This window comes from Amphibalanus amphitrite, unplaced genomic scaffold (genome assembly GCF_019059575.1).
Source record: "Amphibalanus amphitrite isolate SeventyFive unplaced genomic scaffold, NRLGWU_Aamphi_draft 001019F_arrow, whole genome shotgun sequence".
In the NCBI taxonomy this organism is placed as follows: Eukaryota; Metazoa; Arthropoda; class Thecostraca; order Balanomorpha; family Balanidae; genus Amphibalanus; species Amphibalanus amphitrite.
The window spans coordinates 133,999-262,904 of NW_024882513.1; the positions used below are offsets into that span (position 1 = coordinate 133,999).

At 51.6% G+C, this 128,906-nt stretch overlaps 4 protein-coding genes and 1 long non-coding RNA gene across 6 annotated transcripts; 3 read left to right on the plus strand and 2 right to left on the minus strand.

Moving 5' to 3' along the window:
- Nucleotides 1–20,673: 20,673 nt before the first annotated feature.
- On the plus strand, nucleotides 20,674–23,679 carry LOC122369240 (LRP2-binding protein-like). 2 transcript variants are annotated; one of them, XM_043343825.1, is made up of 3 exons: nucleotides 20,674–21,667; nucleotides 22,386–22,543; nucleotides 22,903–23,679. In XM_043343825.1, exons 1-3 carry the CDS (start codon nucleotides 21,117–21,119, stop codon nucleotides 23,331–23,333), a joined length of 1,140 nt encoding a protein of 379 aa, XP_043199760.1. In that variant the 5' UTR covers nucleotides 20,674–21,116; the 3' UTR covers nucleotides 23,334–23,679. The 2 variants fall into 2 exon arrangements, with proteins under 2 accessions (XP_043199760.1, XP_043199759.1); XM_043343824.1 differs by having other exon boundaries at nucleotides 20,688–21,667; nucleotides 22,980–23,679.
- Nucleotides 23,680–24,333: 654 nt separating this feature from the next.
- Nucleotides 24,334–39,680, minus strand: LOC122369242. The gene is made up of 4 exons (XR_006254378.1): nucleotides 39,661–39,680; nucleotides 33,616–33,696; nucleotides 25,747–25,982; nucleotides 24,334–24,661 (listed from the first exon to the last, which is right to left on the minus strand). It is a non-coding gene; the product is annotated as an uncharacterized LOC122369242 (long non-coding RNA).
- On the plus strand, nucleotides 37,339–49,395 carry LOC122369241 (endoplasmic reticulum-Golgi intermediate compartment protein 1-like). Its single transcript, XM_043343826.1, has 8 exons — nucleotides 37,339–37,663; nucleotides 38,055–38,189; nucleotides 40,912–41,003; nucleotides 41,389–41,520; nucleotides 41,802–41,975; nucleotides 42,428–42,528; nucleotides 42,950–43,060; nucleotides 48,273–49,395. The coding sequence occupies exons 1-8, from the start codon at nucleotides 37,644–37,646 to the stop codon at nucleotides 48,378–48,380; spliced, it is 873 nt and encodes a 290-aa protein (XP_043199761.1). The 5' UTR covers nucleotides 37,339–37,643; the 3' UTR covers nucleotides 48,381–49,395.
- A 2,348-nt stretch (nucleotides 49,396–51,743) lies between these two features.
- Nucleotides 51,744–60,814, plus strand: LOC122369244 (uncharacterized protein CG3556-like). Its single transcript, XM_043343829.1, has 9 exons — nucleotides 51,744–51,759; nucleotides 52,373–52,643; nucleotides 52,811–52,914; nucleotides 54,457–54,606; nucleotides 54,951–55,108; nucleotides 55,450–55,630; nucleotides 58,750–58,954; nucleotides 59,239–59,393; nucleotides 59,760–60,814. The coding sequence occupies exons 1-9, from the start codon at nucleotides 51,744–51,746 to the stop codon at nucleotides 59,819–59,821; spliced, it is 1,302 nt and encodes a 433-aa protein (XP_043199764.1). The 3' UTR covers nucleotides 59,822–60,814.
- A 174-nt stretch (nucleotides 60,815–60,988) lies between these two features.
- On the minus strand, nucleotides 60,989–121,488 carry LOC122369245 (IQ motif and SEC7 domain-containing protein 1-like). The gene is made up of 13 exons (XM_043343830.1): nucleotides 121,448–121,488; nucleotides 120,891–121,139; nucleotides 107,187–107,306; nucleotides 99,179–99,623; nucleotides 95,710–95,922; nucleotides 88,129–88,284; nucleotides 84,532–84,749; nucleotides 76,490–76,604; nucleotides 68,997–69,171; nucleotides 65,974–66,113; nucleotides 65,436–65,664; nucleotides 63,734–63,932; nucleotides 60,989–62,099 (listed from the first exon to the last, which is right to left on the minus strand). Exons 1-13 carry the CDS (start codon nucleotides 121,486–121,488, stop codon nucleotides 61,811–61,813), a joined length of 2,589 nt encoding a protein of 862 aa, XP_043199765.1. The 3' UTR covers nucleotides 60,989–61,810.
- Between the last annotated feature and the right edge of the window lie 7,418 nt (nucleotides 121,489–128,906).

A 128,906-nucleotide genomic window follows, 5' to 3' on the forward strand; every position in this document is an offset into this window, starting at 1 on the left:
AAAATAAAAGCACCAGTGAACTCAGGACGTCCGTGCGCATCGAATGCTATACTTTGTTACCAATTTAAGTGAACTCTGGAATTCAGTTGCCGCTAAGCTAGTCCAATTTTCCCCTGACCTTGTACCGGCTTTTGTGACCTGGTGACCTGACCTGAAAAGACTGCGACTTCAAATTTTCAGGATAGGTGCGAAAAGGTTGCCCCAGAAGTTATGCCAAATTTGGCGGCGCTTTACGTTATTTGCGAAAAACCTTGGGGGGGGGGGGTTGCATCAACAACCCCTCGCCGGGCGAGGAGGGTTGATGCCACTATAGCCACTATTCTAGTCCCTTTTATCCCTCAAACGAATGAGCGCGCCAAAACTGACCCAAGCGTTCGTCTGATTGTCAAAACAATGGTTGCAGTCGATTCGTCGGATGACATAGGTATCAGTAACTACGAGGTACCTAACTAGCCTCAGCCCTGACTACCCTCGGACCTGCCTGATGTAGCCGGGAAATGGGGTCAGATGGTGGACCCCTCTCGGGCTTTCCCAATAACACGCGCAAAAAGGAGCCTATTGCAACGAAACTTCCTGTGACCTCGAGTTAATCAATTTTACACCTACTCTAAAAATTTATAGGCCATGATTCGAATATAGATGACCTTGGTTCACTTTTTTGAGTTTTATTTGCTTCCACTTAGGTACAAGTGAAGTTTTTGGAACATTTCGAGTTTAGCGCCAGTTTGCACTTAAAGAAGTAGTTTTGATAAATGGTGGTTATGTAGTAACATGTTGCGAAGCTATCGTTGGTCGTTGTCACCCACTCTATGTAGATGGCCGGCAGGAAGCATGCAGGTCGACCTGACCTGACCCGACCCGATCTACCCCAAATGCATGGAGTCATCATCTTTGTCCAAAACTAACATCGAACTCGTACCCGCAACCCCGATAACAGCTACGGCTCACAAAGTTCTAGCACCTGTCCGTGCTTCTATCCTCAGGATACTGAAATCCTTCTCCTCCACGCCACAACCCTCTTCCGGGCTGGGCAGGCATCTTTATCTCATGCGGGCTGCTCCCTTGGAGCGGCACCGCTGCTCCCGAGGAAGCGCACCCCGTAGCCGGGTGCAGTGAGTGCCTTGGGGCTGGGTGGCCTGTCCTCTGGACGGGCTCAGCCCCGGCGACTCACTAGGGTGCCTGCCCAGACCAATGTCTCCCCCTAATTCCTATCATCCTTCCGGCTCTGCAATGGTCTTGTCAGACCGAAAGGGCCTAACCCAACAAAACAAACAAACAAACAAACAAAAGTTCTAGCAGGCCAGCTTTTTTCTACTTTTGGGCGTTGACCTAAGATGACCCGGCCAAGACCTTGAAATTGGGCATCATCGGCTTTCTCTCATCACGGGCAGCATCCTGGCTTTTCCGCGAAGCTCTACCTCGATCAGGGGCCGAAAGCATACCTTTAGCGTTGCGTTGGTAAACATATTAGGGGAGAGTGGGGTAATTTGGCCGGTGGTGTAAATTGGCCGCCCCCACCTGTACGGTGTCTAATAAAAGTGAGTGAAATAACTCTAGTCTCTATTCATTTGTCATGGGTAGAAATAACTGGAGGACAAATGTCAAAACTTTGCCCCTCGTAGTTTTATTCCGAATTAATAAAACGTTAATTTCATTAGAAAATGGTTACTTTTACTTCTGTTTACAAAGTTGTATAACATGTAGTATTTGGGCTAAAAACGACTTCAGACATTATAGCGCCATTCTTGGGGGTGTTCAGCGGATCCAAGAGCAATTTCATCGAATTCCGTATAGCCGTGATGACTTTATACACAAAAATTTTCAGAATGGCAATATGGGGTAATTTGGCCGGGACTAGCGGGGCAACTTGGCCGGTGCGCTCATGGTCACTATGCTGGGACGGCCGAGTTTTCATGGTCAATTGTACCATAAATGACATGATTCATGACCAACTTTGACTTCTTTGATGCCTTACTTCCGATTGGTCAACTGTAAGAGCATGTGACGTCATCAAAGGTTACCAAACGTTTTTTGCTAATAAATCCTTACATACAAATGGTACAGCCGCACAAATGGTCTCATTCTGTTCAGCTCGCCAAGGCGCATCGAATGATATGCATGATGACCTTGATATCACGTGACCTTGAGGTCAAGCGACCTGAGGTAACTTGACCTGAGGTCAACCTTTGACCTTGACTACTCGAGGTCAACACATATATGTTTCGATGCGGAATGACGAGAGAATTACGATGGTACTCGAAGTTTTGGCCTAGCTTGATTACTTCAAAAGTTATTCGTTAAAAAACTGTCTTCGCATCTAGAGCCGCTAATTTGGCTATTTTGACCCCTGTGACCCTACGAGTCAACCTCCAAAATGTGGTAAATGCGTCATAGGACACACGTCATTGCTGAATCTGAAGCTGACTCGCAGTATAACAGAAAAGCCCGACCGCAAACTAACACCGGCCAAATTGCCCCACACCCCCGGCCAAATAACCCTGCTAGTGGGGCAATTTGGCCGCCTTGCAGACCTTTGTAATACGTCACAATTTCAATATAAGTAATTACTCTATCATTTCAAGTTCACTGTCCAGTAAAGTAAAATGAATGCAACACCTGCCAGCGTTGAGAAAATGCAGAAATGTGTCGTCAATTTTAAGTTACATCGTTTTCTAAAAAAAGCGGCCAAATTACCCCACTCTCCCCTACCTTAGCGACCCGTAAAACACGAATAAGAGCTATAGTGACACAGAAAGCGTACTCGATAGCTTTTTTTAAAGCTCTTTCGCCAACTTCGCCTCAGATAGGTATATATATATATATATATATATATATATATATATATATATATATATATATATATATATATATATATATATATATATATATATATATATATATATATATATATATATATATATATATATATATTTTATATATATATATATTATATATATATGATATATATATATATATATATATATATATATATATATATATATATATATATATATATATATATATATATATATAATATGACTTCGGGTCTATGGCTTGTGTACCACAGAAGCCAAACAGTTAAACGGACGGATTTTGCCGAAACATTTGTTCTGTAACAACCTATGATTCAGTGAATGTGTATGATATTTATGTTAGGTATCACCATCGTGTTTGTTTCGTCGAAACACGTCGCATGGCTTACAATTTGAACTTAAGAACTTAACTAGAAAACTTGACATCAGGTAAAGGTTAACCCGCGCACCGACGGGGGGGGCGGATATCCGCCCCCCCCCTGAGGTTTTTCGCGGATAGCGGGAAAACCGCGGCGCGTAGCGCCGCGAAATTTGGTATGACTATTCTCTCATCAATTTTACACATGGTGTGCAAGTTTGAACCTCCTAACTTTTAAGGTCAGGTCACCAGGTCACTTTGAATGACCCAACCTCAAGTCACTTTTTTGCAACTTTGTCACCGTGCCAGAGCTACAGTAGATGTCGGAGGCCTTTGAAAGTCGCAGGATGTTATTAGGTCATTAGTAGCTACAATTTGTATATCTCGGAATTTTGATGTCGGTGACCTAAGGTCAGGTCAATTTCGCGACCTCCCCATTATAAGTCAATGGGGGAAAAATCAACTCCCTGTTTTTACCACTAAAACGGGTCGGAATGGCCCCATATACCATACATGACTTCACATACGATCAACCTTCACTACCTTGAGGTCTGTTTTGCTGTTGGGCAGCTGTAAGGTCATGTGACGTCATCAAAGGTCACCAAAGGTTTTTTGCCAATAACTCCTTACAGGAACAAGATACAGCCGCGCGGGTGGTCTCATTGTGTTCAGCTCGTCAAGACGCATCGAATGATATACATGATGACCTCGAGGTCACGTGACCTGAGGTCAACCTTTGACCTTGACCTTTCGAGGTCAACATATATATCATTCGATGCGGATTGACGAGAGGATCACGATGATGCCCTTAGTTTGTTCCTATCTTGACTACTTCGAAAGTTATTCGAGAAAAACCCTCTCCATATCTAGCGCCGCCATTTTGACTTTTTCGACCCCTGTGACGTCATCTTTGACCTGACCTGAAAATGACCTTAGTAAAAATTGTAGACCTTGTCCGTGCGTATCCGATGCCGTTTACCGCTTGTCGCTATCTTGCTTCGTTCTCGAGATCTCAGGGGGGGGGGCGGTCATCCGCCCCCCCCCCCGTCGGTACTAAGTTGGCGCAGACCCCCGTCGGTGCGCGGGTTAATCAATGGTCATGTCCTGACCGGAAAAGAACCCGCTGCAAAAATGTGCGATCGATCTGTGTTGCTGAGCTGAACACACTTGACACTCCAGCACTGAACACTGAACACTGGTGCTGAACACTGAACACACACTGAACACACTCCAGGTGCTGTCATCGCTCTACAGCGTCTCCATCAAAAGTTGTTGTCGAAAATGTGTTAGAGACCTTTGATGACCTAACTAATAGTAATGACTGACCATTCGAGTCACTCGAGGTCACCATTCGAGGTCATTAGCTGCACCTTGTCTCTAAAATGAGCAGAGGTGCCATGGCTACAAAAGTATCTTATAGCGTTTTTAGCATACCTATTCGTTCAAAGCAGAGGGCATTCGTGCATTTTCCCATATCTTATCATGATTGATTGGTGAGGTCACATATTTGACCTGACTTCACTTTTCAGATGTAAAATCCCAGATTCATGAACTGTTGGCACTTATAATCCCATTCATTACACCAAATTTCAGACTTATAGGAGATAATCTATAGGAATAACAAGATTGCAGCTTTTAGAGGCATTAAAACTGAACTGAACATGACATTGTGACCTGACCTCAGGTGGCCTGTGTTCGATTTTTAAGCACGATGCAAAAGTGATGTATGTAGTATGTACAATAAGATACACCGCTGCTTTCGTGGCGCTGCGCGCCGAGATTTTTCTCAACACATGAAAAAACCGGGAGTGTGGCTAATAACACCTCTACCCATCAAGACGAAGACCGGAAACCCGACCCCCCACTCAAAAATCCGTGGCGACGCCCCTGCCTCCTCCCCCTCCTGCAATTTAAGTAGCCGCTGCGAACACTAATTCGTGCAAGGGGTCATTTTCACTTCTCCTTCGGACGCCGCAGCACGCTACTTCCCGCCGCGCGGGGGGCCGAGGGACGCTACCTCCCGCCACACCGGATGACCATCGGGCCTGGGCGCCGCCGCGGCGGGCGATGGACGGCGCTACCTCAATTCAATCTCGAGAAAATCAATCCCAAGCACACTGCCAAGTAGTGTACCAAGGTGGTCCAAATTTGTATCCGCCCCTCCTATTGGTCAACGTCACGGCCGCCACATGGATACATTACGTCATTCCCGTCTGCCAACGACCAATCACAGTATGGTACTTGCGTCTTCATGGTCCCTTCAAATCCTGGGGCCGAACGTAACCTGGGCCCCTGTGTAACCTTGGTCCCGGTGTAACCTGGGTACAATTGTACTCTGGTACTTATGAATGTCACCCGGGGGGCCATCTTTCCTTAAGTGACATTTATGACGCTTTCGCCGCATTTCATCATTTTTTGGTAATCTGTTTATTGATAGGCTGTCTGCATATTATGTAGCATTTTATTCGATATTTCGGCACGGAGTTTTTTTTGGGGGGGGGGGGAAGAGGTAGAAGAGGATGACTTTATGATAGGAGGTTCTAGGTAAGACTCTTGTGCTACTTAGCACACCTTGATATTCGCAATTTTCTTCAGTCTCTTTTCTGTTAACTTTCAAGTGAGGCAAATCTATTTTTGGATTCCCTACTTTACTGCTTTGGTGTCTAGTGCTTCCCACACGTCTATGATTGTACATCATAGGTATTCATAACTGTGTTATCTCATGATGGGCTTGCTGACAATAATGTCATCTATTGGCAATTGCCATTTGTAAACACATTTTCAAATTTAGAGTTAAAAGTTGGCACAGTATAGGTAGGTATGTACCTTATTTGACTCAGAGCTACCCGCTACATGCAATAACGTTAATGTTCATCTTGCACTATAATTATGAATGATGTATAAAACATCTATCCCCTGCCAATTTTGATGACATGTTTTGCAATTTGCATATTGATGATGGAAATAACTTTGAACTGAAACTTTTTTAAAGAAATTTGTAAATTTCAACTAGTTTTCCGAATATGTCCAATGTTTTTGTCACTTGTCCGTCCGATTTCCGAATCGGAATTCGGAAATTTTCGGAATTCCAAAATTTTCGGTTCCGATTGACACCTCTAAACAGTACCTACTTCGATTGTCTGGAAATCGTATGCCAAATCCCGCACCTGTATACGACTGGTGCATATAAAGGCCGATGTAAGAATTTCAATAGGCTCTCGCATGCAATTTCCTGGCTACCCAAAAAGTCTTTTTCAGTCATGCTATCAAAACATGGTACCTATGTCAGCCCTGTCACCAGCTTATGACTGCTCTGCTTGTAACGTGCCCCTGACCGTCACCGACTCCCTTCCCTCCTTAAAAGCCTAGTTTCCCTCCATCATCTCTACTAGATTTAGGTGATGCTCCGACAAATTCACAAACAAGACCGAACTTGTTCGGAGTTCGGACTGTAAGTTAACCCTCGCCCTTTAGGGGGGGGGGGGGTCGAACGGACTCCCCTCGGTTTTTCGCAAATAACTCGCGTAAAAAGCGGCCGATCACGACGTAACTTTTAGGTACCCTCGCGTTGATTAATTTTACACCTACCCTGAAAATTTCATGACCCTGACGCAAACAACCTTTGACCTGTGACCTACTTTTCGAGACCATGTTTGGCCGGAACCGCGATTCAGCGTATATGTCGGCTCGCATTAGCAGCGCGTTTGCAGTCTTTTCGTGGTTTCAAGCGTTCAAACATGTGATATGATGTTGCCCCCATGCATTAGGGTGTGTGTCAAGGTCACCTGAAGGTCAGGTCAGGTCATTGACCTTTGGTGACATCGGTTCACTTTTTCGAGTTTTACATGTTTTTAGGCTAGTTTTTAGAGCTGATTTCGAATTTAGCAACCATTTGAACATTTACGAAGTAGTGTTGGACGTTGGTGCATTCGTAACATGTTACGAAGCTGCAGAAGCGGTTGACACGTATTACGAATACCCATCCCGACCCCTACCGGTTGACCTGACCTGACCTGACCCGACCTGGCCTAAATGAATGAAGACATCATCTGTGATCAAAACTAGTATGATATTCGTGATCAGCACCCCGAAAAACCCCATAGCAGCCACACTAGGATGTTCTAACAGGTCCCAATTTTCCCGCCTTTTGGGTCATTGACCTGACCTGGAAGGTCAACCGATGACCTAGGACGTTAAAATTGGGTATCATCGGCTTCCTCTCGTCACAGGAAACACGCTCGTTTTTTCCGCGAAGCTCTAGCTTGATCAGGAGCGAAACGGCAAGGGGTTATACCTTATACGTTCGCGGCTGGAAAAACACCAATACGGGCGAGGGTCAAGTTGAAAGTATTAATTTAGTTCAAAACGATGATGTAGATAAGTTAGTTATTTAAATCTAAATATCCTATGACGAGAGCGATGGACATTTTTGGTATGCAGTGTTATCCATTGAAAACAGGTCAAAGCTATTGAGTTTTTAATTTAGTGGTCGCCGCTTACTAGTCATGCGGCATACACGCCGCACATAACCGCCAATGCCGCAACGCAGCTTAGATTTCGAAGTAAGCATTTAGTCTCACCCGTTCTGTAGTAATTTTTTTTTCCATATGTTTATTGCATATATCCGAGAACACGGGTTACGAAATCGTCACACCGGTGTCCCCCAAACACAAACATACAGACATACACCATGTGGGACACAGCCTTCCACGCTTAGTCCCCTGTACAGCTGGCATTTCATCTGCATTTTGACTGGGCGGCGCGGCGGCCGAGCTATAAAAGTATAGCTCGTCACCACCACGCGACGTGGTGTGGCCCACCTGCCATCAGCCACCGTGGGCCATCAGCCACCGCCCGCGCCGCCCGGCGAAGGGGTATCGCGGGCGGCGCCCCCTATCCACCGGCCGGGCGTGCGAGCCGTCGACTTGTAGGGCCGGCGCCCCGCACGCCCGGCCGGCCGACCGGCCCTAGTCAAAGAGGCCGGTCCCGGGTTGGCCCGGATGGGTCATGGGAGCGGTGGCTGATTATTTGTTTGTACCTAGAACAGGAATCCCACTACATACACTCCTCCCCCTTCCAATCCTGAGCCCATGTCTGTCCATCTCCATTGCACAATCAAGTACTACTCGTACACAAGGCTTCCCACAGTAACCCAAAAGTTTCATCGAACCTTTTTCTTCCCCCTCTGCGAGCTACGATGCATTTCTCAACTGATATATACTTTGCAAGATACAAAGAAAACCGCTGTACGCTTTGCTCTTCACCAGACCATCGACATTGCCATATAAACTGTTTTCCTAATAGTACACACACGCGTAAGGGGGCTGCCGTCCATTTTCCTTTTCCAGTTACGTTACCTAAAAGGATATCTTCTGGTGTGAAATTTTTCGGTAAAACAAGCGTATGTTTCAGTCTCATCCAAAATTTCTTTGCGTCCTTACAACCCCAAAAAACATGATATATACATATCCTCGTTGGGCTCAAAGCAACGATCACACATGCTAGACTCTTTTATTTTCATCCAATTAAGTACTCTATTGGTAGGCAATATTCGATGCAGGATACGCAGTTGCAACCATTTCAGTTTAAAATCTTGTGTACTTTTATATAGTATCTTAAAGACTGATGGCCAAGAGCTTTGCACTCCTTGCAGTTCCTGCTCCCATTTGGTTTGTGCTTTGCGAGGACAAGACAGCTTATTTGATTTCATAAGTGCGGAATATGCCCACTTTGCTACCTTTATAGTTTCCTGTAAAGTAACATATATCTCCGGCCTTACTTCTCTCACCCTCGGTCTTTTCTCACGCAGTATTTGTTTCCATTCCTTTGGGATTGCTTTTAAGATTCTATGCCACAAAAGGAAGTTCCCAATGCCATATTTTTCTGACAGTTGATCGGGTGGCATCAGCCTGCCTGCATTTCTATCGTAAATGTCGTTAATACGTAGCACACCACTGTTTTGAAGCTTCTTTTTCGGTATTCCAACCATGTCGTCCAAATTCAAATATCTATTGTGCCACAAAGACTCATACAATACTAATCCGTCTGTTTTGTCCTCTTCATCAACCATTGTTTGCCAAGCTAGATAAATCTCCCTCCAGAATTTGTCCGGGAACTTGCGTTCGACCTCCCTTTTGGATAGCTTACATTCAAATATTGAAAGATTTCCTCCTATTAGGAGTTTGTTTTGTACTACAAATTTCCACTTAGCGTGATTGTTTTCATCCAAAAATTTTTTGATCCACATTATTTTCAGGCTGTCTGCTTGCGCTGATGGATCAGGAACCTGCAGCCCTCCCTCACCATAATGGTTTTTCATCGTGGTCCTTTTGATTCTATCTATTTTCCCGTTCCATATGAAGTTGAACATTAGACACTCCAGTTCTTTCAGCATCCTCTTACTAGGTTTTTCTAACACCGACATATGATAAACGAGTTGGGACAGCGCCATTGATTTAATTAAGTGAATTCTACCAAAAGGCGTTAATCCACGTTTTATCCATGGGTTTAATAATTTTTTTAATTTAGCTATTTTACTTGCATAATTTTCCTCTGCCATGTTCCTCATCATCGGGCCTATTTCAACTCCTAAATAGTTCACCTGTTTTGTCCAATTTAGCCCATATTCTCTACATAGAATATCCTGTCTTATTTTATTTCTTCCTATCCACATGATATTCGTTTTACTTTTGTTCAGTTTTAGTCCTGACACCGTTTCAAACTCCTCACAGGTTTTCAGTGCTGCAAGTAAACTTCCTTCCGTTCCGTCTAGAATTAATGCTGTATCATCCGCGTAAGCGGACATCTTAACTTCAACGCCGTTTATGTGTATGCCAGCAATACTATTTCTGGCACGAACTGTTTCGCCGAAAGGTTCGATGCATAGTAAAAACAGAAGACAACTCAAGGGACACCCCTGCCGCAATCCCCTTCTGATACTGTAAGGCCGAGACAGGTGTCCGTTCAAAGTTATTCGCGCCGTAACAGGATCTTGATCCGAGTCTCTGTACAACATGGATATCCAATGTTTAAATTTCGGTCCAAAGTTGAACTTATCAGTTACTTCAATTAAGTAATTCCAATTCACACTATCGTATGCCTGCTGTAAATCACAAAACATTATGAGACCTGGAATGTTTTGCTCGCTGGATTCGTTCATCAGATCTATTAAGAGTCTTACGTTTTCCCCGATATATCTTCCTTTTAAAAATCCTGTTTGATCTTCATTGATGTGATCATTAATCATTTTGCCGAGTCTTATAGCTAATGTCTTCGTAATAAGCTTGTACAAGACATTCAAGAGACTAATAGGCCTCAGGTTCCTCACCAAGTGAGTACTTTTACCCTTTTTGGGTATTAAAGTGGTGGTACTACATGTTAACAACGATGGAGCTTTCTCTATCTCTATCAATTCCTGAATTACCCCGAAAATCAATTCTTTTAATTCGTTCCAGAAAACTTTGTAAAACTCTGACGTAAAACCATCGGGACCTGGGCTAGCCCCTTCTCCCATCGTTTTCAACGTTGATTCCAATTCCGTAATGGTTATTGGCTGTTCCCCGATCTGAATTCGGTCGTGAGGTAACGGCTTAATATTGGATAGGAAAGTTCCCGAGTTTGCCTCTGGTGATACACGGCATGGCGCGTACAGTTTTTCAAAGAAAACAACGCACTCCTCCAGCATGTCCTCAATGTTACTGGATATTTTACCGGGAGCGGTATTTTCTAATTCTAAGGCCATGTATGGCCTAAAACCCTTTTTAACACGCATTAATTTATGAAAGTATCTTGAACCCTTTTCTCCAAATTCTCGCCAATTTACTTTGCACTGAAACATGTTTCGTTGAGTTTGTTCACCTACTAATTCATCCCTCTCCTGTTTTAGTTTAATAAGTCGTTCTCTTTCCTTTTCATTTGGCTCGTCACATATTGAATTTATTTCGTTTTGCAGCAGCTCAAGTCGTTCTGATCTTTTTCGCTTCATTCTGCTGGAGAACTTAATCGACTCTCCCCTGATACCACATAGCACAGTCTGTAAGACCGTATGTTTACTTATGCCTTCAGTATCATTTGATGCTATGGTTTCAGGAATAAAACGCTTCATATAATCTACGTATTCTTCGTTGAGAAGAAGATTGTTGTTTAATTTCCAGTAAGACTTTCCCCACACTGTTTTCCCAATTTGCACTTCTAAGGTAATCAGTTTGTGATCCGCCAGATATCCATCAAGTATTTTTGCTGTCGGTTTGATTTGTTGTGAAAGCAAACATTCACTAATAAGAAAAAAATCGATCCTCGATTTGCTCATCGGGCGACTTCGCTGGTAGGTGAACTTTTTCTTCCCCGGATTGTTCACACGCCAGATATCCACCAAGTCTTTGTAATTCATGAATTGTGCAATTGCTTTTTGACACCTGTGGTTGTTAACAACTCGTTTTGCCCTGGTAAGTCTGTCAATTTTCATGTCTAACACAGTATTCCAATCGCCTCCCAAAATCATAGCGTCACAATTGAAGCGCTCAATACTTTGAAACAGCTCTTCCAAAGCTCCAGGTTGATCATAGTTGGGTCCATATATGTTCGCGATTACAACCACTGCCCCATTTATTTCGGCTTGCATGACAATATATCGCCCATTTTTGCAAGTGTCAATTCCAAGAAATTCTATTCTACTTCCTGGGAGCAGGAAGATGGCCACACCCCTACTCCTACTGTCGCCGTGGGCGAAAAAACATTTGCCGCCCCACTCGTTTTTAATGATTGCTTCTAATTGTTGGTCGCTGTGCGTCTCCTGCAATAATATTACATCGGCGTTCATGTTTTTCAGCCATGTAAACAGCTTACGTCGTTTTGGCACTGTGCCACTTGTTGCTTTGAGCCCATTTACGTTCAATGATACTATATGAATCGTCAGCTACTTTAATTCGGCGTTTGGCACGCCGACGCCACCGACAACCCCCGAGCGGCGACACGTATAGATTAACCACGGTACGGTGCGGCGCGGAGCACACACAACACCAGACACAGTTTCCTTAACAAGCTAGCAACATGCGGACACTTCACCGTCCCTTAACCTACGAAGCGAAAAGAGCGTAATTGCACGAAAGCTCCGAACGGGTCTTAGTCGCGCGACATCCCTGTACACGGCCGGCCCCGACAGCGCAGAGCGGCCGCCGGGTCCAGTCAGCTCCCTATCTCGTCCCGCCCCTCCCTGACGTCTGGTCTGGACCTCTACTCAGTCCAGGTCTGACGTGACGTCACTGTGACACAGGAACGTCAACTCCTGTCAGTTCATCCGAACATCCCCTCCGGCATACCCCACCCCATCCCTCTCACAACACCAGCCCCCGGTCCAGGCCCAGGCCCAGGCCCAGTTCCCGGTCCCGGCCACCGGCCAGACGCCGTCTCCCCACACCCCTCCCCGCTGCGCCGACCGGCCGACCGCGCTGTCAGTCTGACCTGGCTCAGACTTCAGGCACAGTGGGCGTCGCTAGAGCTGCCGGCTTTTACCCGGCTCGGTGCCCGCGTCTCTGTACGAGAAGGCTCCACTGTCTATGCATATACATGCCCAAATCACTAGGTCATGAATTTCTGGAGCACCTCCTGCACCGAGTCGACGCGTACGTTTTCACCAGACTTCTTGAGCTTATAGAACACATGTCCCTGTCGAGAAAAAGCCGTATAAATCTTACCGTCCTTTTTGGCCTCACCCAGTGTCCGGAGCACCTCTGCACGCTTACGGGACAGGCACTCGCTGACATAGAGTCCGCTCCCTTTCAGCTCCAGTCTGCGCTGATAGACGGCGTCTCGGATGGATCCGGTCCCGGACTGTACGAATCGGCAGATGATCCGCGGGTCCCCTCTACCCGGCAACCGATGAGCTCTGTCGATGTCGCGCAGTGTCACTTTCAGGTCCGTGAAGTGTCGGCGCAGCAGGTCCACCGCCAGCTGCTCGACGCACTCCCCTGCCGCCGGCAGCTGGCCGGCCGACGGCTTTTTGGGGACGACGGAGCCAGACAGGATGAGCGACGGCAGTCTGGAGACCCGCTCGTTCTCCTCCACCTGCGTCTGCAGTTCTCCGAGTTCCCGCTGGGTGTCCTTCAGAGTCGCCCTCACTCCCGCCAGCTCTGCCTCCTTCTCCTCCAGCCGGTCCTCCACCTTCCGCAGCCGCTGACCCATTGTTACAAACTGTTCCTTCATGACTTCTCTAAATTGATCGAAATCAGACTGGATTTGCTCTCTCAGCCTGGCCAGCGCCGTGTCGAGCATCGTCTCGAATTTCTCCCAGTCGCTCGCTGTATCGCGAGACTTGGAGACTGGATTTACGGGCGACTCGGAGTCCCCCCTGCCGCGTTTACTTGACGAGGCGCTAGAGCTGTCCATTTGGCGGATCATATCCGTGACTGAGCGCTGTCGCAGCGTGGATTCGTTCCTCCTTACCGGCGGTGTAGGGCGTGGCCCCGCCACCGGCGAGTCTGGCGAGTCGACGGACTCGTGCGCAGCAGAGCCGTTCATACTGCGCCGCCTCAGCCACGCCCGATCAGCACCGTCCAGCACCGCGTGGTAAAGCACCAGTCCGCTCACACTTTTCACGATTCCACCCTTTGCTGTCCTTCTACACTTGTCTCTCAGCGGTTCTGTTACCGCCGCCCGGGGCCGGCAGTGGCGTCAGCCAACAGTGACTGCCCGACCTGACCGGGTCACCTCACCGCCCCGCCACACCGCCCGGCCTGCGGAGCGCCGCGCACGCACGTCCGCACCTGGCCGAGGCTCCGGCCGAACTATTCTGTAGTAATTTTGCATGCTTCCAAACTGGCGGCCATGCTTGTATAGTGGTGGTTCGCTCATGAAGACGAATCATGAAAATGAAATGTGGTTGCAATATTTTTCACCGAGTTCGGTCCTCAAACTATGTTTTTCTGATTCAGAAAAATAAGAAATGCTAGTAAAAAAAATCAGCTCCATACATTGATTTTTTTTCGATGATACTGTCCCTTTAACTGTATATGGCAACGGCTCAGACAAAAACCACAAACAGCTCCAAAAGGTAATTAACTTCTGTGCCAGGGTTATAGCTGGCAGGCGCAAGTTTGACCACATCTCTGACATCTTAAATGGTTCGGACTGGCTTACCGCTAAGCAACTGTCGGAGTTTCACACTTTAACCCTCCCTCATCGCATCTTACGATCGGGAGAGCCGTCTACACTTGTTTCATTTTTTAGAAGAGTGTCTAGTTTACGTGACCGACCCACGCGACAAGACAGCCATTTTTATCTACCTCGTGTCAGGTCAGGCAGGACGGCGTCAGTTTGCGAACCGAGCCCCACAGCTATACAACAGTGTGCCCGGTGCCGGAACGGCTGACTACGCTCAGCACGGACGTCTTCAAGCGGAACTTGAGGCGTACTCTGAAGTGAGAAGCGACTACTGTGTGGTGTGTGATGCTTTTACCATTGTATGAGCAGGTGTGTTTCCAATTCTGTAAACTTGTACGTACAGTCGTGTACAGGTTGATGGTCCCCTACTCTTTATCCACCGGGTTCCTATGGCTCAGTATTGGCAGCAGCCGCCTGGTACCGGTAGGCCGTGCCGCATGACCCGAGAGTGAAGCGGCACAGTCTACCCACGCCGTTTGACATCGGCTCGGGTCGCCGGATGGAGCGCTTTGTAGACCAGCTGTTGCGTCAGACCAGCGCGGGGGTAGGGGCTCGTCTCGGTGGTTGGCGTGGGCTGGCGAGTGGTGTGGGGCGTGTTGGTGGACCATGGGGGCTGGGCGGGTGTGTGTGGTCACTTGCTGCATTGCACATTTTGCGTCGCTTAACAATTGCATTCCTGTTTTTGCTAGGCACAATGCACGGAAGACCCAGCTAATATAATTTACTTTACTTGTGCATTGTGCAAAACGTGATTTGGCACGGTATCGAGGCAACCATAGGTCTTGTGCCTATGCATGATATTTAGGCAATACGTTTATGAAAACGGTAGATTGATGCTGGATGTCAATTCGTATTGCTAAATGTCGGCACGTATTAAATGAATGAATGAATGAATGAATGAATCAATCAATCAATAGACATGTATAAAACCGTTTAAATGGCTAGCAACCACTAATAGCAATCACACCATCCTAACTCGGAAAAGCAGCCGGAGCCCTGATGAGGCTCGAACCGGGACTCCACGCTGTAAATTTTGCCAATGATCCATCATCATTCCACCAAGCTAGAGTAACCGGCACCCGAACCCACAAAAACATTGACTTTGCCGCCGACCTCCCGGCCCCGCCGCCCGCCCGGCCAGACTTTGCCCCGGCCATAGTCACCATCCGGTGTAGCTCAGCGTAGGAGTGCTCGATTGTCAAACTGACCGGTAGTGAGGGGCCCGGTTCGAAACGCTTCGGATGCTGGATGTTTATTTCTCGGTGGGAGGCTTTACGTTTAGTCCACTTTTCAGAAAGATCATTTGGTGACTGACCTGTTTTCTTTCTTTGCTGCAATTCATGAGGGGACCGTATGCAGTATGCACCCTTACCTGTCCTTCCGCACCCCACTTGGGAGATGGGTGGTTGCCCCCCCCCCCATGGGTTTGTGAATATCTCTAAAACAAATTTTTGGAGGGGGATATGATCGGTTCTATGCGACAAGTGACCACACACGCCCAGCCCCAGGTCCGCTCACTCCCTACCCATATCACCCCCTCCCCACACCACACTCCAGCCCGCCTCATCCACCGAGCCGAGCCATAACGAGCCTCAGCGCCCCGGGGCGCGACCTGTCAGCGAACACTGTTATATAATAACAGTGACAATATATCAAATCCGTGAACTCTTCTATGAATGTCGTCTCGCAGATCCGGCAGTTTGGGCTTCAACGACTGAATGTTGAGGTGTCCAATATTATCAGGTCTGAGTGCAATATTATAAAAAAATAAGACAAAATTAGGGCTTCATTTGAAGTAAAACTTTTTCACCAGGAGCAAATTGAATCATATAAGCTTATTAGTACTAAGGCTTCTAACTGGCTGATATGGTTTGATTTGGTCCCGGCTATACAGTCTCACTGCAAACAAAGCTGTAATTTTGTCTTATTTTTTTATAATATTGAGCTCTGGTCCAGTGTCGCCGTGGCGGCGCCAGCTCGCGCCGCCTCGATGTCCCCGACGCCTGGACGCGCCCCTGCCTCCGCGGCGCACGCAACCGCCGGCCCGCGTCCCTGCCGGTTCGCTGACAGGTCGCGCCCCGGGGCGCTGAGGCTCGTTATGGCTCGGCTCGGTGGATGAGGCGGGCTGGAGTGTGGTGTGGGGAGGGGTGATGTGGGTAGGGAGTGAGCGGACCTGCAGGGCTGGGCGTGTGTGGTCACTTGTCGCATAGAACCGATCGTATCCCCCCTCCAAAAATTCGTTTTAGAGATATTCACAAACCCATGGGGGGGGGGCAACCACCCATCTCCCAAGTGGGGTGCGGAAGGACAGGTAAGGGTGCATACTGCATACGGTCCCCTCATGAATTGCAGCAAAGAAAGAAAACAGGTCAGTCACCAAATGATCTTTCTGAAAAGTGGACTAAACGTAAAGCCTCCCACCGAGAAATAAACATCCAGCATCCGAAGCGTTTCGAACCGGGCCCCGCACTACCGGTCAGTTTGACAGTCGAGCACTCCTACGCTGAGCTACACCGGATGGTGACATGGCCGGGGCAAAGTCTGGCCGGGCGGGCGGCGGGGCCAGGAGGTCGGCGGCAAAGTCAATTAATGTTTTTGTGGGTTCGGGTGCCGGCTACTCTAGCTTGGTGGAATGATGATGGATCATTGGCAAAATTTACAGCGTGGAGTCCCGGTTCGAGCCTCATCAGGGCTCCGGCTGCTTTTCCGAGTTAGGATGGCGTGATTGCTATTAGTGGTTGCGAGCCATTTAAACGGTTTTATACATGTCTATTGATTGTTCGATTGATTGATTGATTGATTCATTCATTTATTATGTGCCGACATTTAGCAATACGAATTGACATCCAGCATCAATCTACCGTCTTCATAAACGTATTGCCTAAATGTCATGCATAGGCACAAGACCTATGGTTGCCTCGATACCGTGCCAAATCACGTTTTGCACAATGCACAAGTAAAGTAAATTATATTAGCTGGGTCTTCCGTGCATTGTGCCTAGCAAAAACAGGAATGCAATTGTTAAGCGACGCAAAATGTGCATTGCAGCAAGTGACCACACACACCCGCCCAGCCCCCATGGTCCACCAACACGCCCCACACCACTCGCCAGCCCACGCCTGACGCCAACCACCGAGACGAGCCCCTCCCCCCGCGCTGGTCTGACGCAACAGCTGGTCTACAAAGCGCTCCACCCGGCGACCCGAGCCGATGTCAAACGGCGTGGGTAGACTGTGCCGCTTCACTCTCGGGTCATGCGGCACAGCCTACCGGTACCAGGCGGCTGCTGCCAATGCTAAGCCATAGGAACCCGGTGGAGAAAAGAGTAGGGGACCATCAACCTGTACACGACTGTACCTCTTACTGCCCTGTATGACACTGGACCAAGAAAAGCCACAGCTGCAGTGGATGGTTCAAAGATGTGCAATAAATAAATAAATAAATAAATAAATAAATAAATAAATAAATAAATAAATTGCCCCCCCCCCTTTACGTTTTGTGAAATATCTCTGAAACCTAATGAGCTACGAACGTGAAACTTGGCATAGCTTCAAATGAATACCTAGGCAATGTATGAGAAAAGTTTGGTGGTTGTAGCACCTAAGATGACGTCACAGTGACGTCATAAAGTTTTGTCGTTTTCCGATATGGACCGTTTCTGATGACGCTGAGCATGAAACTCAACTGTAAATGAACTAGACAGCACCTGCTGTCATCATAAAGCCTCTAACTACACTTCCATCTAGTTTCTGACCAATAATCGACCCTTTATATTCGGTCCCATATATCTGATGTATCGTGAGGAATATGAGAGTCGCAAATCTATAATTTCACTTATGACGTCACTGTGACGTCATTTCAAATGGGATCGACACCAAATTTGGACACAACCTCGGCTAGGTATTCAGAAATATGTGTGCATAGTTTCGCTTCTCTATCTCCTCGCGTTGCGACGATATCGTCGCAGAAGTAAAAGGGGGGGGGGCAACTATATGCCCCCCAGCGCACAGTGGGGATTTTTCCGATCTAGCACGTATTTATTCGTAGAGGGCAAACCATAGGTAGTATTGTAGCCAGATTGTGCACAGATGTTGGCTGGTGTGTTCTGGTGAGAGTATTACCTGTAAATGTGCATAATCAACATAGTATAGGGGGGTCAATTGGACCCCCGGCTCAGCCGTCTGGCCCCTGATCAAGCTAGAGCTTCGCGGAAAAATCAAGCGTGCTGTCTATGACGAGATGAGGCCGAATATATCCAATTTCAAAGTCCAAGGTCATTAGTTGACTTTCCAAGTCAAGTCAATGACCCAACTAAAGATGGAAAATCGAGACCTCTTGGAACTTCGTAAAGTTAGGATGTTACGGGGTATTTTGGGGTGCTGATCACGAATTTCATGTTAGTTTTGATCACAGACGATGTCTTCATGCATTTAAGCCAGGTCGGGTCAGGTCAGGTCAGCCAGTAGACGTCCTGCCGGCCATCCATAATAGGTGTCACCTACTACTGACAGCTTCGTAACATGGTACGAAGGCACCAGAACTACTTCGTAAATATTCAAATGGTTGCTAAATTCGAAATCAACACCAAAAACTACCCTAGAGGCAAGTAAAACTCGAAAAAGTGAACCAATGTCATCAAAGGTCAATGACCTTGACCTGACCTTCACGTGACCTTGACACCCACCATAATGCATGGCACCAGCATCATTTCACATATTTGAACGTTTAAAACCACAAAAAGACTGGAAACGCGGATAATGTGAGCTGACATACGCCGAATCGCGATTCCGGCCAAACATGGTCTCGAGAAATATGCCACAGGTCAAAGGTCAGTTGGGTCAGAGTCATGAAATTTTTAGGTTAGATGTAAAATTGATGATCTCGAGGGCAACGAAAGTTTCGTCGCGATCGGCTGCTTTTTGCGCGAGTGATTTGCGGAAAACCATGGGGTTTATCCGACCCCTTCCCCCTCCCCCTCCCCACTAGTGCTAGGGTTAATAAGGTTGCGGTATGTATTATTTACGCCTGTCATCCTATTCCTCATGAATGTGTCTCAGAAAATATGCATCATATAAGTCAGGAAGTAAAATTATTCGCCCATGTCTGGAACATACCTATATCGTGCTGTTTGCCCTAGCGCTCCTAGAGTGGGGTATTAAGATACTCTAATGCGAATATTCCGTGTTCAGGCAAGTTCCGGCAGCCAAACTAGGCGTTGTCTTGTGCAGGAGAAAGTGGCAAATTCGATAGGATATGTTTCGGAGTGGAAAAGTGTGGAAAACATTGTTGATTTCCTACATTTATCTAGAATACCATTCCTTCAATATGGTTTCTGTAAGGGTTTTTTGTAAATGGCATTTTTGTGACCTTAGTAAGGTTGTGGCATACTTTCTGTTTGCCATTCCATTCCTAATATAGGTGCCTTTCAGGAGATATGCAACTTTAAGAACTCGCAAGAATAAAACCAACAGGACAGGACAATGAAATTGAGCCATACTTTCGGTCCTTACTGAGCCCATTGAGTAATCACGCATGAGTGTGAACTTTGGGCGCATTTTTCCTAGTCTTGCTGTGGACATACAGATAAAACAATGCCATATATAAAAAATTCAGACATTTCTTAGCCCCACTGACACATAAAATAAACAAAAACCCAAAAAAGATTTTTTGAATTAATAGGCGCTAGATCGGAAAAATCCCCACTGTGCAGCGGCCGGCGGGTGGCGCGGAGGCCCAGCGGCCGCCGGGTTAACATCACGACGTAATGACCTCTAACTGACCTCAGGTCAGTGATATAAAAACGAACTATATGTTATACAACTCGGTGAACTTAGCACATCCTGAAACTTTGAAGGAAATCAATCCAAAACTGTGAGTTGGATGGGGGCATAAAGAAAAATGAAATTTGACCATGACCTTGTACCGGTTTTTCTTAACTGGTGACCTGACTCAAGGTCACCCGGACCTGAAATTTTCAGGTCAAATGTTAAACGGTTACCCCATAGGCTGTGCCAAATTTGGCGGCGCTGCACGCCGCCGTTTTTACACTATCTTTGAAAAACCTTAGGGGGTGAGGGTCGCATCGGCCCATCCTCGCCAGTGCGAGGGTGGGTACTATATAGGTGCCGCTCTTCTCTGCGAACGTATTTCTGACACTGACAAGTGACAACCGCATTCAGCGACATATAAAATCGTGGGCGATATCGCATTTGAAGCTGTTGCCACTATAAGTCGCAAGTGCACCATGCATCAGTGAAACGTGCTGCGACTGGGCTTGGGTCGGGCGCATGTCTGATGTCGTCCCAGGAACTGCAGAAAATCATTGCAAATCATTGCACGTGTCTTGAAATGAATGTTTGGTTTTATTCTACGAAAGTTTTGGCGGCAGGTATTTTGTTTGGGACATCAATAAAAAATGTTATGATCCAATTTAATGTTATTTTTAATTAAATCTTTACGCTGTTTAGTTGAGATTTTTCTTATGTTTACGCTTAGTGACTTTATTGATCATTACACTCATGTTAATTGTCACATGAAAATAACTACAAAGTCATTCGTGAGCTTCGATAATTTTAGTTCAATTTCTTAATTCCTTCTAAGCAGTATCAGCAAGGCAAATTACTTCAAGAACTATACAAGCCCTGCTATAATTTGAGCTCAACATGGCATGACACAACTCCAGCATGCCTTGCCAGTAACGTATACACTTCACACCTGCGTCCTTACTCCTTAGTCTGATGGAACCAGCGAAATCGCACTGCACCTAACGCTTCAAAATTGTACCGTCAATGGCGACCTGCACCGACTGGCCGTCCAGGGATTGGTACGTACCACCGGTGACCACTTGTACCGACTGGCAGTCCAAAGAATGGACCGAGGCGGCCGGCGGGCTCGGTCACGCCATGGGCTTCGACTCGCAGTCGGCCTCAGAGCTCAGCGGGGTCAGCTGCGAGGAGAGCCCTTCGTCGGACCTGCAGGCGCGCTCGGATGCCGCCACCGAGCGCTGCCTCCGCAGGAGGATCGACGCCGGCGACAAGCGCGCCGTCCTGTTCCTCGCCCAGCTGTACTTCGACCGGGGCGACTACGAGAGCGCCCGGCCCCTGTTCGCATCGATAGCGGCCGAGAATGTGTTCGCCCAGTACCAGCTGGGAGTGATGCTCTTTGAGGGCCTGGGGTTCGAACAGGACCTGGAGCGCGGCTTTCGGCTGATGCTGATGGTGGCCCTCAGCGTGCCCAAGACCGCCGAACAGAAGGAGGCGATTCACAGGGCGCAGTATAACATCGCCAGAGCCTACTTCATGGGGTACGGCGTGCACAGCAGCGAGGACGACGGCCGCCGGTGAGCACTGCACCGACTGTCTGCGTGATGTTCACGCATTAGGCATAACTCTTCATATATGTAAACTAATTACACGTAATTGTATAGCGAGGCTTGCTACATCTTGGGACGTTTCAACATTTCATAAGATTGGGGACCCAGCCGCCCGCCATTCCCCTTCCCATATACATACCTACCCAAGAAGTCATCATATAGGCTGTGGCGCACTGACTTTAGTTCGCCGTCACATGCCTTCCCTCCCCGCACCTCATCCCCACCTGTGTCGGCGCCGTCGGCACCGAGCACCGGTCGCCGCCGCGATCAGACAAGCAGCATAAGCATTATAAATAAACATAAGTACCGATACAATAATTCTACTAATAGTCTAATAACGATTCGCAGCATTTCTTTCGAAAATGACATCGAATATCCAGGCTGGTATCGTATTTTAATTGAAATAACATTGCAACTGGCAACAATTTAAAATGCATTGCAACGAAATTAATGAAACGTACCGATAGTCTCCGATCTCGATCGCATGTCAAAACCGTTTACAAAATGGACTAAATGTGGATTGCGGTGCGGTGATCGACCTATGTAAACAGCAATTGCTTTGCAGCCTGAGTCCAGTCATGCACCTCAGGCCAGGATAGCAAGCCAGCAGAGAGATGAGTCTCTTTCCAGGCGGCCGGGTGTATGTTGGTGGTCACCGAGACTCGAGCCTGTCCGCTGTCGACAGGTGGCTGGACCGAGCGGTGGACGGCGGCTCGCGACTCGGCAGCGCGCGCGCCCAGACCATGCTGGCCATGCTGCTGGCCAGGAGTGACACGCGCGACCTGCCAAAGTCCTTCTTCTGGCACTCGGAGGCCACCGGTAACGGTAGTCTCGAGTCCCAAGGCAAGTACGAGCGGGTGGATGTTCGCAGAAGTAGTTAAACGAGGTGCTCCCGTGCGTTTTTTTATCGGCTATGACATGAATGTTACATGTTGCGTGAGGTAGTCTAAAGCTTGTAAAATCGCCGGTAGTATGTACATACCTATAAGTATACATTCATAAGTATTCATTCATACATTCAATCGGCTATAGCCGATTGAAGCGCGCCATGCGTATCTCAGTCAGCTCGTATAGGTCAAAGCCAAGCGCAAAGCGCTGCACAGAACAACTCGTAGTCGCTTCACTCTCGGCTGTAACAAGCTGACCTGACGAATTTCGCGTCTATCTATGATAATGTGTATGTTTGTGCCCGTGTTGGCCAGGGGCGCTCGGCGTCATGTACCTGTACGGTCTGGGCGTTCGGCGTGACCTGGTGGCGGCGCGCTTTTGTCTCAGCCAGGCGGCCCGGCGGGGCAACATCTACGCCACGGCGCAGCTCGCGCTGCTCTACTACCGCCACCACTTCTATCGGCACGCGGCGCGCTTTTCGGCGCACCTGGCGCAGTACGGCGCCGCAGATGTGGACCAGTTAGCTCGTCAGTCGGGCTGTCTGGCTCGCTACGTGCGCCGCGGCCTGGCCATCGGCTGCTACCTGCTGTCGCGCTGCCTGCTGCGCGGCCAGGGCTGCCTGGCGGTGGACGAGGTAGCGGCTCGCCGGCTCGGTGCGCGAGCCGTGGAACTGGACCCGGCCGCCACAGCCTGGGTGGAGCAGCTGACCATGCACGGCTCCTGGCTGCGGTCGCCCGGACTGTGACTGGACCCGGGCTGTATCCGGACCTGGGCCGGTGCCAGACTGTAAAATTACCGTATCTGGAACCGGACCCAGACAAAGAAGTGACCAGGACCGACCCAGAGCGGACCAGGACCGGATGCTTCCTAGGTGTCGCATCCAGCGGTTTATCCTGGCCACCCTTCGCATCATGGCCGAAGTTTTTGTCCTTGCCAGAAAGTCCAGAGTGCTTACCAGGGTTAGTGCGATTTTTGTGCATCACTACTTTGCTCAACGTTTAAAGCAAATAATAACGTTTTTACTTTGCGAATGTAATGGAGCATGTCACGTATCTAGAACAACATGAATTATATACCAGAATTATCGTTCATCAATGTGTAAACTCCACGGAAACTGGCTGAATACGTGTTCGAGTACCTATTTGGATAAGTATGTATACCTATACACACCAAAGCGAGAGGCGAGAAGGATTCTAGTCCTGCACCCAGTGTGCATACCGATTCTGTTCTTTGTGCAATGACTTATGCAATAAATAAGGTAGGTACACCTACACCTTGCACCAGCTGCTCTATGACTGCGTGTAAGTGTTCAGACAAATTTAACGTTATTCTTCCCCAATAACTCAGCTCGTCCAGTCTAAGAAGACCTTTGCAAATGCCAGAGCCCTCTTAAAACAGTATACTTGTGTAACGGTACGTTATCATCGCCCGACTAAAAAAAGCGCCATATTGCTAAGACAGATAGATAAGATTTGCTAAGACAGATAGATAAGATATAGATGCTGTCTTGCAATCTGCCATTTTCAGGGCATTCCGTCTCTGCTCTGATTTCAAACTGTTTGACTGCGAACTCAAGTTCTTACGAAAGCTCTTTCAAAACAATGGCTTTCCGTATATCCGATCCGCATGTGCCCGTCTTTTTTGTGAGAGCCACAAAACAACACGAACATAGTCAACCCAGTCGCCAGTCGGTTTGTAGGTTTACTTGATTTGACAGTAGGTAAACCAAGAACTGCAGGAAGTGCTGCATCTTTGCATTGCTTTTATTTCTCTAAGCCGCAGAAAGTTCTTGACGGCTCATCGTTCTGACTTGAAAAACACATGTAGGTTAGGTATTTATACATGCACCGCTTTGGTTTGACAAATTACCATGGCATATCCATAATCACACTTATAACTGAGCCATTTGCCATCCTCATATAGGAACGCACAGAAGAGAGCGGTATCGTTCACTGGGTGGCCACTACGCCAGTTGGTGTAGGTCACGGGGTGCCCGGAGGGCCAGTAGAACGGGCTTTCCAGGGAGTCGCGCCGCAGACCCAGCCAGGAGTGCCACGGGGTCAGTCCGTTCACCTGGCGATCACATAGAGAACAGACGTTTTCACATGTGGTATACGTACGGCTATCACGGGTTTAAGCGGTAGGTTTTGCCTGTTTACATTTCCGGCTATATCTCAGAAACTAATCGATATACGATGAAGCCATTTTAGAAGATCATGGCAGGCATGTGTACGAATAAATCGATCGCATATAGACATCATCAGTGATCGAAACTAACACGATATTCGTGATCAGCACCCCGAAAAGTCCCATAGCAGCCACACTTAAAGACGTTCTAACAGGTCCCGATTTTCCCGACTTTTGGGTCACTGACATGACCTGGAAGGTCAACCGATGACCTAGGACCTTAAAATCGGGTATCATTGGCTTCCTCTCTCGTCACGGGCAGCACGCTCATTTTTTCCGCGAATTTCCCGGAAAAAACGAGAGTCCAACGAGCGTCCAACGAGGGGGTCGCACCCCCCCCCCCCCTTTGTGCCGTCGAAGGACGCGAAATGGCCTGTGCCGGCAAGGGTTAGACAGCATATGTCTGAGCATGTGTGGGCAACATAACAAGTCACACTAAAACACCAACTCTGACTAGCCCACTGGCCGCCTGGGCTAGCAGGACTAGTCTAAAGACTAGGGGTCAGCCCCCATATATACGATCTTGGGTCAATAACGTCAATTGATGGTCGGCTGCCTCTTCCTAGCCGCTTTGTCATAGGCTGCATAGGCGTCCATATCACAGGCGTTACAAATTGGGTCATTAGTGACCCTCGCCACGTCCCCGGCCCTGCCCCCGGCCACGTCCCCGTCCCCGCCCGGGGTTGCTTGCCGGGCGGTGCGGGCGGGGGCTGGCGGCCCGCCTGGAGCGCCGGGGAGGCAGCCATCAGATCTCCCCGGCTGGGGAAGCATCCCCCAGCTCTCCCCAGGGCCGTGGACGGCACCGTCCCGGCCTGGCCAGGCGGGCCGCCGATGGTGAGCACAACGTTTCATGCTTTTTTTGCCGATGTTTTTATGTGAATTGTGTAAATAAACTGTGGCCGTTGTCAAAAAAAAAAACGTCCCCGGCCCTTCCCCTATACTGAAGTACAATTAGTTATACGTTTACGTACCACAGCTTGGTCATGTTCGTTGTAGATTTCTGCGAGATAGGCTGTTTCCTCGATGATTTTGCACATCTCGGTTGCATTGTAGACGGTCGGCATGTCGAACGGCGGGCTGAGTAGCGGCAGATAGCAGTTGCCGTCGCCCGTCTCCAGCCAGGTGTTGGTGGGACATTCGCTCGCCGCCAGATCCGTCAGGAACAGAGCAGCGAGAACTCGCAGCCAGAGCTCGCGCAGCGTCATGTCTGGTCGGCGATAGGGATGCTTATGTTGCAGGTGGGCCGGGAGCGACTTATATAGCCAACAGAGGCAGATTCAGCCAACTGCTCCATACTTAGTCACAAGACACAGCTGACGCGACTCTCAGGAAACGTGGGAAGCAAGATGTGGTGTGAATGCTATGTGGGACGTGAGATGTGCACATGTACTTACACCGCGCAGTTTGCACGGGAAGTGCGCAGGACTCTCGAGAACATCGGGTGGGTACCGGGCTGCAACTCAGTAGCGTGGCGGCATCGTACCCAGCCGGCAGCCCTACCAGAGGACTATTCACCTGGGGCATTGGTTATCCCGCGCCCCGCTGGGGGGGGGGGGCAGAATCTGCCCCCCCTCCCGTTTTTCGCCAATAACTTCTAAACGCGTTACGCCAGCGACGTCAAACTTTCAGTACCTTATCATACATCAATTTGACACGTTCCCTGAAAATTTGAGCGAAATCCGTCGGAAAATGTTTGAGAAATTGACGTTTTAGTGACGTCATGTTCGCCATTTTCGCCTAAAAAAACGGCAAAATTTCAAACGCCGATAACATCTTCATTTTTAAAGGAATCAAGACGTAACAAAAAAGGTTATACGTGAGTCTACTTTGTCTATCAAATGGTTATCTCGGTTTTTTGAAAATTTTGGATTTTGGCCAAAATTTTCTAAAAAAACTGACTTTTTTGAGAAATTATTTATAAAATCCAAAATTTTGAGTGTATCGAAAAAACAGGAATATATGTCAAAGAAGTGGTCTATGTGCACCTACATACTAATTTTTAGAAGAATCGCTTCAAAAATATGGGAGTTATTCAAAATTTTATGACGTCACGACACACAAAAATTTTTTAAAATGTTTTTTTTTGGAAGTTCTAGACCTCATACGGAAACAAAAATAGCACCATTCGATTCGTCGTGAAAAACTGCATCGGATAGACACCTTTTTAGGCCTTAACAACCAACTTCAAAATTTGACCTCACTTGACCTGACCTTGACCTGACCTCGGCCTGAAATTCATCCAGAGGTGGTCTATATCACTTATTGAGTGTGCCTATTGAATTACATGAGTAAAATGACCCATAAAACATGTGTCGCACATGCCCTTTTCTATATTTTGCTTTTGGTGACCTGACCTGACCTGACCTTGACCTTGACCTTTGAATGACATTGTGTGCAACGAATATTGTCTTGGTAGTCTAAGAACACGTTTTGGGCAATCAGTCTCAGTCCATTCTTCGCCAACTACGGTGCAAGGCCGATACTGTAGAACTTGCATTTTGTACCCTTGACCTGACCTTGACCTGACCTCTGACCTACTTAAGCAAAAAATTTTGGGCTCTTAAGATCCGCCTTGTTGAGAGCTTTCGATTGCCGTTTTCCCCGTCTTTCTACGACCATCGGTTCGGAAGTTAGACAGGGGGGGGCAGAATCTGCCCCCCCCCCCCAGCAGGGCGCGTATGGCTGAATAGCCCAGCGGGGCGCGGGTTATATTGGACTATCATACCTCAGGCCGTGCACGAGGGACGGTTACGTGACACAGACAGAAGATTGTAAGACAGAAGATCGTATGTGAAAAGATCGTAGGAAAATGATCGTAAGATAAAGATTGTATGTCGCAAAAGATCGCACGACTTAAGATCGTAAGCAAAAGATCGTAAAGCAAATGATCGTATGAAAAAGGATCATAGGAAAATGATCGTAAGATAAAGATCGCATGTCGTAAAAGTTCGTATGACAAAAGATCGTAAGCAAAAGATCGTAAGGCGAAAGATCGTATAAAAAAGATCACAGGGAAATGATCGTAAGATAAAAATCGTATGTCGTAAAAGACAGTACGACAAAAGATCGTAAGCAAATGATCGTAAGCAAAAGATCGTAAAGCAAATGATCGTATGAAAAAAGATCATAGGAAAATATTCGTAAGATAAAGATCGTATGTTGTAAAAGATCGTACGACAAAAGTTCGTAAAGTATATCCCGCGCACCGACGGGGGGGCGGATATCCGCCCCCCTGAGGTTTTTCGCGAATAGCGGGAAAACCACGGCGCGTAGCGCCGCGAAATTTGGTACGACTATTCCCTCATCAATTTTACACATGGTGTGCAAGTTTGAACCTCCTACCTTTCAAGGTCAGGTCACCAGGTCACTTTGAATGACCCAACCTCAAGTCACTTTTTTGCAACTTTGTCACCGTGCCAGAGCTACAGTAGATGTTGGAAGCTTTTGAAAGTCGCAGGATGTTATTAGGTCATTAGTAGCTACAATTTGTATATCTCGGAATTTTGATATCGGTGGCCTAAGGTCAGGTCAATTTCGCGACCTCCCCATTGGGGCATTCCACGATAGATCGACCAAAGCCGTACACCCTCATATTTTATTTTTTGCTTAAAATTGGTCTAATGGGTTGTGATGGGCGGGGAAGCCAGCTGTGCCAAGGATTTTTTTCTTCGAACAACGGTTTCCGAGATAAAGCCTCAGGCAATTCCTGGAGGTCACGCTGCAACCCTATGTTTGGCGGCTTATAACTCAGAAACTATTGGTTTTCTATGGTAAAAACTTTATATGGTTCAACTTGCAATCAACCAACAAACGTTTTGGCTATCTCGGATTTTCGATTTTTGAAAATTTTGATCACGGGACATCTTGACCTTTTTTTCGAAGAGTGACCTTGATATTTTCCCAACTGAAAGTCGCAATTATGTCTGATGACGATTAAAGCCTTATCAATTGTCATTCATATGCGCAAATAAAAAAAGTGGCTTTCAGCCTGCGTTGACCTCAGGTCAGGTCATTTTTATGGCCTGTCCATTATTACGAGCGGGAGTGACGCGAGATCTCGAGAATAAAGCAAGATAGCGACAAGCGGTAAACGGTACAGGATTCACACGGATAAGGTCTACAATTTTTACGGAGGTCATTTTCAGGTCAGGTCAAAGATGACGTGACAGGGGTAAAAAGGAAGTCAAAATAGTTTTGGCTGTACCTTTTGATCTAATAAAGAAAGAGACGTGGAACAGGCACCATTGTGTTTGCTTTCACCTAGCGCCAGTTCGTTTTGAATTTCAATACCGATGACCTGAGGTCAGGTCAATTTCTTGACCACCCCATTATAAGTCAATTGGGGAAAAATCAGCTCCCTTGTTTTTACACTAAAACGCGTCGGAATTGCCTAATATACCATGAGTGACTTCATATACGACTAACTTTGACTACCTTGAGACCTTTTTTTGCTCTTGGTCAACTGTGACGTTGCTCTTGGGTCATGTGATGTCATTATAGGTCACCAAATGTTTTTTTTTTTTGCTAATAACTCCTTGCAGGTTTGAGATACAGCCGCGCGGATAGGCTCATTGTGTTCAGCTCGTCAAGGCCCATCGAATGATATATATGATGACCTTAAGGTCACGTGACCTAAGGTCAACTTTTGACCTTGACCTTTCGAGGTCAACATACACATGTTTCGATGCGGATCGACGAGAGGATCACGATGGTGCTATTAGTTTGTTCCTAGCTGGGATACTTTGAAAGTTATTCGAGAAAAACTTCATTTATATGTAGTGCCGCCATTTAGACTTTCTTTTTACCCCTGTGACGTCATCTTTAACCTGACCTGAAAATGACCTTAGTAAAAATTGTAGACCTTATCCATGTGTACTTTGTGCCGTTTACCCCTTGTCGCTATCTTGCTTTGTTCTCGAGATCTCGCTGTCGCTCCCGCTCGTAATAATGGGAAGGTCATAAAAATGACCTGACCTGAGGTCAACGCAGGCCGAAAGCCACTTTTTTATTTGCGCATATGAATGACAATTGATAAGGCTTTAATCTTCATCAGACATAATTGCAACTTTCAGTTGGGAAAATATCAAGGTCACTCTTCGAAAAAAAGGTCAAGATGTCACGTGATCAAAGTTTTCAAAAATCGAAAATCCGAGATAGCCAAAACGTTTGTTGGTTGATTGCGAGTTGAACCATATAAAGTTTTTACCATAGAAAACCAATAGTTTCTGAGTTATAAGCCGCCAAACATAGGGTTGCAGCGTGACCTCCAGGAATTGCCTGAGGCTTTATCTCGGAAACCGTTGTTCGAAGAAAAAAATCCTTGGCACAGCTGGCTTCCCCGACCATCACAACCCATTAGACCAATTTTAAGCAAAAAATAAAATATGAGGGTGTAAATTTTATTTATTTTTGGTCGATCTATCGTGGAATGCCCCCATTATAAGTCAATGGGGGAAAATCAACTCCCTGTTTTTACCATTAAAACGGGTCGGAATGGCCCCATATACCATACATAACTTCATATACGATCAACCTTCACTACCTTGAGGTCTGTTTTGCTGTTGGGCAGCTGTGAGGTCATGTGACGTCATCAAAGGTCACCACAGGTTTTTGGCCAATAACTCCGTACAGGAACAAGATACAGACGCGTGGATGGTCGCATTGTGTTCAGCTCGTCAAGACGCATCGAATGATGTACATAATGACCTCGAGGTCACGTGACCTGAGGTCAACCTTTGACCTTGACCTTTCGAGGTCAAATTATATATCATTCGATGCGGATTGACGAGAGGATCACGATGATGCCCTTAGTTTGTTCCTATCTTGACTAATTCGAAAGTTATTCGAGAAATGCAGCATTTTTGCGCGCACGAGCACAAATGACCTTTCTCGCGGGCGAGCGCGAGCCCAGCGCCATCTACAATGTGACCCGAGTGGTAGCCGGCTGCGCCGGGCCATTTCACGGCGCGCGTGTCACCTGAGCGCACGGTTCGATTTGGCGCGACATCCACCGTCCGCCCCACCGCCGCCAGCTTTGGCATATGTAGGGGAGAGTGGGGCAAGATGCCCCCTTGGGTAAGACGCCCAGTACCCTCTATTCTTAAAAGTAGCAACGTTGAGGTGTTTATCATGGTCCCTGTGTAAAGTAGAAGCAAAGATTGGTTACTTATAAAAAAAATGTGTGTCTTTGGTGAAGTTTGAGACGCGGATGAGCAAAAATGTATTTTTGCTAGTTTTGTACTTTTGTTCGGTCCCATTAAATGCAACAATTATTCGTTTAGTTTATCAAGTACCCTATTTCTTTGTTTTTGTATGTGCATCTGTAACCTTTCCCTCTTAATTGACGCCACAATAAACTGCATTTCAACTGCAGTTATTTTTTGGGCATATCGTTCAATGTTAGTGGACACAAACGTGTAAGACGCCCAGGTATTTGCGGGGAAAGACGCCCCTAAATCAGGTCTAAGGTCGCAGTGATAAAGTGTCCGTTTGGAAAAATCTGAGATATAGGTACCTACAAGTTGTGAAGACTTGGCAGCTTGCTATATAATCTAAGTTTCATCTCTCTGTGAAAGATTCCTTCGCACTGAGAGCGTTTCGACATTTTTGGACCAAGCAAAGGCTCGCTTGCAGCGTGATCGTCATAAGGAAGCATCACAAATCAGTAACATAACCCGACCTGAAAAAGACTTTGGTGTCAAAAGATCCTCATTGAATCAAAGGTCAGTTATGCCCATTATTAGCTCTCTATCCCTAACGTATTCCAAACAATCGTGAGCCGTTGTAGTATTGTGCATCTTTCCCCACGGGGTGGGCGTCTTACCCACCCAAGGGGTAAGATGCTCGAAATGACTTGCTCGAGGAAAACGCGTATTATTCCTAACAAACGCATTCTGCGGCGGCTATGTGTAATTGATCAGTTGGTAAAATGATTACACTTTAATAAAATTGCTTTTTAGCGACAAACTTCCTCAAGTTTGCCCGCGAGAGCATTTTTAGCTTAACGGGGGCGACTTGCCCCACTCTCCCCTACCTATCTAGCCAGCAACTGTGTTAGACATACTTATGCTCTGTGAAAAGCTTTATCATTTGATTGTTTGTGATCGGCTATGGGCTTTTTCCCTCACCCAAAGACAGTGTGGGAAAGCCAATACATAGACCCGAAACCACACCACTGTCTTTGCGAGCGCGAACCTACGAGAAAAACTCTCTCCATATCTAGCGCCGCCATTTTGACTTTTTCGACCCCTGTGACGTCATCTTTGACCTGGCCTGAAAATGACCTTTGTAAAAATTGTAGATCTTGACCGTGCGTATCCGATGCCGTTTACCGCTTGTCGCTATCTTGCTTCGTTCTCGAGATCTCAGGGGGGCGGTCATCCGCCCCCCCCCCGTCGGTGCGAAGTTGGCGCAGACCCCCGTCGGTGCGCGGGATATATTCGTATAGAATAATCTTGTAGGTAAATGATTGTAGAATAAAGAGCGTAAGTCGCAAAAGATTTCACGAAATCAAACATCGAAAGCAAAACATCGCAAGCATTTGATCAAAAGTTTTGACAGCCTCGGTTCCGATTTCGGCTCTGTGCAAAATGTCCCGGAGGCTCCGGTCCCGGCTCGTGTATCCACGCTCCACTAAGCTAGCCATATCAAGTAACCATTTTACGGGCTGCTGGTACCTACATATAACGTGCTGCTATCTCAGAAAATATAATAGGTAGGAAGCAGCGAAAGAACACAACCGGCAGCTTTTAAACTGTTCTTTTGATAATGTTCATCAGAATTTACCTCAAGTCAACGGCTTAGGCTCCCGAGAGGTCAAGTAAAGCCAATATGACCGTTATTGACAAAAAAGTTTTTCGTAAATAACTTTTGAACTAAGAAAATTGTGGGACCGACTCAAGTGACGAGCATCCAATCCATTACTGACTGGCGATGGGTAGTGTCGAGGCGAAGCGAAATGGCTGGAATGAGGAGAGCTCTGGTGCTGCGAAGCACTGCCTGGACTGGGGTGCCGCGGTGGAGGCGGTGGAGTGTGGAAATGCTAACCGGATGCAAGATTATACAAGAACTTTTCGTGGCAGGCGAGGGTATGCGTTTATTGACGTTGGACTTACAAATTTAAAGGGGTGAAAATTTGAAAGTTTTGTCAATGCAGGGAAACAATGCCCGTTTAACCAAGATTCCTTTACAACTCAGGTTAGTTCACTAGGGGAATAAAGGCGCCGTGATGACGTCATCAGAGGAAATCCTTCACGTTCAAATGAAGGGTGTCATTTGAATTGCTGATTTTGGCTCGATATAGTCCTTTTTTTTAGTTTCAGCTCCATTCATCGTAATGAGGCAAAGTCATTGTTACATTGGTATCTTGTTTTTTTTCTCCAGCTCGCTCGAAAGATGATGAAATTTGTATGCATGCCTATGGGTGAAAGTAGGGGCCGTCGATCCCTGCTGAATCCCTGCTGAACCCCTGCTGAATCCCTGCTAACTTCCGTTACATAAAATTACCGGGACCCGAACCCAGACTCGGAAGGGACCGGAACTGGATCCGGCCCAATTATCGCTTCCGGTGGTAGTGCTCTTGCAACCCTTATTATCTTGGCCGGGGTCCAGTGTCATTGTACCCACACGTATTTTTTGTGTTCACGTTTTGCTCAACGTCTAAAATAAATCATTTTAGGTATCCAACGCTATACCAACGCCGAAGCTAACGCTATATCGCGATTCCGGCCGACATGGTCACAAGAAACAGGTCACAGGCCAACGGTCAGCTGGGTCAGGGACAGGGTCATCGATGTTTTGGAGGATGCGCGATATTGAATAATTCAAGGTTAGGTTTTGACCTTAGCATCGTCGATTGACTGGTCGTCGCAAGCAATCCGCCGCTTTCTACGAGTTTTCTTGAAAAAATCTTTGCAGATGTCCTGAAAAGGAAAGAATGATGATGCTTGAACAATTGGTAACTTATATAGCTTAGTTGCACATTACTCAAAATAGCTTAACCCGGCGGCCGCTGGGCCTCCGCGCCACCCGCCGGCCGCTGGGGGGGGGGGCATAAAGTTGCCCCCCCTTTACTTCTGCGACGATATCGTCGCAACGCGAAGAGATAGAGAAGCGAAACTTTGCACACATCTTCCTGAATACCTAGCCGAGGTTGTGTCCAAATTTGGTGTCGATCCCATTTGAAATGACGTCACAGTGACGTCATAAGTGAAATTATAGATTTGCGACTCTCATATTCCTCACGATACATCACATATATGGGACCGAATATAAAGGGCCGATTATTGGTCAGAAACTAGATGGAAGTGTAGTAAGATGTTTTAGGATGACAGCAGGTGCTGTCTAGTTCATTTACAGTCGAGTTTCATGCTCAGCGTCATCAGAAACGGTCCATGTCGGAAAACGACAAAACTTTATGACGTCACTGTGACGTCATCTTAGGTGCTACAACCACCAAACTTTCCTCAAACATTGCCTAGGTATTCATTTGAAGCTATGCCAAGTTTCAGGTTCGTAGCTCATCAGGTTTCGGAGATATTTCACAAAACGTAAAGGGGGGGCAACTTTATGCCCCCCCCCCCAGCGGCTCGTGGGTTAAAGTCCATTAAATTCAATTTCTTAAACCCATTATAAAATACATTACTATTAAAATTTATTTGGCTACCTTGATCTGTGTCAGCGAGTACAACTATGACGCACTTCTTACGAACTATCTCAAGACGTATGTTGACATTGAAAACGATTCCAGGACAAATCTTCGTATGGCATTTCTTCGTCGCGCAATTCTTCGTCCGCATTTCTTCGTCCGCAAATCTTCGTCGGCGCATTTATTTGTGTCGCATTACTTCGTCTCGCATTTCTTCGTAGGTGCAAAAATTCGTAGCGCATTTCTTCGTATCCGCATTTCTTCGTCGGCGCATTTCTTCGTCAAGCATTTTTTCGTCCACGCATTTCTTCGTCTACGCAAATCTTCGTCCGCATTTCTTCGTCCACGCAAATCTTCGTCTGCGCAAATCTTCGTCCGCAAATCTTCGTCCCCGCAAATCTTCGTCCGCAAATCTTCGTCCGCATTTTTTCGTCCACGCATTTCTTCGTCTACGCAAATCTTCGTCCGCATTTCTTCGTCCACGCAAATCTTCGTCCGCAAATCTTCGTCCGCAAATCTTCGTCCGCAAATCTTCGTCCGCAAATTTTCGTCCGCATTTTTCGTCCACGCATTTCTTCGTCCAACCAAATCTTCGTCCGCAAATCTTCGTCCGCAAAACTTTGTCTGCGCTATCTTCGTCTCCGCAAACATTCGTCCACAAATGTGGTTCAATAAAACCATGAAGAAATATCAGACAGTCAAGTGAATGACGAATTTAATGCAAGGAATGGATGATCGAAGCTTTTGAAGACAGGTAGATGAGGTCAGTCAGGTGAAGCTATTGTATTTGGGAGCCGACAATCGTAACATTCCTCATTTGTGTCCCGGACATTCTTTTTTTGCGGTCGTTGAATGACAATATAATCTCTTGTACCCTCACCGGCATAGGCGGCGGAACGGGGAGGGCACCGGGGCACCGTTCCCCTCTTTAATTTTGGCCTTTTAACAGTAGCCCTATGGGCGTTGCATGGAAAGCATATTGGACCAAAAGTCGGCAGTGCCGTGCCCCCCCCCCCCTTAATTGAAGATATTCCGCCGCTACTGCCCGCCGGACCTATTTGTTTTCTACGGTACACGCCGGCCGAGGGGGCGGGTACGACTCCTCCCCCCATCGCCGTTTCGCCACTGGTGGAGCTAGCGCGTCGCGGAAAAAAACGAGCGTGTGCGCCGTTACGAGCCGCAGAGATTAATACCCGATTTCAAAGGCCTTCTAGGTCAGGGGTCGGCATACGGCCCGCGGGCCGGATCCGGCCAGGTGGGTGACGGTTGGATCCGGCCCGCGACCAGCTGACGTCCGGCCCGCGGCTGGTATCAGCGACTCACATCGTGTTCCGGCCCGCGGTTCCTTCATAAATCGACTCCGATATAAAAGTGACTCAAATGTGCTTTGGCACAACAGTTCTTCCTTCGCACACTTTATGAGTTTATAAACACCATTTGCGGGTGTTTTCATCTAATTCTACTTCTAGACAAAACTTGCAACGGTAAGATTTGGTCAGCAGCTTTTGCGCGCAGCATCAACGACTGCTGCAGCTGCGTGCACTTGGCGGCTTCACGTGGTCTACTCGCTTAACCTTCCAGGCGGTGTGTGTGTGTGGGGGGGGGGGGGGGGCGCCGGGCCGGAACACGATATAAGTCGCTGATACCAGCCGCGGGCCGGACGTCAGATGGTCGCGGGCCGGATCCAACCGTCACCCACCTGGCCGGATCCGGCCCGCGGGCCGTATATGCCGACCCCTGACCTAGAAGGCCTTAAAATCGGGTATTAATCTCTGCGGCTCGTAACGGCGCACGCGCTCGTTTTTTTCCGCGACGCGCTAGCTCCACCAGTGGCGAAACGGCGATGGGGGGGGGGGTCGTACCCGCCCCCTCGGCCGGCGTGTACCGTAGAAAACAAATAGGTCCGGCGGCAGTAGCGGCGGAACATCTTCAATTAAGGGGGGCACGGCACTGCCGACTTTTGGTCCAATATGCTTTCCATGCAACGCCCATAGGGCTACTGTTAAAAGGCCAAAATTAAAGAGGGGAACGGTGCCCCGGTGCCCTCCCCGTTCCGCCGCCTATGCCGGCGAGGGTACAAGAGATTATATTGTCATTCAATGACTGCGAAAAAAAGAATGTCCGGGACACAAATGATATGGAATGTTACAATTGTCGGCTCCAAATACAATAGCTTCACCTGACTGACCTCATCTACCTGACTTCAAAAGTTTCGATCATCCATTCCATGCATCAAATTCGTCATTAACTTGACTGTCTGATATTTCTTCATGGTTTTATTGAACCACATTTGTGGACGAGTGTTTGCGGAGACGAAGATAGCGCAGACAAAGATTTTCGGACGAAGATTTGCGGACGAAGATTTGATTGGACGAAGAAATGCGTGGACGAAAAATGCGGCCGAAAATTTGCGGACGATGATTTGCGGACGAAGATTTGCGGACGAAGATTTGCGTGGACGAAGATTTGCGTGGACGAAGAAATGCGGACGAAGATTTGCGTAGACGAAGAAATGCGTGGACGAAAAAATGCGGACGAAGATTTGCGGACGAAGATTTGCGGGGACGAAGATTTGCGGACGAAGATTTGCGCAGACGAAGATTTGCGTGGACGAAGAAATGCGGACGAAGATTTGCGTAGACGAAGAAATGCGTGGACGAAAAAATGCTTGACGAAGAAATGCGCCGACGAAGAAATGCGGATACGAAGAAATGCGCTACGAATTTTTGCACCTACGAAGAAATGCGAGACGAAGTAATGCGACACGAATAAATGCGCCGACGAAGATTTGCGGACGAAGAAATGCGGACGAAATATTGCGCGACGAAGAAATGCCATACGAAGATTTGTCCGGTTACGATTGAAAACGGACGACGGTGAAAACAGGGCGCCTGGGGCGATTTGATCAAGGTTCGTGAAATTTACACGTGACGTTTGGCATGTAGAAGGCCCTCGGAGGGGGAGAACTTCCAAATATCACGTGACTAACATGCCCTCCGGCGCCCTGTTTTCACCGGCGTCCTTGAAAACATGACAAACAAATTTCTTATACTTTTTAAGTTGACAGGCCTGTCCGCTTTCTTTATTTTCTGTTATATAATTTATCCTTGTAATTGTGATAGTAAAAAAGTAGTGAATTGAGTAGCATCACATACATAGAAAATAATCGCATAGCACATCACGAATTGACCTGAAGTATTGAAAGGGGTTATCAACATCAACATGGTGTTTGATGTCAAAAGGTAGGTACCTAAATACCTATATTTAAGGCATTTAGTTAAGTTGTAGTTAAGTATGAATAGGGGTAGGTACCTACCTAATGAGAACTGCTTTTGTCCTCCATGCAGGCTAGTGGATTAGACATAATATCTCAACTCAGTGGCTCAGGCTGTGGAATTGCTTTCAGAGAGCTCCACGGCATGCTAGTGACCTGTGCTGCTTTATTCAGCCTGAAAAATATGTTTGTCTGTTGACATGTTCTGCATAGAGGAGGATGCACTAAAATGTTTATGCCGTGTTAAGATTGTGTAAGAGAAGTTATAATAATAGGAGCCCTATGGCTCTCAATTCTCATATGTGGTATGTAAAGGCTCTTATCAAATTATGCTCATTATGCATTTGTATTGTTTTCAGACTAGATGTGTACCGGAAGGTGCCCAAGGACCTGACACAGCCAACTGTGACTGGGGCTGTCATCTCCATCTGCTGCTGCTCATTCATGTGCCTGATGCTGTTCTCGGAACTGTACAACTTCATCTCACCTGACATGTCAGTAACATTTGTGTTAGGTACTTACCTGCCTGCTAGCTATGTATCCAAGTGGCAATCTGTACCTTCTACTGTTTGTTTTTCCTTCATTTACCCTGTCTTTTGCAATTTTATCATATGAACTCAACATTGTAACATTTCAGCTAAGCTCAAATTGGCCATAAGATCTTATGATTCACCTTCATTTTTAACAGTTGACATAGTTTCAATATCACTTTCTCAGCTCATTGTATTTGCCAGTTGTATTGACTTAATTTTACATCTTCAGCATCAGACTGGTGTTTGATTCATCCGTGATTGAATAGATTGGATTGAATCAAACAAAATTTGTTGAATCAAAAAGGTTTGATTCACCGTCAGGATTGTTTGATTCACAAGCCATGATTGAATCAAACACATTGAGAATCAGGGTTGATTGAATCAAACAAAATGAATGATTCATGAACTTTAAAAAATTGAAGTGAATGAACATAGTTCATTATCAACAAATCTATATTACTATTTGAGGAAGGCGTAGTTTCTGTCTATTACGAAGGTCGCAACATGGTGCTACGTAGCGCGGGTTACAGATCACACCGTTGCACCTACCGCGCTGAAATTTGCGCAAGTTATAGAACAAGGATGGACAACGTGCCTTTGAGCGGTCTCGGCTTGATCGGATCGATAGCGAGCGCGTGGCGCGTGCCCGAAAAGTGCAAATTCGCGTCATAGACTTTACATGTATAAATCGGCTGGCAAAAACGGGCGAAAATGGCTAAATTTGCCCGACACGGGTCCGTTCCCCGTGCAATATCTCGGTAGCCGTGCGCCCGATCGGCACGGGGAAAACAGCATCGTGTAGAGAATCGAACGGGCAATCGAATAGTGTGCGGTGCAGGGGTGGCACGCGCCACGTGCAAGTGTGAGGGCAATTTCATTTCAAAAAGTGCCATTTTAAACGGATTTTGGATTTTATTTTATTTTCCCGTGACCATCAGACTGAGAGAGTTGAAACAACGTCAATTGCCAAGAGAAATGTACCGCCTCTCATGGAAAAATTGTGGACAGCTAATTGATCAAAAACAATGTGAAAAAATCGCTGAATTAAAATGGTATTTGTCCATAATGTGCCACTAAAAAGATACACGGGATTTGCTGCTGAACCTGATACGCTTGACAATTGAAAATGCTATCATTAGAAAGAGCATTCAATTCTCTCCAAGATCCAATCATCACGTTTGCATGACAAGCAACAGTATTCTTAAAAATATAAATGTTTTAAACCTCTGCAAAACGATTTTTAGCGAAAATTATCTACGCCTTTCATTTGTCTTCAAACTACGCACCTCAATTATAAAGCACATTTGACAGATTCTGAAGTGGAAAGCATGCTTATCAGACACGGGCACCTCGATGCGGTGGATATTTTTTCCACAAACCAAAACGTTTAGCCGTCAAAAAGCAATCGACCGAAATGGATAGATAACCCAACCGACACAAGAACAACCGAACACCCGCCGATCGAAAATATCCCTTTTCGCGTTGCGGAGCACGCGGGTCACCCTAGTGTTAACACTACTGCCATTGCATGACAACAAAAAGAGCACAACAAATACAATACTATCCCTGATATTTTTGATATTTATTTTTTAATTGAATAAAAAAAGCATCGTTCAAAAACTTTTTGGCTGAATCAAACGTGAATCAGAAATTTGGTACGACTATTCCCTCATCAATTTTACACATGGTGTGCAAGTTTGAACCTCCTACCTTTAAAGGTCAGGTCACCAGGTCACTTTGAATGACCCAACCTCAAGTCACTTTTTTGCAACTTTGTCACCTCGCCAGAGCTACAGTAGATGTCGGAGGCCCTTGAAACTCGCAGGATGTTATTAGGTCATTAGTAGCTACAATTTGTATATCTCGGAATTTTGATATCGGTGACCTAAGGTCAGGTCAATTTCGCGACCTCCCCATTATAAGTCAATGGGGGAAAAATCAACTCCCTGTTTTTAAAACTAAAACGGGTCGGAATGGCCACATATACCATACATGACTTCATATACGATCAACCTTCACTACCTTGAGGTCTGTTTTGCTGTTGGGCAGCTGTGAGGTCATGTGACGTGTCGTCATCAAAGGTCACCAAAGGTTTTTGGCCAATAACTCCGTACATGAACAAGATACAGCCGCGTGGATGGTCTCATTGTGTTCAGCTCGTCAAGACGCATCGAATGATATACATGATGACCTCGAGGTCACGTGACCTGAGGTCAACCTTTGACCTTGACCTTTCGAGGTCAACATATATATCATTCGATGCGGATTGACGAGAGGATCACGATGATGCCCTTAGTTCGTTCCTATCTCGACTCATTCGAAAGTTATTCGAGAAAAACTCTCCATATCTAGCGCCGCCATTTTGACTTTTTCGACCCCTGTGACGTCATCTTTAACCTGACCTGAAAATGACCTTAGTAAAAATTGTAGATCTTGACCGTGCGTATCCGATGCCGTTTACCGCTTTTCGCTATCTTGCTTCGTTCTCGAGATCTCAGGGGGGGGGGGGGCGGTCATCCGCCCCCCCCCCGTCGGTGCGAAGTTGGCGCAGACCCCCGTCGGTGCGCGGGTTAATGTGCTTGATATTGCTTTCAGAGGTATCCAACTTTATCTCTCCCGCATGCTACTTTTGGTTTGTAAGTCTTGCACGCAGGATGACTGACGTGCTGAACATTGTTTGCAGTGTATCAGACCTGTTTGTGGACAACCCTGGCAACCTGTCTGGCACCATCAACGTTCACTTGAAGATCTCCCTACCTCGCCTCAAGTGTGAATGTAAGTACACATTCCTTATCATGTTTTCTGGTTCCTACTCCATATGCTTGGTTAGGTACACTCTGACTCTGTAAAAATGAAGTACAACTTACCCAGCAATGCTCATGAATATATGATCACCTTATTGATAATGGCAATACAAAATGCCTTCATTGACTCTTGAATCACAACTTTTAAATGGTTAACACTACATGCAGCTTTTAAAACAGGTACTATTGAATGCACTATTTAAACATAAAACATGATCATTGATCATACCAGTAAGCATGTAATGATCATACCAGAATCATACCAGAAATACCAGGGCATTTTTGTCATGCCTAAGCGTTTAAAGGAGCAACCGACATACACCTTTGCCTGCCCTCAACTCTCGTGCTGCTGCCAGATGTGGGTCTGGACATTCAGGATGACCAGGGTCGCCACGAGGTAGGCATGGTGCAGAACACAGAGAAGGCGCCCATCGTCGACGGAAAGGGCTGCTTGTTCAGCGCCGATTTCCACATCAACAAGGTGCCAGGTCAGAAAGTCGTCGGCGAACCGGGAAATTGCTCGCAATCGTCCCACGGACCTCCTCAGTCCAAAGTACACCTAATTATAAATGCAAGTGATTTTTACTGGGCTACCTTTATGGCGTTCAGGCATTGTTATTGTTTTGTATCTACTTTCAGTTATCAGTAAGATAAGATAATGCTCCGAACTGATAAGTGTACACTTCCAAACAGTACCCTATCCGCGACGATTGAGGATTTGGATCTCCCTGGAACACACCCTCCTGACGTCAGCCTTCATATCCTTCAGGAAACTTCCACGTGTCGACTCACTCGGCGGTGCGCCAGCCGGCCAGTGGAGCCGACTTCGCACACGTCCTGCACGAGCTGCGCTTCGGCGAGCCGCTGCCGCCGGCGGCGGCGGCAGCTCTGAGGGACGCCAGCTTCGGTCCGCTGGACGGCCACCGGGCGCTGGAGCACCCTGGTCAGTGACGGGTACTTCACTTGGGCTGGCGCTCTCTCTGTGAGAGGGACACTGGGGTGGGGTGGTTCAGTGACGGCGTGGAACACTGTTCAGTGATGCATCTGGTCTGTCTGAAACTGAGGGCTCTATGGTTTTAACTATTTGGAGTAAATTTAAGCTGCGTCTTGCTGCATTTTACTGACATATTTCGAAATAACATATTTGAATATGAATTACCGACGCTCATCGGTGTCGGCTTGCTTAGTAGCATTATAATTTTCAGGTTTTTTCAGAAGGTAATGTGCTGCTCCACCGAAAAGTGAAAACCTCATAAGTCGCTTACTACCTAAGAGTCAGTCACCTTTCAAAGTCTGTGAGCGAAGCGGCCCGAGTCCCCACCACTGCCCGGTGCGTCACTGTGGGTACTCGGACCTCTCTTCTCCTCTGCTAACCCTCCTCTGTCCTCTCCGCAGCGGCCTCTGCACACGAGAACCTGTTGAAGGTGGTGCCGACCGTATTCGTGGACCTGTCGGGCCGCGAGGTGGTCAGCTACCAGTACACCTACGTCTCAAGGGTCAGTAGTACGGCGTGATGAGGCAACCGACCGCTTTACTGATTAGTAGTTTTTGGTTAACATGAGAGGATGACGATGGTCAGCTTCTTACGACGTTGTAGCTTGTACCTGTTTTATTTGACGGAAATGTTTTTACTTCGATGTTGATTGTTGGATTTTATTTTTTTGCTGTCTGTGAATGGGACATGCATCGTTGTAATGAGACTTGTTCCAGCACAGTGATTTCCTAACCTAACCACTCCATCAGTTTATGGTGGGCCGTTTGATCTTTTCCTTGTCCTTGTCCGATCTACCCATCGTCCTTATCTGCCCTAGCGCCTAGATCCGTTCGTATCCGCCCCAGCGCTTAAATCCATCTCTGTTTGTCGTACTGTTTGAACCCGTCCCCGTCCCTGTTGATGATTAGTCTGTTCGTCCTCAGGTGCGGCAGCAGCTCGGTCGGTCGCCGGCCATTTGGTTCAAGTACGAGCTGAACCCGATCACAGTGCGCTACCACGAGCGGCGGCCCCCGCTCTACACGTTCATCACGTCGGTAGGTGGCGCTCTGAGCGACCGGGCGGGAAGAAAATGTAATAGCTGCGCTGCACACTGGGCGTCATTAAGTTTCATGCCGCCACATCCTGAATGTCTAGGCATCATTGGAATTACATGGATGACGCCGCTGTCCCGTGCGTCTCTGCCAGTGGCACTGATAACTCGTGATAAGGTCTTTGTCTCGGTTATTTCGCCAGTTACGCCGAAACGCCCCAACCTAATGTCGCTAATGGGCAATTCCATGACAGATCACCTAGGCATGTTCACTATGACCTCTCCGATTTTGCTCAAATTTGGCATGCAAGTTGACCTATGGGCACTACTACGTCCCAGTGAATTTTTAGTCTCTAGGTCACAGGGGTCATGAGATATGGATCATGCAAATTTTAAAGGTAGTGTGCCACCTTTGAAAGATTTCCCATTTTATTTTTCCTAGGATAAGAAGCTTCTGTTTTTACCTAATATCGCAAACAAAATCAAAAATGGGCCTGGAATAGTGCCTTTTTCGCCTAAAAGTTAATCGGTTTTTCGATATGTATAACAACTGTAGTGGGCTCACCTGCAAACAGGCGTCGGCAACAATCGCGAATGCGGCGCACATGTGACAATAAGCAAAGGTCATTATAGTGTTACGACCATACGACGTACGGGAATGAGTTATCAGCTGTCTAATCGTAGACAACATAATTTCGAGCCTTTAACTGTAAGCCTGTATTGGTATTGTTTCTTTTATTTGGCTGTCGAACATTATTTATGGTTTGAAATATGATTTTATGTAAAATAATTGATATGAAAAAGCCGTCTCATAAGTTATGACCTCATTTCACCACACGCAAGTGGCAGAAATGACAATGATCAGCTGACGCATTTTTCTTGGCCGAAGTCAGAGCGCGCAGCCCGACGCACCACCACCGCACCACAAAGTATGAGCAGAAGCCGCGCCCAAAGCCAGGGCCCCGGTAACGTGAGGTAGCCGAGTCGGGGCAGCGTGCGCTGACCCAAGCCGGGGCCGCAGCTTTGGGCGCGGTCTACCGCATCCCCGCGGGCAGCCCCGGGCTATCACAGGACACCGGGAGGACGCGCGGCTCCGGCTTGGGTCAGCGCACGCTGCCCTGACTCGGCTACCTCACGTTACCGGGGCCCTGGCTTTGGGCGCGGTCTACCGCACCACCTAACAGGCGTGTTCGAAACCGCAGGAGCTGATGATGAACGGGTTTATCGAAACTTGATTGGATGAGCATATCGGTAATAGCGATTTCAGTGTGTGCATTTATTGTTCATAGTGGTGTGAAATGTGGTTGGGGTACGACCGACAACCCGTCGGGGCGAATTTCGCACTGGGGTACTCAAAATTTGAAGAATTTAAGACGTTTCCATGAGTTTTGAAGGTATGGATAAGTTCTTAAAATCCGGTTCTCCTTATCTGGGCCATTAACTCCATACGGTCCAGGAAAGCTGGCACACTACCTTTAAGGTTTCCCGGAATATTGAAATACAAAGTATTTTTTATCTCTGCAACGGTTCACCGGATCAAAAAAGTCATATATGAAATAATAAGCGCACAGGCTGGTGCGTCTAGCAAAAATGTGAACGAAACCTCAGGGTCATTTTTTGACCTTGTGACCTTGTGACCTTTTCTTGACCCCGTGACCTTTCAAATTTGTCCTATTTTAAAAATTCTGATTTTTTCTATCAGAGATGTCTTATCCATGCTCTTAATAGTGGTATGTGATTTGGTTGGTATATCGGACCTGTTGACCTCAAACTGAGGTCAACAATGTGGTCATGACCTGACATGAAAATGACATCTGCCGAGAACGTCATGAATCATAGGCAATATGGGTGTCATATGAAAGCTAACTTCACGGATAATACATTGGTGGTGTTTTTGAGTAGGTATGGGCCGGGTCAAGGTCACATTAGGTCAGTGACCTAACACAGCATTGTGTTCTTTGAAGGTGGCGTATTTTATTTGTTTGGTAAGTCCAGTGATCAGCATACAGTAAAAAGGAAACAAAACGTCATAAAACGTCTTTTTTATTCAAAAAGCAGAGATAAAATGCACACATACCCATATAAACACACTCGCAAAAACACACACATTCATACACCTTGTTCGAGGAAGTTCTTTCAAACAAACCCCAGTGACACACGCGCTGTGAAGAACGAGTCTCAGAAGACTCGGACAGCTTGAAGGCTGCTATGGTATTGGAGTCGAGCAGTACAAAGCGGTGAAACGTCCTGGTACCCTTCACCATGCACGGGCACTTGTGAAGCGTTCTTTCATTTTTTGTCTTCGTTTCTGCTATTTGCGTTGCGGGAGCTGACGCGGGAGCTGAAGCGGCATTTCAGGCAGTGGTTATTTCCTACATTCGAAATGAATGCCCAAGACTGAAAAATACAATACTTCTCTGACGGAGCAGCGTCCCAGTACAAAAACAAATACAATTTTGCAAATATATGTCATCATGCCGAGGATTTCGGTGTTCAATGTGAGTGGATTTTTTGCCACCTCGCATGGCAAAAGCGCATGCGATGGTATTGGTAAAACTGTGAGGACCACCTTACCGATAAAATGCATTTCTTCTTCGTTTCGGCAACGCAAATAGCAGGAACGAAGACGAAAATGAAAGAGAACGGTTCATAAGTGCCCGCACGGTGAAGGGTAGGTAGAAGGTACAGCCCACCGCTAAAGTAATGTAGGGTTTTACCAATCTCAACGGTTGGCTTTGACTGGCGATTGTTTAACCTTCGCCCCAGTGGGGGGGGGGGGGGCATACGAGTATGTTACCACCCTGTCGCGTTTTTCGCGTGTGAATAAAAAAACGCGGCGCGTAGCGCCGCGCCGCTTGGGGTAGCTTTTGGTACATCAATTTTGGACAATGTGTGAAATTTTTTACCACAGGTCATGTCAGGTCAGGTCACCAGGTCAAGTTAACTGACCAAGCCTTAAAAAAAGTTTGCAATCATGTCCAGCCTGCAGTGTTTGTCAGAAAGGTTTTAAACTTGGTGGATTGCATGCTGTTATGGGAGCCTACAATTTGTATATCTCGGATTTTTTATATCCGTGACCTAAGGTCAGGTCAGTGGCATGACCTTTCCATTACAAGTCAATGGAGAAAAATGAAAATGCCTCTAGATCCGTGTGTACGCATAGGAACAGACCAAATATTTCAGAATCACAATGATTTAGTCCACTCGTGATGACCAAGGTGTCATTTTTGCTGATAGCCTCTAGAAAGGTCATCCGAGGTCATTTGAGGCTACAAACAGTTTTTTGCCAAACACTCGCGATTGGAAAGAGATAGAACGCTGGGGATGGTCTCATTGTGTTTGTCTTGTTGAGACGCATCGACTGATATGCAACATGACCTTTTCCGGTCAGGTCATGACCTTGACCTGAGGTCAAATTTTTAAGTTGACCTTTCAAGGTCAAATTATAATTCATTCGACGTGTCTCGGTGAGGGGAACACGATTCTGGCAATAAAAATGTCGTGGCTTTTTGTAGTCGAAAGTTATTGTCGAAAAACACTTTTCGTAAAAACAGCTATTTTTGGAGTTTTTGCCCTCTGGAGGCTAAACCGTTGACCTGAGGACAATATTGATAATGACCTTTTCAAAAGAAGAGTTCAAAAGCTATCGATTGCTTTTCCATGCGTGTTTCTAGCTACCATAGTTCCTGAGATAGCGGCATGTTTTCTGAAAAATATAATGACAATTGGCAAATTTTGACCTTTGATGACCTCTGGTGACCCCAATATTGCTCTAAGGTGAAAAATGACCGAGATACTTTCAAACGTACGTATTGAGAGCTATCAACTGCTTTTTACCGCGTCTTTCTAGCCCTTTTAGTTTTTGAGTTAGAGGTGGGTGGTAACATATGCCCCCCCCCCCCCCTCACTAGGGCGAAGTTGGCCGAGACCGCCACTGGGGCGCGGGTTAATGCGGAGTGATCGAAAAGAAGATGTCAATAGCTAAAGTTGCAGCTGCAAGGGTGACGATACATATAAGCTACATTTAAAGTTTCATTGTAGTCTGACTAATCGTTCCTAAGCTTCAGAAGCAGAACATACCCATGACTGAAACCCCACATTACTTCTGCTGTGGACTGTACCAGGACGTTTCACCGCTTTGTACCGCTCGACTCCCACACCATAGCAGCCTTCAAGCTCTCCTAGTCTTCTGAGACTCGTTCTTCACACCGCGTGTGTTACTGAGGTTTGTTTGAAAGATCTTCCTCGAACAAGGTGTATGTATGTGTTGTGTTTTTGTGCGAGTGTGTGTATATGGGTGAATGCATTTTATCGGTGCTTTTTGAATAAAGACAGACGGTGTTTTATGACGTTTTGTTTCCTTTTTATTGTGTGCTGATCACTGGGCTTACCAAACAAATAAAATACGCCACCCTCAAAGAATACAATGCTGCGTTAGGTCAATGACCTAATGTGACCTTGACCCGGCCCATACCTACTCAAAAACACCACCAATGTATTCTCCGTGAAGTAAGCTTTCATATGACACCCATATTGCCTATGATTCTCGACGTTCTCGGCAGATGTCATTTTCATGTCAGGTCATGACCACATTGTTGACCTCAGTTTGAGGTCAACGGGTCCGATATACCAACCAAATCACATACCACTATTAAGAGCATGGATAAGACATTTCTGATAGAAAAAATCAGAATTTTTAAAATAGGACAAATTTGAAAGGTCACGGGGTCAAGAAAAGGTCACGAGGTCAAAGGGTCAAAAAATGACCCTGGGGTTTCGTTCACATTTTTGCTAGACGCACCAGCCTTTGCGCTTCTTATTTCATATATATTTTTTTTTATCCGGTGAACCGTTGCAGAGATAAAAAATACTTTATATTTCAATGTTCCGGAAAACCTAAAAATTTGCATGACTCATATCTCATGACCCCTGTGACCTAGAGACTAAAAATTTACTGGGACGAAGTAGTGCCCATAGGTGAACTTACATGCCAAATTTGAGCAAAATCGGAGAGGTCATGGTGAACAATTGGAAAAAAATTAGGTGATTTGTCGTGGAATTGCCCTAATACCACAGTAACGCCGCTGTTTCGGCTGTTTAATGCGTAACGTCCATATCTCCGCCCATAACGCACCGTCTCTGTGACGCCCGCGTCTCTGTGCCCCCGCTGTCTCGGTGACGGCCCGTATGTAACCCCTCCGTCTCCCTGTCCACAGGTATGCGCCATCGTGGGAGGCACGTTCACAGTGGCCGGCATCATCGACTCCGTCATCTTCACCGCCTCAGAGGCCTTTAAGAAGTTCGAGCTCGGCAAACTGTCCTAACCTCCATGTCAGGTCGGTCGGACTTGAAAACGCTGGGATGGGGTGGGTTTCGAACCCAACCGCCCGGCCGGCGGTACGCCGATAACATAAGTTTTGGTAGTGATTTGACGATCTAGAATCTAGATAGTGAAGCATTCCAAAAAGGCGTGAAGAATTTAGCCAGTGTTGAATTTACATCAGTCTAGGAGGGTGATACTGTTTGCCGGATGGTGTGTGATGTGTGTTGAGATGGTTTTGGTGAACTGGTGACGGGTAAATTGTGAAACGTAGCTTGTATTCGGGTTATGTTTTTGCAGCAGCGCATCTTATCGCCTAGCGAAGCAGTTTTGCACAAAAGCCTGGGTTCGCTAATCGCTTACATCCATGCCTGTGAGGCTATGTAAGTAAAGTGATCTTGCTGCGACTTGTCTGACGATTGGCTTGCAGGACCGGAACTCTTGGGGCCTGCATTTATTGGTTATGTTTGTTACTGCTCTGCATAATTGATCCCCATTGTTACCGTTTTGTCTTCCCGGGTAGAGTAGAGATGCTCTGGTCTCGCTGGAGAGCGCTGTACCTGGGCTACTGCAGGGAAGCATTCCAGGGTCGTTATTTTACGCTACGTGCAATAGCGTGCCGTGTTAGCTAGTGTACCTCGGGACTAGCTTCTACTAACCGTTGGTTGGTTTGAATGCTGAGATTTTTTTACTCTTTTGGTTGCAGCTAGGTGGTGACTGGTCGTGTGAACTCGACTGGGGATAGGTAGATACGATACTAGCTGCTCGCCGGTACTTATTTCCAGGTGTAGTGAAGCAGGGTGCTTGGTATTTGTTTGACACTGCCCGTTGTCTAGGACTCTGGTTGAGGCTTTTAGTGGAACGGTGGGGTCGTGGGGATAATTACAGCATGTCACTGCCGAGTGGGTTATTTACAACTGGCATTGTGATCTTGATAACATCGTGTGCCCTGCCTGTAATTCCAATGTGATGCTTGTTACGGTTTCAGAATGTGAAATATATTTTACATGACGCGGTTATATTTATGTATTTCGATCACTGAACTGATAATATGGCATACACCAAAGGCTTCTAGTGCTGCGAAAGTTCAATTCAAATGGAAGCGTTGTGAAGAACGGTGCAGCTATGATCGTCTCAGTTTTCTGGAAAATGGTTCAATAAATGCATTCGGCAACCGGAAAAGCTGAATCTTGCGGCGCTCCTGCAAATCGGTTGCGTTTGGGGCGCACGATTTGAATAGGGTAGATAATTAGAATTCTGAACGACTGGAGTAAGCATCTAAAAAGTCTCACAAAGCCAAAGGGCATCTACGGGCGAGAAAGGCACGATGATAAAATAAGCCATCGACGTCGTTGCCTGCATAAGGCGTGTTGTCACGTTCTGAGGACGCTGTGCCGCCATTATATGGGCATATTACTGCCCTCACAGTGCCCATAGCCGTCCTCGGCCATCTTATTAACGCCCTTGAAATGGAGTATTGCTGCTCTTAGGAGGTATATTCAAGTATATTGCCTCCTTTAAAAGGCCTGATATTGCCACTCGAAAAACGTATCGTCGACTGCGCTGCCTGTTCTGAAGGGCTGCACTCTGGGGGGGGGGGGGGGGGGATTATTTGTCGCCCTACGACAAAGGTTCAGTCACCCTCTGAGGTGAGCGTAATGCTTCGTCTCAGGACAGTCGTCCACTCACCACCTAAGAAACACCCGAGGTCTGCCTATTGAATACATCACGTGGAGAAAAGCGAGCGGACATTGTGAGTTCTCCATTCGCAGACTGTACCCATCTGTATAGGCATTATGAAGCTGTGATCGAATCCGCCAGCCCAGAGGCCGGGGGCCGGGCGGGCCGTTCCCGACTCCTCCCGTCGACTCCACCGCCGCCGCCGCCGGGGGCCGATCGACCGATGTCGACCGTGAAGTCGGCGCCGCCGGGTCGGGTCGCCGAGGGGGAGGGAGGGGGCGGGGTCAGTCGGCTTGCCGAGGCGGGCAGAGCGGGGTCCGGCGGCGCGACTGGACGAGCTGGCGGGTGTAGTGCCTTGCGACTGTTGCGACTGTGCGCGTCTGAGTTCATGTAACCATCACCTCTACTGTCACCGGTATACTGTACAGCTGTGCTCAAAGGCCGCGTCCAACTCTACTGTGGCAAGGTTGGGACCGTGCGCAGCAGTCTGCACTCTGCAGTCGCTGAATAAATACGTCAAACCCCTGCAGTGAAGGTGACCTGGGGCAGGCAGCGGGGGCACTGCTGCGCCAGCAAGGACTCCAGAGGTGAGACGGTAGTGATGATTTCCATAATTACAACCTTTTAGACAATATCTGAGTGTCCCGAGCAGACGCCAGTCAAGGTCAAGGAGGGCTCACACCGAGTCAGCACCGGAGTGAGGACATCAGGCAGCGCTGGTGGATAGTGAGGGTCATCATCGTCGTCTGTTCGTCATACCTTTCCATCGCGGCCGGCAGTTGGACCCCTCCCGGTTCCCCAGTCTGAGGTCAGCGCAACTTGGATCGGTCGGTCACTCAAGGTCAGTCAGAGACGAGTCGCTTCGTATACTATATGGGGCCGTTTGGGATTTTGGTCGATTGATGCCGTGGCATTTGATGTTAGTGTATGTGTGTTCAAAATTTTTGAAGTCGATTTTATTTATCCGCCTCAGTCTTTCTGGCTTGGTACAGCTGCTTTTTAACGCAGGTATGTACATCCGAAAAAGCTTTTGGATGCATTTTTAGTATCTATGGGATAATTTTGTATTTCTTTCTTTTCAGATAAAGAGAAGATGAGGTATTTTATCAGCATTTTCCTTATATGCTTCGCACCTTCATACGCTGCCGGTAAGTGCCTATATGCCGGTATTTAGAGGCGATCATTTATCCGGTGACCTCGGATGTCAGATCTTTATCAAACAATTCAATAACCCTTTCGAGTTTATTGAGTGCTTACTATTTAGATAACCTGCATGATTCAAACTGAAAGACCGTCTAACATTGTCCGTTTGTCCATTGTCTAATAAAACACCAGCGATACTGTGCAATGCAATGTCTATGAGATGTGTACTTTATAGTGAATGTACCCACATAAACAAATATGCTTCGACATGAAAGTGAAAAGGCACACATCATAACTGAGAGTCCAATCACATCATTGCGGCTGGCCTTTGTTGCTGCATTGCAGCTAGCTGCCTTGTTTGTGGGCCGGCCCCGGGCTCCCCGCTGCCGCTGCTCGCAGCAGTGCAGTGCTCTATTGATTTCGAGTTTCGACTCCGCTCCAGCTAAGTGCTAGCGCGTCATGTGACCGCTCAGCTGGCGGGGCACGCGAGCTGCCAGCACCCGCCCACCAACAGCGGGCTGACAAACCAACACGCCCGCTTTTGATGGCCTCTGCCAGGTGTAAACGAATTTCATACACTCAGTTGATGGCTTAGGAACACTAGTTCAGCGGCCATTGAGTTCATAGTGGTGCCAGGACAGCGTGCGCAAGGTCTGAACAAAGGCGAGGACCGCGAATGAGAGTTGGGTTCGCCACGGGCGCAGTTAGGCGGCAATTCTAGACTTCATCAACTTACGGTGAACTGAAAGAGAGGTTACACGTTTTGCCCGAATGCATTTTCCCAATACGTCGCCATGTCCAATGGATACGTTCATTCACTTGCATACAACCACTGAAAATAATTCGTTCTTACAGTGTAAATAGCTATCGAATCGTTTTCCCACTCCTCTCTCGCCGCGAGAAAGCTTCAAGCCGTGCGGCACAGTATAACTCCAGGCGTCCGACGCTCCTGCCATCTAGCGTCGGGAGTGGGAACGTGCCGTGTCCTGTGGTACAGCATACCTACGCAGGCGTGCGATGCTGGTGCCATCTAGGGGGAAGGAAGTTAACCACAAAGTAACCGGGTGGCCGGTTCTATTCCGAAGTTTTAGTGATGTGCTGATTCGGATTTACATTATATCAAAGTACTCCGTCACTCTGCCCCGTGTTTCCTCCGTCGCTCTCTCCCGGCAGACGGCAGTGACCCCCAATCGGCCGGCGCTGCCGCTCTCTCGTGGCTGCTGGGGGAGCGGCGGTCAGACGGTGGCTGGGGGGACGGCACGGCCGCGGCAGTCATCGCACTGAACCTGGCTGACGGCAGTGGTCTGGGCCGGACCGATGGTCTGGGCCGGACCGATGGTCTGGGCCGGACCGATGGTCTGAGCCGGACCAGTGGTCTGAGTCGGACCGAGCATCAGCTGGCCGAGAAACAGCTGCAGATTGAACTGCTGGCCGCCATCTGGAGGTAAGTGAGCGGTTTACCGCGATATGAAATATGATTCGCGTTCAGAGCTGGTTTAATTTGTCCACAGGTTTATTTTAATTTTCAACGCTGATCTACGACTCAATTTACTATTTTCATTATTTAAATGTGTATTTATATGCGCTTGTCGTGTGTTTGTGTGTCTGCAGACAGCACCAGAGTCCGGTAACTCCGGTGCGGCTGGCCGAGTACGTCACGGCGCTGGTCAGCTCCTGTGTGGACGTCACCCGGTTCCAGGGAAAGGACCTGACAGGTGGGTCAACGGGTCGCTAGAGGTCACCAGAGGTTACCGGGTCATTGAGTTACTACAGGTCGGCACAGGTCACCACAGGTGATCAATGATCGTGTCATCGCCGATTAGAGGTCACCAAAGGTCACCAGGTCATCACAGATCGCCACCGGTGATCATGCCTTCAGATCACAGGTCACCATAGATGGCCAGATATCTTGGCCCTCGGGTAACTAAAGCTTACCACGTCATCACAGGTCAACAGGTCACCGAAAGTCCAAGGTCACCAAATAATTTACAAAATGAAGCGTCGTGATGCCGTGCCATCATACGAATATTCTCTATAGTTAGGGAAGTTAGGGGACATTCAACAAAACTACCGTGACAGCACAGGTGATAGAGGCAGAGAAACTTGGTTTTATTGACCTAACTTGTTTGAATTGACTATATGTTCCGACGAAATACGATTGTTGCGACTCGATCTAAAAGGCTCTGTTCCAAAGTTATCCCATTATTCGGTTAGTCAATGATGCCCTCTGGCTGGTGTTTACGATCGTGTTTAGCATGCTAGGCACGACTGCATTTTATTACTACAAAGCTGTAGCCCGTTATACACAGTCATCAATCAACAACACTGGTTCCCAGCACTATTCCCAATTTCAACGACTGAATGGACTCGAGAATTTACACATACAATATTTTTAATGACCTCCATATATCGGCTCTTCCTGTGAATTTTGTGCCGTTTATTCAGTTACTACCTATTGTCTGCATCTTTTTCTGCAACGGTTCTCCCACACCGATCACATACAAGATCATTAGTTACGACGATCACTGACGGCTTATCATGCAACTCCTGGCTGTGGTCCTTTATCAACTCATTCACCCATCCCCTCACTCCTGGGCTACTGCGCAGTGCGCGGCTACATTTCCTGTCCACCCCCTCTCCCGGGCCCCCTCTTTCCGTCCGACCTCCTTTCTGCCAAGGACGATGTCTCGTCAACCCACGAGTTATGGGCCACAGCCCGCTTCCGTATCCAGCGACCATGGACTGAATGGGAGAAATACAGCTACGAGGACGGCCGACTCGTCTCAGCCAGGCCCGGCTTGGCTCGACCAGGGAAAGAATGGGGGTGAAATGGTTTTCGCAGAGATGGAGGCCGGCAGTTGAATCAGGGTAGAGAATCGGAGAAAAATGGAGTGAGTGGGGTAGAGTGTGGGAAAGGTTTAGGGCGAGGTTCAGAACTGAGACGAGAAATGACAGGGGCGAAAATGTTTGGAGTAATGAGTTAGAGCGTTGTGGTAGGCAGCTAAACGCAGGAGAGCGCTGCGTAGTTTGTATGTGCGTAGAGGGCAACATCTGAGGAGTTGACAAAAAGAATTAACTGTTCGAGGTCCACAGAAAAATAGCTGTAACACTGGTCGTAGGAAAAGCGGAAGCTACTAACTATTTCGTGATATCCATGGGCACTGTTACTTACATCACGGCGATGACTAGATAACACTATCCAGAGGATAATCTGTGTCATTCCTGTCATGACTTCCTCTCTTTCCCTCTGTCGTCAGCCATGATGCGTCACCGTGTGGCCGCCGACGACTCAGCCCTGCCGTCTGTGGAGCTGGCCGCCTGCTTAGCCGGGGCGCCGCACCGACGCAGGAACTATCTCCGACTGCTAACAGCGGTCGAGGGCGAGCGAGCGGCTAACGTCAGCACAGGTCAGAGGTCATGTGTGTTAACCAGAGGACAGGGGGGCGGTTCGGAGTGGAACACTGCCAGGGAAGTAGCGATGAGGGATATGCACTATGCTGTCTTGGTGTGTCAAAATACAAATACACAATATACATATAGACCAAGTCAATTTGTAAGCGTGTAGCCCAGGCTCAGAGCCCGTCACAGTGACTAACTCCCACTCAGTCAGCGCCTTGTGATTCAAATTTTTTAATGAACCCCAACCTCCAGAAGGAAGCGTTTCGCTATGTATCACGGATGACGACACATCCAGGATTAGTCCTGACCTCCAGCCCAATCTGGTGGCCATCTGAGACCTCTCCCCTCACAGAGACACTGGCTCTGGCCGTGCTAACCCTTCGCTGTATGGAGGCGAGGGGAGGCCGGCGCACGGAACACCACTTGACGGAGACGACCCGGCGACTGGCGGGGAGACAGCGGGCGGACGGCGGCTTCGGAGACCTGCAGACTACACTGCTGGCCCATCAGGTGACTAAGAGCCAAGAGGGGACATGATGTCTGCCCTATAGGCCCATCAGCTGAATAAGGAGGAAAAGGATGCATCCCTCTGAAAGGATGCCTATTAATGCCTCCCTCTAAGCCCAACAGTTAAACTGAGAGGAATTTGAAGGGAATGAGCACAAGTGGCAACCCTACTGGTTCATGAGGCAATGTCAGGGAGCGAGGGCCCTGCACGCCATTTTTCTGGCCTGCCAGGTCCATGCGACTAAGGAGAGTGGAGGGCGGAGGCTAGGTAGGACCCTACTTGTCCACCATGCTGATAAGGATGCCACAATAACCTATGCGCCATCTCCCCGTCCCCCTCACAGGCGCTGACTGCTGTGGCCGCCGCCGGCTGGGACTCGGCAGCCTCTCTGCGGTTCATTCTCTCCAAACGGCACGGCTCACTGGGTGACGTACGACTGACGGCGACTGCTGTCGGAGTGCTGAGTGGAAAGTCACTGCTGCACGTCACAGACACACCGTGCCACCGCGGACAGATAGTCGGAGGTGAGCGCTGCACAGCGGGGGAAACATGAGTAGATATTCGGTCTAACATCAGTATCGGAAAAACACAGCGCAACATGTTGCACGCATATGGATGCCATCAAACGGCTACGTAGGGTGACACTTATTTTTGAACTTTTGATTTTTCAGGAGCGAAGGCCTGGGTATGGTGTGAAACCATGAGAAAATACCTCCTGTGAATTTTCACATCGATCGAACATATTTAAGAGGTGCCCCAAAGCCAATTTTTTTGGCAACGTGCACCAAAAATAGATAGCGCATTTTTAATTCAATTTTTGATAAAGTACACATGCAATTTGGCTTTAAACAAATCGTTGGGGGTGTAAAACGTCGATAAAAAATTCCCACCCCTCAAACAACCAATGGCAATTTGTTAAAAGATACACCTGACACGCGCTGTCATGAAGGCACACCACCCTGACCGGCGTGTCTGACTGGGGGATACACATTAAAAGATACATTAAAAGATACACCATACATTAAAAGATACACATACATTAAAAGATACACATACATTAAAAGATACACCCAGCCTCTGACTGGGGGTTTCATGGGAGCCTAAATCCCACTCATTGCTGCTCAGCTAACGTCGAATAGCGCACGTCTGGGAAGCGCCGATGTTCCCCGACAAAAAGTCAAAAAGACACACTGACACACAAAAAGGCACACCACGCTGACCTGCGTGTATTAGACCGTCGATGGGGGTCTCGACAAAAAGCAAAAAAAGGCACACCTGGCACACAAAAAAGCACACCATGCTGACCTGCGTACATTCGACCCTCGCTGGGGGGTCTCATAGGAACCAAAATCCCAATCACAGGTACTCATCTAGTGTCGACTTGCGGACGTCGGGGAAACGACGTCGATGTTCCTCGACGACCTGGAGAAGGAACTGTCTTTGTTCCTCATCTTTCGTGAGGATGGCGCAATAACTCTGAATCAGAGCCACGCCCCGTTCGGCAAAATCGTTGACAACCTTGAGAACTCGGCTCGGCGGCGGGCGAGCTGGTAGTCCTGGCGTTCCGGCCACTCGGCCGGGTTCACCTCAAGGAAGTCCCACGGGCCAAGGGCGTCCACGAGAAACTTGGAGCTTGACGAAGCGAGGCAGCGTCTTCCTCGTCAGTACAGTCAGGTCAGGCTCCAGTGAAATCCGCTTGGGTGGATCTTCTGCGCCGTCGCGGCCAAAGACAGCCACGATCAGCCTCTTCTCCTCCAACGTGGTCCTCACGTCGAACAGAGCGAGCGACACCAGCTCCTCGGAGATGTACCAGAGATAACGCCCAAACGCTTTCGATGCTTCCCTTGCGATTTTTGATAAAGTACACATGCAATTTGGCTTTAAACAAATCGTTGGGGGTGTAAAACGTCGATAGAGAGGAGTTCTCGATTTCCTCTTCCTCGTAGGATAAGAGTGAGCGGCAGAAAGATAGGTCCTGGGCCGGAGCACGGGCTGCCAGCGGGGCTTCGTACCACGCCGGTACATACAGCGTCGCGAAGAAGAGGACGAAGCGGGCTAAGTTCTTCTCCACCGCCTTGGTGAGCTTGAAATGTCCGCGGGATAAGAAGATCTTCAATGCGTATATCACTTTGCCCATCCATCCAGCGCGGTGGTAGGCTCCGGGCTTGGACATCCTGATTCCTCCAGGGGGAACGCCACCCAAGACAACGATCGTCAAGTTGAGGAGCTCTCGATAGTCATCCCGATGCTGCGTACTTTGAAGTTTCTCCTTGCAGAACATAATGACTTCGTCACTGGTGGACGGGATCGGCTCGATTGGCTCGAACATCGCCTGGTCGATGGATTCCTATTCGGCTTTGAAGCGTTTAAATAGTTGGATATCGGGCCCAGACTACGGTGAGAGACAGGCGCCGAACGTTTTGTCGGCCACGATCTCAAGAATATGGTGCCGGCAGGCCAGGTGGAGGAGATTCCGCCCGAGTCGCTGTTGGACGTAAGTACAAGCTCCGCCGCGCACGCCGGTGTTGGAAGCGGTAGTGTCGAAAGACATTCCCACAACGCGTTCAGTGACGCCCCAATCCTCCAGGCAGCTGACAACCTGAAAGGTGCTGCTGTCTAAGCAACAGACATGAGCAATAGCATGTATGGGTGCGTGTGTGGCAATTATGCGTGCTGCACACTGTCCCTCGTTTTGTATCACACTATCATGACGTGGACATGTGAAAAGCCTCACTATTGAGAGGACCTTGTCTGAATATATCTGTAATCTGTAATCTGTAATCAACCGCGGTGGCAACATCGTCACCCTTTCCGCTGGGCAAGCGTGAGACTCCCATGAGCTTGTTAATGCCATCCCCAGAAACGAGGATGGGAAGGCGCTCAGATGCCTTTGCTGGTGATATCGTCGACGATCTTTCCGCCCCAATGGAGTCGGACGACGAGGGGTAGGTACGCCCGGAGCAAACGTCTTCCGGATCTCCTTCGCCACATCCTCCCTGACGCGCCTCCGGTGTCGTTGGATCGACTCCCGGTTGACTACAAGGTTCTGGGGGCTTGGGTTGTACGCCTCAGCAGCAGCGTGGAGGATGTGGACAGCACTCCGGTTAGATGTTCTTGTTCGATCGAGCGCAGCTGCAATCTGCGGGGTCACCGCCGAGGCTCGAGCTATGCGACGTGTTGGGGGGAGGAAGCAGAAAAGGGCATCAGACGCCATATTGGCTTTGGGGCACCTCTTAAATATGTCCGATTGACCTGAAACTTCACAGGAGGTGTTTTCTCATGGTTTCACACCATGTGCAGGCTTTCGCGCGTTGAAATATTCATTTTGGGATTTCCCCCTACAAATAAGTGTCACCCTAGGCTACAGCATAGAAAATACCATCATCAAGATCGGAATTTTAATTGTCGTTAAACGCCTCAAACCAGTCAATATTTTCCCGCTTGCACGTGTAAGTACTTGCATAGACACTCAAGGCTCCATCCTATCCAGACTCTACCAGTGTGTTCATAGCCGGACCATAAGGCATCCACAGTAGTTTCAGTGTGTCGCCGATCAATAATTCAGCTGGCAGGCTCCCGCTGCTCAACTAACACGAGGCTATGGAACTGACCGCTCCTGTTTACTGCCGACTGCCACCCTCAGAAACTGCGCCACTGCCATCTGACGGCGGGCGGGCGAACTCCGAGTTACCTCCGCCGCCGCCGCCGCCGCCGCCGATCGAGGTGACCCTGTGGTTGTGGATCGGCTCGGAGCCCGACCTTATCTATCGTCAGCTGGTATCTGTGCAGCAGAACGCCAGTGTGTTCGAGTGTCTGCAGTTGGCCGCGCAGCTCAACAGTCACTTTCAGTGAGTGGGGCAACGGGAGAACGGGAAGTCGGAATGAGGTCGCACGAGGACGTTGAGGTAACTGGGAGGACATTTTACAGATGGGAGGACACATTTTGTGAGCAAGATGACAGTGCTATTAAGTAATTCTGCGGCGACCTGGGTGAAAGTGTAGCTTCAGGAATCTCCTGGCGTCCTGGCTTCTAGAAGCCCCCCCCCTCTCTCTCTCTCTCTCTCTCTCTCCAACTAGAAAGCTTCGTCCGCTATATCCCCCCTCCTCTCTAACCAACCCATCTCGCTCGCAGATTCTCCTCTGAGCTCTGGCCCAACGGTCACTACATCCACACCATCGACGGCTACCGAGAGCGGAAGGAGGGCTACCGTTTCTGGCTGCTCTACACCCTGAACAGTGCCCCTGAGCCGGCCTACAAGCCCACAGAGCGGGAGGTTCACGGAGTAGGTGAGAACAGCTGGTGGAGCTCGCTGGAGTCCGGTCTCGCGAGATGTAACGACTCGATGGTCGGAAGGTCTGTTTGGTTGTGTTGATTTAGTTGGATAGGGATGGAAAGTTCTTAAACATATATGTTGTATTATTTTGCAGATAGTATAATGAAAATGGGGCTAATACATATAATTTCATCCTGTCCTAAGAATGGAAAGTGGAAACTATAACGATAGGGACTTCTCCGATCGCTGGTTGACGGTGAGCTCACCACAATCCACGGCTGAGCTTAGAGCGACACTGAGGGTTCTCAGTCAACGTTTCTACCTCTATTTCTGCCGTTTTACCGTATTTATATCATTTTGTGTGCCTGTTTTTTTTCAGGTGTTGACCGACTGCAGCCCCCCGATGGAAGTCACGTGCTGTTTTGGTACCGGGAGATGTAACAAGGCCTCCGACTGACCAGCGACGACTGTTAGTTGTTACGTCTCACGAGAGCGTCCACAACTTGTCAATTCGTCCCGCAGCCAGCCAGCGGCTTTGGCTCGTTTGTTAGTCTCCTGCTGTTAGGCGTGGTCTTCAGTATTTGCAATGCATATTTTTGAGCATATGTATATGAAACCAAAGCAATGGTTCAGTATCGCTTTGATTATGCCATGGATGTTGTCGGACGTTCCCCGATTATGCCAAGGTCTTTGGAAGCGTTCCGCCTATGGGAAGCTTGCTTAGGGAGAGGAATAGGCACGGGGCGCAATATGTCAAATGAGGCACCGACTGCTGCCTACTGGGGGAACGTGCATCGGTTTCGCTTGAGCTTGTTTATCTGCTGATAGTCCTCTCTGGTCACGGCATTGATTGCAAGAGCATTTATTAGCTGGAGAATATGTAGATGTGTGAAGTTGCAAGGGCTCCGCCTGTTGCCACCTCGCTGGACGCTGGTTAATAGTCAGTGCGTCACGTTTGGCTTTGCCCCGGCTTTGTCTCAAGACACTCGACTCGATTTGATGAAAGTTTCGTCCTTTTGCCGGATTCTCTTTCTCGTTCCTCTTTCTGGATCCATGGGACTGGGTTCGTCATTATAAGTTGTGCTGCGATCTTATGTGCCACTCTAAGTATGTGCCGCGATCTCATGATTGGATCTCATTCAACTTGTCAGCCTTCGCAGTACGAGTGTGAACGCCTAGCTGTACGCACTGAAGGTTCACAGTGGTGCCTGAAACCTATGCCTGGTGCGTTTTGCAGAGCTGATTGCCTTATAGTGAGCAGTCGGCGCGTCAGTTGTGTTACTGCTACTGTGCTGTGGGGCTTGACGCTGTGTAAAGCTATTGCGTAAGCCAAGCTTTTGTAGTGGTAAAATGGCTTACAACTCCGCCCGTATGCTTTACCTTGTTTGTGGTGACCAATGCTATAAGCACAGGCAATATAGTGACTACAGCGCCGATGTTTGCTTTCATCATTCCGCAAAAGCCGCGAGCACGGCTTCTCGAAAAGACTTCACAATAGCCCTGAACTTGCATCACCAGTCACGCGTAACGCACGTTACTCGTCACTACGTCACGCGATTTATATATTAACCACCACAGTGCAAGTCCGTAAACATCAACACGCATACGTCAACCTTGACATGTGATATATTTGTCAAAATACGAGACATGCGTTTACGTTTCGGGGCTGATACAATACAGTTTGCATATCACCGGTCTGTGAGGGCGCCTCTCGGTCTGCCCCGCGTGTCCCGTCCTCGAATATTTACAGCACGCTACTACAGTCAGTAACACCCCATCGCAGCGCCACGGTCCAGACTAGATACGTGTTAGTTGACTCTGCGAATACAGCACCACTTGGGAGCGCAGCGAACGGTTCGGCGCCATACGGCCTTCTGGGGTGATCAAACGCTCAACAGATGTCGCCGCCGACCACGGAAAGTGGGTGAATTGAGTCCATGAACATTCGACATCGCATGGCTCATACCGTCCTGACTTGGGAGGGGGGGGGGGGGGGGGGTAAATAGGGGAGTCCTTGGTTCGCAGTGTTTAACGAAACTGAGAGGTCGTCATAGGTCAAATACAGTCTCAGTTGTAATACGATCAAACAGGTGCGGTTCGTCCGGCGCGCACGGCACCTCGCTAAGGTATTGCACAGCGTTCGACCGGCGCGAACTGTAGGCTGGGGCGGCCAGCAGCCACCGATCACCTCGATCGCTCTCCACACCACCCTCAGGAGCCCACGATCAGCGGCGACCGAACATCCGCCGCGGCCCTCCTTGGTCAGACTCTCCAGGCTCAGAGCCAGAGCTACGCAGCTAGCTCCAACAACCCACCGCCAGGCCTTAGAGAGCGCTATAGACCAGTCCAGCTTTCCCCGCCCTACAAACACACCACCGCATTAACTAGTTACTCCGACCCGCGGGTCTCTCAGCCGCCTACCCGGGGCGCTCAGTGGCGTCTCTGCGGCCTCCGCTGCGCTCGCTGGCCGGCCGGTTGGGTGGGAGGACTTCCCGTCTGCGCCGACGCCGTGCTGCTCGACTGGAAGCTCACCGACATTCCCGAGTCTAGCGAACCCACGCTGCCGCGGCGCTGCGGCCGCGCCTCGCTGACGTCAAGTAGAGAGTTGGAGAGGGCGGCCCGCTTCAGTCCGACGCCGCCGCTGCTGGCGGACTTTGCTGAGCCGTCTGAGCCGTCCTCGACATCAGCTACGCCCGAGTCCCGGTTATCGGTGGGCCGGCTGGAACAGACGGGGCACGGGCGCGGTCAGACGGCAGGAATAGTTAGTGGCAAGTCAGAACTATTATTATCAGTCAAGACAAAAAGGGAGACGAGAGCAGAGTCCGTTGGCAATGTCTTCTTTCCTGGCTGTTTTAACAAGGTTGCAAACGCCAGTCGATGGTGGCAGCACCGAGCACCGGTTAGTTGTAGATGACTGACAACCTTCACAATCAGAGCGTAGTAGTAGTAACACACGATCGCTGCCTATTGCTTATCCTCTCGAGTTAATCGTCGACCTACTTAGTAAAAACATCCCAGCTCCTACGATCCCACTCAAGAAAGGAGTCATCCCCACTGTGCGAGGCAGGACGTGTCACTGCCACTGCGGGTGCGCTGTCCGCAGAGCAGCACTAACGGAAAACCATGACATCAGCCGCCCTCGGCCGGTAAAAACAATACCCCGATAGGGCAGATCTGATCACAGGCCAGCGCGCGGCGGCGCAATCACAATTACAGACCATGGGTAGACCGTATCACGATTTTGCAGGGAGTTTTACGCGGCCTTGAAGCATACGGAGCGTTACCTAGCGGCTGCAGACAATCGTTTGATGTGAAACGTAGAGCTGCGACAACCCATTGTTGATACCGTAACCATTGTATCATTGTTTGCGTAAATTTGGTTGCAATGTGGTTGACATATCAATTCAAGGGGATTTTTTAGAACGAAATCTGACATAAGGGTAGATTTGGCAAAGAAATCACTTGCAAACAGCAAATAAAATACTAACAAAAGCAAAATACGCAACCACAACAGCCCACAATTATATGAAATAGACCCAGCATGACAAGGACTTCTACCTTACACAAAGCCACTGGCTAACCACGCCACCAAAAGAACAAAGACCACACGACCGCCATTTAGTCAAGGCCGGCCAGCCAAGCTCGCTCGCAATCCATCCATCTGCGAGCGGGCAGAGTTCCCAGCCGCCTGAGAACATCTCACAGTCGCCGCGTTCCGCTGCTAAGGACACATCGTTTACCGGCGCGCCGAGTGTTTTGGTAGAGCTCAGAGTGAGTGCGCCGCATCGCTGCCGGTTTAGAGTCCCGTGAATTTAGAGACGGCTGCGCACCAGACATGCCAAAGTCGCATTAAAATGGCAGTCTCCGGTGCTCGCGGTGATTCCGATCCCGCGGGCTTCTACCCAGAATGGGGTCAGGATGAGACACCTCCGACCACACGCACGATGTCACGAATCTCAGTGGTCTCGGAGAGACATCTCCCGCCCGAGGCATCGGCGCGACCTTCCACATTAGCCGAAAGCGCGAGCTGTGACCCACATTATACAAGCCGCGTGTGTAGTCCGTAAACACAAAAGCCAACAGCCAGGCTATCTATCCTTCTGGTTGCCTCTCCCACCTGATCCGTCTCCCAAGATACGACCGAACTTTACTCTTATGATTAGCGTAACCCTGCATGTTAATGCCTTTGTCTTACATCAGCCCTTTCCCCACAACTTGTCTCAATTTTATTCCCTTCTGTTCTATCTAAATTCTAACTGTTCCATGTCTCCCTATCCTAGCACGTCTCTCCTATTCCTTCAATGTTCCCATACGCTCTACACATCTCCCCTATCACCCCCAGTCGTCTCTCACCCTGCGCGTGTAGCGGCGGCGGCCGCCTTCTGTCGTTCCAGACCGGCGTCGATGCGCAGTGCCTCCATCTCGTCCATTTCCAGGATACTCTCTCGCAGGTCCTCGCAGAATTTGGTCCGGTCGTGCTCGTTGCGCGCGTTGAAGGTGAGCAGCACCTTTCCGTCCACACGCTGCGAGAGCCGGATCCCGAATGGGTAGTCTGAAACGGAATGGGGCTTGGTTGTTAGATGGAGAACGCTATGGAATCTAGTGGGTGAGGTGACACACGAGGGAACACGGTAGCATGCCAACAAGAGATGCCACTGTAATACTTTTGCCACTTGTCACTTCCTTTAAGGGCAATACCAATCAAGATAAGCTACGTATTCGAGAGATGGCCCATCCAAAAAAGCCACGGCAAATAACATATATGACAGATGCAAAAGAGCACAGGGTAAAATAGATTCCTTGCCTAAGTTGCAGCCTCTACTGAGCGTTAACCCGCGCCCGGCTGGGGGTCCTGGATTTCCACGCCCTGCTGGGGGGGGGGGGGGTTTGAACACCCCCCTTCTAACTCGGCTCCTGGGCCACGTAGCGATACGCAGAAGGCGGCGTTCGAAAGAGCGTCAAAAATAATGAGGAAATCACTTTGGTCAATTTTTCGGTCAGGTCAAAGATCAGGTCACCAGAGGTCATTGAAGGCAAAATTTCGCCGATTTCCAGGTCGAATGTCGACAATTTCCAAGAAGCCAACGCATAACTCGGGAACCAATAGAGCTACAGCGCCGCGGAAAAGCGCATTCGATAGCGCTATTAACGCCATTTCTGAGAAATTCTCTCAGATTTGACCTAACGTCAACGGTTTTGCCTGCAGGGGGCAAAAACTGCAAAAATAGCCGATTTTTTCGGAAACAGTTTTTCTGCAATAACTTTTGACCCAAGCATTGTACGAGCTTACTTTTACCGGCATCGTGTTCCTCACGTCAAGACGCATCGAATGAACTATAACTTGACCTTGAAAGGTCAACTTGAAAATTTGACCTCAGGTCAAGGTCATGACCTGACCGGAAAGGGTCATGTTGCATATCAGTCGATCCGTATCGTCGAGCTGAACACATCTAAGGCGTTTTCATCGCTCTTGCATGCCTCTATCAAAAGTTATTTGCGAAAAACTGTTAGATACCATTCGTGACCTAAGATGACCTCAGGGCAAAAGCAGGGGTCACGGACACCATTTTCATGTTCAGTGTGTCTAAACCACTTGTAATTCAGTGTTTGGGAGTGTTTATAATGTCTTTCGTCCAAAAGAGGCGCATTTCAATTTTCTCCCATTGACTTATAATGGGGAGGTCGCAAAATTGACCTGACCTTAGGTCATCGATGTCAAAATTCTGAGATATACATTTTGTACATGCTATTGCTCTTAGCAATCGCTGAAAGTTTCAAAGCGATCGGTCACTCGGTGTAGCTATGACAGACATTGAAACTTTTTATGAGGTGAGGTCACTTCAGGTGACCTGGTGACCTGACCTTGAATGACCTTGGTCTGAAATTTTCACAACATGTGTAGAATTGATGTATGATAAGGTGTACCAAAAACGGCGGCGCTCCGCGCCGCCGTTTTTGAGATATTCGCGAAAAACCACAAGGGGGGGGGGGTGTTCAAACACCCCCCCCCCCCAGCAGGGCGCGGGTTAAAACAGATCATAGTGAGTCAACTCACGAGGAAGGTCGAACGCCGACACGGACAGTCCGGCCAGCGGGATGCTCTGCCGACACGAGTACGTCATGGCGTTCTTCTTCTTGCTGAAGATCTTAGTGACGAGCATGAGGTCGTTGAAGAGGAACACCTCTCGCTGGTGGACGCCGGGCCGGTCGCGTTTGGAGACGTCGGGTACCTCGTACAGGCGGCAGTAGCAGACCAGTCGGCGGTGCGGCAGCGCCAGCGGCTGCTGTGAGACGGGCGGGGAGGGAGGTCAGATTCGGAGCAGTCAGACAGATGAGCACGCCGTCAGACGAGTCCAGTATTGTTCGCACGATTCGTCAGTATTTAGCTATTCAATGAATAACAATTTCATGAATGATGAAAAGTTCCATTTACCAAACAAAAAAGATATTAGAAGAGCTCTATCGCTAATTCAAACCCAGCGAAACCTCATGATAGACCACAATCCAGATGGCAATGACGAAAAGCGACAATAAACCATGCATCCAGTATCCTAATCCCACCACCTATCTTTTCATTCCCCTTCCAAACATACCGGTTTCTTTCCGATGGTGGTCTGCTCCACTTTGAGCACGGGCGTGACGTGGTCGGCTCCAGCACGGAACTCCTGGGCTCGCACCCGCTCGTAGATGCCGGCCAGGATGTGCGGGTCCACGTCGGCTCCATCGTCAATGTCTGGAGAGGGGAGGGAGGGAGGAGTCAGAGGGGGTTGTACGAGAGCTGTACAAGACAGGGTTTGTGATTATTCAACGATCACGAACACGTTTGCAACCAATGAATGTCAGTCGAAGTCACTCCAGTAAAATAACAAGAAAAAAAAAACACACAGACAACAGAAGGATGAGTGAAATGGATAACTGACGAGGGTGGAGGCTAGACAACTGATGGACAGAGGCAGACGTAAAACGCAGCAGATACACGGGCCGTGACGGGGCTGCGAAGTGACTGACTGACAGCGGACATGACAGTAGATGAACATAACACACCGACTGCCGCCGCGGCAGCAGTCTGTCTGGATGGACCGCGGCAGGTGCAGGTAGTACAGCAGGCCGACGGTTACACTATCACAGACATGGAGGGATATAGTGGAGATAGGCTGGTCGGCGCCAGTGCTGGGCAAGCAACACAGGAGAGGGACGACGTCGGCTTATTTGCGGTCACTCATATCGGGTTTAGCGAGGCCTCACAGCTTATCAACAAAAGACGCAGTAGATCAACAGTTAGGTGACCCGGGTGCCGTATTCGTTCACAAACTAGTCGTGATAATCACTGACCAGGCATGGACAATAAATCAGTGAACAGGTGGAACCGGAAAATATCCAGATGAACTGACAATAACCCATCGTAATCAGATGGTCATTCATCCCGCCTATCATGATGGTCACATAAATAAAACTACGCCGGCTTGACCAGCAAAGTTCCTTCACCTCAACTTCCAGAAAACAAGTTTGTATGGTGTATGTTCACTGCTGAGGAATGTTTAGTTCTACAAGGCTACAAGGCGGAACACAGCCTACAAGGCTATGTTCAGGAATGACAGCAGTGTTCAATGTTGAAAATCAAGATGTGCTTCTTAATGTGGATACAAGCGTACAAAAGCTGGCATCTGCCTGAAGCAAGTGGCGACAAACAGGCATTGACAGTTCTGAGGACTGTCAGTCACAGACCACCAGTCACCAGTCTCAGTCGACGACTGACACTCATCTGTCTTTGACATCCTTTCCCAGTAAATCTGACCGTCGCATGGATCAACCGACCGCACGAATCCAACACTTCCAAGAACGCACCCGTGTCAACTCATCAGGCCATTCAACCATGGCCCGAGCATGGCAACCCGACTGCATGGAGCGAATCGGACGTTGGCGCCAGCGAACTCCGCATTGCAAACACCCTACACTGAAACTGACTGACTGTAGGCCTGTGATAATGAGACCTCCAAGACCGCGAACGGGACGAGAGCCTGATCACACACAAGTCACATCCTCGTGAGGTAGATGGCACGATAGACTCACGGGAACGTCACGACAGCCTACGACGACGACGAGATACCTTCGCGGGATGATCCAACTCATAGACACCTCTTCCCGACCGACCAGCACTCATTACTCCCTGTAAAACCCACCCAACTGTGTCCACCCAGAGGACAGGTCGGGACGGATTCACAGGAAACTCGGTCCTGTCCGTGAGCGGCGACCGGGCCGTGCCAGTGTGCAAGGTGGTCGCGTGTCGCCGACTGGATAATGGCAGGAAAACGGAGACGCACGCACTGCCAGCGTGCGTCAGGTGTTCTAGTGCCCGATTCTGGGGGTTGGTTGGTAGTCCACCAGTGCAGTACACGGAAACTTTGTCTATAAATTGAAATGTGCGTTCTGTGTAGATACCACATTCCCGAGTGCCGCGTGGTTGCTGTCCAATTTTGGTACTGCCATATGTGGAAGTACTGAGTCTGAAAATAGTTTTAACACGCAGTTCAACTTACAGTCCTGTGTCTAATTAACAACGGAAGGCTTTGCTGGCCGCAGTTTGAGCTCTAGACACTGACTCAGGATGGAGAAACAGTGCACACGACAGACCAGCTCAGTGTTCGTGCTTTTCGCGGGTCACAACTTTGACACACTCCCCATCTCAGTCAGATATCAAATGTATACTGCTTTCAATCTCAGTCCGTCTCAGCAGAGGATTGAGGCATGTCCTAACCGATCCAGCCGGTAATGGAGCTCTGTTCGTATACCTTCGTCCTTTTTAAAGGATAGATAAATCACACCAGCAGTCTCGACAGAGAATCTGAGTCCGTACGAACTTCGATCTCAGAGCCAGAGATCACTCCAATTACCTACTACCGTGCGGTTCACCAACATCCCTCCACAGTAAAACCCATTAGTAACGCTCGGCCGTGTAAGAGACGTGACGCAACAAAGGACCGTCGCCACAGGTCAGCTGAGGTCAACAGGGGTCAGCGGGGGTCGACATAGGTCAGCCGGGGTCAACAGATGAAACGCACCGGTGCGGGTGGATTCCGTCATAGGGCAGGGATTGTCTGACCCATTCGATTGAAGAACCGCAGCTAGCTAAAAGGGCGGTCACTGAGGAACAGCGCGAGCCAACAGGCAGATGATCTATGCTCATGTCACTTATCCGTTCAGACCCGAGAAGTGGCAGTGTACCAAATAAAAGCACTTAGTCACCTACACCAGCAATTGATGATGAGAGATCGTATATGTGCATTAAATTATTTATTATGCTCAACAGGCGTCCTGACTAACCACTCAACGAGAAGAGTTTAATGAACACTACCCAGAAGGGGTGTGCTACAAAAGTCAGGCATTCGTCTTAAACATACAGGAAAGCCGAGGAAAGAACAGGAAACAATCAAAAGGAAAACAACTAACATCGAGTCGTGAACAAAACAGCACCGGCTCATGCATACATACACGTCACACCATTGAAACAAACAGACTATTTCCCTAACCCAGTAAACTGGCCCACGCCACAGCCAGTTTCCTCAGACAGGATTCCCTCAACAGAGCCCTCCCGCCGACGCCTGTACGCGATACTCACTGCGCAGGTTTTTGATGAAGTCCTCCAGCTTCATCTTCCGCTCGGGCTTGATGTTGGGAGTGAAGAGGTCCGTGTTGAGCATGATGATGGCGAAGGCCAAGACGAAGACGGTATCGGGCGTCTTCAGACTGGACACGAACTCGTGGTTACACTGCGTGTACCGCTGGCCAAACACCTGAGGAAGACGGGGCACGGGACGTCAGAGGCAACACCAAGCGATAACGTCAGTTGCAGGAGCGTGGTTGTGATGGAAAGTGAGACGTCAGAGGCAATCACAGTACCTACTCAGCATCAGTTGCAAGACGTCACGTCAGGTTGTGATGCTTATAGTACGGGACAACGGGATACCAGTTGACATCCAGCATTCAACGTCAGTATATCTGCGTCATGACACGCCATGTAAGGGCATGTGGCATAGAACACGGGCAAGTGATATCAGTGGTCGACACAGGGCACTCACGTCAGTCACAGTATCACTCCGTCAAATCAAAATGCGTTTGCTAACGTCCCATGAGCTAGATGCCGTCACGAGCTGGTCAGGGTCGCGGAACTTTTGTTTATACGGAACCGTGTCCATGGGCAAGAAAACCAAACGAAAATTCGTATAATGTTTATATAACAATCCAGTAGTATTCCGTCCTGCAGCATCGCACCCCTATTCGGAGATTCCCGTTCACACAGGATCGCGGCTAAGCCCATGAAAAGTACCTTGCGTACGAATTACGTAACCCTACTAAGATCAGCGATAGGTATAGTAACAAGGCACCATTACAGCTCTGTTCCGGCGCGCTGCGGTGCAGTGCGCGATCAGTGAGAGTGCTGTAACCGGTGCTGCGGTCGGCGGTACTGGGTCACCGGTGCACCATTGGCCGGTCAGTATCCGGGAGAGGTCCCTGTTCTCCGGTCAGCGAGAGACCGGGTGGGCTGGACCCGGAGCGGGCCAGTCCGGAGAAATCCGCCGGAGACGCCACGGCAAACACCAAGCCGGTCAGATCAATTTTTGTTTGTTTATTGGGGCGTTACGGCGCACTGACTGCAATGACAATTTGCAGTCAGCAATGCCTTCCACCCAGTATCCAAGCAGAGCGTCGACACTCAGCCTCACAAAGTGAGCCCCCTGCACTGTCTTCATGCAGTCCCCTGTGACGCCCCAGCTTGCCGTGTATCCTTGCTCGGCAGTCGGCACACCCGCCGCCGTCCACGGCCCGGCTGATGCGCCGGTAGGCCAGATCAGCTGACCGATCGGTCGGCGAAAGTGGTCTCTGTGTGTATGGAGACTGGTCACGCTACCCGCCGGCGCTGGTCGACACTGACCGGTCCTCTGTGAGCTGCGGGCCATGCCGCGCCGATCGGTATCTCACGACCATACTCGGACGGCATGTGCGCCCAGCACACTGGCACAGCGCCGCCGACCAGCCGACCGGAGCCCGGTAAGGCCCGGCTGTGGTGGGTCCTAGAAAAAAACGGACACAAACATGTCCCATTCCGTGCGTGTCTTGAAGCAGCAAGCCGTCGCGAAACACCGAAGCCTCCCCGCTTGAGCTAAAAGCGGCACATCCGTCGCATCTCCTCTCACCACAGCTCATGAGCTCACGAGTTCACGAGTCAAGGCCTCGGTGCGCGTCTCATTAGCCGTGAGCACTCATTAGCCTTGGACGTTGCACGATGTCGGCGGTACGGAGCGCCCTCCGTGGAACTCCTGGCCGCTCGTAACCAGCTCACTCGGCAGGAAGAGATTAGCAAGGATATGATCGGCCGGACGGCACCGGGTACCCTTGACCTGCAGATTGGGCTCACGCCGGTCCCGCCGCCAGCGTACCGACACTTCGGCGGCTGTGGGAGCGTGGCACTTGCACTGATGACATGAGCCTCTTTATAGGAAGATTCCCCGCTGTTCGCGACGGTAACCGACTGAGCTTAGCCGCAGGATCTGTCGACCGACCTCCAGCGAACGAGCCAAAGCATCAGTGTCAAACTGCAGCTCGCCTCCTGAGAGTGGGAACGCAGCGATCACATGCTTCAACTCACGATAGTTATCATCAGAACACAAGCGAAGCGAAAAATGTGAATCTCCCAGTCTACCAGTCACCAGAGGCTGTGGTCGTTAATTCCGACCAAGCACAGCCGATAAAGGTGTCGCTGTTTGGACAACCGGTCGCCGTTTTCCGGCCGTGCGTATGTACGGTGCAGGATCAGGAAGGAAGCGGGTCTGTCTATCAAACAAACCCGCACTGACAGCTCCACACAAACACTGGCGGTCTCCACAATCAGGAAACCTCGCGCCGGCGGTCCGGGCGCGAGTTACCTAAGTGTGGAACTACAAGTCGATTCTAGGGCTCTGATTGGTGACTTTGGTCGGGGGATGACGCTTATAGCATGACGTCACTCGCGCACTTGGCCGGACCAACGGTGCAGCGCAGGCGCGCCGAGCAAACCCAGAGGCTCTCAAACTCAATTGTACAGATCCCGCGCATTGAATGGCGAAACTTCGGCGAGTTCGCTTGAGTTTGGAAGCCCCTGCCAGAGAACTGGAGACGGCCGGATTATTTGCTGGACAGTGGGCAGCGCAGATGGCGATTGACGGTGCGAAAAAGATGATAGGGAAAACGGTCGTCAAGTTAGATGTAAGTGAATCCTAATCTATAATCTAAGATTCGGAATCAGGTGAGCCCCTACGATTTGGACCAAACTTGGTCAGTGGATAGTATGTAACGTCCTGATTACGATGCACCCAAAACCTAAGCTCGGCCCGCCATATTTACGAAGTTACGGATGTTTGAATTTCAAGGTCATTCGGGAGAGCCCCTACGATTTCCGTCAAAATTTGTGTACGGACACTCTAGATGCTCCTCATTACGAATATCACAAAATTTAAGCTCGGCCCGCCATATTTACGAAGTTACGGAGGTTTGAATTTCAAGGTCATTTGGGTGAGCCCCTGCGATTTCCGTCAAAATTGGTATACGGATATATTACATCCTCCTCATTACAAATATCATAAAAGTTAAGCTCGGCCCGCCATATTTTTCAAGTTACGGAGTCACAAAGCTACGGAATTTCAAGGTCATTTGGAGAGCCCCTCCGATTTTCGTCAAAATTTGTATGCGGACACATTACATGCTCCTCATTACGAATATCGTAAAAGCTAAGCTCGGCCCGCACTATTTCAAAAGTTAGAGATGTTTGAATTTCAGTGAGTTTCAAACGTCAGTAACTTTTGAAATAGTGCGGGCCGAGCTTAGCTTTTACGATATTCGTAATGAGGAGCATGTAATGTGTCCGCATACAAATTTTGACGAAAATCGGAGGGGCTCTCCGAATGACCTTGAAATTCCGTAACTTTGTGCCTCCGTAACTTGAAAAATATGGCGGGCCGAGCTTAACTTTTATGATATTTGTAATGAGGAGGATGTAATATGTCCGTATACCAATTTTGAAGGAAATCGCAGGGGCTCACCCAAATGACCTTGAAATTCAAACCTCCGTAACTTCGTAAATATGGCGGGCCGAGCTTAAATTTTGTGATATTCGTAATGAGGAGCATCTAGAGTGTCTGTACACAAATTTTGACGGAAATCGTAGGGGCTCTCCCGAATGACCTTGAAATTCAAACATCCGTAACTTCGTAAATATGGCGGGCCGAGCTTAGATTTTGGGTGCATCGTAATCAGGACGTTACGTACTATCCACTGACCAAGTTTGGTCCAAATCGTAGGGGCTCACCTGATTCCGAATCTTAGATTATAGATTAGGATTCACTTACATCTAACTTGACGACCGTAGGGAAAAGGGGTTGAGACTTGAGCAGTGAATTATAAGCCTGTTGCATAGCTGAGTGGTAAATTGTAAAATACTTAGGGTTTGAAGAGATGCAGTGTAGTTTAGCCGACTCAGGGGCATTCTGCCAAAATATGTAAGGCGGATGGGTCGCAACTCGCAAGTCGTTTGTTTCCATGATTGCCTGATTAAAATGTAAAGCGTACCTAATGTTTAGTTGATAATACAGCGAGGTTGGGCATCTGCTCAATCCATTTCTTCTCTGCAATAGTGCATTCGCCACTGTAATTCATTGTAAGAGGCACTGGGCTGCACCGCCTGTTAATTATTCCGAAACCACCAGTGAATTGTCACAGTCACTCACAACAATACGAATCGTTCAGTCGTGCGCTGGGGGTCCGCCAAGTTTGAGTGTGCTGCAGAATGCAGACTGGACCGCCGAGAATATAACACTTCCGTCTCCCTGGGCGAGCGGCGCATTGGAGCCGAAGGAAACTGCTTCAGTTTTTTTTTGTGGGGAGGATACCCATGTTTGAAAATTATGTTCTGGAATGATGCGATAAGGAAAAGGACGGTTTCTTGAATTGAGGGCTGTGGAGAAGAAGCAGATTTTCTCATTTGCTACCCGATACAACGCGAAAAGACGCAAATGTTGCACACTGGGCTTAATAAGTCTAAGAAAAGATAAGGGACTTCGTGAATCATGCCTAATTGACCGCGACCCAGTTATTTGCCACTGCAGGTAGGTACTAGGTAGGTAGATACTCATTTGTAAACAGAGCGTTCCACCAACCCTCGCCAGAAATTCAATCAGCAGTTGCTTATCTTAAAACGTTTCAGTGCACCTAACAACCTTTAAAAATGACGTCCTCCCTTTCAATGGTTCGTTCGAAGACACAAAGCCAGAATCAGCCAAGCAATATCGGAATCCATTGCGCAGTGTGTCGACTGTCGGATGTGCCCATCCACATAGCATAGCACTGAGCACACACTGCTAAATGCAGGTACGCTCACCTACACATTAGGTATTCAAAGGACTTGATAGCTCATACACATGGAAGAAACACATGAAATGTGATTAATAGCTGCAGCAGAAGTTTGGCGTCCGATGCCTCTTCGCCAAGTTAAGACCATGCCAATCTCGGCCAGTCTGCCGCCGCGCCGGCACTGGCCGTGGTGTGACGTCATCCGGCCGGCTCGGCGCTGGGTAGTTCCACACTTAGGTAACTCGCGGTCCGGGCGGCCGTGGCTCACTAACTCTCATTAGTTACCGGTGGAACCAGTCGGCCACGACCGACTCCTCCCCGCTCTGCTCAATCACACCCAGTTTTTTGTGTGTAAATAGACCAGGTGACCACGACACGCATCCGACATAGACGTGGTTCACAGAGGTCCGGCTACACAAAATGGTTAGCCATGGGTACTGTATATAGTGAACATCTGTGCAGCAGATAGCTCGCTTGGTGATTGAAATGTCATGTTTGAGAAGCAGCTTGCCTTTGAGCGACTCCGACAAAGCTTTTTAGTGCTGAAGGGCTAGAAAACCGTCCGCAGCCTCCCGTAGTAAAACGACTCAATCGACTCGCGTCATGACACAAACCACATATTTTCCTAGGAAGTTAACGAGTGCGAATCCCTCACTAAAACACCTAAACGTGTTGAAAGTCAGCGGCGGTTACCACCGCAGTCAACGTCAAAGTGAGCCCAGTAGACCAGCCTGGGGTTACTTTCCGCTGAAGCCTGAACGGCTCGGCAACGAGTTGTGCCTGGGGTAAAAACCGGCCTCACGCCCCCTTTCGCCGCCGCCGCGGGTCGGCCGAGAGAGATTTCCCAGCACCTTTACGGCACGAGTACTCTATGGAGAGTTGCTTTGGTGCCGGTGACTGAGGAGATTCCTCACACCACTGGGAGTGGTGCTGGTGACGCTCACCACTGCACGGCTGGGAGTGGGTGGTGACAGGGTTCTGCATCGGCGCCGCTGCAGACGCGCACGGGGGCTTTTATCTTCGCACGGGTGACTGCCGCGCTGACAGGTCTTCATTAATACCACGGATGAGCGGGAGGCTCCCAGGCTCCGTGGTCCAACTCCTTTGATTTTAACGTTACCGAGGAATATCACATTCAACTGAAGACAAATACTCCCTGGGTCTCGCCCTTTGCCACCACATGTTACAATGCATTGAGCATCTGCTAAAATGCCTCAAATAGTCGGTTTTATCCCGACTAACCCGCTGACCACCACTCATCCTGCTCCTTATCATATTATCGACCACGCACTTATCAAAGAGCGAATGGGTCAGGCCAATGTCGACACTCATGGTGTTCTCAGGTTTCTCCCCCGTGATCGGTCGGTACACAGAGCGCTGTCCAATCTCACCCCTATCATCAGACATAATTACGATGGAGGCGCGGTTGACACGGCCATGTGCGCCTTATGGACACTAGCGTGATGGTCAACTGAACTGATTGCGACACGGCAGGCTGCACCTCAACGGGTTATATTTATCACATAGCACACACAATGGTATCCACTTTCAGGACAAACCACAGAGACAGAGGAAGGATCTTTATGTGATGCATGCGATGTGTGAGTAGGTATGCTTTATGTGAAGAGCACTCGGAATGGCTACATAATGGGGCAAAGAGGATGGCATCTGACTAGCGGCGGTCTCTGGTGCCGCTGGAGTCAATGGAAACCGATTGTTGCCACCTTCAAACTGATTAACGTAAGAATCGGGTTCTAGGGAGCAACAGTCTAACGCCTTTCCACCAGCTCGAAGGTATGCCTATTTACAGGGTGCCAACTGCCAACCGCCGTCCCTACCAAACACAGAACCCTACCACCGCGACAGCAGTCGCAGTGACCGTAAGCCGGCCGGTTGAGCGTCGCCGATCATCGACAGACCGGCTGCACCCGGCGGCCTTGATCGCCGCGAAGGATGCGTGCCACTCCCCAATCGACTGGCCCACCGCGGCGGCTGGTCTAACGGGGTACCAACGGCCGCCTTCTGCCGGCGAGCAGTCGTCAAGACAGATGGACCAATGACGACCATCTGTGTCGATATTGGTGTGAATGAGACCGACAAGGAACATATCAGCACAGTTGACGTTGGACTCTGTCAAGGTCAACTCTCGCTGACGGCGGCGGAGAATCGTCTGCACATTTCCGTCCTTGGCATCAGCTACTGCCGGCTGACGGGGAGCCAGTGGAGCGTGCAGCAGCATCCGAGATCAGCCGCCCATTAATCCTCGCAATGTCACGTGCAGCCTATATAATTCGGATCAAATTGAGCAAGAGTCCCACCGTTACATAAATTGAGTCCCACCGTTACATAAATCGGTGTGGTCGGATGATTCAGCAAGATTACAGGCGGTTTACGCTGCGAAAGGGTGGTTTCAAATCTATTCAAATATGAGAAAAAAAAATCATTCAAATATTGGATAATCGCAACCACGCGCCACTGTGGGTAGCTTGGAGATGATGACACCATTTAGCATATTGAAGTGGCGTTATTGGAAAACCACGAGGAAGCCATGACCAAGATTTCTAAATATCATCCCGGCACCACCCCGTCGAGGCCGCAAGTCACACCACGGTCACAGCCGCCGTCTTCAGTCGAACGTCAGCCCTTACAAATGACTACCCTTCCTGCCTCCTTCGGCGACTGTCCCCCCTCCCCTCTCCGCTCGCGACCCCCGTGGCGTCTCCAACTGACCTCCATGAGTCGTTCGATCTTCTGCGCCTCCCCTGGTAGGCGGAAGTAGGCCTGGAACTTGCGCAGTGCCGCGTCCAGCTGCATGTTGTAAAAGTCCAGCTCCTGGGCGAACGCTCTGAAACAGAAAACGTGCAAGGTTAGTGGATGAAAGATACACAGTGGAAAGTCTCAACCCTTCAAAAAGGACAGTAGCTGCTATATAAGCGCACAACGAGCATGGACACATTGTAACGGTGCACAAAATAGCCTGAAATAGCAAATGTTCATTCTCCAATAGGCAGCGTCAACGTCAAAAGTAGAAACCCAAACTTCCCAGGGAGCCGACCGCCTTTATACGGAGGCCCAGACGTGACGCCGTCACGGCCACCATCACGGCTGTGTCACAAACATACACCACCGGACCCCGGCCCGACCTTCGCACAGACCGCCGGAGTCACGCGTCGCTGCGCGGCTCCAAACATAGCATTTACCGGCGGCCTGAGACCTTTCATATGCACACACATCAGCCGTCAGCCGATCGCGGACTTCCGTCCGTCACATTCACTCTGTCCACTGTCCAGTGACGGTTACAGATCCCACGGACACGGCGGCTGGAGCGCAGAGACTTTCACTGCTGCTGAGAGCGGCAGACCACGCACGGCCCACCGGACAGCTATAATCAGCCCATTGAGACGACAACGGACGCTGTCAATCACCGACAAACTAGCCTAACGAGACGCGGATTGTCTGGATAAGAAGGGACGCACCACAGATGAATGTATCTTGTGCTGTCAATGCTGGTTAGTGGGTGGGTTTCGGGATCGACTTTGAACAAGCTAGCCTCAGCGGTGCCCCTTTTCGCCGCGAGCGCTCACGATGCGTAGTTCACCGGTGACCTGGCTGACCTTCGGTGACCCTTGTGACCCCCAGGGCACCGCGCCACCAGGCCACACGGATAGCGCCGCCATTCATGAATACGACGATGAACGTTATGCAAACATAACGAGGCCGGCGTTACAAAAGCGTCGGCTGATCGGCACTGCCCGAGCGGCGTGACGACTCCATTTATCAGTGGGCTGTCAGTGCGGGCGGGAGATCCGGCCTGCTCAGACAATCCGACCGGGACACGGTGCTCGGAGGTCGGGAGATCCAGCACTCTCAAACTGGGAGCATATAGGCTCAGACAGAGCACAGCTCAACTCACCCGGGATGCAGCCCTGTTCGGCCAGGACCCAGTTAACTCTAGCTGGGGCCAAGCTAACTCTACCCAAGGGACTTCGATATATGTAACTTCGACTGGAACCTGGCCCGCATCGAAGGTACCCAGTCGATTCAGTGGATCCAGCCCATTCCCACTGAATGATTACGCCAGCAGACGCCCAAACAGCCAGTGCACTCCGGTCCATTTTCAGAGTCCGAGCTGCGAGTCATAGTCACATAGTGTCCGAACCGATTGCGGCACGCGGTCCTACACGTCACCCAACCTTCCCTGCACACCGCATTCCCTTCACCGCGCTCCGCACGCAGCCAGCTCCGTTTCAGGCCGAAACGCCGACTTAATTCAAGGCTAACACCCCAGCACGGACAAAAGACCGACCACCACCGTCACAGCATGACGAAAGGTGTTTTTCGTCGCCGTGCACGCTCTAAAGGGCTGCTCCGTCTTAAATCACGCATCTACGCCTTCCCAGCTCCGCCATCGGCGCAGGCGTTGTGGCATCTAACTTTGGCTGAAAACGACAGTGTAACAAAGCGTTACGGGAGCGATGTCCGCTCTGCTAACAGCTCTGGAGACAAAGCGGGACGTTTTTCTGCACCACCGCGCGGCGACGCCTTTCCGGTGACACTCAGAGGTGTCTCAGGCCCCGTCTGCTCTGCCAGTGGCTCCAAGCGAGTCCACACCCCGACAGTCTCGCACTATTACGCTTCATTCGTGTCTCACGTCACAGCCGCCGATACGGAACTCTCGCTGATGATGACGCTCACGACAGCCCAGTCACGATACACAGCGGAGACGTCTAACCTTAGCCGGTCAATCGTCTCCGACGACCGACACCGGTGTCCTCTGTGGCAGATCAAGCGGCAGTCTCCTTCAAATCTCGCCAGTCTCCTTCACACTGGCCGGTCGGACATGTAAAAAACATCAGCGGACAGCCGGCTACCGCGCGGGGCCGGTGGCATTGGAGGGTCTGCGGCAGCCGGTAGGGAAGGTGCAGCTGACCAATGGCCATGGAGACAGACGGTTGACCTCCGGCAGACAGAAGCAGCCAGGGATGACGAGGAAAGATCGCGAGGTTCAGACTCCCATGGCCATCTCTGGCGCCAGTAGAGGTAACATTGATGACGGCACGCAGACACGAGCCATGTTTTTCCTTTCCAGAATCATAACACTACATCAGGGTGAAGAGGATAAAGATGATACGTAAGATACACGTCACTGCGTTTTCCTGTCCACTGAAGTAATCTCCATGCAGTCTTTCCTCTCATGCAGAGCCATCGTCCTGCCAAAAGCAATCACCAAAGCAAACAACAGATGGAACTCTTAGTCTTGACTATGGCTCTGGCTAAACCAGCTAGTCAGCCACCACCGCACCAGCTCTACTAAACCTAGCGCCGGTGAGCCTCGCCACTATATATGCAAATCATCAACTCAGAAATCCGCTAATCGTACCCGAATCGGGATGACCGTCAGGTCACCGGAGGACCATACAGGTGGCGCCGCGCCGCGGACGGCAGGGGAAGCTCTTCCCAGTCACCTCGGCGGGCACGGCCACCCAAAAATTAGGTTAAAGACCGCTGTCGCCCCGCATTCAAAGAAAAGCCACAGGACCACAGAAGGCAGGACTGCAGTGACAGCCTGGGCCAGCTCGTCCTGAACATCTAAAAATGCTCCAATTGTTCAGAGCTCACCACAATAGCCACATGAGACGCGGTACTGTGACGTTCCCAGAACACTACCGCACTAAAAACACCGTAGGAGACCGCTCTGTGGTCTGTGGAGGAGTGGTAACTCGCGGGATCAGCGTCAGGGCGTCTGCAGTATCGCTGCAGCACACACAGTCCCCACACCGGCAGTGGGGTCCGCTGTGACCGCGTTAATCTGGGTCAGGGATTCGTCTCCTCACGATGGCGGCAGGAGTGCCTTCTGCAGCTCGCCGGGGTCGAAGCTGCCCCGGCCACCACATCACCACACGTTTCCATTCATCTCTAATACACACGAGATCAAACGAAACGCAGTTCGTTGTCACTATTCATGGACCCGGAACCAGTCGCACCGTCTGCCGCGTTGCCTAACACGCCTATGTATAGTCATGCCTAATGAAGGCGGTGCCGTCTCCGCCAGATCCGCCCTCTAATCTGCCTCCGTCAGCTGCCGGTCGCGCGGACTCCGGAGCCGGTTTCACCAACACCTCAAAACAGTTGAATCATCTCCTTCAACGGCCTCCAGTAGTCGTTACGAAACTTCTCGTCAGCCCGCTTCGCCAGCGGGAATTCCGAATAATTGCCGGCGACTCCAGACGTCGAAAGGAAAGAAAACAATGGCACAGGCGCGTCAGTGGAGGATAACCGAACCAGTGCACCGTAATCGGGGTGCTCCCCCGACATTTTCCGCGCACTCCCTGCATCCCACGCGCCATCATTCCTGGTCATGCGAGGTTAACATGAGCTCTGCAACAGCAGGGCTGCCTGGCTGATCGTTGGTGGTGAGACCTCGAAAAGTTTCAGACACTGCCAGGTAAATCGACCGTAACGCCCTTCTTATGTACAACCTTCTTATGTACAACTTGGTCCGGGAACTTTGCCGTGGAGATATTTATGAACAGGAAACCTCGGTAACTGGGCGACAGTCGGGCGCGGGCAGCGACGATGGCCACTCTCGGGTGAACACTGAACACTTAACAGGGTGTAGAGGGAATCTCCGGGAAATCAAGAAGAGAGGAACGTGAAGTGAATTTGCGCAGCATCGACATTCGCGGCGAGCGAGTGACGGCGTTTAAATCCACAGTCACCAATCGTCACTTCCTGTGGCACTAATATTTACAGCCCGGTCGCGCAGTGCCACCGGCCATCGTATCTCGTTCCGATCTGGCCGGCAGCCCGTCGTCGTCGCCGTCACTTCCTGCCGACCATGACCGTGGTGGGCGGCCCGGCGGGAGCGGGACCATCAGCGCCGCGCAGAGAGCTCGGACAATTATCTGGGAGCCCACGCGGCGCTCCGGCTGTGACTGGCAGGGCCACCGTGCGACCCGCCCGGCGCCGCTCCGGGCACCCCGCCCGGTCCGCGCTTCAGACTCGCTCTCAGTCGGCTTATGGAGAGTGCATAACTGCTGACGGCAGCCCGTGACGAGGTCTCCCTTGAGAGCGCTCGCTGCTCGCACTATCCGCTGACGCCACCTGCTGATGCCACCTAGCGCTGACGTGGCTCCGGATTTACAGAGGAAACAGGCAAACATCAGCTGGGTAGGGCAGGCAGAAAAGACCGCCACCAAACCGCGGAAGTGACGCGCGTTTCCTCCACACAAACAGACGCTCCACACATCGTTCGGTGAAAACGCTGGCTTGGCACACCGCCGAACGAGCGGCCATACATAGTCGGGCCGCTCGCCTTCACTAACTCAGATGATCATCGCGGGCGATATCAGCATTCGTCTCACGGAGCGAGTGTCTCGGGGTCGATCGTGGTCGTTTGAATCCGCCGCAGTCCACCGACGACCTCGTCACTCGGGGCCGGCGCCTGGTGGAGGTCGAAACTGGCACGACGAGTGAACTAGAACGGGGAGCTACGAACTACAGCAGCGTTCGTGCCTCCTGGAGTGACCCGGAGCTAACACAGTCGCCAAGAGGGTTTCAACTAGCATCACTTGATTGGAGAAGAAAACATCGGAGAAGTTCAAATAGGCCAGCGTTACGCTAGTTAGATATACAAATCATTTACAGAAAGAGAACAAGCTCAAACTTAGCTGTGTTCTTGGTGGTTAGCACTTAGCTGGATAGCACAGCTCTCTGCTCTCCGATATTTAACTCTCGTCAGTGGAGAGCTGCACCGCGTTGACAGGCGGACCCGGTCCGGTCACCGATCAGTCAGCCGCGGCGGTCGGACCAGGGCCTCCCGTCAGCCCTCACAGGACCGGCCGACCACCATCACACTCCATGATTCAGCACGTTCGGCCGGTGGCGATCGACAGACCCGCTCGGCAGCCGCACCCGGCCGCATTAGCAATGCGACAAGGTCCGAGCCAGCCGGGCGCCTTCGAGGAAAACCGATAATACGCAGCCTTTTTGGTGCAGCCGGACCGTTATGTGCGACGAAAACTGCCACTAGACTACTGACACAAAGGGCTACCTAAGAAGCCTGTGTGTAGGTGTGTACGTGAGAAACGGCCCGGTGGAATATATTTGGAGTGCTCAAGGCATGTCTGACGCTGATCCAAAAAAGGTGCTTGAAAGCGGGCGAAAGCTTGCAGATGCGGCATGACGAGTTAGCTAGGCTTTCCCAGGCCACAGTTTCTGTCTCACGACTGTTTTGTTTGAATCATCCCTCCATTCCTTCGTCGTGTGAGCTGATTCGTTTCGGTTTTCTAGACAGACACGGACATAATATTCATCATTTTAGTGCTAAATCACTTCACACTTTCTCGGTATTGAATGAACCGACACATCTTCATTCAAAAATCTTCCGATGTTTTCGGAAACTTACGTAGTTTGTTCCACCCGTGCAGAAGATATTAGCGAATCCTGAACGAATATGTGAAGTCATGAACTCTAAACCAACCACGCGGAAGGGCTCATGGGGTGAAGGAATGCCAGCTGTTGTTCAAATACGGGGAGGGAAATCCGCATGTGCAACGTAACCGCATTCCAAAAGTTGGTCAGCTTCTGAACAGGACAATGAAAACCCGACAATGCAGCTTAGCTTTGCACTATAAATTCAGCTCCAAGCAGCTTCAGCTGTCGAACAGTCCGACGAGGGCAACTTTGCGCCCTCATTGCTCTCAGAACTCCTTCAGCTGTTCAGTGCTAACCATCACTCACTTGGACACCACCAGGCCCGGCAGACCCACCAGGTAGGTGCCGAGGGTGGTTACACCACCATGGCACGAGCCATGCCCCGCGGCCTGTCCTATCGCTGAGCTACACCCACACAGGTCCCGGGGCAGTCCTCGGTACCACACGGCGACAGTCCTGTCTCGTCCACCCAGCTGGCTGACAGACCGGTCCACTCCAGCCGCGGCATACATTAGCCCATTGCGCCATGGAGACTGGCTCAGTGCGCGGTCACGCATGTATTACCGGCTCAGAGCTTCGCAAAGCGGAGTGTGGGACTGCTAGAAACCGTCCCTGACCAGTTGCAAGCCACCGCCCACCGCTGGCGGCAGAATCAGCTCAGCACTACACCCGTTATCAGCTCAGTAATGCGGCGGTAAAGGACTGGCGAAACCGAGCCCCGCATGAGATGGTCATGATCCAGGTTTATGGGCGTAACGGCAAGGTTACACGCTGCAACGCTGGCTTGGTGTACCTACCACTCGTGAGCTCACAGAGTAAATGAGCGGCACGAGCCCCGTGTTAGGCAATGCGGCGCTGCGAGCCGGGGTCACAGGTCAACTGTTTCCGCTCCAATCGTGGGCTTCGAGTGTGGCACGCAGTCGTAACAACCGCACGACGACAGATTAATCACAGATGGACTAATCGTCCGCTGTGGCGATGTCATGTACCTACGCCACGACCGTACTAACGTACTACACACACTCGCACAATATCAGTGAAATGCCAGAGATAATAAAACCGCACCAAGAAAGCATCATGAAACCGGCCAGACTTTTAGACTTAAAACTTGAATGTTTCTCACATGACTCAAGTTCCAGGTTCATGACGGGTTGTCTTCGCCATTCCAGCATAAAATCTATCGTTCCAGTCACTACCTGTGAAGGCCAATCGCGGTAAATAGCCAGGCCAAGCCGACTGCATCTCACGTCAGAAGAGCTTTCAAGTCTGAACTTGCCGCCGTGGCAACTGATTCTGACAGGCCGGTCCGTGACGGCAGCCCACCGCTCTCTCCCACCGCCAGTCCCTCTCTCCGCCCCGGGCGCCCAGCTCCACAGATGACCCGAGCGATGTGTGCCGGGCGGTGGAAGCCTGGTGACACGACTCATCTCCATAGGTAGGAGCGGCCCACCGCGGCCGGCCCCTCACCGGTCGCTGGGACACACGCGTCGGACCGGTGTCAGCACAAAGACCCCCAGTCGGCCCGACACAGGACGGGCTGCCAAAACACGCCAAGACCACAGCTAAAAGCGCGCTGAGACCAAACCTAGACACACAAAAGGACTTAGGAGACGATTCCCAGGGTGAGATACAATCATCCCCGACAGTCTCCTGACCATACCCGAGCGCTGAGACCGTCGGCCAATGACATGAGACCACAGGTTGAATGAGATTGTCGAGGAGTCACACCAAACCATTACCGTCGTCACCTGGCGTCGGTACAGGTCACTGAGAGGGCACGGCTGGGCGTATGGCGGTGTAGGGGTCATCACTAGCCCACCATCAGAGCCGACCACACAGACACAGACGACCGCGGGGGGTGGGGGGGGGGGCGATAACCGCCCCATCCAACTCCAGTCAGCACTGGTCTACATCTGTCCAGACCGCGCTTTGGCAATCATAACCAATGTCTACCACAGCCGCGATTGCTGGATTGATATGTTGCTGTCGCGAGGAAAGATGGCCCATTGTACTAACCAAATTGAACCCTGCCATATGAATCATTAAATGAAACTGCATGCTGCAGTAACCCGACCGTTAACTTGTAAAAAAGAGTACCCAACCGTTCCAATAATTTCACTAGCTCTAAAGTTCACAGCCAGTGAAACAGATAATGGCATCGGCACGACAGTGCAGTTAAAAACCAATGGCCATGATGAACAGCTTCTTCTCGAATCTTAAAGCATCTATAATCCAGCCAGTGTAACAGCTCATGGCATCAGCCATGGCCAGGAAAAAAAGACACCTTACCCGTCCCCAATCATTCCCCATCCCTCCCTCCGGTCATCGGTACTCACTCTAGCACGGCGGCGCAGAAGGGCGACTGCAGGTCCCCGAGGTACTCGCCGATCCGCTGTTTGCTCAGCCCCTTCCTCGTGATGAGGAAGCGCGCTACTCCCTGAGGCGTCTCGTCCAGGAACCCTCGCGCCATCAGGTAGGCCACACCCCTCTCTGGTTTTGTGTTGAAGAGGTTCAGGCCGACGCGGTACTGACGCTTACGGACAATCTCCGGGACCTGAAACGATGCAGAGCGGTGAGATGATTGGCGAACGGTGGTTCGTAACGCTGGAAATCGACAATGTGACGGTCACTCGCAGGATGAGCGGCAGACAATGAAAGCTGATTCTGACACCGCTCACGATGGTACGATAAATGCAGGCGAGATTGGGACAATAGATAGTGCAATCGGTGACACTGAACAAATTGGCATACGTTTGCAAAGTGGACGAGATTCTACCTAGCCGTGTAGTTTTCCTCGATGCACAGGGAACGGAGGAAGACAAGACGCGGTTTACAGCAGAGTTCAGGCAAAACTGTAATGTCGTTGGCGAGTTATACACTTAACGATCCATCGTCACCATAAAATAGTGCTACCGCCAATGGTCAACCAGACAAAAACATCATGATTGCATCGACACATAACGTCGACGTTAAAAACGCGTCCATCAAACGATGACTAATGTATGTTATCGACGGCGTTCGTCAAAATCTCAATTCTTGGGAACCGCTAAGTCTTTCGTTCATCGCACGACGCGGATGATTAATCTGAATTCCATGCCAATGACTTCCATAACAGGCTTGGGCCAGTTTTTAAAAGGTTGGAACCACCACGTTCAGCGGTTCACAGGCGAACTAAAAGTCAGTGACCTAATCACTATTCCAATCCGGACTCTCCTGTCGGCTGACCTAAGCCCAGTCCGGTGATGGTCTGGAACCCAATTCAGTCACTCCAAAGAAGGTTCTTCAAACCTTCCGTCAAGCGCGCTGCACGGGGCGCAGAACTAGACAAATCGCGAGACGATTTGATCTCATCCGAATTCCAACCATCTGCTGGCGAGAGTGATCCACCAGCCTCGCGAGCTCCCTTCAAGGGGGCCGAGGCTCCCTTCAGCAGTGTCCATCACTGGCAAAGCAGCTCCGTTGCTCGCCTTAGTTCAGTTTCGTGCTCCCTTAGTTATCATTCTGAGGCAGTGGCGCACTGTGCCCACCACACCGCACCACCAGTGACGCAGCACCCCGTCACCGTCTCAGTTCCCGCCTGTTTAATTCACCAGGTCCGGGCCCAGCTCTCCGCGCTCCGCAGAAACTCCGCTGTTGCTGCGGGCGGCGACATTAAGTCGGCGGAGGAGCTGCTCCAGCTCAGGACAGCTCACCGTCCTGCGCGGTGCGGTCACCGCCGGCCCCTATCTCGGCCGGGATCGGGCACAGTCGACCCGGGGTCCGGCCAGTCTCTCCTGTCGCCACCCGGCCCGTTGCGGTCAGCACCGTCAACACCAGCAGTCAGCACAGAGACAGGGCTGAAGGACGCTGCTGGACAGTGGACAGGGAAGGAACCGGTATGGCATGCTGAGCATCGCCCAATCGGGGACCCGATGTTTGCAAAAGAAACGCGACCGTGTTGCTGTAGTCGCACTCGCAACGCAGCAGCAGTGCTGAGCGCAATGCTTGTGAACGAAATGCTTCCACAGGTCATAGTTTGTGAAAGTGTTAAGCACTCAGCACTATTACCTATGAATGAAGTGATATCGCTTCAGGATTTGACACAAAAAAAAAATGGCATAAGGCATTCGGATGTCAGCAGTAACATCTTTTTAATATCAATATCTTAATTCAAATCGCTTTCTATTTGATCGGCACCGCCCAACAACGAGGATGCCTACATGATGTGAAAGCCGGGCGATAAATCAATTAAAGAGAGCGATAAATCAGTTAGAAAGGCCGCCATATCAAAGGCTGACCTCCGACAGAAAATCACCCACGCCTAACCACACCCGTGTCCCTCCCAATGACCCTTATCATCGCTCTCTCGGCGAGATTCTCCGTCTGAAAATGTAACGATTCTACACAAGGTGTCACAGTGTCAACGTGTCGAGACCTTCATCGTCACGAACTAGAGACGCTACAACGGCTGGCTAGTCGACAGTGGAAGGGAGGGTGCGTCTACCAGAGTCGACACAGCACAACGCACAGCACCGCTCCATCAGTCTCCATCGGCAGCGGCGAGGGAGCGACGGCACAGATACCGATTTACACCGGTCGAGCGGGGTGTCTGCCGTCCGCCGGGCGGCGCTAAATTCGGCACCGGAACACGGCACTGCGCACGTGGCGGAGGGGAGACGATGGCACGCAGCCCAGTAGCTGCTCAGAGTGCCAATACTCCGCTCCAGACGTGTACCACGCGGCTACCGATAACAGAGGCGCCGGACGGAGAGGGTGCGGAAGATGGAATAGTGGTTTTCCACCAGGTTCACGCCCAGTCTCAGCTGAGTCAACACGGATTATCAGTGTCTCCAGTGTCTCCAAACCATTATCACGACTTGCTAGTTACGATAGTTACGGCACAGGTGCGCTGACACAAAGCTCAGGTGGACTGTCATCCAGCTCAGTTCCTGATCAGGTGCGCACACCTGGAATGACTGCAGTTCCGCTTCGCGACGCGACTAGCCCGGAACCCGGTAGATATAAACAGGTCACCACCTGGTAACTTACTACGAGCAATAAACATACCCCAGTTTAACCAGGTGTCGAACGGATCACGATCAGTACAAACGGTGCCAGCCTTTGTGCTCGATCTTAATTCGAACGAGGCTATCAAAAAACACACGCTTATTGTAACCATGATGATACATGAGTTACGATAGACAAACACGCAAACAATTAAAACACCGGAAAACTTCATAGCATCCGTGAACTTAACGAAGATGTTGCACAGAGAATCTCATCCAATACAACACCTCAGCATCAAATTGCTTCCAAACAAACACATTTAACAGTTGTGACATCACATGACACCTGCCGCTCGGTTGGTTGGTGACCTCATGGGGTAATGGGCGGCAGTTCCGGTGATATGAAGTCACCTATTCACCACATCAGTGTCATCCATGGAGCACACGGGACGATTAGCCGGGCAGCGCCGTCGACTCCACGCATAAATACTCCATTACCGAACCCAAGTCGAGAGGTGTGGCGAGAGACAGAGGTCAGCAGCGCGGTCAATGACCCGGACAGAACTATAAAGGATGCAGCTGAGTTGGGCCATACCACAGGAAAGTGAATTCCGGAGAGTTGAAGCGGAACTGCTGGAAAGTGAATCGTCTGGCGTTGCATCACTGGACACCAACAACTCGTTCTGGCGGAGTACTATTGCGTGAGAACTGCGGCTGGCAGAAACACGCCGTCAACAGTGAACCGATGATCCGAGACGCTATACCCACGACGACGTGAACACTGAACACTAACAGCATACACACGAGTGAGCACAGAGACAGAGTTACTACATTGAGCGCACGCCGACGAGAGAGAAATAAAACGAACGGACGGAAGGAGGCTGGGGCATCTTTACGTCAATGTAGTGACGATTATTTTGCGACAAGGAGTCTGGAATCGAGACTCACCTTGCAACTGCTGTAGCTGGCGGCGGCGGCCTGCGCGGGACGCGGGTCGCCCAGACGTGGTACTCGGTCCACCTGGTCGCTAGGCGGGGGTGCCGAGTCGCTCTGGGTGCGCGGCAGCGTCCGATGGCCACCGCTCGAGTGGCTTGATGATGACCTCTGCAACAGGGCGTGGAGAAATGCGGTCAGACTAACGAACATCGTAACTGAGCTCAGTGCAATATCTGGCGTAATGCATTGCTATTTCATGGTCAGAGAAAATATAAACAGACATAACATTCTCGGCTGCAATACCTAGTTTCCGAAATAACGCACTACCCAGCAAATCACAAGCGTATCGCCAACCAGTCGTCGCGTAGCCCACTTCCGTGAGCCACGAAGCAACAATGACGCCGTAAGATTTCCTCAGCAACCACCACTTACGGAGAATGTCTGAGAAATGTTACGAGATGCGGCACGCGTTTCCCAGCGCCCCAGGGAGAGCGGCCGGCGGCGGGCGGGGGCGGTCGTGCAAGCCGCACGAGCTCGCCATAGCACGCGCCGCTGGCGGGGACAAGCCGTCCCAGGCCGGTGGGTAAAACACCACTCTCGGCTGGGAACCGGAGACTCGGCCTCGGCTGCGGCGCTCCGCTCGGAGTCAGTGCTGGCCATACATCACCCGATTTCTCCGCGACCGAGACGCGTGGCCACCTTTCTGAGCCGCTCCCGGAACCAGGCGAGGGACGATCGAAAAACGGCCGAAAGGCGCACAGCCGGCGATAAATCCCGGACTGAGTCCAGAGTGACTCGTTTGGAGGTAGCTTGAAACAACGCTAAAATCCAGTCAGAGTCACTGACACAGGGCGTTGGCTCCGACAGCTAAAATCATGGCTGGCTGCATTATGAGAAAATATGGTCGTCCCCCGTTCCCTTTTCGTGTTGCAGGAGACAGCGGCAGAAAATATCACCTATAGAACTACTGCCGGAGGTTGATACTTCAGAGGAAAAGTCCCAAACAGCCAGAAACAGGGCGACATCCATCTCTGGGCCTGAATTGCCCTGTCACGAGCTGCGGTGGGAGCCACCGGGGCGGGTCACGGCCGAATTGCAGGTACGCGCGGTGTCACTGCAGGCTGACACAACAGCGCTACATCCCGGGGCTGGGAGCCGCGCGAGGTATCCCCACGGCCCCTGACCCGACATGACCCGACCTGGCCGTCCGTCATCCCAGACCGACGTGGGACGTCTCCGGCGCGCCGGCAGCCGCCTCTTCTTACAAATCGCCGTTTAAATCATTTGTCCTTCTGCGCCGCGCCGCGCCGGGCCGAGGCGGGCCGCCCGGCGGCGGCTTCCCTCCATTCCGGCGTGCCTTATGAGCCTCCGCCCCCGCGCCGGAGAGCGCCAAGGCTGCGTGGTCGGCACCTCGGGCCAGCGGCAGCGGTTTAAAGTCAGCGAACACGGCTATAAACGCACGTCGACCGGCCACCCGGGGCGCCATCGCGCTGATGACGCCGCCCAGATAGCAGCGAGGAGAACGCCCAAGTCATCGGCGCGTCATCGATACGGGGCGCTGCAGTCCCGCACCAGGCTGTCTTACATTACAGCTATCACTGCGGCCTGGAGTCCGCCGCCGGCCATTCGCCGATACGAGGGATAGAACCACATTCACAGGAACATGAATCCACTCCTTCCCAGCCGTTCCTTTCGGCAGCGCACTACACCGCCGACAACTGGAAGTGGATGATTTTTTACATTAATGAAGTGGCAGCGTCACACGAGCCCTGGAGGCCTGGCGGCTCACTACTTCTCTCTAGTGACAGCGGAGGCGAGAATGGGACCGCTTCTAGAGCCGCCCACACCTCCACGAGAGCTCATTAATCAGTGGAACTACCCAGCGCCGCCGGAACCGGACGAAACGTGGCCGAAACTGTCCGAAACAGCGACGGAAACTGCAGGTGCTTCTCATCAGAGGCGCAAATTTCGCGCTTTCTTTGCGGCCGCCTGGCAATAAGCGTGTGAAAGCGGTGGTGAGCGGCGCTGCCGAAGCGCCGGGGGCGGCCGCCACGCGACTGCCGGGGGCACGGTACGGCTACAGGCGGCGGACACCGCTAAACAGCGCGATAAACAGGGCCGCCGCGGAACAGGTGAGTGCCGCCGCGGGCCGGAGCCGACACAGTGATACTAGCCGGCGATCACACGGTGAGTGGGCCCGCCTCAGACCGCGGGGCAGCTCGTGACGTGTTGGAGATCCTGAGCCGCGGTCACGGCTACTCAGAGACACAAGGCCGCTCGCTCCGGCGGCCCGAAAAGGGTCCGATCGTGATCACACACCAGTGCCGTGACCGGGACCCCTCCGAACCCTCTCGTGACTGGCTCCCGTCCGACAGCGGGTCACTGGGGGGCCGCGCCGCCGCCGGCCGACCCCGGATCAGATGACCCGGTCAATAGCGGGTCACGACCCCTGACCCGGCACTCGGGGCCTCGTGAAACTCACACGCACCCCTTGCGACATAGGCCAATCGCTGGCCGCCCTCTCTCCTGCGTCGGTAAATATTCAGAAGTGCGCCGGTGCACGAAAGGCAGCAGATTTAATGGCAATCTACGCACGATATCGGTCAGCCCCGCCGCCTTCCCTCAATCCGTTAGCTTGGGCTTCTGAATGGATGCATCATAGTATCTATTCTAAGACATCACGCCAACCAGCTCCCGACAGCCGGCCTCCCCACACCGATTCTGTACCACTCACAGTTCACTGAGCACCAGGTCCAGCAAAGAACCCGTCGCGGCGCATCATTACTCAGAGCGAGCCCATGGAGCGGTCTCCTCCTCAAGGCCAGGTTAGCCTTCAGTCCACCCGATACTGTCTGCCCACTGGGCGGGATAGGATAGGATAGCCCACACGGCACGGATATGACGGTCCATGAGGCAAGAATAGAACAGCTCACATGCTCAGGATCGGGCGGACAATATAGCCAGGATAGGGCAGATCCACCATCTTGGAAGGAAGGCGCAGGGTCGCTCGTCCTGGCGTCCCCACGCGTCGGACTGGGTCGCTTCATCGACACTGCAGCGATGCAAGACAGATGCGGGGTATCGGGCGGGCCGGAGCTGCAGCTCTATCTCGACGAGGGTATGAATCACTCCTCGCGGGCGTGTCAATCTACATCTCCCGTTAACCAGCTATGGGTGTGGTCCAGACCCGCCTAATTACAGAACTGGCCCTGCAGTGGTAGCAGTGGTGTGTGTTGAACCGTTGGCGTTGGACCGCGCCCTAACCCCGCTCCCCGCCCCGGTCGGTACACACCTGGCAGGGGTATTACCACCGACAGCCCACTTACATACCCATTACCCACACCTGCGGGCGAATGGGGGAGAAATAACGTCTGGCAACTAGCCAGAATTGTGTGGAAATGGACCATGAGTAAATGGTCGACGGGGCTGTACGCGGACAACAGATAGGGCTAGTGCTACCAGTCAGCTAAAAAATGCGGAAATTCAGTGTGGTTATGACGCGAGCACCGAACGGCCAGTCCTTAGGAAGGACGACGTGTCCACGATAAACACAGGAGACAATGGTGAGGACTACATCCAAGCAGCCATTCCAAACCGACCACAAGTTCAGGTGGTGGTCGGGAATCGCTGGTGTGGTCCCACCTTACAACTGCCTAGTTCTGTCAATACAGTCAAGTCAATCTTCCCCCGATCGTGAAAGCCTGCTGATGACGAACCACGAACCAGCCCCTTGCGCCCGCTCGCTCTTATACGCACTTAGCAGTTATCACCGTCTATCCACACTTACAAAGTTACGTCCTCATCCATCGAACGCGCGTATAGTTTGTCGAGCCTCACGATCTGCTCCGTGACCTGACGTTATGATCCACCACAAAAAGCCGAGCATTGTTCTGCGGCTCGAATCTCTCCAAATGAGATCGTTTATCACACTGTGTATCGACATCTCAATACACAACTCACCCGTACCGTGGGTGTCGATAGGATTTTACAGCCAGAAAACAGCGCTTAACGCCTTAGCTCAGGAATTGACCGTGAGCGGACAAGACAAAGTTTTCGGTTCAGGTGGTGGATAACGTGACCTACAATCCGTTAGTCTGACTGGATTACCAGATCAGGTAGGAGTTAGCCCAACCGGCTGACTGCCGGACGGACAGGCCGTCGGACACGTCATAGCGAGGTCAGCCGTCCGTCCCCTGTCACCAGCTGACACAGACGGACTAACCGGACCATCACCAGCTGTCACCTGACATGACAGCGACTCCCGGACGTGACTCATGGCCAGGGGTCAGCTCCGCAGGCACAGCTGTTTTAGGTCGGCCATCGTCTGTGGTGCAGCTGGAACTCAGGCTACCGTTGTGGGAAGGATAAGCGAACATCTGCCATTTTTAATACGTTATCAGCTCCTGTTTAATTTCCTCCAGATCAGCCCTGCTGAGTAAAGTACTCCGAACCCAGTCATCCATCCAGAGGCGGTTGAACCGCTCTGGCCTCCTTCCGGCCTCCGAACTCTTCGGCGATCGATCAGCAAACAATATCGCTACACCCTCTGCCGCCGGAGCAGCAGTCTGACCGATCGGGCCGGACCGCCCCGACATCATCGGTCGGACTGGAGCCATCGGTCACAACCGTCCCTATCGCGCCGAATCGCTCGGCCGGCACCCAATTAATCCCAAACTAACCAATCTCAGCTGAGCACACAAAAACACGGGAAGCCGTTAGGTTGAACGACACTGATCGCGCCTTACGGTGTTGGTTATCGAACAAGGATACGTTTTTAATTTATGACGAGAGATTAAGTATATATTGCACCTAAATCCATATCCTTGACAAGACCATGTGAACAAATCTTTATCTCACGCCGGCAGCCGCTTAGCCTAGTGACGGCGCCCACACTGACTCATCCCACTCATCGGGATGACCAGGGCCTCAATAACTCCTCCCCCATCCCATGTCACCTGTTCGTGACGACCGCTCGTTAGAAGATTGCTTCATTGCGCCACCCTCCCCTCACCGCATCTACGGCCTGCACAGGTGACGGACACACGCCAACCGTCCCCGCGGTCTTCGCGAGCGCGACCCTTGCAGTGACCTCAGCGGTACGGCAACGTAACGTTGGCCCTGCAATTCCCAGCGGTGACCTGTGTCGCCCCGGGGCACATATGTGGCCATAGGTCAAACGGCGGGTCGCGGGACAGCCGGGCGGCGAAATAGCAGACGGAGCCGAGCGCAAGGGCGGTATCAGAGGATAAACTATGTAGATGTGATGACAGCTGGCAGACGGCTGCGGTAAGTGGTCAGTTCGTCACTGTGCGCAGCTGTTTACCGGACTGACCCGGCCGTGAGTCAGCAGAGTAATCAGCAGGGTGGCCGGTCACGTGCCGACAGGTCACAGGTCGGGTCAGCGGGGTCAGCGCGGTCAGCAAAGGTCACAGCGGTCACCAGAGGCGGAGCAGTTAGCGGGCAGCGGCAGCTGGGCGGTAAACGATGACCCACCAATCCAATAAACAGTAAACACAGTCCGTTCCGCTCTGCTCACGTATGCCACCGTAGCGGTGTCTGCGGTGACGTTGTGCCTCGGTCGAGTGATCCGACCGTCCGACTGTTCGCCGTTCGGCCGTCTGTCCGCGCCGTTCGCTCACGGCCGGTGCACGCTCCAAGACGGCCGTGTTTCGTGGCCGGCAGTGGTTTCCCTTTCACCGACGCATTTCCTTGATGTCCGGCAACGATAGGCTAATCGAAGCGCACCTCCGCCACCGTTGCGTAACTGGCTCGGACTGGCCTCGGCAGTGCGCTCCATACACCGGTCCGCAAAGTTCGGCCGGTAGCCGGGAGTCCGGCTAACCGGCCCGCTGTCGTCCGGTTTACAAAATCCAGCCAGAGAGAGGACAAATGCGGCTTCTCTCCGCCTCGGGAAGATCCACGGTGGTGACCAACCCGCGCTGTCTCCGCTCACTGGGCACGTGCAGCACCGTGCACACTGCACAGTGCACCTCTGCAACACTCGGCCAGAGGCGGGCCATGGACACACTGCCGCCAGCGGGACGAGGTTTATGGGTCTCTCGGGTTTCTGAGATCGCCGACTGGCCTTGGCACACCGGTTATTGGGAGAGCAGTGAGCTGACCGAACGACCGGCTGGTGCAGCCCTGGGCCCCTGATCGCTGCAGCCCCTGGCAGTTGACGGCAGCTGGGCATAGGCAGAAAAGCTTTAGAGTGGGGTACGTTCTTCTTTAAAATCCGTCACCGCCCATCAAACAGCTACTCAAAAAGGCGTTCATAACTCTTACATCCGTGGCTACCGCCGACGCTGGCTATCCATCAGACAAAGATAGTTCGAGTGTTCGCCGTTCACTCAGCATCAATGTGCAGTGGACATCAGCCGTGTCGCAGTTAGCGCGATAGGTTACATACACACTGACGGTTTGACCGTCACAGTATCGGGCCGGGCGTGGCAACGCTCCAATATCGTGACGCTGCCGTCACGGTGGCTGTGTTGGAGCCATCACGAGAGAGGAGTCACCGTCCCCCTGTCACGGTAGCGTAGAATTACGCCTAAAGTCCGTGCAACGCAACAACCCATTGAAAAGGCTTGGCAGAAACAGCGATAGTATAGAAAGTATCGTCAAGACGACGGTAAAGCGTGTTCAATGAGGAAGTGAAAGAAAAAAAACGGTCGAAGTGACCGACGCATCAATCACATACCGAAGGTGGCGTATTGCAAAGACAACGTAAAAGGCGTAAAACACAGGACACAGGGACCTGTATGTCACGATTTCGTATTCAGTATGAGGGTCGATATTGTAATGTAATTTCAATTGAACATACTTTCTACATCCGGTACGAAAGACATTAACAGCCATAAATGTTCAATAAAACGGAATCGCTATGCGATCACACCACAACAGCAGGATCAGAAAGCTGAATAGCTTAATAGGGATATATACGTGTCTCAGTATCCCTGGCAGCGAAACAAACAATAACACCGGTTAATTGATCGCAAATTGAAATAAATTACCGAATACACGCACTTGGGGAGGAATACGGCCATGGAATAGCGCACGAAAGCCAGGAAAAGCTCGTAAATGAATCGCAAGCACCGACAATAAACGTGGGTTCATTACTTCGTCGGACATATATTGCCCATCGGAAATTAACGATTTGGGAACTGCTCTGGAACAATGGGTACAAGAGAGTAAATATATAACATTTTTAGTGTATTGGAAGGTCAACCAATTCTAGTGGCTGATCGGAAAATTATAAGTCCGACCTGGCGCTCCTTGCTCAAATCAGCATTGTTACTTCGATCAATGCAAAAATTGATCGGACTCAATGGGGATAATTGGAAAGCAAATATTATCACACCGAGAAAAAAACTAGGTCAGACGCAAACCAGTCAGAGGCTATGCAATGATAGGTAAAGTGGATCCGAGCCGCTACCAGTATCTCCAGACGCCATTCATTGTCATTTCACTGGCAGTGTACGAGATGCTATAAAAATGATACATTTTGGTAGAAGCCGCCTCGTTTGCCCCAGTCGGAAGCCCTCTATATTCACGAATCCTCCCTCTCTTTACACGTCCCTCCCCTCGACTGACCTGCGAGCGGCGGCGCATCACCGGTGAAGATGTGCTGACCGGTCCGGCCGAGGCCAGGCTGCTCTCACTGCTCGAGCTGGCAGCATCCAGCGGTCGTGGCATGGCAGAGCACGACACAGAGGTGGTGCGGTGAGGCGGCTCGGGCGGCGGGCCGCGCTGCCGCCGCCGGCCGCCCCCGCCCCCGCCCGGCGCCGGTACTCGCTGGTGGTCACCCTGGGGGAGGGGGAATGGGGTTGAGTCAAAGCAGAAGGAACGTGCGAGACATACAACCTATCATTTAAGTCACATAAGACTGAAGAAGTACAGAGCACCCAAAAGTTCCTTTACGAATAGCGGCTCTAGTCACATAAGTGAGCGACTAGAGAAACAGACTGCCCAACTAGCAGCATCACCACAATTCAATCTAACATCGATGACCATGGCCATGCGTGGCATCCAACTACAACACACACCACAATAGTTCGCAGTTTCCAATTCTCAGCGGAACTGTGCCGGAACGTGTCTGTGGCCATTGGTGTCGGCCGCTCCGAGCCGGCGGGCGCCAGCGGGCCGTAACCCACGAGCGGCCCGGAAACGTGGCAGCGCGGACAGGCGAGATCGCCGGCGGCCGGTCACGGTCCCGCCACCGTGTCGTGGTGTGTGTGAAATCGCCATTCAGATTCAGATCCCTATGATAGCGGGGGAATGCTGAAAAATCCTCATCGCCAGTATGTATAGTCATGAGTTTGCACACGGTCGGCAGAGGAACGAAGCTATGAGGTGCCATGGTTACGATGGATCTTTTTCATGCGAGCTTCGAGGCCAGTGTGAGATAAAACAGCGGGCAAAGCCAGCAGGCAGGGCTTCATCTGCTTCACAGATTCCTCGGAGCCAATCCTCAAAGCGTGAGCTGTTTTACATGGTAAGAGGATGGACTGAGTTCAAGGCCACCACCAGCACACCGCCCGTCCTCCTCTCATTCAGGCGTTATAAAAGCTCACCGATGCTTTAAGTGAGTATCGACAAATGTCATCCAATCTTCTCCTCCAATCACTTATCTCGACGGAACCATTCCGTGCGCTGTCAATCCACGCGCATATTTATACACACATCCCTATGCATATGCTCCGACGGCTCCGCATAAGGCGCCACCCCATTAGCGTCGTATTCACAGGTTGTTCAGGCCGGAGCGATTGTTATGCGCTGGCAGCCGCGGTAGCGACTGGTCTGCCCGTAACAACAGTGGTGAACAGACGGCAGCGGAGGCGGCGTGGAGGCGCTGTTCTCGGAGGATGGAGACTCGGAGTGACAGCCGTCATCAGCGATACACCGACCTCCGAACCGCGATAACGCATCGGTCCATCCCAGCGCCGCGGAGAGGCAGCTCCCATCAGAACCGGGTTCGCTACTGTCCCGCGGCGGGTGGCGACTACCTCTGCTGGTGCATCCAACCCAACCGGTCCCGGTCACGTGAACTCGACACCCCGATCACGTGCCCAACGTCAGCCTGAGCCCTTCTCCCTGACACTCCACCCAAGCATATGAACCGTGGGCCCCTGTCACCAGCTTGCTAAGATCGACCACATTCGCTACCTTCGGTCTTGCAAGCCACAGCGAGGGGCCGTTCCGCCGCCGCGCAGTGAGGTGTCACCCCTGACTTGCCCATTCCCGGAGCAGGCCCGGTGTCGGCCGGTGAAACCCCGCATTAGCTCCTCATTCTACCCGACAACCCCACCAACCGGCCCGGCTGGCTACGTAGCGTGGTCGGCAGTTCTGCATAGACATCGCAGCACGCAATGTCCGCACCGAACCCGAAAGGGTCGTGACTTGAAATATAACACAATGCGAATGCAACAGCGCGGCACGCACTCACTATGACGTGGTCAGTAAATATGTGACAAAACTAGGAACTCCTCCGACCGCAATAACCACAACGGTTACAGATGGAGGGATATCGTCCACAGACAAAGCGAGATGACGTAGGGGAGAGATCAGCAGGTAAATGGTGCGTGACGGGAGCCACAAAAATCCACACGGAACGTGGTGTTACATGAGCGTGGTAGTTTACGTCCCAATTTTCCTATTCTCTACCCCACTTCGAATAGCGTGATCTTCCCACGGCCAAGTCCGAAGACAGCGTAATGACAAGTCGCCAATAACGGCGTCACCGTTGATAGCCTGTCAGAATGCGAGGCACGTCGGCTCGGCGGCATTCGACGTCAACAGAGCGGCACAGTCCCACGTAAACGGCGCGTTCGTCCGTCTCCGCCGTCACAGCCGTCCGTCATTGGCGCCGAATCCGTCCGTCTTCACCGACCACTCTGCCCGCCCCGATCATCATCCTGTCCGGCCGGAAGTGAGCGGCACGTGCCACCCAGGCCTATTAGCGCTGGCGGTCGGCCGTGCGTCGGTCCGGCTCAGATACGGTCACTGGGCCACACAGCTGTGGACGGTCCGCCTGCCGCCGGCTGGACAGCGGACACCTGTCCACCGGCCAGGTGACGGGAACGGAAGGCAGCGGCAGCGGCGGCGGCGGTCTCACAGTTCCCACATAAACAAACAGTACACAGAACCGCCGCCGCAACAGAACATAGAATCACCGCCGCGGAGGGGCCCCAGGCGGCGGCGGCATCAAAAGTGACACTGTCCGCGGCGGAAGCGCCCGTATTATCGCCATGCGTCGGCTCCATCAAACGGCGGCGTAGGCGCGGCGCCGCCATGCCAGTCCAGGAATACTCAGAATACTGAGCGTCGCACAGTGGGCGCGTGCCTTGAATCAGATGTTACAAAAGGTGGCCATGAAATGCCGCCCCAGTCCACCGTGAACTCAAAGAAGAATAGTTGGTCCATGTTCCGAGCGGGGTCCTATCTAAGGCAGGACCGTGACGGCGGGCTTCCCAAGGACGGGTAGCGGCTGATCTTGAGGGGATGTGCGCTTGGCTAGGTGCCTCAAAGATTCGTCGGCCGACAGATACGAAGCCGGCACATCTGCCCCAGGTCACGCGGGGCGGTGCTCTGAGGCCATTTACCACTCCTAGCGCGAGCAGCTCGCGGCCAGCACCCGCTGGGGCCGCCCCGCCCCTCCGCTGTTCCGAGACTCGGGCCGATTTACAAATCAGCCTCATAGAGACAGTCCCGCTGCGCCGAGCCCACCAGCCGTCCAGAAAAGATCGACCTCAGATACCTCCGCCGATCCGCCGTCCGACGCGGCGCACCTGGCTATTATGCGTTCGTCTCGCTAATGTGAGATGGGCGTGGGACATGCATATTCCAGCGGAATGTCTGATACCACTTATCATCGCTAAATACGCCCCCGGTGCTTCCGCGTGCGTGGCCAAACTCAGATTTAAACTCGCCGCGTCGGCGTCTCACATTCCATGCGTTTCGCAATTGTGAATACATATATTCCATCGTCATAAACTACCTTCTGTGTAATAAGTGAACACAGCCCCAGCGCCCTAGCCCACCCTATACCCGTCACTGAACTCACCATGTAGATGCCTGTGGGCGCTCCGAGCCCGTTCATTCCTCGGCCGCCCAGGCCGGCCGACGAGGGGGGCGTGTAGTACTCGCTCAGGTAGGTTGAGTCGTTCAGGAAGCCGTAGCTCTGATACTCGCGGTCCGAGAGGTCCGAGTCGTTCTCCAGGCTGCCGTTCAGGCCGCTGCTGTGGCCCGACGTTCCCGAGGTCTGGCGGGACATGGCCGCATGGCGAACGGGCGGTGGGGGCTGCCGCCAGGCCGCCGGCACCTCGAAGCGCCGTGACAGGCGCCGATCCGACTTGGCCGACAGTGTGATGGCTCGGAACTTCTTGTCGAGGGCATAGCGCCGGTAGGCGCGCTGGATGACGATGGCAGCGCGCCGCGCGCGCCGGCCGCCGTAGCGCCGCTCCAGACAGGCCACCTGACGCTCGGCCAGGTCATGGCTCAGCTCGTACCTGAGGGTAGAAGAGGGAGTCAGGTCAGGTCAGGTCAAGTCAGGTCATGACTAAGTTCGTACCTGAGGGAGTAAGAAATGGGTCTGGTCAGATCAGGTCAAGTCATGGCTCAGTTCATAGCCACTGGAAAGGGGAGGGAATGGGGTCAGACTAAGGTCAGGCCACGGCTATAGGCACGTTGAATAGGGGAGGAGACGTCAGGTCGTGTCTCAGCTCGTACCCGCTGGAGGGGGAAGGAGGGCACGTCATGCTAATCATGGCTCAGTTCGTACGCAAGGGAAAACGAGGGTCATCCAATAGCTAGAAAGAAAAAAGCGGAATCTACTAAATAATCTACGACTTATCGCATAGGAGAGGAAGATGGAGGTTGACTTCATTGTCCTTGATGTCAGAAGCGGCAAGAGAGAAAAAAAAGAGAATCCACTGTTCAGCGACGTTCGAAACATAGGATTTAATTTGTCTCCGGCTAATGGATTGGAAACTTCTTACACTTACAATGACTTCTGGGAAGATAATCAGAAAGATAGTGCCAAAAGACAAATGAAGACAGAAGTCGTGCCAGAAGCCGTCGGACGGCTCGTCAAAGCCATTAAGACCCTCCTGCGCTATTCTAATCCGAGTGGAAACGAAGAAAGCTTAACCGCGAAAACCTGTTTCGACAAAATACGTGAATATGTGCATATACAAGCATGTGGAATCCTGGAACCCGTTCGAGAATTGGGTCGCCCAGTCACGTCATGCCATACGAGAACGAATTTGAGCGCTGACACGAACATCGCTCCACAAGTCAGCGACCTGGTGTGATATGTGGCCTGCTGGAGACCAGCCCTCCACATGTCTCGCGGCGCGGCATGTGGCCCCCGGAGAGAGTTCGGGTCAGCCGAACGGGCCCCGCTCGGCGGACCGAACCCATTCTGACAGGAGAATCCCCATCAGCGTACCGGGTCGGGCGCCGGTTATGACAGCCCGTATTCCCATCAGCGGCCCGTCCTGACAGCGCCCATCACAGCGGGTTTCTCTCCGGAGCGCCGTCTCGCCGGCCTCGGAGCAAGTCAAACGGCCGCGCTGGTCTCCACTGTTCCGCACGGGATGGTGTGCCGTGACCCAGCCGACATGAACGGAATGGGCCGACCATCACACGACTCCGCCCCGGCCGACACGGCGCCGATACACGGGCCCGAGTCGGACCAGCCGCCGCCCTGCCCTGGCCAAACTCGCAGATTTCTCCTCTGCCCGTCACCGCCCTCAGATCTCACACAGAGCGGCTAACGAGGGAGACGCGACGATGACGGAGAGGCCAGTGACGACTGGTGACGCCGCACCAGCCGCCGGCCGTCATTGTCACCGCGACGAGCTGTGGCGAGCAGCGGCGCACCACACACGGGTGGCGCACAAAACGACGCACACAATGCGACACGCGGCGAGAGGCGCTCTCTCCAGCGACGAACGCAGCGCAGCGCGGTGCGCCGCGATTGTCCCGTGCGTAGCGCCGACTGCCGCATGTTGCCAGTTCTGTCTCCGAGACATTCAGTGGTGAAACATCTACACACCGAAACATCAAACAGCTGCGGACGCCGTGAGATGTGAAATCGTCGCCTCTCGGTCTGCGGAGAACCAAATAAAGGCCGCCGGGAGAACAGTCGGCAAACCGACGGCAGCGGCGATCGCTTTCCGAGACACTGACCCAAACACTGGCAGAACTATCACGTCCAGTCAGCGCTTTTTTCGACGGCCGAGTGACGCGGGGCACGGTGCTCGCTGAAGCTCGAACGAAGCGGCACGACCCGGCTCGATCGAGACATGAAAGCCGGGGCAGGCGTCACGCGCAACGCACGTGAAAAGGAACAATAAACGGCGTGGCGCCGGACACAATGCCGGAACACGTAATCAGCCGGGACGCACGTGCTCAGACATATAGCCACGGTGTTGCGTCACAACGGCTGTTAACACGTAGCCAGCCACGAAATACATCGTCAGGAAACAGAATGGGAATTGACACAGCTCAAACTGCATACAAGACATATGCAGCCTCTCTCACTACAGAGCCAATTGCCAATTGTAGGCACATACGCGTAGTATATGTGCTCAATAAACACAACATGCGCAGGATCATCCCTTCCCGCCGAGTGTCCGCCGGCGTCCCGCTGACCGGGTCAGCGGAACACTGGATCCCGGGGCGATCTGCCATCTGCCGCGACTGTGATACCACGACGACCCAGATCTGCCTGGGAATCGGTGGCCGTCGGCGAGTGACCGCAGCAGCAGCAGCTCAGCGTGACCGCGACAATACGCGGCCGCAGCGCCACCAAGGCCGCGCGCACACTGCAAACAACCACACACACACACACCGCTCGGCCGGCGCCACACGCGGTGACACGCCGCGAGAGGCGGCATCCGGCCCCGGGCGGCCACTCCCGGATCTCGGCGACACTCCTCCCCAAACGGCCACCGAGAGCGCCATTCAAACAGCACCCACCGGCGGCTGAGGCAGCGGGGCGGCGGTGCTGTACCTTCGGAGGCCCGCACTGCGACGTTGCCACCGCCGCCGGGCAGGGACATCTGCTGAAGGTCAACCAGCGCGCAGCAGTCGCCGACGAGGCTAGCACAAGGAGGAAAAGATGGAAGAGAATAAGGCATACGCCGAGATTTATGTAGATGGCAGTAGGTAAAGACGGAATAAAAGGACATAGATAGGAAAAGGCAAGGAACGGCAGCTGCTGTTGCTTCTAAACAAGGGCTTTACACATCCATCTCAAATGCGTAGAATCCATCAGGCAGTTTTAGATCAGGCAGGCACACACCGCTCCTGCTCCACTTTACCTTCGCACGCTCTAACACATTGCTTAATAAGGTCTGTCTATGATGATGATACATTGGTGCTAATTGCGGCGTGCCGCGCGAATGGCGGCGTGTGGCAACGTCTGCCGCCGGGGGGAGCGGCGGGTGTGAGGAGGAGCGCCTCGGGGACCGCGGCGGCCATCTGCCGCCGGGCCGCGCGCCGAGGTCTGGAGTGACACGAGATGGGCACATTATCACAGAGATCGTCCTTCATAGCAGCCGGTGGTCTCCGTGGCACAGGGGGGAACCCCAGCAGCTGTAGAACAGCCACGCTAAATGACAATCTCGGGTCAAGGTGGTTGGAATAATTTGCGAAAGGGGACAAAATAACAACCTTCAAAACGATATCAGTCTGAAAAGCTTGATGCCTGGCTCGTGACAGCTGTCAAGAATTGAAAAGAAACAATCTAGCGTCAGATATCCTCACATCATCGGCGACACAAGGCAGACAGCCGTGACAGGTCACCAGATTGACATGTCGCCCGTGACGCGGCCGCGACCCGGGACAACAATGGGCCAAACCGCTCGGGGACTGAACCAAAGCGGACCATGATGCAACTCTCTTGTCTCTGCGTTCACGGCAGTCGAGTATGACGTCCAGCCTTCTGCTCCGCCACTTTTAGGTCAGCAGGGCTCCAGAAAAAGCGACGTTCTCGGTTCCCGACCAGACGGTTGCGAAACGCCACCAGGCAGCGCCGTTCAGGAATTTCGCAAATGAGACCGCACGTTTCACAAAGACACAGAGGACTGAAAAGACCATGAATACCGAAAAATCTAAGGCTGCAGTCTTTTGACAATTCTCCACACTAATTCTGACCGTCATGGTCACACCGCGCCCTCCGTCCGAGTTCCCAAGACGGGTGCTCGAGTCGCCGACCACGCGCGGCCGCCTGCAGTCGTCACGGTGGTCGCTCGGTCCCACTCACGGCCCCTCAGTACAGTCGGCTGCCGCGCGGCTACGTTGGCATAACGGCTGCACACGATACTATCAGGCTGGCCCGATTCCCGGTCATAGCGCCCATATCACACGGGCTGTATCGCGTGGCATCGACCGCCGACACCGACACGGGCACCTCGGGGCAAACATCGACGGCGACACAGCGAGACAGCACATCCGGGCAAACATAGACGGAGCCGCCAGCGCTACAGGAATACACATGCTCGTAGAATACACAGCACAGCGTGCCAGCCGCTGCAGAGCGGGCTGTAGAAGCAATATACGTAAACCAGCACCTCCGGCCGATACCAGCGGCGCTGGTCGTGATAGGGATGTGGGGGGTCGGCACGTTAGGTCAAGCACCGCCTGATGTAACGGACCTGCAGGCGTGTCCGCAGCTGAAAGTGCCTGAAAGCGCAGCAATCCGTCATCCACGCACGGAGCAGGCAATCGGTCACCGGCTGCACAAACGTTGCACAACGCTGAACACACAATGTATCCGGGTGGTCTGACGCGATCTGTGGTTTCTAAAGTATCGGCAAAACCAGCGGCTGGCCTGGCGGTGAACACGTCGACTAACGTAGCCAGCAGACAGCAGCGCAAGATCTCAGAAAGACGGTCTCTCAGAGCTGAGGCGGCTCATCGTTCATTCTTTCGACCAGTCTGTCGGTGAGCTCCATCCTAATGCCATAGCTAAGACCACCGCGGTAGTTGCCACACCATAATACCTCGCCGCCGCACCCAGGGATACCCTGAGCTTAGAACGGCGCTCCCGTTTGGCTCATTATAAACTCAGGGTGAGCTCAGCGAGAGGACTATACCGGCTTATCCGTCGGAGATCGCGATCAAAGCCGAGGAGCGGCCCCGATCAATGGATCGCCGTTACGACACGCATCGATGAAATCAGGACCGCTTGGGTAAAGCGCGGCCGTTCCGAGTTGGCACATCGGTTGATCGAAGACCATAGGACTCGGTAATTCAGACAGTTGACAAAAGACTTCGCTCGGGCGCAGCGCCGTGACGGGCGCAGTTGTGCATCCATCCTGCACCTGTCCCAGGAAAGGCCCCTGTGGGTGTGCCAATCGTCCCATCACGACGGTATTACAATCAAATCAGAGACGTTACTAAAAGCAAAAACGACAGTAAAAACCGCAAAACACCTTTACTTTACCATGCCCAATGCCCACCCTATCAGAAAGACAACTGTCTGAACCTCATAGCCTCTTAATCAATACAAAAACCTCGTAAAAAACGAACCAAACAAAGAGTACTGGACAAATCTGCCCAGCAGAACTACTCAGCATTCCAGTTAGGTGCCACCACAGTTGGCCGTGGGCCATCGGCACATTCCGTAAACCAATCGCGACATGATACGTAACGGGCTATCGAACTGAGCGAGCCGGTCCTGTCGGCGACCAGTCAGCAGGTCAAGAAGCGAGGACGGTGGTGAGTGCTGGCGGGGAGGGCAGTCCCGCGCCGCTGTTCCGCTCCGTTGGAACACTGCAGCCAGGGGCGGCGGCCCTCGGCGGACACCACCTCTCACCACGGCTGTTAGCACGCTCCACACCAGTCAGGGTCGAACGGTAAGTCGGCCCCTATTACCGAACAAATCACAGAGATAAGACGGTCTGATCTGTAATACAGCGACAGACCCCGCCGGCGGCGCTGGCTCCAACACCGCTGCCATGCAAATACAGGCCGGCGCCGCCCCCGCCGGCCGACCTGACGGCCTTGGTGCTGACCCATACCGGCCCATTCACAACACCCAGACCCTCACTACAGCTCGACCGACATGGACGGACCCCTAACGAGACTCTCCCGCACACTAAAGAGAGAGGCTTCAGTGAGTAATTAACACACGGGAACCATATGGTCGGCCTTAAGCTGCCGCGTGATTATGCGAGTTGCGTTATGAGCGGATCGTTGAAAGCGCCCTGAAGAGCACGGGCAAGGTTGCTGTGTCCCAACAGCAACCTCGAGTGTCTCACACCATTAATCTAACGCAGCAGAAGAGCCAACCAGCAGACGTCCGGTTCTTCCTCTTTTGCTGAAAGGCGTCTCACGATCCTTTCATTACTTAGTGGCACCTTGAGCGCCGTGCCAAAGGAGTTCATGGAGAACATTGGTCATCTCCGCATGAGGCGGACTCCTGTAGCTGCCCTTGAGTTTGACTAAGAAAAGCTGAGCCATGCTGAGCCTATGCCGCAGCTGGACATGGGCCGGGGTTTCCTCTGAGAGGGAGGATGCTTCGCCTCAGGACCGGCGGGACGGGGGCAGCAGGAGTGCTCGACACGCCACCCACGCGGCCTGTGATAAATAGACCGGACTGCGGCCACGCTGTGTGGTCTGCGTGTGTGCGGGGAGCCCGCCACCGGCCGCGAACGTGAGGTTTCATAATCCCGCTCCCCTCCACCAAGTAGGACCACCACACGTCCACACCTGGCCGCATTGGGGTCGCAGGATTCGGAACCAGCCGGAATGGGACCACCGAGGCCCGCTGGGACGGTGTTGGGCTCCAAACCGACACAACCTCGCTTAGAGGCGACAGCTTTACCCAATCCGCCACCTGTCTTACGGAAAGAGCTCGCTAATCCGACGATGGCAGTTGTGGCGGTGGCTGTTACCTGTCACTGAGAGGTGACAGATACAACAGATGACAGATGCTGCCTGTGACAGATGCGAGATCGAGCCCTATACCGACAGGTGCGCCACCAGAGGCGGCCGAGCGCGGGCCGAGAGGCGCCGCTCGCTCTTCACCCGATGTGACAGGCCTGATCGGAGTCTGAGATAAGCCGCGACACGCTCCATCGCCCACAACTGCCGCCGATGGAAGCCGAAAGGTGAGACGTGGTGAGGTAGGACGGCGCATAGCTAGCGGTCGGGACCAAACCGCAGCTAAGTGAGGCATCACAACACTTAAGGCCTGGCTACACTATGCGTTTTCTGCGTGCGTTTTTTGCGAGTTTGCGTGATTTGCGTAATATCGTTCTAGAAAGAAACGACATTACGTTTTTGTTATGTGTTTTTCATATAAACTTTTCATTAAAATAAAGTTTTTTTAACTTTTAAATAAATATCAAAGAAGTTATATTAGTTATAACATTTTTTCTAGAACGATATTACGCAAATCACGAAAACTCGGAAAAAAACGCACGCAGAAAACGCATAGTGTAGCCAGGCCTTTAGAAGACACTCGTGGGGCGATACGCTGTGGATCGAAGGCACGGGGTCCAGCACAATGCTTCGAGGCCAGCTCGCGCACGCCGGTGTTACCGTGCCGTGACCGTGAGCGGCCGTGCTGCACGAGACTGAGTCACAGAAACACGCCAAGGGGAGGGGGCGGGGGACACGACTCGGTCCATATTTACCGGCCGGCTGACCGGTGGCCGCACCATTTGACACGCTCGGCAGGCAGCTAGGCCGACCGACCGGCTGGCCAGGCGGGCGGCGCGGTGTGGTACGCAGTCCACTTCACACAGAAACGCCCACCACGTCAGCCGGGCACCGCAAAACCAAAGCCGCAGAGAGCACTGTGTGGGATACCCACAATATAACCACAGCGTGCCGTGGGACGGTCACCACACAACCACCAAGCACGCAGTCACAATGAAGCGATTGTTTGACTTCATTTGGGAGCGATCAGTATCCACAAGAAGGCACCATCATAAACCATCCATTCGATTCCACAGGAAAGGCCTAGACATTCTGTGTGCTGAGACCTGTATTTTCGAGCACCTCCCAAGACCTCCACCACGTCACATGAGTTCCCTCTCCTAATTGCTACTCACCCTGCGTTGATGCGGGACCGTTTGAGGCAAGTCGTATCTTGCTTTCGGCGGGCCGGCGGCGGTGCCATCGGCGGGGGCACATCAGAGCCAGAAGATGTGGTCAGCAGCCGTGGCGCCGAGCTGAAACAAAGAGAGCACACGTGTAAGTCGAGTACATCACACACTGAGCACATGGGTGTTCGTGCCAGGTAAGACGGCGAATGACCAGCATGAGCGTTTGAATGCGAGACTACCACAACACAACAGGCTAGTGATACACACCTATCACTTACAGCTACACATATAGTACAACAAACTGACGGCATAGCTAAAGCAGCTTTAGGGTAATCACTATGAACTATTACGCTAGCAATCCTAGTGCTGACATCAGACTACACAATGTTTCAGTAGTGAGATCATCCCACCAAATCGTACTATCCGTTTACGTCGTAAATCCTACAATCCACTTGGAATCACTGTCCACCGCCACTCGCTGTGTGTGATACTTTATCCATGGTGTGGTAGCCCGACAGCCGGTGGATTAGGGCCAAGTCGCCCGCCCGGCTCGGCTTGGCGGCAGCTGGGCCGGATGACTGTGTTTCTGGGTCGTTAGACAGGCCACGGGATTCCGTCAGACTCGGCTCGGGACATCGTGTCTACCGCTGCCGCCGCCCACAGCAGCCAGCCAGCCGAGCGGCAGCCGATTACTGAGAGGGTGGCAGCGAGTCAGCAAGGCAGAGGGATAGTTATTGTATTTGTGCGTGGATAAGCACAGCAAGACGCTGCTGTGCACCAGGGGGGAAGACAAGATACGAAGGTAACGTTATGTCGCAGCGGTACAGATGGAGAACAGCGCCAGTTATAAGCGGAAAAGGGAAATGGCACCGTTTAGATGTTAACAGGCGCCGTCCGGTTCAGCGGCACAGTCATGTCAGTGAGAAGGAAACATCAGTTTGGCGCCGCTCAGGGTCACGGAATGTGTTTTCCGGACCTTAGTCGCGCGTATAGCACTGTGCGCGAGGACACGGCGTCATGGAGTCAATGGATTAATAAAACTTAGCTAGCAAGAACTCTTATCTCCCGTTTTCACCACCACCACACCAGACCTCCCGCCCCGCGGTCGTCCGCCGCTCACGGCACGGTTCGATCTCGGGACCGCCGTGTGACACCGTGTCACCGGCGGACCGCGACCGGAGCGTGACCCAGCCGACCTCTGTGGAACGGATCGGACCGCGGAGCTCACCGCCATCTCAATCGAGCCGTTCGGACCGCAGATTGGTACGACGGTCGGCGGTTCGACACCCGCTAATGTTCCGCCCGGCTGGATCATATCGGCACGTCTCTTCGGCACTGTGAGATCATCGAGTTCGTTCAGCACACCAGAGCGAACGCCACCACAGAGTGACTCTCAGACTCGGAGTCTGACAGCGCGGCGTGGAGACCACCGATCCTAGCGGACGCGAGTCAACAGCAGTGTGCCGTTACCGAAACCGATATCATCGGTCGATTTCAGCCGGCAGGGGCTGTATAGCTGCCCAAAGTGCGCTCCGGACTCGTGATTTCATCGCCTCCAGACACAATAGCAGAGTTCGTGCGACCGAGGCGTCACAGACAATAAACAGCGAGAAGAAAAGAGACAGGGAGGGTACGCGAAGGCACAACAGGGAGGGCGGGGACCGATAAATTACCGGGAAAAGTTCCGTTTAATGAAAACTTGTGCCGACAGTGACGGCTAAATCAAGTGGGCCGGGCCCGCCCCGCGGCACGCATCGGCGGATTAAATCGATACGATTAATTGGGGAGAGGGAGAGATAAGGAGAGAGAGAGAGAGAGAGAGAGGGAGAGGGAGAGGGAGAGGGAGAGGGAGAGGGAGAGGGAGAGAGAGAGAGAGAAAGAGAGAGAGAGAGAGAGAGAGAGAGAGAGAGAGAGAGAGAGAGAGAGAGAGAGAGAGAGAGAGAGAGAGAGAGAGAGAGAGAGAGAGAGAGAGAGAGAGAGAGAGAGAGAGAGAGAGAGAGAGAGAGAGAGAGAGAGAGAGATGATAGTTTAAGCACGACAAAATGAAAATGATCTGATTCACAGGAAACAGGCAAAAATAACAAAACTCGACGCTGCCATGCACACACAAGACGTAAGTAGGATTCGGAAAGAAAATAGCTGAGGAGAAAATAAACATGAGAAAACGGCGCTCACGACGGAGCCAGTGCGCCGCTGAGAAGAAATTAGAGAAGGCGCGAGAACGCAGTGCGATCGGAAGATAGCGACACGCCGGAAAAGATACACGCCGATAGCGATGAACGATACGGGAGAGCAAACACGGCGAGCCCAGACAGGCGCTGATCGATTGATAGATAGAGAGATGCCACACCAGATAGCCGCAGTTAGCGTGGGCATCAAATCAGCAAAATGGATGGGTGGTCAGAAAGCTAGATGGAAAGCTGAACGGCCATAGATCCATAAGGAAAATGCATTACCAATTTTGACATGGAAATGCCTGAAAATAGGCGCAACGGCGAAAACGGAAACTGCGCCGCATTCTCGTGTTAGATACAGAGAAAGGCACCACCACTGTATGCGAGCAGGAACTTGGATGGTAAAAGGCACACGTAGGAGTGTCGGAGTGAGACGACAGAGAGCGCTCGTCACCGTTCGACAGACAGAGACGGCCGCCGCTCTGTCTCTCAGTCTCAGCTCCAAGTGCCGGCGGCGGCCGAGCTAAGTGCTCTGATGGCGAGCCATTAGCACCGACAGGCAGGTGCCAATGTCCGCGGGTCTAACCACGCGTGTCACCGCAGCGACGAGACGGTACGTTCCGACACTCGTGTACACTGGTGGAATCCTCGGACGGATAGCGTTCCGCGAGATCAGATGAGAGGCAGCGCGAGCGAGAGAAACTGTGCGGCGGCGGACACCAACCCGGATCGGCCCCGGGTCGGTACTGCGGCGGCGGAGGCACCGGGCACGTGACCGGTCGACGGTGTATAGCTCGGAGCAGGATAGTGAGCACGTGACCGGTCGTAATACACAATATACCTACAGCTAATCACCGCCTCATCAAATGTCAGCTGCCAAAAATTCAAATACAAATACACAGAAGGCGTGGTAGCTTTGCTCCTCATTTTTGTGTTGCCGCTGCCGTTGATCTACAGAGATCGGCCTACCAGCCACATAACACGAACAGCTCCGTGTCGGATTTGTTGTGCGTGCGCTCCGCATTCCTCTCGAGGGAGGAGACCGCTCCACACACCGGCGGGTGGGAGGAGCACAGCCGACCAGCCGGTGGCAGCACCGCTCCTCAGATTGGCTTTTCCTGGCCAGCGGAGCGGGCCGTGTTTGACTCGGGACACACCTTCACCGCTGGGTAAATCAGGCGAGGCCAGCCGTCAGAAAACATCAGCCGACACCCTGATGATTCGAACAGAACTCCCGGTCAGCCGGCATCCCGGCTCCACCACGAGCAAGTGGGTAGAACTATCTCATTTTCTTTCCACGTACGCAACCTCGATTCGGTCAACCGAATGCCTCCACTGACGCGATGTAGAGAGAGCGCGGTTATTCCCTTGTTCTGCTCACTTGTTCAGCGCTGTGACACAGCTCTCGAGCACGGCCTTCTGTGCGGCCGAAGACCGGTCCGGGTCGGTCGAAACCGGTCGGTCGGCCGGCCGGTCGCCCACCAGGCCATGTCCAACCGTCGCTCGATCAGCTGATCAATACACCGCGCTCCGCTCGCTACCACTGGTGACTGGTGCCGCGCTCAATGTCAACTGGTGCTCTGCGCGACTGGGTGAAGGCAGGGTGGGTTCTGCCATCAGGGCCGCGGTAAGCTTCTTTGGTATGACAGACCACCCACTCAGTGGTTATATACTCTCAAAGGCAATCTGCGGCGGCTGTGCTATGCGGTACTAACTACTAATGACCAGATGACAATCCACAAGTGCCGTTGATGACGGCTCGGTGATGGTTTACCCAGAGCAAATGATGACGGCGCAATGACGGTCTACCAGTGCCTGAGGACGGTCTGTCTGATGATGATTTTTCTGTTGACGGCTCGATGACGGCCGTCCGGTGGCGCCGCCGAGGCCCCGGCACTCCCCGAAGGCCCGATAAGTCGATAGGAGGCCACTCTGGACCACCGAACAAGTTGTCCCTGACACACCCGGACGCCATAGCGGCTCACCCTCGCACCAATAGCCGGACGGCAGCCAAAACAGACACCCCGGATAGCGGTTCAAACTGACAGCTCTCCACATAAGCGCTACGTTCATGGGCCAGCCCGAAGGCAAGCCACTATGTAAGCCCACCACTCCATCAAACACGAGCGGCGTGACACGATGATCTCATTGCACCCCTTAAAGGTAGTGTGCCAGCTTTCCAGGACCGTATGGACTTAATGGCCCAGATAAGGAGAACCGGATTTTTAGAACTTATCCATACCCTCAAAACTCATGGAAACGTCTTAACCCTATTCCTGGCGGGGGGGGGGCCTCAGGAGCCCCCCCTGAGGTTTTTTGGTTATTACTCCCAAACGCGTTGAGCTAGGAAGCTCAAATTTTCTGACTTTTCCTAAAAGGCTTCTACGCAACATGTCTGAAAATTTTGAGTTGATCTGACCTCAGGTCAGGTCACCAGAGGCGGTTTGGTGACCCTACCTCAGAAAAGTTTGCAATCACGCCAGAGCTAGAGTTTTTGACCGATCAATTTCTTCTCTTCAGGCTTTAGTTAGGGTACCAGTATGTGCAATTTGTATATCTCGGAATTTTGATATCGGTGACCTAAGGTCAGGTCAGTTTCGCGACCTCCCCATTATAAGTCAATGGGGGAAAAATCAACTCCCTGTTTTTACCACTAAAACGGGTCGGAATGGCCCCATATACCATACATGACTTCATATACGATCAACCTTCACTACCTTGAGGTCTGTTTTGCTGTTGGGCAGCTGTGAGGTCATGTGACGTCATCAAAGGTCACCAAAGGTTTTTGGCCAATAACTCCGTACAGGAACAAGATACAGACGCGTGGATGGTCTCATTGTGTTCAGCTCGTCAAGACGCATCGAATGATATACATGATGACCTCGAGGTCACGTGACCTGAGGTCAACCTTTGACCTTGACCTTTCGAGGTCAACATATATATCATTCGATGCGGATTGACGAGAGGATCACGATGATGCCCTTAGTTTGTTCCTATCTTGACTAATTCGAAAGTTATTCGAGAAAAACTCTCTCCATATCTAGCGCCGCCATTTTGACTTTTTCGACCCCTGTGACGTCATCTTTGACCTGACCTGAAAATGACCTTAGTAAAAATTGTAGATCTTGGCCGTGCGTATCCGATGCCGTTTACCGCTTGTCGCTATCTTGCTTCGTTCTCGAGATCTCAGGGGGGGGGGGCCGAATCGGCCCCCCCGCCAGTTTCTTGTCCCGGCGGAGCCCGCCAGGAATAGGGTTAAATTCTTCAAATTTTAAGTACCCCAGGGCGAAATTCGCCCCGACGGGTTGTCGGTCGTACCCCAACCACATTTCACACCACTATGAACAATAAATGCACACACTGAAATCGCTATTACCGATATGCTCATCCAATCAAGTTTCGATAAACCCGTTCATCATCATCTCCTGCGGTTTCGAACACGCCTGTTAGGTGGTGCGGTAGACCGCGCCCAAAGCCAGGGCCCCGGTAACGTGAGGTAGCCGAGTCGGGGCAGCGTGCGCTGACCCAAGCCGGGGCCGCGCGTCCTCCCGGTGTCATGTGATAGCCCGGGGCTGCCCGCGGGGATGCGGTAGACCGCGCCCAAAGCTGCGGCCCCGGCTTGGGTCAGCGCACGCTGCCCCGACTCGGCTACCTCACGTTACCGGGGCCCTGGCTTTGGGCGCGGCTTCTGCTCATACTTTGTGGTGCGGTGGTGGTGCGTCGGGCCGCGCGCTCTGACTTCGGCCAGGAAAAATGCGTCAGCTGATCATTGTCATTTCTGCCACTTGCGTGTGGTGAAATGGGGTCATAACTTAAGAGACGGCTTTTTCATATCAATTATTTTACATAAAATCATATTTCAAACCATAAATAATGTTCGACAGCCAAATAAAAGAAACAATACCAAAACAGGCTTACAGTTTAAGGCTCGACATTGTGTTGTCTACGATTAGACAGCTGATAACTCATTCCCGTACGTCGTAACTCTATAATGACCTTTGCTTATTGTCACATGTGCGCCGCATTCGCGATTGGGACGACGGTGAAAACAGGGCGCCTGGGGCGATTTGATCAAGGTTCGTGAAATTTACACGTGACGTTTGGAATGTAGAAGGCCCACGGAGGGGGAGCAGTTCCAAATATCACGTGACTAATATGCCCTGCGGCGCCCTGTTTTCACCGGCGTCCCGCGATTGTTGCCGACGCCTGTTTGCAGTTCAGCCCACTACAGTTGTTATACATATCGAAAAACCGATAAACTTTTAGGCAAAAAAGGCACTATTCCAGGCCCATTTTTGATTTTTTTTGCGATATTAGGTAAAAACAGAAGCTTCTTATCCTAGGAAAAATAAAATGGGAAATCTTTCAAAGGTGGCACACTACCTTTAACTGCGTGACAGTGTGGCGCATCACGACACCAACTAAGCACCACACCTCCAGTCCATCGCACCTTCCCCGTCCTCTTTCACCCTGCATATCGTCGGTGACTCTATCGGGCACTCCTACTGAGCTTATGTATCGCCTGACCGACGCAGTTCAGAGTCCTGATCGGACAGGCCAGCCGTCCAACCGACCGACCTCACCCATGGGAGTGCCATCCACGACGCACTCAGTCGTGACTCTCCCAACCACGGCTGAATAAGCGCCACACGCAACTCGCCGCTCCCTTCCCGTCTCCGAGCTGGCCTGGTGATGTCAGATCGAGAAACCAGGCCGGTCGTCGCGCTGCATATTCATGCCGCCCACCTCTGAGGGACGACCGCCGGCCACCCAGCCCGCCGGCCCCGCGCGCTGACACGCGTGTCTCAATCAGGGCGAATGGGTGCGGCAGAGTCCGCTGGAAGCAGGCAGAGGGAGAAGAGACGAAGGAGAGCGGTCAGACAGCGCGGCAAATAAACTGCCACCGTCAGCTAAATGGGTTGTCCCAGCGGCGGATCGAACGACTGACGATTCAGCCACCGGAATTCATGCGACCCGGGCGTCGGGACGGTGGGCACAGTTCGCGTCACAGGATAAGAAGTAAGAACAATACTCTCCAGGAAGATGGAAGGAGCGTATCCAGGAAGCAGATGGTATCTCTGCGGTCAGTCAGCGTGACCGGGAAGTCGCAATGTGGGCCGGAACTGGACCAAAGTCCGGTGACAGTCGTGGGAAGCCGTGAACAGTTGTGGATGGCAGCTGAAGACAGCCCGGAATACTCGTAGACCACCGTGGACAATTGTGGATACGCCGCTGATGCTGAATCGTCGTCAGAATCACAGCACACCGCGGTCACTCTAGAGTACCGCTGCTAGCGGTGCAGAGACCAAACCAGAACATCATTTCAGACCAAAACCAGAGCGGACTGGGCGCTGACATCTGAAGAGTTATGGTCTCCTGCACATCACACCAAACACACATCACGCATGACGGATCGGACCAGACCAGACCACCGACCGGACCACCTATTGCCGCAGACGGAAGTCAAACATCCCCTCCCACACCCTTCCCCTCCCCTCGCGACTGTCAGCAAGCACACATTTCCTCTGTGGACCACCCACCTCCGACCACCACCAGCCGACCAACGTCGGCACCCAATACATCACACCGGCGGGCAATATTTCGCCCTCGGCTCGCCCGCCCGCGGTATCTCAACGGAGCTCTGTGTCGGCCGGCGCAGAGATTTACCGTCAGAGGCCGTACATTCGTCACACGCCCCGTACATCCGTCAGACGGCCGAACATCCGTCAGAGAGCGCTGTTTGTCGGAATACGGCGCACACCAGCCCGCAGCGGCGGACATCTATCTTCGTGCGCGGTCTGATCGAGCCGAGATAGCCCTATATAAGTCCCGTTCATGTCGAGCTAATGTCCGCACATAGTTCACTGTCCTCAGAGACCGTAAACGGTCCCGCGCACGACCGAGGATCGCTTGCAAAAACGCACACGCATGGCTCGCAACGCAAATTTCTGCGCATCGTAGGCACTCAAATTTGTCTTTGGTAATGTGAACATACTTGAGCCATATTGCAGTAACAGATACAGATACAGATGTGTATTCATCTAGGATCCACAATAAAAGTGGCTTTTCACCAGACACGTAAAACCAGATAAAACGGGGAACATATAGACAGTACGAGTAGGCATAGATATCACTGGCAAACACAAACAAGCGTGCGACTGGAACAGGTTCAGACAGCTACTCGGCGTCTCGACATGATCACACGCTTCACATTGGCGCGAAACGCTGGTATATACGGGCTCAACTCGGTACCGTTTAACATCGCGACTCCTCTAATACATAGTCGACGTCTCCCCGTCTCTGTTCGGGCCCGTGGCTGTGTTATCAGCCCTGCGTTTCGGGTGTTGTGGTCGTGTATGTCGCGGGCTACAGGACCGATGGTATCACTGATATGTTCAGGAGTACCCGATGTGATGGCTCGGTGGACTGCGCAGATAGTGTGGTACTCGGCTAATTCGTCTGCCCGCAGCCAGCCGAGCTGCTGTATGACGTCAGAGATGTGGTCGCTGCGTCTACGGCCACTGACGACTCTGGCACAGAAATTGAGAATTTTCTGGACACGAGCCATCTGGGTCACACCGCACGACCCATACACGCTTATACAATACCGCACGATCGATATGACTAGGGCTTGAACAACTACCTTACGTGTGTTTGCTGGCATCACGTGGCGGGCATGACTGAGAGCGATTAAAATTCCTGTGCATTTTGATGCCATGGCGGTGATGTGAGCTTGATAGTTCAGATGGCGGTCGAGATAAAGTCCGAGGTTCTTCACCGTCCCTGCATCGACTACAGTTGAACCACAAAAGTTGACAGTGACGGGCGGGAGTCCACGCAACATTGCTGGTGTGCCCAACACCAGCATCTGTGTTTTGGCGGCGTTAACTTTCATGCCATTGTGGCAAAACCATCGGTAGGCGGCGTCGAGTGCGGCCTCAGTGCGTGAAATGATACAATCCAAATCCCGTTTCTTTCCAGTGACCAAAATTTGAGTGTCATCTGCAAACTGTACTATGGTGACTCCGTCGGGCATGTGCAGACTGAGATCGTTAGCAAAAAGCATGTACAAGGCACAACTGAGACTACCTCCCTGGAAAACACCAATGGTGTTTTCTCTCGGTCGGGAGGTGATACTGGAGCCGTCAGCGGCGCGGACTCTGACCTGTTGCACATGCCCAGCCAAATAGTTAGCGAACCAGTCGGTGTCGATACCGTATAGGCTAAGTTTTTGCAGGAGTTTTTGGTGAGACACGACATCAAAACATTTTGAAAGATCCAGTAAGACCAAAATTGAAATTTCACCGTTGTCCATGGACTGAAGAATGCGGTCAGTAATGACGTTGAGGGCCGTCTCAGTGGAGTACAGTCTCCTGTACCCGTGTTGTTCGGCTGCCAGCAGAGAATGCTCGGATAGGTAGTCGATCAGCTGGGTTTGAACTATGCGCTCAACTATTTTCATTATGCCTGGTAAAATGGAAATAGGGCGCGTGTCTGCTGGCGTGTTCCCTGCTTTGCCTTTCGGTATTGGTGTCACTATCGCGTGCTTCCATCCAGGTGGAATGAGACCAGTCGATAAACTGGAGTTCACGATGTCGAGAATAGCATGGCCAATGCCGGGAAAAAACGTCTGCAACATTCTAACACTAACACCGTCAACTCCGGTGGCCGTTGACGGTTTCATACTCAAGAGTGTGGAGTACAGTGTGTCAATATCGGTGGATAACGTTGAGGATACGGTAAACCAAACGCTGAGGATAAGGTAAACCAAACGTTGAGGATAAGGTAAACCAAATTATCATGAAGAAGCTTTATACTGCATCACGCAAAACCGTGGCATTCTATAAGCGATAAGCCTGCTCTGGATATGCGTGCCAGTCAACGCCACGACCCCAACAGCGGCATGTGTTAGCTTCATGTGACAATCTGCAGTCACCACTGGCCAGCGGCATATCCACAGGTTTGGCATGGTGGCTCGAACAACATGGCGTCTAAGTGTTCGAAGAGCGACTTTCTGACTGTTCAACCAGTACAACTACCAGGCAGCGACAGTGGAGGCAAGCGAAAACCTGCTCAACTGTCCCGCATATGGTGTAAAAACGTTCGCCATGTAGGCAGAATTTTACGCTTTCGGCCGCCGCCGCCGGGGGTCCATCCATGCCATCCCCTGGTGTGGCGGCCCGTGACAGTGGGTCTCTGCCCGGCAGCGGCGGAGCGCACCCGCCCCGCCCTGTCGCCCATCTGGGTTACAGACGGCGGTCCCGACGCACGCGCCGCCACGGGAGGTGCCGCCGCCGCCGACAGTTTCTCCGCCGCTGCCGACGCCAAGCCGCGCCGGATCGCCGGAGGGCCCGCGGCGCCCCAAAGCTCACGATTTCACGCAAACAATGGTGGCGCGGCAATTAGAGGGCGCGGTGGCTCGGCACTCGGCGTGACACGACCAGTGCCGTCTCTTCAGTCGGCGCCCGGGGGTAATTTCACCGGTCACGGCGGCACGGCGGGACCCCGCTGGCTGCAGGGGCCAACAACCGGCAGCGTCAGAGCGCCGAGTCACTACGTGTCGGCAGCGGGCTGGATGCTCAGCTGACAGTTCAATCGACGGCTCTGGCCAGCGGTGAGCTGCACGTTCCGAGTCTTACAGTTAAGATGGACTTGGACAAAGGTCCGCTAATAAATCCGCACAATGCCTCTACAGTCTACATTCATGACAGAACAGGGCCAGAATTCTCTCATTAGGATGCAATCAGCTTTACTCGCTAAAAATGGGGACATCTCCGACCCTTATTAACCACTTCTGCAATTTCAGGAACTTATCAGCAAGTCATCACGGTCAGCATTGTCCCTTCACTGTTCGTCTGTTCCACAGGCGACAGATGCCGAGTTGCCAACACAGGGAGTGCAGCGGTGTCGTCAGATGTGCATGCTCCTCCGGCGTCTGGCAACACAGCTCTCTCGACAGCCGGCTGACCCAGCTGTCACTCAGCCACATGTCTTCGGCGACATAGTGACCGACCAAACGCTGGGCATTTAGAGCTGATACTAGGCAACACTGACAGCTGGATACAGGACAAAGGTGCGGCGCGAAGAAGTCTTATACATTTCGGGGTTGGCTCAACATGAATAAAATTGCGCCCCGTAAAACAGGAGTGTTCGAGTCAAACGCCGTAATGAGAATCGAGTGCTAACAGTTCTCATAAAGGTCTTGTGACATTATCGGTCCAATCAGGAATAACCTAACTATTGTATTGTTATTGTATGGTGCAGACATAAGATGTTATTTGTGTTCGTTCCAACAACCTAAATAGGCCCTCTTTACATAAGCCAAGGACGCGAGCGCCAGTGGAACAAAGTACGAAGTTTCAAGTGAAAATCTCGGCAAACAAGAGACAATAAACACTCGTAGTGGCTGACGTGTCGGTTGTATGTTCCAGCTAGAGCTCTGCAAACAAGGCACGGTAAATATCCCTGATGGTCGCTGCACCTATTTCCCTCACAGCACAATGCCCGTGTATGGAGGCAACTTGTCAGCGCTGTGTCCCCCTCCCGACTCCACAGTGGGTAACGAGGTGTGGGGAGGGGAGGGGAGACCGGATCACGACCCACGTACTACGTCAGACCCTTGTTAATTGGCACAAATAACGGTACCGTGACGAAACAATCGACTCCACAGCTCATAAGAGTCAGTGTTTATTGTCTCAAATACCGCAATGCATGTCGAAAAACGAGTCACTACGTCGCACGAGTCATTCAGCCTTCGAGAGTCAGCAGGCGCACCTAATTGGGATTGTCGCTTGGACTGCCAACCAGGGGACAGAACTGTGTGACTTGCGGAAGAGAAGGGAGCAGGCAAGGACATGGGCCCCACTCCACAGTATTGTCGGCGATTGTCTACATCGTACCGGAGATAGACGCAAGGTGACAATGGGACCGACGCGGCCGACGTAGCAAGGTGAGCAGCGGCGCATGTGGACAGCAATTGTCACCGATAATAGCGCAACGCAGCACCTGCGAGTCACAGCTGACCGGAGACGGCCAATGCAGTAAACAGTAAACACCAGCGCTCTCAGAGGGCACAGAACGCTCAACTCTGGAAATTGTTTGACCCTGTGGTCTAAAGTTAACCTAGCTGGACTCTCCTTATCAAGTCATGACCACTGCTGGGCGGTGTCGCCGCCGACAGGAGACGTGTGGTAACCCGGCCACGTCCACCGGCTGTCGGCTGCCTGTCGAGCCGACAGTGGCCGTCACCGACAGCTGCCCTACCGTCCCCGTCGGCCGCGTGTCGTTAGTGGCACAACTGGCCGCGAGTCATGTCGGCGGCATCTGGACTGACTGACCCAGTCAGCGGCATCGTCACCGCTGTCGTGCCGCCGCCGTCACCGCCACGAGCTGCTCCATTTCAACAGGCCGTCTACACTGCCAGTGACGGGTAATTGCTGCGCTCTAATCACATCGTTAAGTTTCACGAGAGAAAAGATGTGCTGCGCTGAGCGCTCATGCATCAACAGCTCCGGCAAGCCGTACGAAAACCAGATTTCTTTATTTTTGGTTGGTGCACGTCCATATGACCTTTTATTGGCTTTTATTGGCCTTTTACCCACCAGTGCCTGTCCGAGTGTCCGAGTTGGGCACCGTTCAAGAGGCCCTGTCACGGCCCCGATGCGTGCGTTGCGTGTCGGGACGCCAGGCTGAAGCCTCGATACAGACAATGCACTCGCTTCGATATGCCACATGGGGAAAGAGTCGGAGCTCTTTTGACACGCATCCGCGCGTATGGCGATGTTTTGGTCGTTATCACCACACTGCTAGGGCGAACGCGCATAAAACGCTTGACTGATTTGGCCCTTTGACCTGAATTCTTACTTGCTGAATCCTCTTCATAAAGCCATGGACAATCAGTCACCCTCGCATTGTGCAAAGACTGGTACTATATAAAGTAACTTGAGCACTTCTTACGACATAATCCGATTTTCTCAGAATAGAGCTGACGTATGCTTGTATTTATTAAGGTATTGTCATGAAAGCACCGCCCCCTCAACAATGGATTAGAGTTGGAATCCCCATATTAAGAGGATGATGTGGCACGAAAAACAGGTTGGCTAAGAATCACAAGCAATGCTACTCATAAGAACTAAATAAAATAATGAAATGATTGGGAAGGAGTTGACCTGAGTGGCACCTGTGATTGGCTAAGGCTGATTAAGTGTCAGTCAGGCATGTCACAACTGCTGACGAACTAGAGCAAGTTCGATTTGATATTATCCCTGCCAGGATCAATAAACTTTTATCCACATTCTTAGGCTTTTCTCATCGGAGCAATGCATAGAGCGAAGACAGAAAACAATAGGAAATGAACAACAAAATAAATAAAATTGGCCATAAGCTCGTCAGATCATTTTCGCATGCTACCGCAACAGATCATGAATTCTCCTTGAAAAAAAAAATCAATCAAATTCTAGTTCAAAGCCCACATTTATCACCCACAGTCTCATCAGACACCTCTCTCACACTTCTCACACCACCACCGGGTGCCTACCTCCTGTTGTTCTGTCCATAGAGCAGTCGTAGGTAGTAGCCACTGTGTGTCTGAAACGGCTGCACAAAGTTCAGCGGGCTGGCGCAGCAGCCGAGCCGCTGACTGCGACTGGCCAGGACCGCCTCCTGGTACACCAACACGTCCTGCTCGCCGAACATCATCTCGGCGGCAGCTGAGGGTCCGACACACTGCGCGAGAGAACCGGACGCAGCACCGGACGGCGCGCACCGCTCCAAGTCACCGGGCGGACTGAGGAGCCGGCCAGCGGCGGCGGCGGTGGAGCCAGCCAGCCGCTCGCCGCCGCCTGAACCAAGGTCAGGGACGCACCGCCGCTGCTGTGCCGGCGCTGAAGGTACGACCGAGCCGGCTGGTCACACGGAGATAGACCGCAGTGCGGTGCCGAGAGGAAGCAGGAAGGAGAGCTGCCGACAGCCCTGGTATGACAGGAACCCGATCAGGGTCTCCCAGCCACCGCAGAGCACAGCCCCGACCAGGGTCAGGTACCGCAGAGCAGAGCCCCGACCAGGGTCTTAGACCGGAGGTGACATACGACTCACCTGGAGACCTCGCCGACAGCAGCGGCACACAGCCCCGGCATGGTGAACAGCATAAAACGTGACGTCTGCAGCGTCTTGAAGAGTTACAGATCACACTGCATCCAGCAATGGGTCAACAAAGTCACAAACATTACAGCCGCGATAAAGGAACTACGAGGTGGGTAGCAACAGATCCGTGCTCGCTTCGTCCGTCCCCGCCGCGGTCCCACTCGCTACTGTCGCTTCTCTCTGAGGGCGTCGGGGGGCGTGTCGATACCGACGCCTCTTCCATCGATCCCAGGTAGATCCGTCGGAGGGGAGCCGAGGCGCACCCTCCGACACCCGACCCGGAGATAGCCGTCCGAGAGGGGAGGGCGCGATCGACCCTTCTGCCGGCCAGGTCCGGCGTAAACACGGGGACGGAACGGGGACAGGCGGCACGTGCCGACCATCGGCGACTCCTCCCACCGGGGCTGAGAACCGATATTGACCGGAACTGCCGGGAAGGGGAGGTAGGGGTAGCTGAAGAGACCAAAACAGGGGAAAGAAGTGATGGCAACAGATAACAGACACACAAACACAAATGCCGTGAGCGCACTGCGCAGGACAGAGGACGTGCAGTTGAGGACCAGAAGATCCCGTGATGGTCGCGCAAAAGGAGGTGATGGGCGATGGGTAGAGAGCTGGATAAAAGAGCTAGAGGAGGCGGTTAGAGGGGGCGGAGGGACGTGAGACAGGCGGCAGACGTCTCACCGGCCAACTGGGGGCAAGGCCCTATATACCAGGTAGGGTCGTCCGGCGAATCTACCTTTTCGTGACGTCAGCTCGTGACGTCATTTGGAGTCAAGTCTCGAAGCCCCGTTCAATCCCCATGTAAATGAGCGATTTTCGAAGCACTGTAGAATGAAGACTGCACAAGATATATCAAACCTAAGTATCTTATCTGAAAGAGCAGACAATTTTCTGCAAGTTATCTATTACGTGTTTTTCGCTAAATCTTTTGCTTTTTTCACAAAAGCGTAAAATGTCCCCCCATGTCTCCGCAGCCTCCCTGCCGCCGGCCGCCGCGCGGTCGCGGTAGTGTGGTGGTTAGCGTGCCCGCGCAGTATTCCAAAGGTCCCGAGTTCGAATCTATGCGTTGCGGAACTTTAACTGCAATTCCAAGCTGAATATACGCACATCCATAATAAATTATTATTCGTATAGCTAAACTGTCACCAAGCTATCCATATAAATTGACTTCACCCAAAATATCGGCAAGATTCTATTAAAATATAAATTCAAATATGGCGGCTTGGACTGCCGCGTGCATTAGGCTCCGCCCATAGCTCCACCCACATGCGTGACGTCATTCGTGTTAGTGGACACGCGCGGAGATAGGGGACGACATGGGCCTGCACTGGGGGTATTAGGAGACGCGATGATGGGCGCCACGCGTGCCACGCAGCGCAGCGAATGGGATGGGTCATGCAATAAGAGAAAGCGGCTGGGTAAATACGCAAGCCTAGGAAGATGGACACGCAGGGCTGATGGGTGCCAGGAAAATACACATGCAATCTCACTGGTCATTTGCTTCCAGAAGAGAGAATGAGACTGAGCAGGAGATATTGAAAAACCGCATCATCAGCAGTTTTTATCAGCGAGCTGTACCAATCAAAGCGTCGAAACAACATTCTCCATAATCCTACTAAAAGCTGAGCGAATAAACGCATCCGAGGCGTGACGCTCCAGTGAAAAACTCACTGTCATGCGGTTGGTGAAACTCTATCTCAGTGAGATGCGTTCACGGGAAACCTTACAACACTCCCACTTGCGAGACGCTTCGTGGCCGGTCGTGAACAAACACGTTCCCTTGGAAGGTGAGTCAGCTCACACAGCACGATAGCTGTATCGGTAACTCAGCGGCAGTCCGGGCATTGGAGAGCCTGCAGATCAGGAACCGGGACCACAGCTGAAGTAAAAGTCACGGCTAGAGCAGAGACCAGAGCCGGATTCAGAGCCGCGGTTGGAACCAGGGCCGGAGTCGGGTCCGGAGCCACGGGCGGAGCCGGAGCCGGGCGGAGTTGGAGCGGGCTCGGGATAGAGGCGGGTCTCTGGCCAGGGGTTGAGTCTGAGACAGGTCCGAGGGCTGCAGCAGCAGCCGCGGAGGTAGTCACGCCAGACCGGCGTTATCCTCCGTGCAGCCAGCTCGTGACGGAACGGGTCGGCGGCCGTCACGACCCGCCGTGACACCGTGACAAGGCGTGTCCGGCCACGGCGCGCACGGCCCGACGGTCAGGGGGCACGGCGGCACGTCAGCAGTGGCCTGAGGGCAATCAGCGTCCGTGGCCTGGGGCGGCTCACGCGTGACCACAAAACCGGGAAAGTCGCCACTGGAGGCCGTTTTCGGAGCACCGCTGGATGCGTGTGTGCGTGGCCGGTGCACTCAGTCGGTCACAGCCTTATTGGGGCCACTAAATATGTCATGACGACCGCAGTCACCGCCGCTGTCGCCGCACCGTATAGAGCAGCAGCCACGGCCCCTGTGCGGTCTGCCGCACGAAAACCACACCACCCACCCGCCGCCAGACGCCCCTACAGAGAGCCAGGGTAACGGTGCAGCCCCACGGGAAGAGCTTCTTCCCGACCCCGTCCTGCCAGTTTCTCTCCGCCGCTGTGTCCACGTTCGCTTTCGAGCCGGATCTATTGGAAGGCGGGGGCGGGGGCGGGGGCGGGGGCGGGGGCGGGGGCGGGGGCGGCGCAGACCAGTTGCCAGTGTCCTTGCCGGCAGACCGCAGGGTCGGCGGTTCCTGCCAGTGCGGCCGGCCGGGTCCGGTTCCTGAGTGCGCCGCTCGCACAGCACACCGCTCGATGGAGCCGAGCACGCCACGCGCTGGGAACTCTCCGCATCGGACAAAGGCAGCCGAGAACACGTCTGCCCGCGATCAGACCCGAGATAGCCCCGGGAACAGCTGAGAAAAGCCTCATGGCACGATACAACATACACACCGCAGCGCGGTCAGCCGGCAGACGGTCAGGGGGATAGCTGGGTCACGAGGGATTATCACCGGTCATCGGCAGACAAGAGGATTTCAAACTCGGAGAATGCCACGAAACTTTCTCCACCACCACCGCGGTCAGAAAACTTGCGCCGCCTCGGGGTCGGCAGCGGCGAACTTTGACACTTTGGCAGGTCTGACGCTGGTCGGGCTTTGCTCGTCTGAAAAACACCGCAGCCCTGCCCAAATTAGCACAGCGGCGCGGCGGAGGCAGCAGTCGTGGACGGTGACAAAAACTGGCGGTGTTTTTGTGGCAGGTAAAACATGACGGCGGTGCCCAGAGAAGGCATGCCGATCGTGTCAATGTAAAGCCCCACAGCAGCCTTAATCATGATGTCAAAGATCAGCATAGAAGAAAGACAGTGTCACTATTTCTTGTATGGAAAAGGCAAGAAAGGATGACACTATCTTTATGTTGATTAATCTTATATAAATTGTTCAAACTTTCATTTGTTCCCCTTTCTATTGTCACCCACCTATCACCTCTCCCGGCTCTCGTTCCCCAGGGGAGCCGTACCGCCCCCGCTCCGACCCCAGCGGGGCTCCCATTGGCTGTACCACACCCTACCGACCCAGGTCACGGCGGGTCACAGCATAGTGCATACCCAACCCGGCGCCACACATCGAACAACAGGCGCCGCGCAATGATACACTGCTTCATTTTACGGCTGAAAGGAAAAACGGGGCCCGCTCGGGCCGTGTTGGCGCCTGTTTATCCGACCGTTTCCAGGTGTTTAGAGTCGGTGATAAATCTGATCGCAGTGACACGACCTGCCGACCTCATAATCAGCTGCTGGGGCTGATAGTCGGCGGTCTCTAGGATACAAGCCACTAACAGCCAGACACAGCCATACGCAAAGGCCTGGAGGTAAACAATAACTACCTTCTGCAATGAGATTTAATCCGCATTGGCGTCGAGGCTGCCTCAAAGTTATCTTATTGAAATCCAACAGCATAAAAATATGATACCAGGGAAGACAGATATCATTATTCTTTTCCATAAGGTTGACGATAAAAAACTTGTTATGTCAAATGATACAAAGCTTTTGAACTTTGTATCAATTGGATATGGATTTGTATCAATTGGTTCAAGTTTCAGCCGACACCTTTGACCCCCCCCCCCGTCCAGTGACGTCACTTCTAAATCGAGCACAAGTGATCGGTGTCCGTAATTGAGCTGTGACTGTAATTCTACACTCGAGCGGTGGTGGAGTGGCACGGGCCGAACCGGCACAGCAGCTGACACTAGTACTGACACCGACCAGTGATACACACAGTGATACTGACAGCGACCAGTGATACACACGGTCGTGACACTGACAGCAGCCAGTGATACACACAGTGTCACCGATCAGGTGACACCGACACCGACCGGTGAATGACATCGAAGGTGGGCGGGCTCGGAGCGCCGCTGCCGCCGTCACCTAATCCGAATCGAAATGGAAATCCATATCCAACTGACGCAAACGACACACAATCGGTCAGCTAAAGTTTAAAACGGAACCTCCGAACGCATACCAGCAGCCGCGTGACCCGAGTTGTAACAACCTAATGCACACTAGCACCACCGAACCGACAAATATCGAACAGGCCTCACATCAGCGACAACAGGTCACATCCGCGCTGTTAGCGCACTAACAGATCTCCACAGAGCGTTGGCCGCTCAGCCGCTCTGTGACGGCGGAAACCACGCCAATAGCCTGTAACCGGTCGACAAACAGCTTGGTGTGACCGTCCGGTGGGTTTTCGGTACGGCCCGGCTCGGTCGGCGAGTCTGGGAAGGTCGCAGCGCACAGCGCAGGGTCACGCGTGACACGCGCCGGGACACGGTCTTCAAAACAAGCAGTGTCGAGAAAACAGAACAGGACACGACCTGGAGCAGGATTGGAGGCAGGCTAGTACAAAACAAGCAGTTCACGAGAGAATTATAAGAGAGATCATCGCTAGATACACCTGGTTGAAGTTGTTTACTGACAGAGGTCATTATCTAAATATGTAATAGTGTTGTTTCAAGATACAACCTTGGATACAACGCTGGAGCGGTGGCGCTAGTGGCCAGAGCCGAACTCGGTCCATCCAGGTGGCGCTGTTAGCGGCCCGTGGCCAGCATCGAGCCTAGCCGGTAACAATGACCGCGCCGCGTGGTGATGCGGCGCCACAACTCAGCCCGATCTAATCCACACCAACCAACATCGTCACGTCACGGTTCCGCACAGCGTCACCACCGTCACGTGATGCAACCGTGACATCAGTGTCAGCATGCACCGCATAACGTGCATACCGGTGCTATCACCCGAACCTGTTTACACCGAAGGGCCATGCATGAAATGCAGCGGACCGGGTATGTGTGCCACTGTGCCGGTCCCGGACCGGTACTGGCTGGATCAGTGCGGCGACTGGGGACGGCTGCAGTCGGCTGCACAAACTGGTACAGCACCGGTAGTAGGTACAGGTCGCCCACTAAACCCAAATGTCGATAAAACTCCACCATGCCGCACCGTACGAGATTCTGGTGAGGATGATAGGAGCTCCATTCACAAGAAGAAACTAATGCCGTTTTAAAACTGACTCGCTACAATCTCACTCAGCATAGTTCACGGTAGCCGGGGAACGATAACGGCTGTCTGTACACAAACACCAACCAGCTGATACGTCTCTACTTGGCAACTGATATGACGTGCCCCACTCGAGCGCGCAGCTCGGTTGATCTCTGACCAATGATCAGTGGTCAGTCAGGCGGAACTGACGGCTACCGGGGCACAGGAGCACATCCCGTGGCCGTGGACTGAGTAGAGGAGGAAGGGCGAAGTCTGTCATATCCGCGTATTAGCGTGGAAGGGTAGGCAGGAGCACGACAAAGTCGGCGAGCAGGGTCGGTCGGTGCAAGGGGACTGAGGTGTCCGTTAGAGTTGGCAAAATGTGGACCCGAGGACCCGGTCCAAAGAACCAGTCTGGACCCATATGGGTCCAGACCGGTTCCTGGAAATTTTTCTGACGGGTCCAACCGGGTCCTACCATAAACTATACATCTTGCACACTACACATTATTACAAAATATGAAGGGAATTAAGTGAATGTTTCTTTGCACACAATAGCTCACGAGTATTCCCACTTCCCAGTGGGAAATAGGCTGTTTTACATGATGCAACTAATGATTCCTACAAGTAGTTTGTATTAATTGACTTTTGGGGAACGGGTCCAACTGGTTCCGGTTCCAACTAAGACCGGGTCCGACTGGTTCCAGAAATGTTCAGCCGGGTCTGGTTCGAGTCTGGTTCCCAAAATTTTCATCTTTTGCCACCTCTAGTGTCCGTCGGGATGGATATCAGGCACGGCATGTATGACGCATGCACCGAGGTCAGTCCCAACGGCGGCAGAATTCGCACGGTCATCCAGACGGGCCAATACACGCCCATTTGCCGTCACGGTTCGCCATTAGCCACCGCCGCCATCAACACAAAGGGTAAGGAACAACAGACGCAGTCCGACACCGTCCACGCCATAACCGCGCCGCACAAACACGGAATCACAAATCAACCCTCACCCAAATCGGACAGAGCAAACATCAAAACTCGAGGAAAACAGCCCAATGAAAGTGCTTTCACGAAACCGTCTCTCCAAAATAGTCGCCGCGTCCGTTTCCCGGTCTTTAGAGCACCACCTCACAGATCACGAAAAGGCACCTCACCAAAATAGGTCACCGCCGTTCGTTTTCAGCTTTCTATGCAGTTTGTATCGCTCTTCTAGCATGACGCCAGGACCGGTTGATGAAAGTGTCTGTTCAGCGTGCGCCGTCGGCGTGTGAGAGTGTGTGTCTGTGAGTTTGTGTGTCTGTGTGTGGGCGCGGGGACGGCCTTGCCGTGCGGGGCCGTCACGGTAGCGGGCTCACGGCGCGGCCACCGTGACGGCTCCATCACGGAGTCAGTCACGGACCTGGGAGGGCCCATTAGGTTCGGAGAAGGGCGCGGACTGGGATACCCCGAACACGGTGTAAAGGCATACAGACATACTGGGACTGACTGTCAAAAACCGACACCAATCAGACACAATCAGACACCATCGAACACAATCGGACACTATTGGATACACCTGACTAATCTTTAGGGTCACTCCAGTCTCCCACTCTCGCACACGGCTTAGCCAAACAAATAACTAGCGGTTTGAGATCGCCACTCCATTATCGACGGACCGATGAGAGGAGACTCCTGTACCAGGCTTCAGTATCTATGTATCCGTCTACGAGAAAAGCTCGTAAAGCGGCTCTTGACATGGCGTGGCTCGCTGCACGCTCCTACACAGCTGAACAGTTTGTTGTCACCACACGAAGAACAATCCGGAATCTGGTGTATTTGTAGAGCCGACCCAGGGCCGGACGACATGGACGGACGACGAACGGACGGACGGATGAGAAACGGGCGGACGGATGACAGACTGAGAGACGG

Bases quoted from the DNA above. Each gene is read 5' to 3' on its own strand.
- LOC122369240 (XM_043343824.1), top strand. From the start codon at position 21,117: ATGGCGACCTGCACCGACTGGCCGTCCAGGGATTGGTACGTACCACCG. The intron at 21,668-22,385 runs GTGAGCACTGCA...CGCTGTCGACAG, and splicing joins AGCGAGGACGACGGCCGCCG to GTGGCTGGACCGAGCGGTGG. The intron at 22,544-22,979 runs GCAAGTACGAGC...TGTCTCAGCCAG, and splicing joins CGGTAGTCTCGAGTCCCAAG to GCGGCCCGGCGGGGCAACAT.
- LOC122369241 (XM_043343826.1), top strand. From the start codon at position 37,644: ATGGTGTTTGATGTCAAAAG. The intron at 38,190-40,911 runs GTCAGTAACATT...CATTGTTTGCAG, and splicing joins AACTTCATCTCACCTGACAT to TGTATCAGACCTGTTTGTGG. The intron at 42,529-42,949 runs GTCAGTAGTACG...GTTCGTCCTCAG, and splicing joins AGTACACCTACGTCTCAAGG to GTGCGGCAGCAGCTCGGTCG.
- LOC122369244 (XM_043343829.1), top strand. The intron at 54,607-54,950 runs GTCAGAGGTCAT...CTCCCCTCACAG, and splicing joins AGCGGCTAACGTCAGCACAG to AGACACTGGCTCTGGCCGTG. The intron at 55,631-58,749 runs GTGAGCGCTGCA...TGCCACCCTCAG, and splicing joins CCGCGGACAGATAGTCGGAG to AAACTGCGCCACTGCCATCT.
- LOC122369245 (XM_043343830.1), bottom strand. From the start codon at position 121,488: ATGCCGGGGCTGTGTGCCGCTGCTGTCGGCGAGGTCTCCAG. The intron at 121,140-121,447 runs GTGAGTCGTATG...CCGGCTCCTCAG, and splicing joins GCTGTCGGCGAGGTCTCCAG to TCCGCCCGGTGACTTGGAGC. The intron at 62,100-63,733 runs GTGAGAGACGAC...CGTCTGTTCCAG, and splicing joins GCCGCCGCTACACGCGCAGG to CCGGCCCACCGATAACCGGG.